The 127832-nt window shown below is 47.4% G+C and overlaps 2 protein-coding genes, 1 long non-coding RNA gene and 1 other non-coding gene across 7 annotated transcripts; 2 read left to right on the top strand and 2 right to left on the bottom strand.

The window, feature by feature from the left end:
* The first annotated feature begins 8939 nt into the window (after window positions 1–8939).
* Window positions 8940–71188, top strand: LOC119966224 (tissue factor pathway inhibitor 2-like). 4 transcript variants are annotated; one of them, XM_038797569.1, is made up of 6 exons: window positions 8940–9138; window positions 35424–35603; window positions 47092–47271; window positions 54806–54996; window positions 57733–57787; window positions 70831–71188. In XM_038797569.1, the coding sequence occupies exons 1-5, from the start codon at window positions 9069–9071 to the stop codon at window positions 57748–57750; spliced, it is 639 nt and encodes a 212-aa protein (XP_038653497.1). In that variant the 5' UTR covers window positions 8940–9068; the 3' UTR covers window positions 57751–57787; window positions 70831–71188. The 4 variants fall into 4 exon arrangements, with proteins under 4 accessions (XP_038653497.1, XP_038653496.1, XP_038653498.1 ...); XM_038797570.1 differs by having other exon boundaries at window positions 8950–9138; window positions 54823–54996; XM_038797568.1 differs by lacking the exon at window positions 57733–57787 and having other exon boundaries at window positions 8945–9138.
* A 21186-nt stretch (window positions 71189–92374) lies between these two features.
* LOC119966222 lies at window positions 92375–100155 on the bottom strand. The gene is made up of 3 exons (XR_005460700.1): window positions 100078–100155; window positions 98787–98983; window positions 92375–92725 (listed from the first exon to the last, which is right to left on the bottom strand). It is a non-coding gene; the product is annotated as an uncharacterized LOC119966222 (long non-coding RNA).
* Window positions 100156–102229: 2074 nt separating this feature from the next.
* On the top strand, window positions 102230–104475 carry gngt1 (guanine nucleotide binding protein (G protein), gamma transducing activity polypeptide 1). Its single transcript, XM_038797566.1, has 3 exons — window positions 102230–102472; window positions 102601–102700; window positions 103890–104475. The coding sequence occupies exons 2-3, from the start codon at window positions 102620–102622 to the stop codon at window positions 104013–104015; spliced, it is 207 nt and encodes a 68-aa protein (XP_038653494.1). The 5' UTR covers window positions 102230–102472; window positions 102601–102619; the 3' UTR covers window positions 104016–104475.
* Window positions 104476–119232: 14757 nt separating this feature from the next.
* Window positions 119233–119304, bottom strand: trnam-cau. The gene has a single exon. It is a non-coding gene; the product is annotated as a tRNA-Met (tRNA).
* Between the last annotated feature and the right edge of the window lie 8528 nt (window positions 119305–127832).

Raw genomic sequence — 127832 nt, 5'->3', positions numbered from 1 at the left:
TTTGGAACACCGAGACCCCATTAGTGACGCTGAAGGGAACCCCAAGGAATTGATAGAGCCGACCGTCCGCCTCGAAGGTAGTGTATGGACGGTCCGATTTATGAATGGGGAGCTGGTGGTAAGCGGATTTCAGGTCAATTGTTGAGAAGACCCGGTACTGCGCTATCTGGTTGACCATCTCAGATATGCCTGGGAGGCGGTACACGTCGAGCTGCGTGTACCGATTGATGGTCTAGCTGTAGTCCACGACCATTCTGTGTTTCTCCCCCGTTTTTACTACTACCACTTGAGCTTTCCGGGGGCTATTGCTGGCCTTTCCAGGGGCTATTGCTGGCTATTGATGGCCTGGACTTCGGACCTGATGAAGGTCTTGTCCTGGGTGCTGTACCATCTGCTCCTGGTGGCGATGGGCTTGCAATCCACAGTTAGATTGGCGAAGAGGGAGGGGGGGTCAACCTTGAGGGTCGCGAGGCCGCAAACAGTGAGTGGAGGTAGGGGCCCGCCGAATTGGAGGGTGAGGTTCTGGATATTACACTGAAAATTCAGGCCCAGCAATAGTGCAGCGCAGAGGTTGGGGAGGACGTAGAGGCGGAAACAGCTGAATTCGACACACTGGACAGTGAAATTGACCATGCAGAACCCTCGGATCAACAGCGTGGGATCCGGAGGCCAGGGAGATCTATTGGTTGGTGGGGTGGACCACGAGGGAGCAGTGCCTTACAGTGTCTGGGTGTATGAAGCGTTCGGTGCTCCCAGAGTCCAGGAGGCAAGAGATCGCGTGGCCGTTGATTTTCACCGTCGTCGAAGCGGTGGCCAGGTTGTGAGGACGAGACTGGTCCAGTGTCATCGAGGTGAGCTGCGGGTAGTCATCTGAGGTTTCAGATGTAGAGTGTCAGCGACCCAGATCTGGCGTTCCAGCCCTTTGGGGGAGACAAAATGCCGGCGTCCTGGGGTCCTGTAGGGAACAAAATGGCAGCTTCCATAGAGCGCACGTTGCTGGGGTGGGGCGATATGGCAGCGACCATGGGCCGCACGTGGAGTGAGGGGGTGGATGGCGACGCCCACTGGCCGCACCTGGCCCTGGGAGGCGAAGATGGCGGCGCCAACTGGCCGCACATGGACCTGGGGGGAGAAGATGGCGGCGGCCACTGGTTACACGTGGCCCGGGGAGGAGATGATGGTGGCGTCCATTGTGTGTTCAGCAGGGGGGAGGGTGCGTTTGTGGGCACGATAGCGACGACTGCGCGGGCTTGGCACGCAGCTGCAAAGTGGCCCTTTTTACTGCAGGACTTGCAAGTGGCGGCGCGAGCCGGGCAGCGTTGTCGGGGGTGCTTCTGCTGACCACAGTAGGTGCGTGGATTGGTGGGCGGCGCAGGCATATTGAGTCGACAGGGCCCCAGTCGGGGGGGGCGTTTGCGGGGTCCCGGAGGAGTAGGACAGATGGGCCACGCAGCGAGCAGGGTAGGCCTGGATGTTTCGAGATGTGACCGTCATGGAGAGCGCTAAAGCCTTCGTCTTCGTTAGGTCGAATGTGGCCCCTTCCAGCAGTCGTTGTCAGATGGGGTCCGACGCAATCCCCATTACGAATGTGTCGCGCATGAGGAGATTGGAATGTTCAGTGGCCGTAACGGCCTGGCAGTCACAGTCCCGTACGAGTGGGATTAGAGCCCGCCAGGAGTCTTCGATAGACTCACCAGGGAGTTGAGCGCGAGTGGTGAGTACGTGCCTGGTGAAGAGCGTGTTTGCTTTCTGTGCGTAGTTCTCTTTTAGGAGTGCCATCGCTTCGTACCTCAGGGCGGCTTGGATCAACAGGAACACGTTGGAGCTCAACCTGGAGTATAAAACCTGAATCTTCTGAGCTTCCATCGGCGTGGGGTTCGCAGCTTTGATGTAGACCTCAAAACAAGCGAGCCAGTGATGAAAGTCCTTTCTGGCATCGGGAGAATGCGGATCCAGCTGCAGGCGATCTGGTTTGATTCTGATATCCATCTCTTAGTAAATCTGACTGTAACATATTGATGCACGACCAATTGCACGAAAGACTCAGATTGGTACAACTGTGGCTTTATTACATTCAGATGCGTGGCCTCCTACTGCAGCTGGCGAAATGGCTGATCAGGAGGAGGACACACATATTTATACGGCTCCTTGTGGGCAGAGCTAGCCGGCAGGGGCTACCGGCGAACCTGTAGTGCAGGTCCTACCTTACATCCCCTAACACAGGTGCACACAGTGGTTCACCACAATGTACAAGGAGCACGGGACCCTTCTGGATGGCAGCTGGTTCCCGGGGCCGGTCTGTCCTCCGACCATCCGGTCCCTCGGCTGCTCCTACCTCCACCTGCTGTATCGGATACGATGTGTGGTGCACACCAGATAGTGTCCCAGGAGCCTCCTCACAAATGTGCCCAACCGAGGTGATAGCCTCTGGTATGGTGGAGGGTGTTGGAGACAGCTGTGACGGAAAGTCAGTGTCCTCCCCGACCTGAACTCCGGGAGGTCCTGAGTCTCGGGCGGAGGGCTGCTGTTCGGGCTGCTCGCCCCATCTGCTCGGCCGTTTGGTGGGCACCAGCTCTGGCACTGGCTGGGGGCTGAGGCTCCGGATGTACTGACCCCATCTCCGGCAGGTCCTGTAAGATACAAGACGACATGTATGATTAGACAGCGAACTGGGGGGGTTATTGGGTGGGGTTGAGGGGGGTGGGGAGCTTTGGGTTAAGGGGGGTGGAGTGAGGGGAGTGGGATGAAGGGGGTGGGGAGGGTGGGTTGAGGGTGGTGGAGATTTGTGGGGTGAGGGGATGGGGTATGTGAGTTGAGAGGTGTGGGTTGAGGGGTTGGGGGGCTGTGACTTGACGGGGGTACAGTGCGGGGTGTGAGAGAGTGGGGGTGTTTGGGGGGTGTACAGTGAGGGGGTGTGGGGTGAGAGGGTGGGGGGTGTGCAGTGAGGGGGTGTGGGGTGAGAGGGTGAGGGCTGAGTGGGTTGTGGGGTGAGGGGAATGCAGGTTGTGGTGAGGGGGAGGTGTGGGTTGAGGAGGGTGAGGGGTGTGGGTGAGGGTGGTGTTCACACATGTGTTATGTGGATCCGCAACTAAGCAGGGTCTCACTTGCTCGCCCGCTGCCAAACTCCGCCTCAGCGACCTCTGTTTCCTCCACGCCGCCAACCACATCTAGTGCCCTCTGCTTGGGCATGGTGAGGGGCTGGCATTATGGTGGTCCTCCTCCAGTCTTCGCCTGCTCCCGATGGCTGTGCACGGCCTTGCCCTGGGGGAAACATAGACAGCACAACCGTTAGATGTTCCGACACAAGAAACCCAGCGGTTGGGTAGATGGTGGCCTCACAGCTGGCATGGGTGCTGGCATGTTTGGCAGGGTGGGAGATCGTCCGGGGTACAGGGTCATCCTCTCCTCCACGGCGTCCATGAGGGTGCCCAGCTCAGCGTCCCTGAACCATGGCCCTGCTCTCCTTGCAGCCATCTTGTTGACTGGGATGGTGTGTGTGTGTGGGGGGGGGGGGGGGGGGGGGGGGGGGTGGATTGTTTAAGTGTGGCTGCGGCGTGTGAGCCTCATGTGCACCAATTAAGGACCCGGTGAATCCAGCACCGTTTTTCATGGAATTGGTTGTGTTACATATGGTGAAGGTGCTAGCCCATTTAGAGTTGCTGAATCGGTGCAGCTGCTGTGCCGTTGTTTCTGTCGTAAAACACCACGGTTCCCGCCCTGGCGTCAGCACTAAGTTCCAAAATTGGAGAATCCAGCCCATTGGCTATACCGGCGCCAAAAAGTGACGTGAACCACTCCGGTGTCGGCAGTCCGGAAGGTGCAGAATCCTCCGCGCCTTCGGGGGCTAGGCCGGCGCTGGAGTGGTTGGTGTCGCGCCAACCGACGCCGAAGGGCCTCCACCAGCCGGCGCGAGTTGGCGCATGCGCAGGAGCTCCAGCGTGTTCCCAGAACCGCTGGCGTCATTCCTGCACATGTGCAGCAGGTTTCTTCTCCGCGCCGGCCATGGCGGAGCTTTACACAGGCCGGCGCGGAGGGAAAGAGTGCCCCCCACGGCACAGGCCCGTCCGCAGATCGGTGGTCCCGATCGTGGGCCAGGCTACCGTGGGGCTCCCCCCTGGGGCGGATCCCCCCGCGACGCCCCTGAGGACTCCGCAGGCCGCCCTCAGAGCCAGATCCCTCTTGTCTAATCCATGCCGCGGGACTGGCCAAAAACGGGTGGCGGCTCGGCCCATCGGGGCCCAGAGAATCGTCGGTGGGGGGAGGGGCCACCCCCGCTAAAAAAACGGCGCGGAGAATTCGGCAGCCGGCGTCGGAGCGGGGGGTACGGGATTCACGCCGACCCCCGGCGATTCTCCGACCCGGCGGGGGGTCGGAGAATCCCACCAATAGTCTCTCAAACAAAGAATCCTGTCCAATGTCTTTGTGTACTCTTTCTTTATATTGTGTTTTTGGTTCTCACCTTGTGCCCTAAAATGTAAATTACCCATTCAGTTGGTGGGTAATTACCTGACTGCCCTGTAGCTATCTGGGATGGCCACTTCGAGAATACAAAATGGACGCTCACAAAGAATGTAGGGAACTGTGGACAATGTTAGGAAAACAAGCAGGCACAGAGCCTGTATGCATTTTGGAGAGACAGCTCACAGACGGAATTGAAACTAAAGGTCAATTAGCATATTGATGACCCTTCTCCAGGAACAAAGGCACTCAAGCAGTCGATACTGTTTAAGACATCCCGGCGCCAGTTCCCCAAACCGAAAGCACAAACAACGCCAGGCCAACGGCCACCTAAGACATGCCCAGCCATCAGGGCACCCACCCCTTTATTGGTCAAGATCCATAACACTGATTGAGAAGCAGCCCAATTAATTGGGGCCAAGTTTAAGGCCTGCCTAAAAGCGCGCAAAGCCGCTCCGGGTATAAGAAGGAACCCCCACGAGAGAATCAAACTCTTGGACGTGGCTCTCAAAGCAGAGAGACCCGTCCATCAGCAGCAAGTAAGTTCAGGGTCAACGCTCGCTACCAAATGGACGACCTTAGCTGTTCTCCTGTTCTCCTGTACCTGTGCATTAGAAATAGTTTAGTTTGTAGTACTTTGTCCATGAGTAGATATTACTGTGTGTATAAATAAATAGTATTGACTTTGAACTAACTAACTGGTTAATTGGCTCTTTGATCAGTACTCGGGTTTGAACCTTGTGGCGGTATCGAAAGATACCTGGCGACTCTAAAGCAAACATAATTAGGATTGAGAAAGGTGACCATATTGACTGCTATATTTATAACCAAATAAATATGGCAACAGCCCTTTGCAACCCAAGTTGCTTGGTTCAGAGTACATTCTCCAGGTATCTCCTGGCTGGGCCCCTTGCAGCAATCCCCTGGCCATGCTTGAAGTAATAAAGCCAGTTTAGCTGCGCTTTGTTATCTACATCACTGCTCCAAAACTGTGAGAGAAAGAAACACCTTTCTTAGCCTTAAAGAGGGTATGTCTATAGGCTGGAATTTCAGTCCCTTACAGCCAGTGGGAGCTTCAGGTCCTGCCGAAGGCGACGCTCCAACCCTGCGGTGGGTTCCCCAGCGGTGAGATGGCTGAAGCAAGTAGAACTTGATAAACATTGGTGGAGCAGTCAATGAAGGACTGCCACCATCACCGGAAATTACATCAGTAGAGGAGGGTGGAAAATCCTGCTCTATATCTTTTCCCTGATGAAAGCACTTCTGCAGATTAATTCATTTTTCAGAAATGTTAATTCCTCCAGCACGGGCAGCATGGTAGCATAGTGGTTAGCACAATTGCTTCACAGCTCCAGGGTCCCAGGTTCGATTCTGGCTTGGGTCACTGTCTGTGCGGAGTCTGTACATCCTCCCCGTGTGTGCGTGGGTTTCCTCCGGGTGCTCCGGTTTCCTCCCACAGTCCAAAGATGTGCAGGATAGGTGGATAGTCTTGGTGGAAGACTAAATTGCCCCTTAATTGGAAAAACAGTGGGCACTTTAAATTTTAAAAAAACCTCACATTTGGTCTACACATTAATATGCAAATAATTATATATTTTTAAAATTGTACGAATTAATCACATGCTCTCTGATGCATTGGTTTACATTTTGCATTAATCAGTTCATGAGAATCTGCAGTGGATATTTTGGAGCATTTATCTCTGCCTAAATTACAACAATGACTTCAAATGTACTTTTCTGTATTTAAGGGTGTCTTGAAGTCCTGAATGAAGCTGTATAAATACACGGTTTTTTTTTTCAAAACAAGCTCAGAATGGTAGATTAATGTTTCTGTAACAGAACTTGATCAAAAATACTTGACCTCGAGTCCTGACTTTTTTCATTTCCATCTTCATCCTCTGCACACTTCTGAACATGCCTAATGAAGTTTAAAATAAACAGAATCTCAGAAATGCTACCTTCTATATTTTGAATTGATGGTTTGCTGCTCTCCTCTCAGAGTTTAGTCAGATTATCTCCACCTATAGTTTACCCAGGGAACAACGAACACCCTTACATTCACATGATGTGGCGGATTTAGGTTATTCCAGACCTGATAATATTTTCTTACTAACCTATGATTCAGGTTGAGCCACCAAAAGAGGGGAATCTGTTTCTCTCCTAAGACTCAGGGTAGCTCTCACGAAGTCAAAACTGGCTGAGATTGCAAAGTAACCATTTTCTGGAATTCCTATATGTGTTGAGCAGTCCTGAGAGACAACGGAATGTCACACCTTTTTTTCAGATAGAGATCTTTGAAACAAAGAGGTAAATGCGGTGAATGTATTGCTGTAACAATTCACCATATGATTATCTGTTGCCCATGTGGGCTCCACTTATGGACCATTGTATGGTATTACCTATAATGTAGCATTTGGGGCCTGTGTGGGCTCCGTCCCTGGCTCCACCCCTTGAGGGGAGGTATAAAGAGCAGTCGCCCTGTAGGCGGCTCCCACTAGCAGACCAGGCGCAGGCAGGCACTGTTCTAGTTGATTAAAGCCACAGTTTACTTATACTCCTGGTTACGTGTGAATTGATGGTCGCATCAATAATACAAAAACTCATCTGCATTTCTCTGTGGAGATAATGGAAGCTGATTACAATCTCAGCAGGCACTACTACTGTCCTGAATTTCATGCCAGACATGTTTGTGATTGCCCTCCTTCCAGGAATACACAGAGTATACCTGAACAGGTGCCGGAATGTGGCAACTCAGGGCTTTTCACAGTAACTTCATTGCAGTGTTAATGTAAGCCTACTAATGACAATAAAGATTATTATATAAATATGTATAAAGAAGTTAAAACCCAACTGCAACTCTGGTCTCTTTGCGCTAATCTAATGTTCCAGTTCCACTGTGCTAGTGTGTGCTGTGAGCATCACAGTTCAAGAAGATAGACTAGATATCCCTGCTCCTTGCAGGTAAAGTATCACTCTCTTTCTAATTGCTGGAAGCAAGTCAAGTCAGCAAAGCCTTGGCTGAAAAGGAAGCAGGATAACTCCTTCCAGCTGATGTGCAGAACCAAGAATCTCCAAACCAACCACTCAACTGATGAAGTTACTGCTACCAGAATCACACAACTTAGCGGCCACAACAATTCACAATCTACTCCTCATGGACAAGTCAAAGACTGATTAGTATATCTTTTTTTACTTTTTGGATGCATTGCTCCCTTCTAATCTGTGTGTATGTGGCAGGTAATTTTTTTCTTTTCACAACATTCTAGTAACTATTAAGCTTACCCTTTACTCACGAAAGCCTGCTTAAATTGGCTCCTTTAAAACACACATATGTTTGGACTGGGAAAAGGTGTGCAGAAGAGAGGAGTTTTTTTTAAATTAACCTTGTTATGGCCAATTGAGGGGGTTGAATAAAGACTGGGAACCTTTTTGTTCCTCCTCATCCAGGAGCAAAGCTATTTTGGGATATCTCGCCTGGAGTCATAACACATTTGGAGACATCACCCAGGGATGAGTCATACCACATCTTCAGTTTCTAGATTTTCCTATTCCACCTTTGAGGAGAGATTCTATTAATTTATTTGCAAGATTAATCAAGTAGTTATTACATCTATACTGTTGCATTTTCAGCAACTTCCTTCATGATTCTTTTAGTGCCACGAACATCCTCTCCACCACCCTTCACAGTCACATCTTATCCTTCAATTAGGAGCATACGAGACCATGAACTTGGCTTTACAACTTGATCAACATCATTGTTACTCCATGTCCATCTGACTGGTGAAGTAGCATTGCAGCAATTGTAGGGTTTTCCAAAATGGAGTTTTGCTTCTGTAACGTGATCTTTCTGAATGATGAGCTGAGAGTTCATGAAACTTGCTCTTAAACGTGGGCAAAATATAAATACTTCGGAACATACAATAAAGATCATAAAGAATCATTATGATTCATTAGGGTTACCCCTCGTGTTTAAAACAATCAAATTGTTTCTTATATTTAAAAACAATCCAAATCCAATTTTAGTCGCCATTTCCAATGGAGATCTTCCCTATATCAAGTTTATAATAGTTAATTTCAATGTAAACACATTTATTGGTGTGTTTTTATTTTAGTGTATTTCTGCGGTTTAATTCACATGTCACCCCACCCCTTGCTTCCACATGCAGGCAGGTTTTGAGTTATACTGCTGCTTAAACTCTATGCCAGGCTTTTCAAGAAGTACATACTCTAGGCTGAAAAATGCAACCGTACTTATCATGGACACAGAGCAAAAAAATCTAATTTAACAGAGAAACTATTATTATGGACCGTTATAAAACATGCATCGGGGATATTAAACATTGTGGAAGTTATGTGCGTTATTAACTGCACTTTATTTTGGTTTGAGAAACTGATAACATAGTTAAGGTTGACGCCTTTGGTTTGCCAGTTGGAGTCACATTGGCGCATCTCTGAGTCAGACTGAGTGCAGTGGCTGGAACACCCGCTATAAATGTACCAGGTTCAATCAGAGAAGAGTCCACTTGATTCCGCTGATCCGGAGTAGACTGAAGTCACGAGTCACAGCGAGAAATCAACAGTGAAACAACTCAACCCACTCTGTCCAAATCATGGAGTTTCAGCTTCTCACTGTGATCTGCAGCGCTATACTGCTGGCTCCGCAGATTGGCATTGCAAAAGGTAAACATTTATTCTCTTCGGCGCGTTATTTTAAAATAGCCACGGTCGGAAGAGAGTCACTGAAAAATAATTGAGATTTGCCTTTGAAGAATAAAAAGCCGGACCTCAAGTAACAGATGTCGCGGAACTTTAGCTGGGCATCTGGGGAGAGGCAAGAGTCACAGTGAATTCCCACAGCGGCACAATTCTGCCATCTCCATGCCCGAGATTTGCTCAGAATTTTGGGAGATTGTGAAAAGCAGAGGAAAGCCTTTCCTTGAACTCACTGTGAAATTCATCTGAACAATAGTTAAAAAAACTTTCCTCAAACCACAGTTGGGAATCCGTTTGAAATTAGTTCACAGTGGGACAGGACTTCATGTTCATTATTTGTAGTTTACATTACAGTTTAGGCACTTATTGCTATTCTTGGAATAGCTTCCCCCATTTCGCACGCTGGAAATACTTTGTTCCAGAGTGGGTATTAGGTTTCCCGTGTTGGAGAGACATTTTGCAGCATTAAAAGGAACTTTAAACAGTCCCAAGCATGCAGGTATGACTATTCCTACAAGTTTTACCATATAGGATAGTGCAAGCAGGTTGAGCTGATGAAATATATTAGCTGAGTTCTGATGTATTTATATGTCGGTCAGAACTCTGGCCTATACAATTTTGAATTTTAAGTACATCTTGAATCTAGAATCTGCAGCCATCAGCAGATTCTAGTTCAAACTGCCCATGTTGTTAGCTTTGTATAGGACTCCGATAGCAGTCTGAATTTTAAATCTCCACTGCAGAGAGAATCACAGATCCCTGCGGTGCAAAGGAGGCCACCTGGCCCATCGAGTCTGTACCATCCCTCCGAAAGAGCACCCTACCAGGCCCACGCCCAGCCCCAATCTGCAACTCCACCCAACCTTTGGACACTTGGGGGCAATTTAACTTGGCCAATCCACCTAACCTGTCTTTGGACTGTGGAGAAAAACCATAGCAACTGGGGGAAACCACCGGAAGACACGGGGAGAATGGGCAGCACGGTAGCATGATGGTTAGCATAAATGCTTCACAGCTCCAGGGTCCCAGGTTCAGTTCCCGGCTGGGTCACTGTCTGTGCGGAGTCTGCACGTCCTCCCCGTGTGTGCGTGGGTTTCCTCTGGGTGCTCCGGTTTCCTCCCACAGTCCAAAGATGTGTGGGTTAGGTGGATTGGCCATGATAAATTGCCCGTAGTGTCCTAAAAAGTAAGGGGGGGGGGGCGGGGGTTGTTGGGTTACGGGTATAGGGTGGATACGTGGGTTTGAGTAGGGTGATCGTTGCTCGGCACAACATCGAGGGCCGAAGGGCCTGTTCTGTGCTGTACTGTTCTATGTTCTATGTTCTAATGTACAAACTCCACACAGTCACTCAAAGCCAGAATCAGCCCGGGTCCCTGACGCTGTGAGGCAGCCATACTAACCACTGTGCAATCATGCCGTTTACTTTGAGAAAACAGCAACTTGCTGTGTATCTCACCACTGAACTATATTGAACTATATTGAATCACACGAACCTGCCTCCCATCCATTGATTCCATCTACACCTCCCGCTGCCGGGGGAGAGCAGGCAGCATAATCAAGGATCCCTCCCACCCGGCTTACTCACTTTTCCAACTTCTCCCATCGGGCAGGAGATTCAGAAGTCTGAGAACACGCACGAACAGACTCAAAAACAGCTTCTTCCCCACTGTCACCAGACTCTTAAATGACCCTCTTATGGACTGACCTCATTAACACTACACCCTGTATGCTTCATCCGATGCCAATGCTTATGTAGTACATGTGTTGCCCTATTATGTATTCTCATGTATTTTCTTGAATTCTGTTTAATTCCCTTTTCTTCCCATGTACTGAATGATCTGTTGAGCTGCTTGCAGAAAAATACTTTTCACTGTACCTCGGTACACGTGACAATAAACAAATCCAATCCAATCCAATCCAATCCATGGTGTGAAATTAGCAGATACCAGCTAAACCCATCATGGAAAGTTAAGTTACGTTTAATTGAGTATTAATAACTGCCAGTGAAGCTCTCCTGGTATCGGAAATTTACTGTGATGTGTGGTGCCACCTTTCCTTCAGATGTTAATGGCTGTTGGGGATTTGTCTATTGTAAAATCTAATTTACAATTTCCTCTCCATCCTTGAGCTGTTAATTTCACAATCCTTTAAACTGATTCATTAAGGGAAGCACAGTTGCTCGTTCTGTTTATTCGGGTTCCAGGAGCAAAACACCTTTCAGTCTTTAGAATCTTTCCTGGAATTCATTTGTTTTAGAAACAAAAATATTTAAAGCAGTGAGAACTGGATTGAAAACAAGAGAATTCATGGAAATTTGTTTGCATTCTGTAATGTTAAATATGCAATTACATTTAAAATAAGAAAAAACATGGTGAGTGGCAAGATGCAGGAATTTATTACCTATTGTTGTACCTGGCTAGTTCAATATCATTTTCAATTCAGTGATTATTGTATGCCTGAAGATTGTGAAGTTATGATATATTGGATGATCGCCACATACTGCACTTTATTCTACAGAATATTAGTACCTACCTGATGCCCATTTATTTGTAGATATCAGTGGAGTTGAGATGGTTAGAGCTGATAAAGATTAAACGGCTCCAAACTGGCACTTTTGTGCTGCTTGAGAGAAAACTAGGCACAACAACCCTTATGTATTAATCTCTTAGAATCCCTACACTTCAGAAGGCCATTTGGCCCACTAAGTCTGCACCGAACTCCGAAAGAGCAGTCTACCTAGGCCCATCCTATTACCGTAGCCCCACACATTGATCATGGCCAATCCACCTAACCTTCACATTGTTGGACTGTGGGAGGAAACCAGAGCACCCGGAGGAAACCCACGTAGACACGGGGGGAATGTGCAAACTGCACACAGTCACCCACGGTCAGAATAAAACCGGCTCCCTGGCGATGAGGCAGCAGTGCTAAGCACTGTGCCATCCATAATATAACAGGATCACACAACTTCTGAGGTGAATGAAGAATTTATTATACTGTATTAACGGTTGCTTTGAAAACGCAAACTCGAATTGCTGAAATGAACATCAGATGCACAATTATAGAAAACAGTTATGACCATGGCACCCCAAAGTGTTTTGCAGCCATTCAGATACTATCACAGTGTGACCAACTTGTCCACAATCACCAGTGAGAAATCACCAAATAAGTTGTTGTGAGGAATAAATATTCACCAGGATACCATGAGAATATGATGGCTCTCTTTCAAATGCTGTCATTTATTCTACGATAGCATTTGACGAAAGCCCTTTATTAAGAAGTGACAGTTGTGCATTGCTGTAGGTGAGAATTTTTCAGGCTTAGATGATGTACAAACAAAAAAAAAGTACAGCACGGGAACAGACCCTTCGGCCCTCCAAGCCTGTGCCAACCATGCTGCCCGTCTAAACTAAAATCTTCCACACTTCCTGGGTCCGTATCCCTCTATTCCCATCCTATTCATGTCTAATGCATTCACAACATGGCCAAGTCAAAATTTTAGGATTGTTTGCCCATGTTACAGTTCAAGTTAAAAGCCCAGGGCTCCTCCATACCACCCATCCTTTACCAAAACTCAGTTTGGCTCAGTTGGTGACATTCAAAAAAGGAAACTCCACAATTTAGAATAATGTAAAATATTTGTTTTTGAATTCTCCAACATGCTTGTTGGGCTGTTGTATTTAATTTGCGATGCAGTTTATTTGCTCTCACATACTGGACAAAATCCTCCCCTTCCTGCACAGACTGCTGGCTGAGATGAGAAACCAGCTGTGGAGCTCTCCAGCTGCTCCAGTTTGCTCTCCAGGTTTTAGTGCGCTCTGTGCAAAATGAATTTAGAGGCACAGGGTGTGATTCAGCCATTGTGCTGCGTCCACAGGTGAATCTCATGAGAGACTCTAATCAGGCTCCGCGCTGGGTGGTGGGCCAATCGCAAGTATTTCTCCATCTGGCTCATTTAAACACTCTTTTGCCATATTCGCCAGGCAGTTAATGGCCGCGCCTACCAGACTGCAACCGGGTGCCAATTAGCACTGGTTTCTATATTCATGGCCCAGATATGATGGCACCTCTGGGCATCTCACAGGTCATTAAAGCCCTGCGGGAGGTCGGGGACAGGGCAGGATAGTACCATTTCACTCCTCCTGGCAACAGGGTACCCTTGCCCTTCCAGCGTGCCTGGGTAGTGATGGGCCATCAATTATACGAGAGACGAGTTGCTTTACAAAAGTTAGGCTTTAATAAACTAGAACTTAGCCCTGCGGTCGTCTACAATAAAATGGACGACCGCCGGGCGTTTGACTATTTATACCTCGGCAAGGAGGCGTGGTTAACTCAGCCACTCGACCAATCGGTCGAGAGGCACACGACCGACCAGGGCCAATGGTAAGCCAGTGTTCTGCCCCAAAGGCAGACCGGTATGCAAATCATATCACCACAGGTAGCACTTCCAGAATGCCAGGGGGACTGCCAGGGTGCCAAGCAGGCAGTATACAGGTTTCTGGGTGCCAATTAACACTGCTAGAGATTGAACCTTGGGGCCCTTTCACACAAGTGGGAGGGCGGGGGGGGGGGGGGGGGGGGGGGGGTTGAGAGCTCAATTAAAGGTTGTGAGGTAAAAGGGGGAGTCCTGAAAGCAGAGGGAGGGGAGATTGAAGGGGAGAGGTGTAGAGATCATAGTGGCCAGCCACAATGGTGACCTGATCTGTGAGGAGCTGGCCCTGCTGATAAAATGCTTAAGTGTACAAGTGCAGCCTTGACAGAGAGGAACTCCCAGAGGCCAAAGAAAATGGCAGACTGCTGTTGAATCATCGCTGGACCAATCTCAGCACTGCAGCTACTGAGGAACACCCCACCAAACACCCCTGGAAGCGGGCTTCGAATTCTTTCCGCTGAATCGTGCCTGTAGTTTTCGCCATCGATCGAGTTGGCTCCACTGGCGCTCCGATCTGCAAGTAAAAACAAATTTTGCCCGCTCCCCCTCCACCAGCATTTGGACGCACCTCCTCCCACTTTCACCAGTATTGGGATCCACCCACCACCCAAAAACCCACCATCAGCATTACGGCACTCCCCCTTCCGCCTCCACCAGCACTAGCGCCCCCACCCCCATTCAGCAGCATTTGGGTGCATGCCCTCTCCCTCCACCAGCTTTGGTGTGTCGCCCCCCTGACCCATTCCCCTCCACTAGCATTGGGATGTCTCCCCCTATGCCCATCCACCAGCATTGGGGCACCCCTGCCCTCTCCCTCCAGACATAAATAGGGCTTTCCAGAGGTCCTGTTCTGGCACTGAGGTTAGCTTTGCTAGAGTGCCAGGGAGTAGTGCCCCAAGCACATCCCTTTTTCCCCAGAGGCTATACTTACCTTTTGCATCCCTGATGGATTCCCCTCGACTGCTTCAAGGCTTTAAAAACCTGCTGTAAACAGGGGCTGGATTCTCAGGTTCTCTAGCTGCATGTTTCTCGGCAGTGTGCCGCTCGCTGGCAGCGGGATTCTGTCTTTCTACTGCTTGTCAATGGGATTTCCCATTGAAGCCACCCTATGCCACCAGGAAACCTGTGAACCGCAATGACAGGAGCATTCCAGGCCAGGTGTGTGACATCATGTCGGGGGGTATGAATATTCATTGAAGGGGAAATATATTGCGGTGAAGCCCAATAATGACATCAAAATTCAAAGGACCAGAACCTCATTGAGTCACAGACGAGGAGCATAACAAATCCGACACAGGATCTCGCTGGCCCCCCTGCTGAATGATAATGTTTGCTTTTTGTTTAATTTTGGAGAAAGATGCTGTTTAATCGACATTGTGGTTTCCTAAAAGGACTTTGAAAATCTCCAGTTTGGCAATGTCATGTGAGAGTACCTTTAGGAAATGGGGGTTTATAAAATAGCTATTGTGGGTGTACCTTTGAGAAATGGGTGTTTATCAGTGATGTCAGAGTGTGGGTGGAGCTGGGCTTTCTGGCTGCTTTTACTTTCTCTTTGGGCTGTCTGCTACAGGGTGTGTTTAGTTTTGTTTTAGATTTGGAGAAGCTGCAGCCACAGTAAGATGTGCATGAATCTCTGCAAGCTAAAGAATGTTCATTTGGTGATTTCAAAGTGGTAACTGCTCTCAGTAGTGAAGTTAAACCTGATATCTTTCTGCAAAAAGAGTTCTTTTTGTCTTATGGATTTGTAAGGAAAGATAAATGCAAATTACTGCGGATTCTGGAATCTGAAACAAAAGAGAAAATGCTGGAAAGTCTCAGCAAGTCTGGCAGCATCTGTAGAGAGAGAAAAGAGCTAACGTTTCAAGTCCGATGACTCTTTGTCAAAGCTGACAAAGAGAGTCATCGGACTCAAAACGTTAGCTCATTTCTCTCCCTACAGATGCTGCCAGACTTGCTGAGATTTTCCAGCATTTTGCCTTTCGTTGGAAGGAAAGATTAAGAGTTACTTGGAGAGTACTGTATTTTTGGTATATTTATTAGTGTTGATAGTTGTTATGATGTTTACTGTGGGTTTATAAAGTGTTAACTGGTTTCATAAATAAACATTGTTCTAATTTAAAAGTGCTGTAGATTTCTGTTGCATCACACCTGCAGAGTGGGCCCATGTGCTCCCCATAACCACAATCTATTCAAAGTTGTGGGTCAGGTGAACTCCATCATACACTTTGGGGTTCTCTAAACCGTGGCCCATAACAGCAATGATTAGTGGCTGCCCCTGTACTTAGCAGCATAAACACAGCAGGTATGATAGGTTGCAGTATGACGTGAAGAAACTGTTAACTGCCAATCCCCACAGCTCGATAATCACCCCCGTGCCTGGGAAACTCTGGCCGGGATTATCCGTTTGGGAGACTAAGGGTGGTTTGGGGGAATGTTCCCTTCCGGCCTTTTTGGTTTTATTCACCCACACTTAGCCATTTTTTAGGCCTTGGGGAGTTTCTCACTGGTGTTATGGGCTAGGGCATAGAAACACCAAAGTGTATTACGAAGTTCACCTGACCTATAACTTTTTATGTTGAATTTGGCTAGGATGAGCACAAGAGCCTTCATTCAGGTGTGATTCATTCGACCTCCTAGGCGCTTTTATCAAAACAAAGTTTATTATAAGAATGCAGTTAACATATATAAAACACAGCAATAATTTGTTATCAATTACAAACAGAAAGAAAAACACAACAGCTACCGTAATCTATGTATAGAACTCTGAATGAATCCCCCTTGGTAGGTGTTCCAATTCAATATAAAATCCAATAAACCAAAACCCCTTTCAAGGGCATGGCCCAGCCCACTGTAATCTCACTTGAATGGGACTGGTCCTTTTCCTGACGTCCAGCCTCCAACCAGCAGATTCCAAACTCCTTCTGGAACGCAACTCTGTCTCTAAAGTTACCATGGCAGTTTGCCACAGCCAATGTGCTTCCAGTTCCCTGGAACAGCTTTAAAATGAAAACAGGGAAATGCTGCTTCCCTTCTGCAGTCCAAAGCAACAAACCGAAACTGAAACCCAAAATCCCTAAACGCCTCTCAACTGACAGCCACAGACCAGCTCCACCCACAAATGGCATCACTGAAGCTGTGCTACAGGTCATGTGGTAAAACCGAACCTTTCTTATAGGGACACTTACATGACACTGGTTAATCCCACACTTTAGAATTTTTTTCTGCAGTGCGGAACTAAACTTGCCATCGTGACCAGTTCCTCGGAGCTCCTCGAAGTAGGTCTGAGGGTCCCCACACACCCATGCCCACGGATAATGTGATCCACACCCCCCACACAGAGATGCCCAACAACCAACCTTTAACACCTGAGGGGCAACCTTCCATCCCCCCTACCTCATCATAGCCCAGGTATAAGGGTGACCCTGCCCCACATGCATCCATAGCGGGCATCTGGGCATCACATTCCCCCCGCCCCCCCCAGTGAGCATACCCCACTATGAAGTCACTGAGGGGACTCCCCTTTCAGGCCCTCCCCCTGCTGGATCTCCCTTCATCCCCTAAAACCTACAGCGTGCCCTGCTCCTTGGCAGTGCCAACCTTATACCCTAGTACTGCCAGGCTGGCACCTGGCCAATGCCACTGACACCCTGGGTGTATGGCACTATCCTTTGCAGTCCCCAACTACCCAGGGGCTCCAATGGCCTGCTTGACCCCATTGGACTCCATGCCTGGTCTCTGCCTGTGAATCAGTGGTTGGGTGAGTCCTCGCTGGTACAGGACTCCCGGGACCTGGAAGAATGCTGCACATATTTAATGAGCCTAATGGCTTACTTAAATATCATCACCTGCGTCGCATCTATTATGATAAGCATAAGCAGTCACGTGCATAGTGTTAAACAAGATCTCCAAACAGCAGATGGCAGTAGAGAACAACCAGGTGACACTGTCAAGGAGTTGTTAGAGGGTCTTGTGCCTAAACCACAGTGAGTTTTAACCCGTATATGGTGGACAAATGACTACAAGTCTGTTTCGTATAGGACCGAGTTGATGACGCGCGTCTAATCGTTGCCATTTACCAGATGCAACGATTTACTGGGTCAAAGGAGTGATTATGTTTATTCATAAAATCTACTCCCAGAATGTGTTTGGCGGGTGGGGGAAGGTCAAATAACACAGCTGGATGATTAGCGACTATGTTACCTATGCAAACCTGTATCGGGGCCGTGATGTGGCCTTCTTACATGTGTCCAGTAAATCTGCTGTGTAATTGTATTTGTGGTCGGCCATGGGATGCTTGTTTGTAAGGTAGATGCATTAAGGGTAGTTTGGGAGCCTCCGCTAGCCCAGAGGAATTCGATGAGGTGGCCTCGTACCTCGCCAGTGGCCAGGGATCTCTCTACGCTATCCCATCTGGTGCTGAAGACTCTGGTTCGAGAGGCTATGGTTCGAGAGGTCGGGCACTATCAGTCGAGGGAGTTATACGTGAGTTCATATGTGTTGCGTCCACATTATGCATGGAGCAGCTGGGTCATTCTAACTGCTGTGGGTGGCGTTCTCGGTCGTATCTGAGGCTTGTTCTAGATAGTGGGAAGGGTGATCCGGGTTGTTTAAAGGCTCGAGCGTATGGTGGTGAGGGTCTCCTGCAATCTCGGGTGAAGTGTGTTGGCTGCCCACAGTCATAGCATGTCCCTCTGTTTCTTCCCGGGGGTGCGTATGGCGGAACGGCCTCTTTTCGGGATTGCTCTCTTGGGTATTGGGGTTCCCCTTCACCCTCATTTCTCCATATGGGACCCTGAATAGCCCTCATCGGATGCATGGTGACTTCCCTATCAGCCTCGAAAAGTGGATTCTGAACTAATTGTTCCCACACTCTGGACAAACGCTGGAGAACCTATGCCTCAGTATGTGTGGGCTCAGCTGGGTCGGAATTCATGCAGATTCTCTTGTCTTGCTCCGTGGCCCATCTGGAGTAGTCTGGATCATCTAACCTGGAGCGCTCGCACTCTAAGTCTCCATATACCCCTTTAAAATGTCTCCATATACCCCTTTAAAATGTATCGGAGGCGACCAGCGAAGGCTCTTTCCTCTGCCTGCATTTATTCAGGCCATCTACCAGATCCCCTTTATTGTATCCCACTGCTGTTAGTATGGCTTCTCTCATGTCCTTGAGGGACCCTTCCCCCACGTTTTGGGGCATGGCAAGGTTGACCTAACTGATGGGCTGAGACACATTACTGTCAGCTTTACCTCTTCCATTTGTCTAAGCTATACATTATTTTCTGCTGCTTGATATCCTCAAAGAAGCAGTGTGGGTCATCAGTCAGCTCAAAGGTTTGATTTGATTTGATTTATTACTGTCACATGTATTAGTATACAGTGAAAAGTGTTGTTTCTTGCATGCTGTACAGACAATGCATACCGTACATAGGGAAGGAAGGAGAGACTGCAGAATGTGATGTTACAGTCCTAACTGGGATGTAGGGAAAAGATTAACTTAATACGAGGTAGGTCCATTCAAAAGTCTGATGGCAGCAGGGACGAAGCTGTTCCTGAGTCGGTACTTTTGTATCTTTTTCCTGACGGAAGAAGGTGGAAGAGAGTATGTCCGGGGTGCATGGGGTCCTTAATTATGCTGGCTGCCTTTCCGAGGCAGCGGGAATTATAGACAGCGTCAATGGATGGGAGGCTGGTTTGTGTGATGGACTGGGCTACGTTCACAATCTTTTGTAGTTTCCTGTGGTCTTGGGCAGAGCAGGCTCCACACCAAGCTGTGATACAACCAGAAAGAATGCTTTCTATGGTGCATCTGTAGAAGTTGGTGAGAGTCGTAGCTGACATGCCAAATTTCCTTAGTCTTCTGAGAAAGTAGAGTCGTTGGTGAGCTTTCTTAACTATATTGTCGGCATGGGGAGACCAAGACAGGTTGTTGGTAATCTGGACACCTAAAAGCTTGAAGCTCTCGACCCTTTCTACTTCATTCCCATTGATGTAGACAGGGGCATGTTCTCCACTACGCTTCCTGAAGTCAATGACAATCTCCTTTGTTTTGTTGACATTGAGGGAGAGATTATTATCGTCTCACCAGTTCACCAGATTCTCTATCTCATTCCTGTACTCTGTCCCTTCATTGTTTGAAATCCGACCCACTACTGTGGTGTCATCAGCAAATTTGAGAATCGAGTTGGAGGGGAATTTAGCCACACAGTCATCAATATATAGGAGTATAGTAGGGGGCTGAGGACACAGCCTTGAGGGGCACCGGTGTTGAGGATGATCGTGGAGGAGGTGTTGTTGCCTATCCTCACTGATTATGGTCTGTGGGTTAGGAAGTTCAGGATCCAGTCACAGAGGGAGGAGCCGAGGCCCAGGCCACGGAGTTTGGAGATGAGTTTCGTCGGAATAATAGTGTTGAAGGCTGAGCTGTAGTCAATAAATAGGAGTCTGACATAGATAAATAGGAGTCTGACACAGGAGTCTTATCATGATTTTATTACACGCGTCATTCGTTGGGACACTGTGAGCGGGGTGGTATGTGTGTTAGCCGAGCCTGGGGAATTCCCTACCCACCGCTCGGTGGTGACTGGGTGCATCAGTACTGGGGGTGACTCTGGTGGTGCTTTCTCTGTGGTGGGGGGTGGTGTGATCGGTGTGGCTGTTTCTGGTGATGGTGGAGGCGGATCCCAAATCTCGGTCCTCGTCACATCCATTTTTGAATTCTCCTGAAGCTCTTCCCAAACTGCCCTCTGTGGTAGTCACCACTGTTGTATTGTGTACACCGCATACACTGATAGATCCCTGCCTGCTGGCCCTGCCCAGTAGGCGGAGTATAAATGTGTGGGCTCTCCGAGCTGCAGCTATTTCGGCAGCAGCTGCAGTAGGCTCCACACCTCTATGTAATAAAGCCTCGATTACTCTCTACTCTCATCTCGTCGTAATTGATAGCGCATCAATTTAAAATGATGGATCTCCGCATCAAGTCTGATTGCCTGCAGCTGCACCCTCAAGCAGACAATGCCAAGTCGGCCTTTGCACATTGGCTAGCTTGCTTCGAGGCATACATCGAATCTGCGACTGAACCACCCTCGGAGGCACAGAAGCTCCAGATCTTCCAACATCTTTCCCCTCATCCGGAACGCGCCGACCTATGCTGAGGCCATGGCGCTACTGAAGGAGAACTACGTTCAGCAGACCAACAAAATCCACGCCAGGCACCTCCTCCCCATGCAGCATCAACTCCCCGGTGAGTTTGTGGAAGATTTCCGGCATGCCCTGCAATTCCTCGTGAGAGACTGCCATTGCCAGGTATTTCAGCCGCTGAACATTCTGACCTGTTACTTAGAAACGCGTTCATTACAGGCATAGGGCCGGCCTACATCCACCAGCGCCTCTTAGAAGGGGCTACCCTCGACCTCGCAGCGACCAATGAACTAGCGCTCTCGCTCACAGTCACCTCACGCAATATACAGGCGTATGCCCCCGAATGCGTGGGCCCACCCCTCCTGGGCATCGTGGACCCTGCCAGCGAACACCCCACAGTGGACCCCACCAGCGACCTCCCCCAGGCCTGCAGCGCGGCAGCCAACCAACCCTGGGGGACCCAAGAGCTACTTATGCGGACAATCAAAACACCCCCAACAGCGCTGCCCGGCACGGAGCGTGCTCTGCAAGGTATGCGGGAAGAAAGGACGTTTCGCTGCTGTATGCCAGGCCCGCTCGGGCTCAGACCACGTGCGGTCCGTGGGCACCGCCATCTTGCTCGCCTCACAACACGTGCGGCCCATGGGCATCGCGACCTTGCCTGCCTCAGGACACATGCAGCCCGTGGGCGCCACCATCTTCCCCGCCTCAGGACCCCTGCTCATCGGGCACCTCATCAGGCCGCTCATTGCCTGCAACCGCCGCCGACCAGCCACGTCTGGCCTCCATCACGATCAACTAGTCCCAACCGCACAACCTCGCGACCACGTCGATGACGGTGAAGGTCGACGGGCACAAGTTATCCTGCCTTCTGAACTCCAGGAGCACTGGGAACTTCATCCACCCCGACACGGTAAGGCGCTGCTCCCTCACGGTACACCCCATCAACCAGAGAATCTCCCTGGCCTCCGGATCCCACTCTGTGGTGATCCGGGGGTACTACACCGCCACCCTCACTATCCAGGGCGTAGAGTTTAGCGGCTTCCGGCTCTATGTCCTCCCCAACCGCTGCGCTGCCTACTCAGCCTGGAGTTCCAGTGCAACCTCCAGAGCCTGAAATTCGGCGGGCCCCTACCACCCCTTACTGTGTGCGGTCTCACGGCCCTTAAGTTTCGACCCACCTTCCCTGTTTGCAAACCTCACCCCGGATTGCAAACCCATCGCCACCAGGAGCAGACGGTACAGTGTCCAGGACAGGACCTTCATCAGGTCTGAGGTCCAACGGCTACTGCGGGAAAGTATTATCGAGGCCAGCACCAGCCCCTGGAGAGCCCAAGTGGTAGTGGGGAAAACTAGGGAGAAAAACAGGATGGTCGTTGACTACAGTCAGACCATCAATCGGTACACGCAGCTCGATGCGTACCCTCTCCCTCACATATCTGATATGGTCAATCAGGCCTTCTTCCTTCCCACCTTCCCGAACCTGGATAACATCACCATCTGCGGCCACGACCAGCAGGACCACAACGCTAACCTTTCCAAATTGCGCTGGCATATGTACCTCGGAACATGGCATCGGGGGGCTCGTTGAGTTTACCGGGGCAACACAAAATCTCGTAATTGTAGGTGGAGAGCTCAATCCTCCACCTCAAGATTTTATCATTTTTGTTCTTGCCCCGCTGTGTGTTGTTAAACATGAAGGCACGTTGGTCAGTGAGGAGGGTGAATCTCCTGCGCCAGTACCTGCTCAACAGGGGCATTGCCTCGAGCAGGACGACCAGCCACAACACCCGGGAAATGGGCAGGTGGAGCGGGAGAATGGGATGGTCTGGAGGGCCATCCAGCTGGCCCTACTGTCCAGAAATCTCCCGGCCTCCCGCTGGCAGGAGATCCTTCCCGACGTCCTTCACTCCATTTGGTCGCTCCTGTTCACTGCGACTAACGAAACTCCCCATGAACATCTCTTTGCCTTCCCTAGAAAGTCCACCTCCGAGGTTTCGCTCCCAATATGGCTGGCAGCTCCAGGACTGGAAGCACGTGCGGCTCCTCAGGGCGGACCCGTTGGTTGAGAGGGTGCAGCTACTCCACGCGAACCCGCAGTACGCCTACGTAGCGTATCCCGACGGATGCCAAGACACAGTCTCCCTCAGGAACATGGCGCCAGCTGGGTCCACACACAGCCCCCCCCCCCTCCCCACCCGGACGCCACCCTCCCTCCTCTCGGCGCACCCCACCACAACCCCCGCTCCAGGATGATCCGCCCTCCCCTTGGTCCCACCCGGGGATGAAGATGAGTTTGACACGCTCCCGGAGTCACTGGTGACCGAGCCAATGCCTGGACCGTCACCAGAACTGCAGGCTTGATGGATCAAGGTGCCCGTTCGTCTAAATTTGTAATCTCTTTCTTAACTTTTAAACAACCTGTATGTAAATAGTTTTCCACCATCCCGCTAGACTCTTTTTTTTTTAACAGGGGGTGAATGTGGTAGTCACCACTGTTGTATATGTATTGCATACGAGGGTATTACAGTAAGGCCCCTGTACTACAGGTACGGGGATAGATTCCTGCCTGCTGGCTCCGCCCAGTAGGTGGAGTATAAATATGTGGGCTGTCCGAACTGCAGCCATTTCAGCAGCAGCTGCGGAAGGCTCCACATCTCTGCGTAATAAAGCCTCGATTACTCTCTACTCTCGTCTCGTCGCAAATGATAGTGCATCACCCTCTCTTTCCTCCTGTTTCTCAACTATCCCGAAAGTACACATAAATCTATTTTGGACGAGAGTAAGAATTCAAATTAATCTGTCGCTGGCATTTAGACTGGTCAGCGACTGCTTGCTGCTGCTCCTTGCTAGCCTGGTGGAGTGCTTTTAATGCTGCCTGTAGGTCGGTGCACTTATCTTCTGAACAAGTGACCTTGTGCTCAGCTTCTTCACTTACTAAGACAGCACGTTGGGTGGCTTGATAGGCTTTCTCACATTGGGTCTGAAAGCTGCCTAAATGCTCCAGGTTCGGCTGGTTTGTGCGTTTTAGGTCTTTCCCTGTCTTTCTCCGCTCCCATTTTTTCAAATTTCTCCTGCTGCTCTTTTATTCATTTGATCTGTTCCTCCTTGTCCTCCTGCAACTGTTTTGCTTTTTCCAGCTCTCTGCAGACGGCCTTTAGGACCTCCTCAGTGCCTATTAGTTGCGTCAAGCTGCACACTACGGCTAGTGCCTTTTCATACTTGGCAGTACACTTCCCGCCTTGCTGAACAGGGCCTGGGAGAAGGTGACAGAGGCAGTCAGTGCTGCCAGCCTCATGAGGCCACAGCTTGCGATCCTGAGCAGTGGGGATCACTGGTGAGGCCTGTGCCCTGAAAGCGGCAGGGAGCTGTCCAAAGGCCACGGTGCAAGTGTCCTTTAGTTGAAGTGAGCTCTACTGATTTCCTGCTCCCTCCTGCAGTGGGGCTGCGCTTATGAGGAGTGTCAGCATCCTGATTGAGCTTGGCCATGCCCATCCTTTGATGATACAGTGTGGTATGAGGGTGTCCAGAGGAACAGCCTGGATGGGCCGCTACATCACCTGAAGCTCTCTGTAAATTCGCAGGACACGGTGAACAGTCAGTAGTGTGAGCAGCCAGGAACCTGTAAGGAACACCAATGGGCTACATTTAAACCCAAATACTGTAACAATTATGGTCTGAACAAGGCCACCTCCATCCTGAGGGGGACACTCCAAGTCCATGGACTTGGCACCAAGTCGTTCCCTGCTGCTGCCCCCGGCCTGTGCATATGTCCAGCCCCCCAACCCCCAGCAAGTCTGACAAGTTTTTAGGCTTTTTGGTAATTCCCCTCAGCAGCCATGGTGCCCACTCTCTGCCTGTAAATACTTGCCCAAAGGGTTCCAAGCTGCTAATGATAATTAAATCCATGCAAATGATGGGTTTACATGAACCCGCTGGCATGGGGTGCGAACTTCGATAATTTTGCCCAGCGACGGACAACGGAATCAGCGCCAGACACACAACACGTTCTTTCCTTTGCGCACTATTCTCCGCCCAATCACAATTCTTGCTACCGACGTCATGAAATGGAGAATTCAAGCCTCTGTCAATCTCCTTGTTACGTTTCAGGTGCTGTCTACCCCTCTTGCGTGTGACTAAAAAGGGACTGGATATCCTGTACTCAATGCTTATTCCACAAGATCACTGACACATTTATTCCACAGGTTGTTAGCATGGGAAAAACAGATGTTTTGGCCCATTTGTTGTTTTTCCAGAATTTTCAGTGTACATAAATTAGTCAGATAACGTTGCATCACTTTTACGGTGTCTGCATTTTCTAATTTAAAATTTGCCTTCACATTTGGGCTTGTTAATCACACAAATCAGAACAAATGTTGTTGTCAATTTTAGAATAACTCCGTAACCCCAAGCTTCTTAAATGCTGTGGAGGTGAAGGTGAGTGAGTGAGTGAGAGGGTAGGGAGAGGAAGGTAAAATGTGCAAGGTAGTAAGGTGGCTGAGTGGGCAAGATGGATGGGTGGTAGGTGGGTGAGTGGCTCAGGGGATGGTCAAGCTGCTCGCTCGTGAGGCTGGTTGGTGGGTGGGTGGTTGGGGTTGTCAGTGAGAGGGACTGCAGACAGGGACTGAGGGCTAGTCAAGTCACGGCCTACTCAGGTTGAATGGGGTGGGATCAAGGATTCAGTGGGGTATTCGGGGAATCAAGGCGGGGGGGGCTTGGTTGATTAGGTTAGGTTAAAAGGGTGTCGGGGATCAGGGCGTTATTTGAGGTGGAATGAGGAGGAAAGTGGAGCTGAGGGTGGGGGGTTGCAGTCAGTTGTGTAGTTACCAAGGAGTGAGACTTCAGAAGTATTCTGTCCACCATTTTCTGACTTATTTACCTATCCAGGTAAATAAGTCAGAACCATCTGAAGTCTGTGACTCCAATTTCGAGTTGGAAACTTTTCTGGGGTCAAACTGCTTGAGGAATTCCCACAGAGTCATTGCATTGGAGCTGCCCTGCAGCATCTCCTCTGGGCTACATCAAGATCTGGGCCTCGCATCTGTGTCCGATTTATAAGGTTGCTATTTAGGTCCAGTTCCAGGATTCTGGGGAATGTTGTGGGGTGAAATTTGCTGAATTTCTGTCCATTATAAATGCCCTTTTGCAGTACCACCTTCATGCTTTTAATGTTGATTTATTTTAATTTGAAGGCATTCTTGCAGAAGGAAGAACTAAAGGACTCCACTCCCGAGTAACCAATGTTCTGACTCTTCAGGGGTATCAGTCATTGTTAAACAAGCTTCTCCTATTCGTGCTGAGCCAAGACATTAGCTATTAACTTTAGCTGGCACTGCTTTCACCCGCTGCTCTCCATCATTGCCAGGCACAGCAACGATCAATTGGATGATGCTCACATCGAAACATAAAAACACAGAAAATAGGAGTGGGAGTGGGGGGGAGGAGTAGGGGGGCAGGGGTAGGCAATTTGGTCTTTTGATTCTTCTCTGCCATTCAATATGATCATGGCTAATCAGTAACCTATTCTCACTTCCTGCCTCCCCATATCCTTCCCGTATCGGCCTCCCCGAACAGGTGCTGAAATGTGGCGACTAGGGGTTTTTCACAGTAACTTCATTTGAAGCTTACTTGTGACAATAAGTGATTTTCATTTCATTTCATCATCATCCTTTGATACCTTTAGCCCGAAGAGCTATATCTAACTCCTTCTTGGAAATATACAGGCAGGACTCTCCATAGGCTGACGCCCGAATTGGCAATCACTATCAGGCGAAGAATCGGTTCAGGCGCCAAAATCAGGGCAGGCACCGAATTCAGAATTCCTGACATGTTTGAGATTCCTCTCCCAGATAGGGGTTGGCTCCTGGGTGACAGGAGTTATCCACTGCTGACTAATGACTGATGACACCAATCCAGAGGCCAAAAAAGACTAACGACTCCAATGCCGCGACCAGGAGCGACCAATGGCGCTTCAGCCTCCTGAAGATGTAGTTCAGGTGTCTGGTACGCTCTGGAGGGGCCTTGCAGTATGATGCTGAGAGGGTTGCCCTCATCGTGGTGACCCGCTACGTCCTCCACAACATTGTGCAGCAGAGGGACAACGGCTTGTTTGGAGCACCAGAGCTCATCACAGAGCGGATTGTCATCAAACCTCCATCCCATGGACCAGATCCGCTGTTACTGCTAACCCAGGAGTGACACCCTATAGTGCGTCAGGTATGTATCACAAAGGGGGTTGCAGGTGAGGAGGTGTCCAGGCGACTTGGGTGTGGAAGAGTGAGTGGTGGTGGGGTGCGGTCTCCCTTACCCTGGCAAGTTTCTACCACCCGTTCCCTAGAGGTGATCAGAGCGCCCTGTGCACATTGGCCTGGCACACATTATGGCCTCCCGTGCCTACCTGGGCCCCATGTCCTACCCATCATCGCCCTCTCCCGCATCCTACTCATTGGACGAGGACTGGTGTTCATCCTCCATCCTCCTCTGGTGCTCCAGGCCACCCACATCGTCCGCCCATTCCCCCCTACCCCCACACTTCTCTCTGGCCAACCCAGACTAGCCCACTCCTCGCACCCATCTGACACTGAGGCAGGCTGTAACAGTATGAATAGGTGTTTAATGTGACAACATATATTCCGAGTAATGCCCTCGCCCCTATAACTAAACTGTGCCCTGCACCAGTGCCAAATCAACTAATGTTGCGCCCTAACGCTATGTCTAGGTGGATCCCCAGGCAGCCTGCTGTGATTCCCGCCTTAGGTTGACCGGATCTGGATGGCATGGTGCCACCCTGTTCTGCCCACCAGAGGCCCCAGGGTCGGGGAGGGGGGGGAGTCCAAGGTGCTGCCTTGCGCGAGTGACCGGCACGGGCCCTATCACCTCCTCCCTTGGGCTAGTTCATGGGACAAGGGTGCAAGCGGAACTATCCCCTGAGGTTCCCCCGCCACCTGGCACTGACGGTCCTGGAGGTCCACTCTGGTCTCGACAAAGGTCTGCATGCTTGTGCCCATGGAGCACGGAGTGGATCATCGCTGTCCGGTACTGCGCCACATCACCCATTGACTGTGCCATCTCCCTCTGGGACAGGGCCGCCTCCCTGTGTCTGTGCCAAGTCGGCCAGCGCCTGGGTATTGTCAGTGACCTTCTCCGCCATGGCTTGCTGTGACTGGGCCACACTCAGAAAGACCGCTGCAATTTCTAGATGGCTCTCGCACATGGCTGCCTGTGAGGTAGCAGCCCTGTCCTGGCCCTTGGCCAGCGCCTGGACAGAATGTTCCAGGCCTTGGACATACTGATTCTTAGCCGTAACCCCCGCCACCCCGCCAGTGCCTCCACAGCTGGCGACACCAGTGCGGTGTTGGCCTGGTTGACACGCGTGGTTGGCACCACCTCATGCTGCTGCACGTAATTGGGCTCCTCCACCTGCACCTGCAGGTACTGAGTGCTCGCCGACAACCCCTCATGTAGTCCCTGGCTCTGCGACTGCATATCCACAATCGATGGGACTGTCCATTCCGGAAGCTCGAGACCCATCTGGACGGCAGTGAGTCCCTGGAGTCGGCCTGCCCTCTGACCAACCGCCCTCTCGGAATGTTCCTACCTCCACCTGCTGTATCGGAGCAGCTGTGTGGTGAGCACAAGATATTGTCCCAGGAGCCTTTTTACAAAAGTGCCCAACTGAGGTGAATGTCTCTGGGATGGTGGAGGATGTTAGAGACAACTGTGACGGGAAGTCAGTGTCATTCTCCGCCCCGATCTCCGGGGGCTCCTGGGTCTCGGCCAGAGGCTGGTGCCCAAGCTGCTATCCCCGTCATTGCTCAACTCACGGGGAGGCTTCGGCTGTGGCACTGGTGGGTGGCGGGGGACACCGGATGACCCGGCCCATCACGAGTAGCTCGTACAAGATACAAGACGCATGATTAGACCACAGGCCTGGGGCTAGTGGGGGTGAGGGTGGTGATGCTGAGGGTGGTGTTGGGTAAGTGAGGTTGACACACGTGTCATGGGGAACCCGTGGATGACCTCCACCTGGGTGACCTCCCTTTTCTGCAGGCCATGCCAGGGCCCACTGCTCTGCCACTGGTCCCCCCCAGTATTCTCCCACTCCTGGCAGTTATGAGCGGCTTTTTGCTGGGGAGGGGAAACAGAAAACCAAAGTGTTAGCAGTCCAACATTTATGCAGCCCAGGGGGTGTGTAGCTGGTGGCCACGCTAAAAAAAGAACTTTATAGGTTCCGATGAGAAATCACCCGGTTTGGGTGCCGGTATGTAGTGTAGGGTGTGGATTCGGGTTGGTTGGGGGGAGGGGGGTTGGTAGGGTTATGGGTGTGGGGGGGGGGGGGGGGGGGGGTTCGTGCCAGGGACACGGTGTTGCCCTCTCACCCTGGTCGCCCTGCTGGCCAGTCCTGACCATGTTGTTCACAGCACTGACCACCTCTGTCACCTGCGCCCAGGCATGGTGAATGGCGGTGGATGGCAGCCTCCTTTTCCGGGCCAGGGTACAGAGTCAGCCGCCTCTCCTCCACTGCGACCAGGAGGGTCTCCAGCTCGGCATCAGTGAATCTTGAAGCCGCTTTCCCCACTGCCATCACGTTGGCTGGGATGGTGTGTGTGGCGATGAGGCTGCAACTTGTCAGCCTCCTGCGTGTCAATCTTGGACCCGGTGAATCTGGCGCCGTTTTTCATTGGGATCGTTCCATTAGGTGCTGGCCTCTTAACAGTAGCTGAATCGGTCCATGTGAAGCAACAATTTTGCTGTTGTGGAACTCCACAAATCCTGGGCCGGCATCAAAATTTAGTCTCAGCAACAGAGAATTCAGTTGACAATGTTTTGGACTCAACTGCTTTCTGCGGTAATGAATTCCATAGGCCTGCCACTCAAGTGTGAATAGATTTCTCCCCATCTCTATCCTAAATGTTTTACCCTGTATCCTTAGACTGTGACTCCTGGTTCTGGACTTTCTCCACCATCGGGAACATCTTTCCTGCATCTACCCTGTCTGGTCCTGTTAGAATTTTATAGGTTTCAGGGTGACACAGTGGCGCAGTGGTTAGCACTGCTGCCTCACGCGCCGAGGACCTGGGTTTGAACGAGGCCTCGGGTCACTGTCTGTGTGGGTCTCACCCCCACAACCCAAAGATGTGCAGAGTAGGTAGATTGGCCACGCTAAAAAAGGGACTTTATAGGTTTCTCTGAGAAATCACCTTGTTCTTCTAAACGCCAGCGAATTTAATCTGAAGGAAACCAGCTATTTCTGAAGGTAAAAGGATCATTGATTTAGCCATTTAATTTTAAATACAACCCAGTTTAAAAACCATTTCAAAATGGTTTCTGCCCTAAACCACGGAGTTGAATCAGTTTCATTACAATTTTTTTTTAAAAACACAGCTTACAGAGAAATCTGCAAAGCATACAGAATTCATTTGAAACATTTGCAGTCTAACTAGAAGCAAATGAAACATTTCTACTGAAGGTCAAAATGAACACCATAGTTAACATGAATCTACCATTGTTCAAAATGTGAATAGTATAGCAGTCAGCAAATAACAAACCTGATAATAAGTGTAGGTTTACATTCCAACACACACAAGGCATCCAAAGATGCAACATAGTCATACCTATGTTGCACATTGATTAACAACTAATCATCCAATCAAATGTATTGGAAACTCAACCAAACCAATCAGCATGTTCCAGGGATAAGGACAGATTGACTCACATTGATAACAAATTCCTTAAAAAAAAAAAGAGGTGACATGAGAGAATGCCATTTCTATTGGCGTTAATGAGGCTGTTTACATCTTATCCTTAAGTATGTAAAATGTTCTGTCCCATTCCTGTCCACTCTCATTAAGTTGACCTATTTGTTAATGTATACAGAGGTCCCGCTATACCTGAAAGCTAAAATATCCTCTGTAACGGTAATCCTTATACTGCCATCTTCCCTGTCTCATATGTGACCCTCCCAGCCAGTCTCGGTATAAGCCCAAAACTTGCATCTGCTTTTGCTTTACTTGAACTTTTTAATGTTTACCTTTAACCCATACCATGTTCGGAGTTGTGATTGCTTCAGCAACTCCATGGGTGGGATTCTCTCAGCCTGGGGTCGGGCCGGAGAATCCCTGCGACCGGCGCGAATCGCGCCACGCGCCCCGACGCCGGCCCGCTGATTCTTGGCCCGGGATGGGCCGAGCGACCATGGTAAAAACGCCGAGTCCCGTCGGCGCCATCCACACCTGTTCCAAGCCGGCGGGAGCTCAGCATGGAAGGATTGGGGGTGGCCTGTGGGGAGGGGGGTCCAACCCGGAGGGGGGGGCACTGATGTGGCCTGGCCCGCAATCAGGGCCCACTGATCTGCAGACCGGCCTCTCTGGCTGGCGCATTGGTGCCGGTGCCACTGTGCATGTTCGCATTGGTGCTGGTGCCACTGTGCATGTTCGCATTGGTGCCGGTGCCACTACACATGTGCGGATCCCGTGGCGCCTTGTTTTCGCCAGGATCAGCAGCTGGAGCGGTGTGAACCGTTCGAGAAACAGCGTCAACACTTAGCCTGAGGATCACAGAATTCCGCCCCGTGTATTTCCCAGGCAGATGTGTAAGTTTGTAATGGACAACCACATACTGGATCAGCTCATCCCTGTTTGCGAACTCTCTAAACACTTGGCCATCTGTTGGAGCAATGTTGACAGATTGTTGTGAAACCCTGTTGAAAACATGTACAAATGTACTGCATCCAAGTGTCAGCTAGATTTTACCTCGAGGGTGAAATTCATCCAAAATATTTCTAAATATGCACTGGAATTCTCCAGCCGTTGGGATTCTCTTTTCCCGCTGGCATCGCACCCCAGCCTGTGGGTTTTGTGGTAGTGTGGGATAGCTTCAATGGGAAATCTCATTGACAAGCCGGCGGACAGCGTGCCACCAGGAAATACGCATCTGGGGAGCTGGAGAATCCAGCCCTGCCCACCCACAGGTGGGGCTTGGGATCTTTTGTGCCGTGAATGAGGTGTGCGGGACCCAAAGACATGGGTAGATCAGCCCCTCAGAGATTGGGCCCCCCCGATCTTAAGACAACTCTATGTTGCCATGTTGGCATTGCCAAGGGGCAGTGCCAGGGCATTTTCCAGCCGTGTCCCTGACCACCTGGGGGTTTCAGTGGCCTCCCAGCATGGCCATCACGCCAGATCTCCGTTTGTGGAGCCAGTAGGCATTCTTCACGTTGCGTCGGCAGGTGGGAGAACTACAGGATCATAAGACTTCAGGCCACTTCTGGGCATTTAAATTAGAATTTCAATATGCTAACCTGGTTCACGCCCTGCGAGGTCACTGTCATAATATACACCAGTATAGCATGGTGCAGACACACACTGATGGACACACACAGGGACCAATCAACATATACAAACACACAGCCAATCACCAGTTAGAATACATACACTATAAAGGCAGAGGGCACCACGGTTCCCGCTCATTCTGGGTGCTGCCTCTGAGTGTAACAAGAACTCATCCAGCCCAGCACAGACTCACACCACGTGCTGAGAGAATCAACTGGTTCGGACAAGGCTTAGGTCTCTAGTTTGAGTTAGCATCATTTAAACCCATAGTCATCGTGTGTTAGTTAGTTAGAAGTAGTTAATAAAATTGAGTTGAACCTTCATCAGTGTTGGAAGTGTCTGTTCGTCTCTCAAGTCTACACTAGCCAAAACTTCAGTCACGTCGCCGGCCGGGGGATGGGAGAATCTCAAAATGAGTTCTCACTGGCGCAAATTGCTTTGTGGCCTTCACTCTTGGGTGGCATGGTGGCACAGTGATTACCACTGATGCCTCATAGCACCAACTACCCGGGTTCAATTCCGGCCTTGGGTGACTGTCTGTGTGGAATTTAGACATCCTCCCCGTGTCTGCGTGGGTTTCCTCTGGGTGCTCTGGGTTTCCTCCCACAGTCCAAAGATGTGCAGGTTTGGTGGATTGGCCATGATAAATTGCTCCTTAGTGTCCAACGATCTGTAGGTTAGGTTACTGGGTTATGGACATTGGGTGGGATGGGGGAGTGAACCTAGGTAGAGTGCTCCTTCGGAGGGTTGGCGCAGACTTGATAGGCCAAATGGCTTCCTTCTACACTGTAGGGAATCTATTATTCTATTCTATGAGAATCTGGGCCATAACGCGATTTGCGCATGTGCAAGTGGGACCGGAGAATCGCCCCCAAATGTCGTGAATATTCAGTCCACAGCCTTCTGCTTGATCAGAGTACAGTTTCCACTCTACTTAAGTTTATGGTTATTTTAATTTTGCATTTCAAATAGTCTAATGTTCTCCATGTTGTGTTGTTGTCACTCAGAGTTAAAACGTACAACTGCTCAACTTTAATGTTGAACAGGATGACAAAGCAGATTTGGGTTTGGATTGTAGAATTGGCAGTAGTAAAGGCCATGGAGGCATTTCAACAGGAGGATGAGGATTGGAATTCAATCCATTGTAGAATGGAGAAACAGGGGTGGCAGGTGAGCAGAAATCAGTAAGCATAATAAGAGTTTTGAGTGAGTGCTAAGTATGTGGTGGTGAGGAAAGCATTACAGCTAATCCGTTTAAGGGTAAATTTGTGAATACCTTAAGATTCGCTTGTAACAGAATAAATAAAATGCTGCATTTCAATGAAGAATACCACAGTAACTTACAGGGATCATATTCTAATGAAGTGAGGTTGAGAGTCAAGCCTGCTGGATTTGTTGCTCAAATGTATTAAGTTAGCTGTAGATAATACATTCTGATTTTTTAAATAGACTAAAATAATGATGAATGTAGTATTACTGACTTTCATAGTGTTTACTTTTACTCTTAATGGTTTGTTTAATACTTGTCCAATCACGACACATGTGCATAAAGTCCCATTACTTTTTGAAGAGACCATTATCTGCTTGGACTTTCTGCACTGTGTTCTGCACTGGTTTGAGATTTGCATTGATATTCATTGTACTCCTAAGTTTGATGTTTTAATAAGCGCCATCATTTTATTTATCAAACACTGTAGAAAAGTGACTCGTTTCTTGAAGCTTTAAGAATAGAGAAATTATTCTATTCGTTATCAGTGTTTTGTGATTAAGATAAACAGTCACACAGCATTTGTCTTTGTTGTGCTTCAGCAACTTTTTAAGGCCACTTTTTCAATATACACTCCCCTTCACACTTCAATGTTAAAAGCTATTTTTGTGCTTCAGTTATTCTGTCACAACAGGATTTCAAATTGTTTATTTTGCCCAGCAGTCTTTCTCCATCCAGTCACTCAACACAATGACCTATTTGGGCTGTAAGACACACACGGAAGGCAGAACTTCCTTCAATTGAAAATTTTAAGGACCAAAATCATTTTATTCAGCTTTGCAACAAGCCTTATCCTTCTCCCAGCTACTGGTTCAAACCCTACATCATACGCCCTCAGGATCACCTGCCTTCACTTCCACAACTGTTTCACTGTGTGTTGACTGGGAGAGCAGAATTGCAACACGCCCACTCCCTTCATGCCCCATTCTACACATGACTACACAGGCATATTGTCTATCTAGAGTCACTCATAATAATCAGAAGTGGGAACCCAGCAGATTGTCTTCTTCCCAGCTCAGGATGCTGAAGCAGTAGTACCATACTTAGGGATTGGATTCTCTGCTGCCTGACACCGGCAGAGAGATCCGTAATCGGGCGGCAAATCCAGAGTGGCCAAAAAATGGGAGGTTTCCAATAATCTGGAGAGCACTGTAGCACAGTGGGTAGCAGTGTTGCTTCACAGCTCCAGGGTCCCAGGTTCGATTCCCGGGTTGGGTCACTGTGTGGAGTCTGCACGTTCTCCCTGTGTCTGCGTGGGTTTCCTCCGGGTGTTCCTGTTTCCTCCCACAAGTGCTGAAAGACAAGCTGTTAGGTAATTTGGACGTTCTGAATTCTCCCTCCGTGTACCTGAACAGGCGCCGGATAGGGGCTTTTCACAATGACTTCATTGCAGTGTTAATGTAAGCCTACTTGTGACAATAAAGATTATTATTATTAATCCAGTACCCTGCTGGCGGCGGTATCGAGGTTTGCGTCCTGTGCCAGCAGGAAGTTGCGAATAGGTCAAAATAACCCATTTGCAATCTATGGACAGGCTGGTCACTGGATTCCCCACGCCTCCATGATTCTGAGGATTTACATGGGTGTGGATTGATGCAGATAACTGTCTCTGTGGCCCTGCCGTGGTGGGCCTCAGTGAGCCAAGGGAAATGTTTTTTAAGGTAGGAGCCACCAAAATTCCATTGGAGCCCCCCCCCCCTCTCCCCACGATGAAATTCCTGCCTCCCCATCAATAATCCCTGCCTGGAAGCTAAAGAGCAACCCAGAGAGAAACCGTGAGACATACAATCACTCTCTGTTATGGGGCTGTGTCTCTGTTATGGGGGCTGGGTCACCCTCATGTGTGCATACTGTGGGGGGGGGGGGGGGGGGAGGGTCTTCCAAACGGAGATTCCAGCCCTGGATGTTGCACTGGCAAAGGTCAGTTACCAGCTTACTGAATTGTACATTTTGCAGGTATTTCACCACCCAGTAATGGTTTGGATTTCCATTGTTTCATGTTTTTAGGCACCAAGCCACTTGTTTACTAACTCAGTTATCAAGCAACATTACGGAAGTTACATGCAACAACTTTGTATTTTTCTAGACAATCGAGAAGTCTGCTTAATGTTACAAGACCCCGGACCCTGTAAGGCCTCGTCCCGTCGCTTTTATTACAACAGATACACTCAGAAGTGTGAGCAATTTATATATGGTGGCTGCAGGGGAAATGAAAACAACTTTGAATCTCAGGCTGAATGTACACTGCATTGCCGAAAAATTAAAAGTAAGTTTCTGGTCAGGTATCTTTTCCTGTTGAGTACTGTGCAACTTTATCAACTGGGCATGAGAAAAGAAAACCTGACAGGAAGGGTGAGAGTTCCTGCTTATTTGAACAGTTTTAAATAGAATTTGAATAGCTGGAAAAATTGAATTGTGCCCACTGATGACTATGCACGACCTATTAGCAGAACAAAATATAACTTTGTATTTATCCTCCCGGTAGGTTGATTTTTTTTCATATTTGGATCATTCCTTTTTGATAAAGGAAAGTAGCTTCAAAATAATTTTCCAGATCATTTTCTAGAAAATATTCTATTTAGTGACACTGCTTTATTTTACTTTAAAAACATATATATAGAATTTTAGATTGATTCAATTCTTTCAATGGAATTTATTCTCGAGGGGGACCCTTGTTCCTACTCCATCTATATTGATGCTGCCAAGATAATATTTTTGCTTAAAGACCTTTTCACAAGACCAGTTGTAAAAGAAAATGGATTTCTTTACTGCAGCACTTGAACCTTGTTGTCTAAAGACGCTTGCTCAGGTAGGTTCCAGCTGCTCTCTGGGATCTTGTCCAATAACTATTCTCTTCACAATGAGCTTGATCTTGTCCTCACTTCATGTTCCCAAACAAGCACTTTGCAATAGTACATTTGTCACTGGATAACGATCAGGGCTGGGAACCCTAATGCTTGTTACCTGACACTAAAGTAAATGGTAGCACCCCCATTTCCACCTCAGCCAAGCTTAAGTAATTTAACATTAATGAAAGATGGAACCTGTATTATAATTAATAATGCTCAAAATAAAAGTGGAAATTGTAATCACATGTTACTTGGTTTTACACTGTTAGTCTGCCAACCGAGCTGCCAAGAAGTTCAAGTCAGTCCTTTAATAAAATGCTGTGTGAAAGATATTTTATTTTGCTCAAAATTAAAGAGGAAAATAAAGATAACACAGAGAATGGATAACCTAACTGAGAGGGAAAATCAGTTCAGAAATCGCATGTAATCTTGAGAAATTTCTGACGGTTGTGGGAAACACTTGTACAAAATCCGAACACAGTGATCATTGCACTTTGGGCATCCGCTTTGTGGATGAGCATCCTTGACAGCTAGTCTGGTAATAGTGTGAATAAGGCAAACCTACAAACCAGGAACAGTAATAGAACAATCGGCCCCTCGAGCCTGCTCCACCTTTCAATAAGATCATTGCTGATCTGTTTGTGCTGAGCTCCACATTCTCCATCTACCCCCAATAACCTTTAAATTTCCTAGCCCAACAAGAATCTATCTACCTCTGCCCTAGAAATATTCAGTGACACCACTTCTACTGCTTTCTGAGGCAGAGTCTTCCAAAGTCACAAGCCCTTTGAGAGTAAACACTTCTCCTCATCGCTATCCTACAGGGGCAAGCCCAAATTTCAAAACATTGCCCACTAGTTCTGGTCCCCCACAAGTGGCAGCATCCTTTCAACGTCCACCTTGTCAATACCATTTAAGTTCTTCTATGCCTCCATCAAGTTAACACTCATTTTTCTAAACTGCAATGGAAACAATCCCAGTCTGTCGAACCTATCCTCCTGAGACAACCCGCTGTTTCCAGGCATCAATCTAATCAACCTCCTCTGAACTGCTTCCAATGCATTCACATCCTTCTTTCAATAAGAAGACCAAAACTGCACACAGTGTTCGAGATGTTGGGCAACCGTGTTGATGTGAGGACGGAACTGTGTGAGGTTCGTGTTCCCGTTGGGGGTGCTACGTCTGGAGCAATTCAGGGGCAAGTAATCTGCTTGCGTGAATCTAGAGCAATTCTCATTCCTGCTGGCATCAGATTCACTGTAGCCGGAATTGATGCTGGAGAGCTTGATGAGCTGGAGCTGCTTATCAGCACTACACTCCCCAGACACTCTCATTCCTACCAAGATGGCTACACAAAGAATAGCACAATGTTTCGCTGACATGGAGCTCAATAGAATTTTAGATGCAGTGGAGGAGAAGCGGGACACCCTCTTCCCCAGGGTGAACAGGAGACTACCGCCCGCAGTCGTCAGCTGGACCTGGGCAGAGGTGACTGAGGCATTCAGCGTGAAGAGCCTCACCAGGCAGACTGGCATGCAGTGCCGCAAGAAGATGAACAACTACCTTAGGGCAGCTTGGGTGAGTCACCACCTCTGTTCCCCTGGCATCACTCTTCACATCACACCCCCGCTCCCATAGAAGCCAATCAATACCTACCTCCCTGCATCTCGCACACATCCCACCCTGCACCAAACTCCAATACCTGTATTGTCCTCTTTGGCCAGGTGCCTTGCACACACATGCCAAGAGCTACAGACACCATGTAACTCGCCTCCATGTGTCTGACCATGTCATCTATGTGTCCCCTCGGAAAATATGGCCCATAACAGAAGGGGACAAGAGAAGCTGTCCCAGGCCTTTGGACCCTCACCCACGCCGAGCAGAGGGCAATGGCATTATCCGGGGAGGTGCAGGAGAGAGCTATCTCCGAGGCAGAGATCAGCATGCGACAACCAAATGAGCCCCTGATGCAAAATTATGTCCCTATAGTAAGTGAGTCAGTCCTCTTCCCCAGACCACTCCATTCCAAGAACTCACCGTGTGTCTTGTCTTTTCTCTTGCAGGATCATCAACAGACAACGCTGGCCCATCTGTGGTACCTCGCCACGAGCCACAACCCTGGTATCATGATATGCAGACATGCAACCAATGAACACTCAGAATAGGACACAACCAATGGGCAGTCAGGACACTCCGAGGTGGCATCGCCACAAGGGGGCATGACATAAACACTAAAAAAGGGATGAGGCACTCACACCCTGCCTCTTTCCACAGACAGACATCTAGAGAGTTAGACAGGGATGATCAGCAGCATCACACCCCAGCATGTGGCTTAGAGCAAGCTGATACAGTTAGACTGAGTTCCTACAGTTAGATAAGCAGAGAGTCGAACTCATTTGAGAACTGTGTTAATAGTTCAATAAACACATTGAACTAATTTCAGAGTCTGGAGCATCCTTTAGTTAAGACTGCATCAAGTAGCAGCCTGTGTTACCCAAAGCAGCACAACACAACATGATAGCAGGATTGACTGTTCAATCTATTTTGTTCAACTCAGCAAAATCCGTGACAGCCAGCTACTGAATACAGACGTAATGGACAAGATTTAGGCTCTTCATCAGCTTAGGACTGCCAGCAATCTTACTGCCAACTGGCGATCATTCAAGCAGAAATTTCAACTACACGTGGGAGCATCTGACCTCAATGGCGCGACCATGTTCGGAAGATAGCTCTTCTACTCACCACTGCGGGTGACCATGCGACAGAGATCTTCAACTCCTTTCACTTTTTCGAAGGGCAGGACAAAACAAAGTACCAAACCATCCTGGACAAATTTGACAGCCACTGCGAGGTGGACACCAACAAAATCTTCAAGCGCTACATCTTCAAGCAGAGGATGTAAGGTAAAGACGAATCCTTCAACTCCTATCTAACGAACCTTAGACTGCTAGCGCAATCCTGCAACTTTGGTGATATCACTGCTCCTTGATCAGAGACCAAATCGTTTTTGGAGTCCACTCTGATCCTCTGCGAGAGCAATTGGTGAAAATCAAGCACATGACCCTACCAGTCACAATTGAAACGTGTACTGTGCATGAGCACTCCGTCCCACCAGGACCCCCCGCCCCGCCGGGTAGGGGAGAATCCCGGCCCTAGAGACCTCTCCGTGGTCCAAGTTTGGCATTGACCTATTCCACGTGAATGGTCGCGAATATATCTGAATTGTCGATTAATTTTCAAACTATCCTGAGGTGCTGAAGCTGCCAGACCTCGCCTCACGGACCGTCATCAAAGCGTGTAAAGAGACATTCTCATGGCATGGCATCCCAAACACCGTCATGAGCGACAATGGCAGGGCAGCACGGTGGCACAGTGGGTTAGCCCTGCGGCCTCACGGCGCTGAGGTCCCAGGTTCGATCCCGGCTCTGGGTCACTGTCCGTGTGGAGTTTGCACATTCTCCCCGTGTCTGCGTGGGTTTTGCCCCCACAACCCAAAAATGTGCAAGGTAGGTGGATTGGCCACTCTAAATTGCCCCTTAGTTGGAAAAAAAAATGATTGGGTACACTAAATTTTTTTTAAAAATGAGCGACAATGGCCCGTGCTTCCACAGTCGAGAATGGTCCACTTTTGCCAAGAGCTACAATTTCAGGCATGTCACCTTCTGTCCGCACTATCCACAGTCCAATGACGAAGTTGAAAAAGGGGTGCACATCGTTAAGCAGCTCATCCGCAAGGCCTCGGACTCTGCTTCCGACATACACCTTGCACTACTTGCGTACCGGACGACTCCCTTGTCCATGGGCATGTCGCCAGCTCAACTGCTGATGAACAGGGACCTGCGGATGACGCTTCCAGTCATACACCTGCCCAGCCTTGATCACCTCCCGGTGCTGCAGAAGATGCAGCAGCTTTGCGACAGCCAGAAGCAGGGCTATGACGCACATGCCACCGATCTGGATGTGCTATACCCGGCAGACACGGTCAGGATCAAGATACCGGATGGTGGGTGGTCTGCTCCGGCTGTCATTGTTCGACAGGCCGCGCCCGAATCCTATGTCATACGTATGGCTGATGGCTCCATTGTGCGAGGGAATCGAAGGGCACTGCCAAAAGTTGCTTGCCCACAACCACTTTCCCCTCCATTTCCACATGTCGAATTGCCACCTCCAGACACCTCGAACCACGAGGCCACCAGTCGTGCCCCCCACTCGCCTGTCAAGACACCGTCATCCCCTCCACCACCTCTCCAGAGGGCGATGAGGATCAGACGCAAGCCTCAGAGACTGGACTTATGAGCATTTGTTTTGTTTGTTATGTTCTGTATTCCTCAGTCAGTCACATTAGACAGACACATTCACATACATATAAATCTAACAAAAAACAAAAAAAAAAGGGCAAGATGTCATGATATGCAAACATGCAACCAGTGAACACTCAGAATAGTTCAGAACCAATGGGCAGTCAGGACACTCAGAGGTGGCATCACCACAAGGGGGCATGACATACACACTAAAAGGGATGAGGCACTCGCACCCTGCCTCTTTCCACAGACAGACATCCAGAGAGTTAGACAGGGTTGATCAGCAGCATCACACCCCAGCACGTGGCTTTGAGCAAGCTGGTACAGTTAGACTGAGTTACTACAGTTAGATTAGCAGAGAGTCAAACTCATTTGAGAACTGTGTTAATAGTTCAATACACCCGTTGAACCCATTTCAGAGCCTGGAGCATCCTTTAGTTAAGACTGCATCAAGTAGCAGCTTGTGTTATCCGAAGCAGGATAACCCAATACCCAGCACACCCCGGAGGACCAGACCAGGGACAACACCGACTTCTTGGCACTGCGGTTACCTGCACCCTCCACCATCACAGAGACTATCACCTCGGTCGGGCATTTTAGTGAAAAGGCTCCTGGGTCACCTTCTGAAGATCATGTCACACATGTTACATCATATCAGATGGAGGCAGGCTCTCCCAAGGTAGCGGACAGTCGGAGGGCTGCCCAGTCCCAGGACCCAGCTGTAGTCTGGGCAGGTATCATGCTTCTGGAAAGTATGATCCCATCACTGGTAGGGACGCAGATAAAGAGCCAGGATCTACAGGAGGGGAGTCAGCAACTTTCCAGCACCTGCAGGTCCAGTTGGGTGAGTCCAACCATCTTCAGGTGCAGGAGATGGTGTCAACAATGCATACCCAGGCCAGCACCGAAATGGTGGCATCTACAATGGAAGCCTTGGGTGAAACAGTTACAGCCATGGGTCAAGACGTCCAAGGCTTGGGGAAAACTGTGGGGTGAATGGCTGAGGCTCAAGACAGGAGAGTCCACTCACAGGCAGCCATGTACAAGGCCTACATGGACATTGCTCCGAAGCTCCAGAGCTTGGCCCAGTCAGAAAGGGTCATGTCTGAGGGCATGAAGATCATTGGCCAGATACTGACCGACCTGAGCCAGTCACAGAGAGACATGACCGAGGCGTAGGGGCCATGACTGAGCCTGTGAGTGACATGACTCACTTGCTGAGGGACATGGCCCAGTCTCTGTGCTCCATGAGCATCGAAACTCTGGTTGAAATAGGAGCGGGCCTCCAGGACTGGCAGCGGCAGGTGACGGTCAGGCTCACTCCGGTCTCATCTCTGTCCCAGGGAGTTGCCCGGGGCTATTGATCACCCCGAGGGAGGAGGAAGCGATGGGGTCTGTGCTGGTGCCTCCCACAGGGGTGGTGCTGGAAACCCTCAGCGTTTCTGAATTCACCCTCATCACCTGACACTGATGTATCTGGTGGGCAGAATAGGATGGCATTTCGCCACCTGTGACACCTGAATGTCTGCCCGATCCCTCCAGAGGACGGCCGCCAAAGGTACCTCGGGTCAGAGGGTTAGATATGCATCAGGCTGCTGCAATGATATGTATATATGTAGGCAAGTAAAGGGTTAATTATTACATCTCATGTGTGATACAAACACTAGAGGGAACCACTAGTTCCCAGCATAAATATAAGAACTCGGGGAATCTTGTGTACTAGTCAGTTGAGTGTCAGCAGAGAGAGAGATAGATCATGGGCTGGATTGTCCCTTCTCCCAAAATGAGACGATGTCCCCACGCCGGCGTAAAAACGGTCGACCTTTACTCCAGAAATTCCTGACAAAAAGTTGAACAAATTCAATACCCTGGCAGGGACTAGCAGGGACCTGGAGTAAATCTCGCAGCTTTCGCTGCCGATACAGGCCGCCCCATTTCCGGTCACAGGCCGCGCATGCGCACGGCGGCAGCCTACAGCGGCCGCGCCAAGCTCCATGGCGGATTCGGACCACGAGCCACACCACGAAGTGACCCCCCGATCGGCCGCACACCCAAGTCTGAAACCGCGCAGATTTAATCCCCGGCCACCTATAAGGCCTGCGTGCCCCCAACCAGAGCGGCCGCGGATTCATGCCAGCATCCCGACCGGCAATAGATGGTTAGTTCCACGTCGTCGGGAACGTGGTCGGTCGGGAGCGGAGGATTGCTCAGCAGGCCTCTGGCAATGGCCCCCCGGCGGCACGGCGTACTCCGTGGTCATGCCATTTTCAGGGCCCGATTACAGCGTGAAAATGGATTCTCCGCCTCCACGCCGGCTGTGATTTTGGCGCGGAACTGCGGAGAATCCAGCCCCATAGCATAGTTAAGATTAGATAGAAGCAGCACGTGTCGTTAATTAGTTATTACTTAAACAGAGATTACTTTATTAATAGTTGGAGTTCTCTGGAGTGTGCAAACTCAATATTATTTAATCGTTATACAATAAATCAGTTTTGCTTTTTAGTTGGAGATTGGAGGTTTCTTTCTAATGACACCATCAGACCATTCTGGATTACGAAGCTAAGAGTAACGATATATTACCAAAGAGTAATATAACAGCCGCCTCCATATCTGATGTTCTGTCTAGGGTCACAACTAGAAGGAACATTAGACCACGTAAAATAAGTGATGTGGACACCAGTTAAGTTGGTACGGGTGTAGCACATGGGGCAGTGCACAATGTATATAGTCACTATTAAACATCTTCTAAACACCAACTACCTTAATTCTCTGTCTGAAGGGTGTGAGGGATGAGCTGGGCTGGGTGTAGAGGGTGTGCCAGGTAGGGTGTGTGAGAGATTGGTACTGTGGGTTTTGGAGGATGGCACAGGGCAGGGCCCTGTTCCACCTGGGGTCGCCCTCAGTCGCAGCAAGGAATGGGGCCAGACGTGTGTGGCTGCTTTGTAGGAGAGTTTAATCAGCGAGTAAACCATCACCATTTACCATCTTATAACTGCACCTCCGACCACTGCAAAGGATATATGGGCCGGTGAGATGGAATGGCCAGGATGCATGGATCACCCGAGCGGACAGTGGAAGGTGATCCTGAAGGCAGTAGTCAGACTTTGTCAAACAATGAGGGGCATTAGAGCTCATCTCACAGCGAATCGTCATCGTCACCTGTCCCATGGGCAAGATCCCCTGATATTGCCTGTCCAGTGCCAACACCCTTTAGTGATGTTGGTAGGGTGTGAACGGCTGTGAGCAAGGGGGAACCACTTGCAATGGGATGGGGTGGGTGGGGAGGGTATGGAGAGGTGGGACAGGGTGGCAGAGCTGCTGGTGGCCAGGTCTCTTACTCGGAAATCTGGTGGTGATGAGGCTGTTCCATGTGCAGAGCGCCCTGAAGCACACGTTGGGCAGCCTATCATGCCAGCCGGGGCTCCATGCCTGGTTCTTCCTGGCCATCATCCTCATCAGATAAGGCCTGGTGTTCTTACCCTCGTTCAGCATGTCGACCCTGCTGCATGATGCTGTGCAGGACACAGCAGGCCAGCACGCTGTTGGAAACCCTTTTGGGACTATATTGGAGAGCACCACCGGAGCGGCTCAGGAATCGGAACCGCATCTGGAGGACTCCAATGCATCATGCTCCTGATTTGTACATGAGCATCGTTATAATGGTTCTCCGCATTGGTCAGAGGTCTCTGCACAGGCATCATGAGCCATTCCCTCATCCGAGGGAATACCTTGAAGGAACCTAGAACCAATGAGTGTGCCAGGATGCATGCACCATGAATGCTGCCTGGGTATCGGGCGCAGACGTGCATGATGTGCAGTGGCTGGTCAGGAAATGGAAGCCCCTCTGTTTGATGAAGGCACCCCCTGATGAGCTGGTGCTTGTCGGGGAACATCTGTGCCATCGGTCACCCCCTGGACCTGGGGCATGCCAGGGATGGCGGCAAATCCTGCTGCCCGAGCATCCTGGTGTGCCTGGTTCAGACACGTTTATGCAGTCCACTGCCCGGGCACATCGGGCATCCATCACAGTGCAGGTGCACCTGTGTACAGATGTCTGGGAGATCCCCGACAGGTCTCCGCTTGGCCCCTGGAAAGACCCAGAGGCATGGATGTTCAGCGCTACTGTCACCACTCGGCCACTCAGAGGGAGTATCCTCCTCCAAACCCCCACAGAGCAGGGCATACGCGGCGAATGGTCTCCTTGATTAGCCAAAGTATTTGGCAGCACAGGCAGTCCGGCATCTCTTTGAAGGACAGGTGTTTACGGCATACACATACCCTGACACGATGCTCCCTTCGTACCTCCTCCTCAGCCTAGTGGACGGCCAGCACTCGAGCCTAAGTAACTCGCCCTGCTCTTCTGGGGCAGGCTCCTCCCTGAGCAGGCCCTGTGCCTCCATGCATCCATAACTGCAGCTGCCGCCAAGGAGATACCGAGCATTGCTGGCTATACTCTGAAATTCATTCTCTGCAGTGTGGGGAAAAGAGACATGTTAGCAAGATGAGTATTCACTTGCCCATCCAGATCCAACAGGCTACATGGTGACACTGAGCTGCATTTCAGCTTCACCCTACACATCTCCCCTCCCCCAATATGTTGCCTTCCAAGCTGCACCCCTGTGCCCACCTTGAACCCATCAGTGAGTGCCACCAGGGAGCCTCTATTCTGACCACCCATCTCTGCTGCAACCTATGTCAGCGACAGGCTCTATGACCCCTGTCCTGTCTCCCCAGTGGGGTCCGCTGTGGGTTTCCTCATTGGGTGGATCATGTGTTATCCCGCCAGCTGGTGGCACCTGGTTGTGCACTGGAGAGGGTCACTCTGGACCACTAACTATGCTTAGAGGCGTGTGTGGGCAGGTCCTATAGATGGGGGTGAGGCAGGGAAGTGTGCGTTTGCTGGTCACCGTACCCGCAGTGTGATGTGGGTCCTGGGTATAGCACACAGGTTGTGGCAACATGTCCGGCGACAAGAGGGATGGGAGCAGGGGTACACGGGGCTTGAAGACAGCTCATCCTCCTGTGGAGTGGGCAGGCTGATAGTGTCACTGGTGAGGCTTCTGCCCTGCGAGGGGCAGTGCGCCAGAGAGGTGCCAAAGGCCAGGGTGCATGTGTCCTTTCTTTGGGGTGAGCTCTGCTATTCCCCAGCTTCCCCTGCAGTGGGGCTGTCCTTCTGATGAGCGCACTGAGGAGTGGCAGCACCTGGTGTGTTACTGATTGAGCTTGGCCACGCCCTTCCCAGTGATGGATTCTGGGGTCTGAGGGTTTCCAGAGGGATGGTCTGGGTGGGCTCCCAAATTACCAGAGGCTCTGTGAACATTTACAGGGCACCGTGTGCAGTCAGCAGAGTGAGCAGCCAGGGGCCTGTAACTTGTACCAAATGGATCCATTTAAAACAAATATTGAAAATGAAATGAAATAAAAATCGCTTATTGTCACAAGTAGGCTTAAATGAAGTTACTGTGAAAAGCCCCTAGTCTCCACATTCCGGCGCCTGTTCGGGAAGGCTGGGACAGGAATTGAACTTTGCTGCTGGCCTGCCTTGGTCTGGTTTCAAAGCCAGCGATTTAGCCCAGTGCTAAACCAGCCTCTAAAGCTACAGCAATGGCGGTCTGAGCCAGGCCACCCCGATCCCGAGGGGGACACCCCGACTCTACAGAGCTGTCAGAAAGTCGCTCCCCGCTACTTCCCCCAGCCCTGCCTGCCATCACCCAGCTAGCCTGAGGGCAGAGGTATCGGAGGCAGAGAATTTTGCCTGTCCATTAATTCAGCCTCATTTGATATTATTCCTCAAATTATTCAAGTGCTTTTTTTTTTTAAAATGGAATCTTGCCTGTAATAATTCATTTATATTTTGAATCTTTGAGCATCCATTCTATTAGCCAGGATTTTACCAGTTCCGCCCACGGTGAGAAACATCCATTGACATTTGACAGCAATTTCTGGTACACTGGTTCAATGGCTTTCGTGTTTTGTAATTATCCTCTGAAGAGCTTTGGAGTGTTTCATTGCCCTAATTCCATTTTAATTCGCTTCCCGTAACTAGTAGTGCACTAAGACAGCCTTTCGTCCGTTTCCATACATAACAATTCCCGGAACAGGTCACCAGGGGCTTATAGATTGAGGGGTATTACGCCACGTCAAGTGTGGCTAACCAGGAGCCTCTCCTCTTACCGTCAGCTGCTGGAGTATTGGAAGGATTTTGCAGGGTAACACTCAACCTGTTTGGCAAATTAATGAATATACCTTCCTTGGTTATCAAGTCCTTGGATGGGGCTCGAACCCGGACCTTTTAGCCTTGTGACAGGGGTGTTACCCACTGTGCTACAAGACCTGCCTCATTGCACTAAGGACACATTATAAATCTAAATTGATATTGTAAATTCTTCTCATCCTCATATTCCTTTTACATCCTTCATAGAACTGTTTACTAACTTTTTTGAACTAGTTGAGTGAAGTTGATGGTAATCACAAATGGGTCACTTTTGGCTGCATTTTTAACATTCGACTGGAAGTAATATTGTTTGCGATTTATTATAGATGGAAACCATGTGGAAAGATGCATTACATAATGCATTTAACAACATTTTGTTTTTAATTGCAGAGGTTCCAAAAATTTGCAGGCTGGAGGCTGATACAGGACCATGCCGTGCTTCCTTTACCAAATATTTCTACAACTTTACGACAGGACAGTGTGAGGATTTTACATTTGGTGGCTGCTATGGGAATGATAATAACTTCAACGACATTTCAACTTGCCTGATGAAGTGCAAACCAATATCAGGTAGATATCTTAAAATATATTGGGCTGGATTGTCCGTTTCTGAGACTTAGTGCTGACGCCGGCGTGGAAACAGTGGTGTTTTACGATAGGCAAAAACGGCGCAACAGGTGCACCGATTCAGCAACTCTAAATGAGCTAGCACCATCGCCATGTGGAACGCAACCGGTTCCAAGCGGAACAGCGCCGGATTGGCGCACTTTCCGTTCACACGCCGCAGCCGCACTTAAACAATTCCTTCCCCACACACATTGCCCCAGTCAACAAGATGGCTGCAAGGAGAGCAGCGTCACGGTCGAGGGACACTGAGCTGGACACCCTCCTGAACGCTGTGGAGGAGAGAATGATGATCCTGTACCCCGGCCCGAGAGTAAGGCCGCCTGGATGCAGGTGACAGACGCGATCAGCGCCGTGGGCAACATCATCCGGACTGGCATCCAGTGCAGGAAGAAACTGCATGACCTCCTCAGGGTGGCCAGGGTGAGTAGGCAGCGCTAACCCGGCCATACCCCCCACCCCCCCAGAGCAGAGGCCACTGGACGTGGTCGGCGGCCCGGAGGAAAGGGAGGTCACCAACGTGGAGATTGGTGGCGGGTGAACAAGTGACACCACGCTTACTTGCGGATCCCAATGACACATATGTGGTCAACTCCCATCACTGCAGTCAAATCATTCATGTCATTTTGTGACTTACCGGACCTGTCCATCCAGAGACCTCCCCCCCCCCCCCCCAGCCAGTGCCAGAGCCGGTGCCCCCCAGACAGCCGAGGACTGACGGGGAGAGCAGCCCGAACACCAGCCCTCCGCCCGAGACTCGGGAAACTCCAGAGCTCGGGTCGGAGGATGACACTGACTTTCCGTCACAGCTGTCTCCAACACCCACCACCATCCCAGAGGTTATCACCTCAGTTGGGCAATGGGTAGCCTGTGTAGAGCTATTATGGTACCTAGTAATGCTGGAACACCATTGGTAGATAATGGATGTTTTCTATTGGTCGAGCCTGTATGGTAGCTCCACCCTGCAAGGCGGGCTATAAGAGCCCGTGCCGCCCCAGCAGCTTCCTTTTCTGTACCTCAACTGCTGGGGGAATCATCTAGCTTATTAAAGCCTTCAGTTGGACTACAACTCGCTTTAGTAGTCATTGATTGTGCATCAATTTAATAAGCTGGATTTAAAGAATGGAGCTCCGAATCAAGCCGGAGTGTCTGCAACTCAGCCCCCACGCAGTAAACCCGGCGGCGACTTTCCAGCACTGGCTAGCGTGCTTCAACGGCTACCTCGGAACGGCAGAAAACACACCCACAAGAGAACAGAAACTGCAGATCCTGCACTCAAGGGTGAGCCCAGAAGTCCACACCCTCATCGAGGACGCGGACGACTTCGATGCTGCGATGGAGTTGCTGAAAGGACATTACATTCGCCCTGTGAATCATGTCTACGCCTGGCATCTACTAGCAACAAGGCAACAAATTCCTGGTGAGTCACTGGAAGAATTCTACCGTGCGCTCCTAGTGTTGGGGAGAAACTGCAGCTGCTCGCAAGTTTCAGCAAACGACCACACTGAACTGTTGATTCGGGACGCTTTTGTTGCAGGTATGCTGTCCTCTCAAATCAGCCAGCGTTTGCTGGAGAAAGAAACTCTAGGCCTCAAGGAGGCACGGGCCCTTGCCGGCTCCTTGGATGTGGCCGCCCGAAACGCCCGCACCTACGCCCCCGACTGTGCAGCAACCTCCTGGGCAGCGTGGAATCCCTCTGCAGCCGACTCCGAGGCAATGCCCCACACTCCCCACAAGCTTGTGCTGCAAGATGGCCCAGCAACACAGGGGGGCCCCGCTGCTATTTTTGCGGCAAACCAAACACCCCCGACAGCGCTGCCCAGCCCGTTCGTCCACCTGTAAAGGGTGCGGCAAAAAGGGCCATTTCGTGGCAGTATGCCAGGCCCGGGCAGTCGCTGCTGTCTCCGGAAGCGAATGCGGACCGCCACTATAACCCTCTCCACGGGCCCCATGTGGCCAGCGAACGCCGCCATCTTCCTCATCCAGGGCCACGTGTGGCCTCCGGTTGCCGCCATCTTGACCGCGGACGCCGTGTGCGATGGATGGGCGCCGCCATTTTGTGCACCCACAGCCACGTGCGACCAGCGGGCGCCGCCATCTTGCATTGACTCCCAGGACCTCAGTGCAGATGACCACACACTGCCCAATGAGAACACCCAGCTGCTGCCACGATTAGCCTCGGTGACCCTGGACCAGTCTCGGCCTCGAACACTCTCAACAGCTACTACAACTGTGCTAATCAATGGACACGAGATGTCCTGCTTAATCGACTCTGGGAGCAAGGAGAGCTTCATACACCCCGACACGGTAAGGCGTTGTTCTCTCCCCTTCCACCCTGTTAATCAAAAAATCTCCCTGGCCTCCGGTTCCCACTCAGTAGAGATAAAGGGGTTCTGTGTTGCAAATCTCACGGTCCAGGAAAGGGAGTTCAAAAATTACCGGTTCTACTTCCTTCCCCACCTCTGCGCAGCCACAGTCCTAGGGTTAGACTTCCAGTGCAACCTCCAAAGTCTGACTTTCAAATTCGGCGGCCCTATACCCCATCTCACTATCTGCAGCCTCGCTCGCGACCCTCAAGGTCGATCCTCCTTCCCTGTTTGCGAACCTCAGCCCGGATTGCAAACCCGTCGCCACCAGGAGCAGACGGTACAGTGTCCAGGACTGGATCTTTATTAGGTCAGAGGTCCAACGGCTACTGAGGGAAGGAGTTATTGAAGCTAGCAACAATCCCTGGAGAGCTCAAGTAGTGGTGGCAAAGACCGGGGAGAAGAATAGGATGGTCATCGACTACAGTCAGACCATCAACAGGTTTACTCAGCTGGACGCGTACCCTCTCCCCCGCATATCCGGCCTGGTAAACAGGATCGCGCAATACAAGGTCTTCTCCACGGTGGACCTTAAGTCCGCCTACCACCAGCTCCCCACCCGCACGAGTGACCGTAAGTACACTGCCTTCGAGGCAGATGGGCGGCTCTACCACTTTTTAACGGTTCCTTTCGGTGTCACTAACGGGGTCTCGGTCTTCCAGCGAGAGATGGACTGAATGGTTGACCGATACGGTTTACCGGCAACATTCCCGTATCTCGATAATGTCACCATCTGCGGCCACGATTAACAGGACCACGACACCAACCTCCAAAAATTCCTCCAGACCGCGAAAATCCTTAACCTTGCGTATAACAAGGATAAATGCGTGTTTAGCACTGACCGCCTAGCCATCCTCGGCTACGTAGTGCGAAATGGAGTGATAGGCCCAGACTCTGAACACATGCGCCCCCTTATGGAGTTTCCCCTCCCTCACTGCTCCAAGGCCCTGAAGCGCTGCCTAGGTTTCTTTTCTTACTACGCCGAGTGGGTCCCCAACTATGCAGACAAGGCCCGTCCTCTGATCCAATCCACAGTCTTTCCCCTGTCAATAGAGGCCCGCCAGGCGTTCAGCCGCATCAAAGCAGATATTGCAAAGGCCACGATGCACATCATCGATGAGTCCCTCCCAGGTGGAGGTAGGAGCAGCCATGGGCCGGAGAGTAGGAGGGCAGGCCAGTCCAAGGAACCAGCTACTACCCAAACGTGTCCCGTGCTTCTGGAACATCCAGCCCCAGCCACAGTGCAGGTGCTGTCCGAGAGCCAGGGACTACAGGAGGGGATGACAGCGAGCATCCAGCACTTGTGGGCGCAGGTGGAGCAGTCCATCCCTGTGAAGGAGCACAGGGTGTGCTGGTCATGCGTACCATCCACGCCAACACCACATGGGTGCCGTCCGAATTAATGGAGGCGACGGTGTCAAATATGGATCAGAGTGTGCAAGGACTCGGGCAATCTGTGCAGGCAGGGGCTGAGGCCCAGGACAGGGCTTCCCTCTCAAAGCCAGCCATGTGCCAGAGCCACCTGGACATAGCAGCGGAGCTCCTCAGCATGGCCCAGTCACAGCAGGCCATGGCTGAGAATGTTGGCGGCATTGCCCAGGCGCTATTCAGCATGGCGCATCCCCATAGGGAGGTGGCCCAGTCCCAGAGGGATGTGGCCCACACCCAGAAGGAGGTGGCCCACACCCAGAGGGATGTGCCCCAGACCTGGAGGGACATGGCCCAGTCACTGGCTGAGGTGGCACAAACCCTTAGCATGGTGGTACAGTCACAGAAGGAGATGGTCCACTCCCTTTGCTCCATGGCTGCGAATGCTCAGACCCTGGTCGAGACCAGAGTGGGCCTCAGGGGATAGCTCCACTCGCATTCCTGTCCCATGGAGTAGCTTGGGGCAATCGGGCACCCCTAGGTAGGAGGAGACTCTGGGACCTGTGCTGGTGACCCTCCCAGGCGAGGTGCCGAAACAGCGGAGCACCTCAGACTCACCCCACTTCCAGCCCTCCTTCTGTCCCCGGTGCACCTGGTAGGCAGTAGGCAGAACAGGCTGGCACTACGCCACCCGGGACGCCCAAGGAGCAGCCTAGCCCATCCAGGCCGGGTAGCCACAGGAGACATGCGGCAACGAGGGCCCTTGCCACAGAGCAGTAGTCACAGCAGGCTGCCTCCACTCCTATTGTACCATCTGGGGAACCACCTAGGTTTAGTGTTAGGACCCGTAAGGCCAGAAAGTTAGACACCTGTTATGTTGGCACGGATGCAGGGCACAGTTGAGTTACAGGGGCTTGGGCACAGACTGTATATATTTCTCGACAATAAACACCTGTTAACACCGTTGAAACCTGCCTCAGTGCTCTGTCTCATGGTTACGGGGGTGGACTGGTCAAGGCTGGCCGGGGGGGGGGGGACAAACGCAGGCTCCGTGGGTGGACCGTGCTCCCCATCCTCCCTTGCTTCCCCCCTCCCCTGCCCCGTCCATCTCCAGCAACTCCACCCCAGGGATTCGACGGGACCCTGTGAGTGACTGGCCAGCTAGGATTACCCAGGTGGAAGGTGTTACTGTGGGCATGAGTGAGACATTGATGTACGGTGTGGAGCACCAAAGCTCATTGCAGAGCAGGTTGTCATCATCCTCCATCCCATGGACCGGACCTGCTGTCACTGCCAACCCAGTGCCCCCAGCTCATAGAGCTGCAGGTATGTGTCCTGGAGGGGGTGTGCATGCAGGTGGCTTGGTGATGCAGGAGGTGAGGGGTGCGTGCCTGGGATGATGGTGTCCGTGCGCTTGGCCAGCAACCGCCCTCCCCCCACTCCTAGTCAGTAAACGGTGTCACGATGAGGGCTTCCCGTAAGCGTTAGCGATGCCGGTGCTCGGCCTCCTGCGCCTGCCTGGGCCCCATGTCCCACTTAGCATCCCCGTCCCCCGCATCCTCCTCATCGGATGAGGTCTGCACCTGCTCTTCATCCTCCTCCTCCAACACATCACCTCTCTGCTGCGCGATGTTGTGGAGGACGCAGCAGGTCACCATGATGTGGGCGACCCTCCCAGCCTCATAATGGAGGGGCCCTCCAGATCAGTCCAGGCACCTGAAGGGCAACTTTAGGCTGCTGAAGCACCGCTTGACCGCACCCCTGGCTGCTGTGTGGGCATCCTTGTATCGGATTCCCGCGTCAGTCAGTGGCTTTCAGATAGGCATCATCAGCCACAACTGCAGCAGGTAACCCCTGTTGCCCAGCAGCCAACCCCGCAGTGGGGGTGTTGCCCCTCAAACATGTTGGGGTTCACAGAGTGTGCCAATATGAATGATTTGTGCATGCTGCCCGGGTAGCAGGCGCAGACGCGCCTGACGCGCATCTGTTGGTCGCAGACCAGCTGGACTTTCATGGAGTAGAACCCCTTTCTGGTAGCGCAGAGCGGCCTAGTATCTGCAGGTGCCCGTAGGGTGACATGCATGCCAGCGAACACCCCCTGCACCCGGGCAGCCTGGCGATGGCAGTGAACCCCACTGCCCGCACGGTCCACGTGGTACTGGATGTACTGGTCTGCCTGTGCATAAAGGGTGTCCGTGATGGCATGCATGCACCTGTGCACCGAGATCTGTGAGAACCCGAATAGGTCCCCTCTCAGCAACTGGAATGTCCCGTCGCATCGACATTGAGGGCGACCGTCACCTTGACGGTCACTGGGAGCAGGTGTCCTCCCCTACACCCCCGCGGTGCAATGTGTGCCATCATCTGGTAGATGTGTCTCACAGTCCCTCTACTCATCTGCGTGCCCGGTCTTCGAATGACATGCAGTTGCGCTTCACATGGGGCCTCATGTGGCTCCATGGCACCTCCTCCTCCTCCTCGGCCTATTGGGTGGTCGGCCTTCCAGCCTGTGTGACCAGCACATGCCACTCTGCAGCCCGCTCCTCTCCTGCAGCTTCCCCCCTCCTCTCAACGTGGCCCATGCTCACGCAGTCGCAGGGCATCTCGCAGAGCTGCGGCCATCACCACAGTGGCAAGCATCGAGGGTTGGTGTCCGAATGCCATTCTCTGCAGCGGGTGAAAGGCCAACATGTCAGCATGGCGCATACTCCCGTGCCCATCCAGGTTCCATGGGCTACATGGTGACCCCTATTGGCACTGCGGGCCCACCCATGCATGTCCCTCGGCCATACCGCTGCCTCGTCGATATCTGGCCCCGCCGGTGCACCCGGTCCTGGCACCTGTCCCTGCTGCCAAGGGCACCGTTTATTGGCACTGCCTCAGGGGGGCTGCCTTGGGTGTGGCCCCGGTTGGTCCCCCGGTGGGGGCTGCCATTTAGGTGGGGTGCTGTGGGCCGAGGGGCAGGGAGATTCACGGTTTGTTGGGAGGGGGGGGGTGCACCCATACAGCCTGTATCACCGTGTAGAACCAGGAGCCAGGGTGGGTGGTCAGCAAGATGGCCACTGTAATAGCGGTTGATGCGTGGGCACTGCCCCAGTCCTGTGGGGGAGGAACCCTGGCTGCTCGGCTTGTCCAACCCCCACCCCCCCCCCCCCCCCCCCCCCCACCCCCGTCCTCCATTGCCGGTGTCCGGGCCGGTAGCCCGCAGTCACTCCACGCCATTACCTACCTCCTCTCTCTCACTCAGCAGCCAGGACGCCAGGTTCACGATTTTTATAACCACAAGTGCACGACGCTGTCAGAAATCGGCCCATCGGAGGCGGTGAATCGCAGAGTCCCTTGAGTATCGGACGTCAGGTCTGCTCATGATATGCCTACTGTACTTTTAGCCCACGCGGCGAGCAAAGCATTTATGCCATTTTCGGAGTGCCAGAGCATCCTGATTTGCCGTCAAACTGGCGGTGACCGCGATTTCAGTGTCAGAAGCTATTCTCCACCCAATCGAGAATCCCGCCAATTTCCTTGTTTTAAGTTATTTTTGAATGAAATAATAGTTTTCGATGCAGAAACATGTCTTTTATTGTCACAAGTATGAAGTTACTGTGAAAAGCCCCCAGCCGCCACATTCCAACGCCGGTTCGGGTAAGCTGGTACAGGAATTGAACCCGCGCTGCTGACCTTGTTCTGCATCACAAACCAGCTGTCTAGCCCACTGAGCTATACCAGCTCTATTTTTGATTTCTCAGTTACGATTTCTTTGCAGCTTTTCCCATGTTCTGTACCAGGCCAAAAGACAGTGGATCTTGTGCAGCTGATATCCCGCGTTTTTACTTCAATGAAGAAAACAACGTTTGTGAGACATTCAGTTACACTGGCTGTGGTGGAAATGACAATAACTTCATTTCTCTTAAGCATTGCCAAAGGATCTGCCAACCAGGTAAGCCACATAATCACAGGCTCTGATGTTTGGGAAGATGTTTAAATTTGTTCAGAACAGGGGGGCAGGAGTGGCCATGTGGAGGTGTTCTGGACAGAAAATTTGAAATTATGAGTTTCCTGGATGTTCTGCAGATCATAGAATCATGGAACCTCTACAGTGCACAATCTAATTATTTTTTCCATGTTATTCCACAAACTATGGCAAGTAGAATAGTTGTGCAACTCAACAAATGGACCCCAAGTATAGTCCCAGCATAATGTCCCTGCCTCAAAGTCTTTTGCATATTTTTCACTTGAGGAAGGAGCAGTGCTCTGAAAGCTAGTGTTTGAAACAAACCTGTTGGACTTTAACCTGGTGTTGTAAGACTTCTTACTGTGCTCACCCCAGTCCAACGCCGGCATCTCCACATCATAGTGTTGCTCGTTCTGGGTGAGTGTACTTTACACTCAATTTGGCTCTGTTTTATTTCTTAGCTCTAGAGTCGCCAGGTATCGTTAAGATACCGCCACAAGATTTGGGCAGCACGGTAGCATTGTGGATAGCACAATCGCTTCACAGCTCCAGGGTCCCAGGTTCGATTCCGGCTTGGGTCACTGTCTGTGCGGAGTCTGCACACCCTCCCCGTGTGTGCGTGGGTTTACTCCGGGTGCTCCGGTTTCCTCCCACAGTCCAAAGATGTGCAGGTTAGGTGGATTGGCCATGATAAATTGCCCTTAGTGTCCAAAATTGCCCTTAGTGTTGGGTAGGGTTACTGGGTTATGGGGATAGGGTGGAGGTGTTAACCTTGGGTAGGGTGCCCTTTCCAGGAGCTGGTGCAGACTCGATGGATCGAATGGCCTCCTTCTGCACTGTAAATTCTTTGTAAAAGATTCAAGTTCAGGTTCAGACCAATAACTCAATACACCAGTTAGTAAGTTCAAACAAGACACATTTATTATAATACAGTTATCTACTACTTATGCATATAAAACTACAAGACTAGGCTATTCCTACCACAAACAGGCCAATACTTATCTGGAAATAGGGAACTGCCAGATCAGGGAACAATGGCTTCTTGCTTTGTCCTGGATCCGCAGGCTTCCAGTTGGTGTGGACTAAAGGGGTCAGGAGTGTCTACTCTCGTAGCGTGCATTGTATGACACTTACTTGATGGCGGCTGCTGACCAGGCCTCTCCTTCTGAAGGTTCTTCTACTGCAAAGGTGTTCTGCTGGGAGGGTCGGCTGGTCAAGAAGAACGAATCAGTCCTGGGACCTGACTTTTATAGGTCCCAGGGGCTTTGCATCCTTCTGGTCGGACCCTCTCTAAACCTGCAATCGATTGGGTCTCTTCCCAATTGATTGATTTGAATTTCCCCAATAACGGGCTGTTCCTCGATCACCGGGCAGTTCCTTCCACCTTATTGGTGTCCTTTGTCTTAAACTCCACTGGCGCCGGAATGTCTAACCTTCTATAGAATGTTTCAATTGCAGTTAACTGTTGTGTCCATTGTGCCTGGGAATCACCGTGAATCGCTCACTTAATATGCGCAGCTCGTTAGTTACAATTCTGTCTGGTTTCTGTGGCAGCTAGAATACAGGGGATTCTGCAAACTGTTTGTTTCTTTGCCAATGTCCATTTTTCCCTGTAATCTTTGCGTTCTTCCATTTTGTGTGAGGAAGTGGCCAACCTAGGTGGCTACAATAGTCTGAATCAACTGAGATAAGAGGAAATGGCTCCAGATAATCAAGCTTGCTTAACAGGCTTTCTACAGGACAGCATTCCCAATGGAAATGGCTTCACAGCAGGAAAGATTGAAATTGTGTCTGCAAAATCCAGATCTTATGTCAGAGGGTCAAGATTGTACTTCTGGGTTTCCCATCTTCAAGCTGTATAATGACTATGATGCACACCCACATGACATAATCTCAACTGTAGTTACATGGCCAGCACACATCGGGAAATTGGGAGCTGCTTGGGGTGGGTGGTACTTGCAGACTAATGGCAGCACCCAGATTCATTGATGTGTCACAGGACTGACTGTAGCCAGAAGCAGGAGGAACTGACCATAAATAGAAGGATGGACGCTGAGACATTCACCAAGGTGAACAGAAGCAACAGGTTTTCTTGCCCTGCTCTTGGATGCAGTGACGGAAGTGGTTTTATAGTCTAGACAGTTGACAAAAGTGAGCACATTCACTGATCCTCCTTTCACCCTGTCTCACCAAGTGTTCATTAACATGGCATTTCTCATACCCACTCCATTTCAGCAGCACTTGACTTAACTTTCTATCAAATTCATCACTTCCCTATTCATCCACCACCATTGCAACTCAACCCAATCCTTAGTGTCACAAAAATGTAATTTCCTGTTTCATATATTTTAGGAATATAAATTTTAGTTTGGAGTTTAAAGGAAAGATACATGAAAAATCCTGGTGAGAAAATGATATCAATGAATGACAACTTGCGAGTCGAACATAATGTAGTTTCATTCAGTAATCGATGCACTCGATATTTCCTATAGAGGGGCTGCAGCGGGAGGACTGGGCGTGGCCATTGTTGACTCATTCAATAATTTACACAGGTTGGAAATGTGTCTTGCTCCTAGCATGTCAACTTGATCCATCGATAACAGAAACAGCATGATTAATATTCATGTCTACTTTTTTTTCTCTAACATCAAACTCACTTTTGCCTCAAAGCTTTTAACTGATTAATACAAATCCACTTGTATCACTTCTTTCCTGTCATAGGTATTGCTAATTGATTAACCAGTGGTGACAACTAAATAAGGGCCTTCCCAGATTGGTAAGAACTTTTAAACTATATTGTGTTGTCAACTGAACTCAAAATAACACATTTTGGATTTAACTCAGTTGTAGAAGTCAGATTGGTTTGACTTTGCTATACGCATCGATGGAATCTCAGTACTAATATCATTCAATTTTCAGGTCTAACCTTTCCTAAATAATTCATCATTCTGATGCATGTTCGGGTGTGCCAAGTGATAGCATCACTTCTTGGAGAGGAAAATTCTGTCTATCAATAATAATGGTTTGCATTTGTCTAATTCGATTAACAGAAAAAACTTCACAAAGTACTTCACAGAGATGTTTGGAAAAAGTTAAATTCCCACCAAGAAGGAGATAGATGATGATCCTGGATTTTCTTAAGGGCATTAAAGGAATAGAGAGAGGTGGAAAGGTTTAGCTGGACAGTTGTAGAACATGATATAATAATAATATCTATTATTGTCACAAGTAGGCTTACATGAACAGTGCAATGAAGTTACTGTGAAAAGTCCCTAGTCACCACATTCCAGCACCTGTTCGGGCCCACTGAGGGAGAAATCAGAATGTCCAAATTACCTTTCAGCACGGGCGCGATTCTCCGCAAATGCGGAGAGTCGTGAAGGCTGCCGTGAAACCGGCCGTGTTTCCCGGCAGCCTCCGCGCCCCCTCCCAGGACCCGATTCTGCTCCCCGGTCGGGGCTAGCAGCGGGGCCCCGTGAACCTCGGCATCGCAGGCTTAGCGAAATTCGCTAATGGCCGCAAAGTGCCGTTCTGGCCAAAGTGCCCGCCAAAGTTAACGGCGGCTGACGCGCACGATGACGTCAGCCGCGGATTGGACGGCTCCAACCTGCGCATGCGCGGATGACGTCATTACGCATATGCGTGAAACCCACGCATGCGCGGGCCGGTATGCCCCTCAGCCGCCCCGCGGACTGATCCAGCGGGGTGGCGGAGAAACAAGAGTGCGCTGGGTTCAGACCCGCTGCCCGCGATCGGTGGGCACCGATCGCGGGCCCATGGCACCCTTGTCACGGCCATGGTGCGGCCGTGCCAATCGGTGCCATGGTTACCCAGAACGGCACTTTGCGGCCATTTTCACGAACAGTGAGAGCAGGTGTGTTGCCGTTCGTGAAAACGGCCGTAAAGGCCTGGGAACTTGGCCCATCGGCTAGGGGAGAATCGCTGCTCGCCGTAAAAAAACGGCAAGCAGCGATTCGTGTCGGGGGGAGGGCGTGGGGGGGGAGAGTAGCGGGAGGTCGGGAAAAATGTCGGAAAGGCCCTCCCGCTATTCTCCGACCCGTCGTGGGGGGCGGAGAATCGCGCCCCACATCTTTCGGGACTTGTGGAAGGAAACCCACACAGACATGGGGAGAACATGCAGACTCCGCTCAGTGACCCAAGCCGGGAATCGAACATGGATACTGTATGGGGTATGACCAATGGTGGGAGAACACTGAAGAGTCAGGAATGGAGAGAGGGTAGTAGGCATTGGCAGGGGTAATGGTTAAGGTTGGAGGAGCTCCTATAGATGGAAAAGGATGAGCCAACAAATGGTTTAAGCAGAGGAACACTAAGGAGTCGGGAATGGAGTGAGGGTACTCGGCATTAGCATGGGTGTTAGTTAAGATTGGAGGAGATCACATAGATGGAAAGGGATGAGGCAAAAAGGGTTTTTGCAGAGGATGAACATTTTAAATATGAGGCATTGAGGACAGGAGCAAAAAGTAGTTAATTGGGAGTGAGAAGTCATGTGTTGAAATGTCCCAGCGTACAACCACACAGAGTTGGCCTAATCAATATCGGGTAGCAACAGTCTAACACTTTTTCTACAAGAATATACACATGTATTTTTTAAGGTGACAAATGAATATATACTACCTGTTCAGAGATTTGATGATAACCTGCAACATGGAGCTATTGTTTTGCCTTTAGTGCATTCCAAATCTTCTGTAACAACTCTGAGATTAGATTCTATGTGCAGGGGCTGCCGCCACCTCATTAATATCAGATTAATCAGTAGGATGAACGTAAGCTTTCTGTTCCTTTTCCCCTTGGAGGAGAGAAGGTTGTGAAAAGATTTGATAGATGTATTCAAAATCCTGAGGGGCTTGCACTGAGTGGACAGGGAGAAATTGTTCCTGTCGTCAAAGCATCAGGAATGAGAGGACAAAGCAATGGTAATGTGAGGGAAACTGTTTTTACATAACAAATAATTAGAATCTGGAATGCGCTGGCTGAGAGCTTGATGAAGGTATTCTGAATCATGCCTTTCAAAGTGAATTGGATCAATATCTGAAGTGGAAGAATTTGACAAGTTTTGGGGGAATGGAGATGAGTGGGACAAGGCGAATTGCTCTCGCTAAATGTAAACTTTGGAATAATGGGCTGAATAGACTCCTTTGTTGTATGCATTCTATGATCTTAACCTTTGAAGAATTTTTAGATGCAGGCAAACGCTCCACCCATTTAAGGAAAAGGTCCTTGTCCACAGGAATATACTTTACTCCCTTTTGCAGATCTGGTCACATGCCCAACTCAGTAAGTTGATTGCTGTCCTGTAATGGGTCCTGTAGTAAACAGTTTGGTCAAAATCTGCAACTTTGGGCAGCACGGTGGCGCAGTGGATTAGCCCTGCAGCCTCACACCGCCGAGGTCTCAGGTTCGATTCCGGCTCTTGGTCACTGTCCGTGTGGAGTTTGCACATTCTCCCCGTGTTTGCGTGGATTTTGCCTCCACAACCCAAAAGATGTGCAGGCTAGCTGGATTGGCCATGCTAAATTGCCCCTTAATTGGAAAAAATTAATTGGGTACTCTAAAAATTTTTTTTAAATCTGCAACTTGATATATACCTTTGAATGTGGGTCTCCATGTCTTGGAGCATGTGGAGCCAAGTACATACTTTGCTTTGATGTATAGCAAATGCAATTAAGGTAAGCACAGTGGTGCAGTGGTTAGCACTGCTGCCTCACAGCGCTGAGGTCCCAGGTTCGATCCTGGCTCTGGGTCACTGTCCATGTGCAGTTTGCACATTCTCCCTGTGTTTGCATGGGGTTCATCCTGACAACACAATGATGTGCAGGCTAGGTGGCTTGGCCATGCTAAATTGACCTTTAATTGGAAAAAATGAATTGGATGCTCTAAATTTGTGGGAAAAAAAGCAAATGCAATTGATCTGTCCACGTGTTTTGGTCATCATAAAAGTACCATAATAAAATTTCCCAACAGCATAAGGAAATTACTTGTTTATTTTCTCCTCCTTTTGGGGAATCCTGCCTTTTGCCTGTTACATTGCTTGTAGTTCCTGATTTACTGCAGTAATGGAGAATAACAATCCAAATCTAGGTGTATTTTACCCACAACTTTTTCTCATTTCTGAGTTGCAATTAATTCTATGCCAGAAAAATCTTCACCAATTAAAACAAAAGGTCCCTGTGATGGTGCTACACTTTTGCACTCTGTCATTTTCGTTTCCATAGATATGTTCAAGCTCAAATCTAATTTGATTCCTTCTAAAATACCAACTTTAGTTCTTTCTTTAGCGTCATAATTCCTTTCCTTGTCTAACCCGAGAACGACCAAGCTCATACATCCATGGTTAGAATCTGCACAGAATAGAGCTTCAGCTCAGACCACCCTCAGAATCCAGATGCTAAGCTTTTCAAAGTCACAGCCCGGTGGTGGGTTCCCAGGATTAGTATTTGTCTGTGGATAGAATTCCAAAAATATTTAGTGAAACTGAAAACTGAGGCCTGCAACACTTTTGCTCCATTTCACTGTGGTGTTGGTCACTAAATAATAACCTGAGAGTTGTTGTTGCTTTTTTAGTCTAAAGCAATACTCAACCTATTCACCATGATGCAAACTATCTCAACAAAAGTTCTCTGAATGAATTCATTACATGCTCAGCAAGGATTCTTCTTTGGACATTGATCTGTCCACTTTCCTAGATCGAAGAGGCAGCTTTCTTTTCTGATCAAAAGCAAAAATACTGCTGATGTTGGAAATCTGAAACAAAAATAGAAATAGTTGGAGATGTTGAGCAGGTTAGCAGCATCTGTCGAGGGAGCACAAGTCAGTCTGTGCCCTATCCCCAAACATCAGCAAACTTGTGTTCTCTAAACAGATGCTATCTGACCTGTCTCCAGTGTATTACTATTTTTTATTTTAGAACATTATTGAAGGATTGGATTTGAATTTAGATTTGGATTTTGTTTATTGTCACATGTACCGTGAAAAGTACAGCTCAACAGATTATTAAGTACATGAAAAGAAAAGAAATACATAATAGGGCAACACAAAGTACACAATGTAACTACATAAACACTGGCATCGGGTTAAGCAAACGGGCTGTAGTGTTGGTCAGTCCATAAGAGGGTAATTTAGGAGTCTGGCAACAGCAGGGAAGAAGCTGTTTTTGAGTCTGTTCTTGCATGTTCTCAGACTTTTGTATCTCCTACCCGATGGAAGAAGTTGGAAGAGTGAGTAAGCCGGGTGGGAGGGGTCTTTGATTATGCTGCCTGCTTTCCCCAGGCAGCGGGAGGTGTAGATGGAGTCAATGGATGGGAGGCAGGTTTGTGTGATGGACTGGCCGATGTTCACGACTCTGAAGTTTCTTGCGGTCTTGGGCCGAGCAGTTGCCATACCAGGCTGTGATGCAGCCAGATAGGATGCTTTTTATGGTGCATCTGTAAAAGTTGGTAAGAGTTAATGTGGACATGCCGAATTTCCTTAGTTTCCTGAGGAAGTATAGGCGCTGTTGTGCTTTCTTGGTGGTAGCGTCAACATGGATGGACCAGGACAGATTTTTGAAGATGTGTACCCCTAGGAATTTTGAAGCTGCTAACCATCTCCACCTCAGCCCCGTTGATGCTGACAGGGGTGTGTACTGTACTTTGCTTCCTGAAGTCAATGACCAGCTCTTTAGTTTTGCTGGCATTGAGGGATAGATTGTTGTCGCTACACCACTCCACTAGGTTCTCTATCTCCCTCCTCTATTCTGACTCGTCGTTATTCGAGATCCGGCCCACTGTATCATCAGCAAACTTGTAGATGGAGTTGGAACCAAATTTTGCCACGCAGTCGTGTGTGTACGGGGAGTAGAGTAGGGGGCTACGTACGCAGCCTTATGGGGCCCTGGTTTTGAGGACTAGGTGTTGTTGTTTATTCTTTCTAATTGTGGTCTGCGGGTCAGAAAGTCGAGGATCCAGTTGCAGAGTGAGGAGCCAAGTCCTAGATTTTGGAGCTTTGATATGAGCTTCGCTGGGATTATGGTGTTGAAGGCAGAGCTGTAGTCGATAAATAGAAGTCTGATGTAGGAGTCCTGTTGTCGAGATGCTCTAGGGATGAGTGTAGGGCCAGGGAGACGCCGTCTGCTGTGGACCAATTGCGGCAGTATATGAGTTGCAGTGAATCAAGACATTCTGGGAGTATAGAGGTGATGCGCTTGATGACCAACCTCTCGAAGCACTTCATTACAACTGAAGTCAGGGCCACTGGACAGTAGTCATTGAGGCACATTGCCTGGTTCTTCTTTGGCACCGGTATGATGGTGGTGTAGCTAATGGTAGGATTAGCTGATTTCAGCTATTATGATCTTGGGAGAGTGCAGTAATGTGTTTTTTTTCTTAGAATCAAAATCCCGGTAAAGAACAAAACCACCAAGGTTCAAACTTTAAATCAAAAGAATTTTACTACAGAAAAACTCATTCTCTCACCTCTCAGTACGCCTACCCCTGCAAGCAAACTGTTATAGCCAGCAAACATAACTTTCTTCTGAATTCTGCTGGAAAGAGATGTTCCCTATCCTCTAGTCAGATTGTTTAATATACCACAAACAAGCCTGAAACAGAAAATTTTCACGGTGAGAATTTTTGACCACCTTTTTCTATACTTTATCTCACAAGCTGATCACTTACTTGAAAACAATTTTTACAAGCACGGATGTCGCAATTTCAAAGACTCTTGTCCTTGTGCGGATTGGATATGATCTTGGATCTCCGCTTGGACGTCTGCCTTGGAGGAGAGGTGACTCCCCAAGTATGGGAAATGTTCCACATTTGTGAGGGTTTCTCCGTTAATCTTGATCCAGGGAGAGACCGGATCTTTCCCTGGGTCAGGTGGTAAAAGACTTGAGTCTTCTTGAGGTTGAGACTGAGACCAATTCTTTGGAATATTTTTCGAAGATGTCAAGCATGGCTTGGAGATACTTTTCTGAGAGAGTGGAGATGCCGATATCATCTGCATAGTGAATTTCACGAGTGGTCAGTGTCGTGTTCTTCTTGGATTTCAACTGGTTGAGGTCAAAAGGTTTCCCATCCTTTAGACGATGTTCACTCCACTGGGAAACGTGTTTTTGACCAGGTGAAGAATGGTGGCGATGAAGATGGAAAAAAGAGTTGGGGCGATGACACATTTCTGGTTGACTCCAGTCTTGACCTTGTAGGTTTCTGTCTTACTTTCTTACTTCCATTGATGAGGGCTGTTGCCGACATCTTGTCGAAGAGGAGTCGGAGAATGTTGATGAATTTCTCTGGACAGCCGACCTTTGACAGGGTCTTCCATAGCACTTCCTGATTGAGAGTCAAAGGCCTTGGCCAAATTGATGAAGGCCACATAGTGATCTTGCTCCTGGCATAAAATTATGTCTTGCTGTTTAGTCGGAAGCCACACTACCTTCTAGACGGATTTCTTCAGAGACTGGGAGAAGACGGCTAGTGAGTATTCATGGTGATAGAAAGCAGGCAGACTCCTCGGTAGTTCCTACAGTCCGCTTTGTCTCCTTTATTGAAGGTGGTGGCAATGACAGCATCCCTGATATCAGTAGGAATTTCTTCTGATGGAGATGGCAGGTGATCTCTTACCCCTCCAAATTTGAAAATCTCCACTTGGATCCCATCCACTGCTGTAGTTTTTCCATTCTTCATGTGTTTAATGGCGGCTTCAACTTCATCCTTGTTTGGTAGGAGTCCAAGATCATCTTTGATGAGGAGTTGGGTGATTCCCTCAAACAAGTCCTCATCTACGGTTGAATTGCAGTTTAGGAGTTGGTGTTTCCTCTCCATTGGAGGCCAATATTTTCTCTGTCCAGCAAGAAGATTCCGTCCTTGCTCCGCACTGGTTTGAGACCTTGGGTATTGGGTCCATATATTGCCTTGGTGACACTGAAGGAGCCTCAGATGTCAGGCTTGTCAATGAGGTGTTGCAGCTCCTTTGCTTTCTCAGTCCACCATTGGTTCTTGATATCCCTAGCTCTCCTGTGTATCTCTGCCTTTGCTAATTGATGAACTCTCCTCTTTGCCTTGCTGAGTATGTTGTTTTGCCAGCCATAGGGGGCTTTCCTCCTCTTCTCAATGAGATCTTGGATGGTGTGGTCATTCTCGCTGAACCTGTCTTGCTATTTCCCAGTCCTGTAGCCAATGGTTTCTTCGCAGCTTGAGAAGATGGCTGTCTTCAGCTATTTCCAGTTTTCCTCCACTCCATTAGAATGGATACTTGTTATTTTGGAAGAGGAGAAGGCACCACTGGATGGGATCAAGGCAAAGTGGGAGGAAGAGCTGGGAGAGGGTGTAGAGGAGGGGTTCTGGTGTGAGGTGCTCTGGAGGGCGAACGTCTCCACCTCGTGCACGAGGTTGGGGCTGATATAGCTGAAGGTGGTGTATAGAGCGCACCTTACAATGGCGAGGATGAGCCGGCTCTTTGAGGGGGTAGGAGATATGTGTGAATGTTGTAGGGGGGGGGCCCGTAAACCATGTTCATATGTTTTGGTCCTGTCCAAAGTTGGAGGATTAGTGGAATGAGGTTTTTAGGGTAATCTCTAAAGTGGTGCACGTGAAACGGGACCCAGGCCCTCGGGAGGCCATATTCGGGGTGTCGGACCAGCCGGGGTTGGAAATGTGCATGGAAGCAGATGTTGTAGCCTTCGCCTCATTGATCACCCGAAGGCGGATCCTGTTGGGATGGAGAGCAACCTCTCCACCCTGTGCCCTGGCTTGGCGGGGGGACCTGCTGGACTTCTTGACGCTTGAGAAAGTCAAATTTGAACTGAGCGGAAGGATGGAGGGGTTCTACAATTCATGGCCGTTATTCATTATGCACGTTCGAGAATTGGATTACATTGAATATTAGTGGGGGGGGTGTTGGGAGAGTTAGTTGTGGGGGAGGGGGGGCTGTATGTGTTAATGGTGACTATGGGTGATTCCTGATTCCTTTTTGTTACTTGTTTATGTTAACATGCGGGCTAATGTTTGGGGGTTTGGTGGGAGGATGGGATTGTTGTTATTGATATGGGGTTGATATTGCATTTGGTATTGATTGTTGTTTAATTGTTGGGTGTAAATTTGGGAGAAAATGTGAAAAAGGAGGAGAATAAAAATATTTTAAAATAGGAATGGACACTTGAGATTTTGAAGAACTGTTGGAAGTTCAGTAGCATGCTTGGCTGTTGAAGCCGCACAATGTTGATCTTTTTTGTGAGCTATTCCTTCATCTTCCACTGCTTCTGGTGGAGTTTGGTGGACATTGAGGAGTGGATAAGCTGGTGGTCTGTCCAGCAGTCATCTGCACTGGTCATCGCTTTGGTGAGGAGGGCATCATTCTGGATGGAACAATGATGAAGTCGATCATGTGCCGGTGCTTTGATTGTGGCTGTCTCTAGGAAGTCTTGTACTTGTCTTTTTGGTTGAACAGTGTGTTAGTGATGACAATTTAGGGAGCAGGAGAACCCAGTTGGTGTTACAATTCCCAATTCCTTTCTATCCGATGGTTCCTTTCCAGATTTGAGAGTCTTACTAACCCTGGCATTTAAGTCCCCAAGGAGGATGATTTCATCTTCATTAGTAATGTTGAAGAGTATGGTGTGCAGGGTGGGCTCCTCCTTGGCATCAAGGGTTTGGGCGTAGGCATTCTCGAGCATTGCCTGCTATTCTTGGCAAGTTTTAGCTGGAGGGTCGTGAGGCTTTCATTGATGCCAACAGGGAGCTCCAAGAATTGATTGATGAGTTTGTTTTTGATGGTGAAATCAATTCCATGCATTCCATGCTGATACTCGAAGAAGTACTCTGAGCTGTAACCACCATCATCTTCCCTCAGCTGCCCTTCGCCTGCTCTTTCGGTCTCTGGCAGGTCAGTGACATCAATGTTGAAGTGCTTGAGTTCACGGGCAACAAGGACAGTTCTCCGTTCCGATTGATTGTTTCGCTCATTGTGGGTTCGTACATTCTAGGTTTCCGAAATTCAGTTTAACTTTTTGACCGTGGGTTGGTGAGTCTGCTGGATGCAGGTTCCAACCAAGTTGGGAACAGAACCGACTATTTTTAGGGGACCTTTTCCAGCCCTTGCCCCATGCGGGGTGGATCCTGAAGAGGGGTGTTTAGTCGTGAAGAAATATATATTTTGAACATAATAATGAATTTGGGAATTAAAATTCTAACTTCAGTAAAATTAGGTTCTAATTGAGAAATTGATAAGCAACACTGAAGTAAATGCAATCATTGCAATTTTTATCCTATATGTTCAGAACTGATGGTGAGCAATAGATTACCTATTTCTGGACCTTTCAGGATATCTACCGTTATCTCATAAAAAGAAAGGAGACATAAATTCAAGGAAAGAGGGTCATAAAACTCCATTGGACATAAACATTATTCCTTTGGGTTCCAAAATCAAAGAACTATGTTGAACGTAAAATTATTTGTTTGCGTTTCTGTATGAATTATCACAACATATGCCACATCATCGTGGAGATGGGATGTGGGGTAGACATCTCTTCCTAGTTTAATTCATTTTTATTGTGGCAGTCACCACTGTTGTATATATCACATATGAGATGTAATACGATAAGGCTCCTGTACTACAGGTACGGGGATAGATCCCTGCCTGCTGGCTCTGCCCAGTAGGTGGAGTATAAATGTGTGGGCTCACCGAGCTGCAGCCATTTCGGCAGCAGCTGCGGGAGGCTACACATCTTGGCTCAATAAAGCCTCGATTACACTCTACTCTCGTCTCGTCGTAATTGATAGTGCATCATGTATGTGTTTGCAGACAGAAGTAGACAGCTCCAACTGGGTTTTCTGAGGGATATGCAGCTGAAAGGTTTGCTCTAGTTTGCAGCTAATAGAAAAATTCTACCGTGGTCTTCCCAGAGCCTTGTGGTAGACAATAGTTAGTTTGTAAAGCTGTCAGAAGACCATTGGCTATTTGCCAGCAACCCAAAGCAGTAGCTAAGGCATCTACAATCATGAGGGTAGTAAAGAAAAAGTTTTGAGAGTCGTATAACCAACAGCAAATTGAAAAACACCCATAGAATCTCATCTCCGTGTTATAGCTGGAACACTAAGGAGGATTACATTTCGGAAGACAGGCGTACGTTTTGTGTTGGTCCAGGAAAAGTGAATCAATCTTCAAGATTTAGCAAGATAAGTGGACTCTTGGGGGAAGTAAGAAGTAGAACTGATTTGATAGAAAATTACTTTATATGCTATGCTGTTTAAGATATTAATGTTTTTTTCATTTACTTTCTCGATATAAGCAATAAAATCGATTTTTTTTGTGAGACATCATGTGGCGTAGTCCTGTCGGTTAATTGATGGATAATCCAATATCTTCTTTCAACATTAATAGCTCCTTACAGAATGATAATAAATTGCCTTGCCTGATATCTATCTGCCAGTCAAATGCCTATTCAAACCAATCCCAGAAATAGTTTGCATTTAAATTGAATGGCTTGGTCATTTCTTTGAATATCTAATGAAATAAAATAACTCAGTTCTGTGGCATATGAACTTTTGAATTCGGAGCAGGACTAGGCTACTTGCCCCCTTGAGTCTTCTCTTCCATTCAATAAGATCATGGTTGATCTGATTGTAACCTCAACTCCAGGTTCCCACTTACCTCCACTAACTTTTCACCCCCTGCCCCCTGCTTAACGAGAATCTTATCTACTTCTGCCTTAAAAAAATTCAGATTCTGCATCTATCACTTTTTGAGAAATAGTCCCAAAGGTGCACGACCGTATTACAGAAAACAATTCTCCTCATCTGTCTTAAATAGGTGACCCCTTAATTTTAAACAGTGTCCCCTAGTTCTAGATTTGCCCACAAGAGGAACCATCCTTTCCACATCCACCCTTTCACAGAGTCTTGTGCGTTTCAGTCAAGTCACCTTTTACTGTTCTGAACTCCAGCGTTTACAAGCCTTGCCTGCCCAATCTTTCCTCATTGGACAACCCATTCGCTCCAGTTATTGGTTTAGTAAACTTTTCCTGGCCTGCTTCCAATGCTTTTACACCCTTCGTTAAAGATTGAGACTGATATGGTGCTCCATATGGGCCCCACCAATGTCCCATAATCTCCCTAATTTTGTATTCATTTCCCCTCCCAATTAATAATAACATTTTATTTGCTTTCCTGGTTACTTGCTGTAGCTGCAAACTAACCTTTCACAATTCACCCATGAGGACACTTGAGATGCATTTGCATCTTGGAGCTCTGCAACCTCTCGCAATTAGATTAAATGCTGCTTCTTTATTCTTCCTGACAATGTGGACAATTGCACATATTCCCATGTTGTTCCCATTTGCCACATTATTTGCCCACTCATTTAATGCTTTGTAGCCTCCTCCTGTCCTGTTCCCAGCTTACTTTCCTTCCTATTTTTGAAGTAAGCTGCAGGAAGAAGAGATTAGAAAGAGCACCTGAGTGTCTTTGGTTGGGCTGAATAACCCCCTTCTGTGCTGTATCATTTCCATGGCTCCGTGATTCTCAGTTTGCTAGGACATAGTTTATTTGTGAGTGAAGCACTTTACTTAAAAAGAACATTCCTTGTGTTTCACAATAGAATTTCTTCAAAGTCAGTTCCACATTAAACAAAATAAAATTTGTGTCACAGGATTGTTGGACATAATGGGCACCATTCAGTAGACAAAGGTTAAAGTCAGCTTTTGGGTGTGTTTGGCGGGGTGCTACTCAGCAGATGCAGTGTTGTGAATCACCTCATGATCCATTGGCACTTTGCCGCTTTTTTCTTTTGACCTTGGGGAGTTTCTCTCTCCAGAGCCCACGCTTAGGCAGCCAAACTGCACTGCACATCGGGGTGTCACCCTGATCTCTAGACTACCCCCTCACCCACTCACCCTCCAACCTTGTCGACACCTGTGGGAATGCCCCCTGGGACAGGCTGGCCCCTGGCAGTGCCACCTGGCACCCTGGAAGTCAGGGCAGCACAGTAGCATTGTGGATAGCACAATCGCTTCACAGCTCCAGGGTCCCAGGTTCGATTCCGGCTTGGGTCACTGTCTGTGCGGAGTCTGCATGTCCTCTCCGTGTGTGCGTGGGTTTTCTCTGGGTGCTCCGGTTTCCTCCCACAGTCCAAAGATGTGCAGGTTAGGTGGATTGGCCATGATAAATTGCCCTTAGTGTCCAAAATTGCCCTTAGTGTTGGGTGGGGTTACTGGGTTATGGGGATAGGGTGGAGGTGTTAACCTTGGGTAGGGTGCTCTTTCCAGGAGCCGGTGCAGACTCGATGGGCCGAATGGCCTCCTTCTGCACTGTAAATTCTATATGATGATTACCAGGGGGATTGCCAGGTTACCACCCTGCCCCATTCCCGGCCACCCGGGGGTTTCTGAAGGCCTGCGAGATCTCCCGAGGTACCTGGTCTACGTTTGTGAAAGCCAGTGCTAAACTGCGCCTGATTGAGGTCCCACAGGTATGGCTGTTCACTCCCGGGCGCCAGGTGAAAATGAATTGAAATAAGTCACTGAAGAGCAGACAATAAATGAACGACGATGATGTATTTCCCAATTGAATGATTATTTATTTATTTATGGGTGCATGGTGGCTCAGTCAAATATGAAGATCTGGATCTCACCTAACGAGGGCGAGATCCAGATCACGCTGGGCTGAGCGAGTCGGGTGACTCCTGATTGGCCCAGTGCAGAGCCCCCATTTGGGCTCTCGCATGATTCACGAGTTGTGCCCAGATCCACGCTGAATCGCTCCCAATAGCTGTACAGGACAGCCAAAATATATGCCTTTCCTTGACATGTTGTTTCTTTTTTGGCAGGTGACAAGAAAACAGTGAACATCAAGAATACTCCTGCTGCACCAGCAAATAGGAAAAGTAAACAAAACCGAAGGAGACAGTTTTTAAGAATTCCGAAGAGAAAGGATTGAAGGGTTTACCTTTCTCAGAAAAAGTCTGGAGATCTTAATTAATAATCTAGACTGAGGTCAAGTTTTTCCATATAATTGGAACATGGAAGGAGGCGAGATACAGTCAACATTTAAGCCTCCCAATATATTCTTAAAATAGGTATATTTTCAGATTATGCTTTTGTTTACATTTATTGGGTGTCATTAACTCTGTTTAAGAAAGTGATGTAAAAAGGACAGGCAATTAAAAAAAGGAATGATTTGATGCACCAACTGAATATTTTTCAAGCTGGTAGATGGGTGCAAAATGTCATACATTTAAAATGGAATTTGAGATGTGGATCATATTAACTAATATCTTGATGTGAGATATTTTTTAGAATTCCTACAATGAAGAAGGCGCCCATTTGGCCCATCGAGTCTGCACCAACCCTCTGAAAGAGGACCCTACCGAGGCCCTCTCCTCTACCCTATCCCTGTAAACCCACCTAAACTGCACATCTTTGGGCTGTGGGAAGAAACCAGAACACCTGAAGAAAACCCACGCAGACACGAGGAGGAAGTGTAAACTCTGCACAGATGGCCCCTCATGGCCGAATTGAACCTGGCACTGTGAGGCAGCAGTGCTAACCACTGTGCCACCCATAAATAAATAATCATTTAATCGGGAAATATATCATCATAGCCCATTTCTTGTCTTCTCTTCAGTGACTTATTTCATAGAACTACAGATGTATTCATTCTGCTCTATTAGCTCCTCAATTCAAAAATACCAGTAGCTTAACTCCTTGCTGCTGGGGCTCCACGATTCATTATGATCATGGCTGATCATCCAGCTCAGTAACCTGTTTCTGCCTGCCCCAAGAGCTATATCTACCTCCTTCTTCAAAACATATGTTTTGGCCTCAACTGTTTCTGTGGTAGCGAATTCACAGATTCGCCACTCTCTGGCTGAAGCAATGTCTTCTCATCTCAGCCCAAAATGGTTTGCCCCGTATCCTTAGACTGTGCCCCCTGGTTCTGGACTTCCCTGCCATGAGAAACATCCTCTGTGCATTTACCTTGTCTAGCCCTGTTAGAATTTTATAGGTTTCAGAGACTCCTCCCTCATTCCTCTGAACTCCAACAACAATAACTGACTCAATCTCTCTTTGTAAGTCAGTCCTGCCAACTCTGGAGTCAGTCTGGTAAGTCTTTGCTGCAGTCCCCCTAGAACAAGAACATCCTTCCTCACATAAGGACACTAAAATTGCAAACAATATTCCAGGTGGGGTCTCGCCAGGACACTGTAAAATTGCAAAAGACATTCCTGCTCCTGTATGAAAATCCTCTCTCCATCAAGGCCAACATTTGCCTTCTTTACTGCCTGCTGTACCTGTATGCTTACTTTCAGCGACTGATTTACAAGGACACCCAGGTCACGCTGCGCATTACCATCTCTCATCTATAGTTATTCAGATAACTATCTGCCTTCCTGTTTTTGCTAGAAAAGTGGGCAAACTCGCATTTATCCACATTATGCTGCAATTCTCATGCATTTGCCCATTCATACTGAAGTATCTCTGCATGCTCCTCACAGCTCACCCTCCCACCCAAGTTTTGTATCATCTGCAAACTTGGAGATATTACACTTAATTCCTTCATCTAAATCATTGATATACATTGTGAATAGATGGATCCTAGCACTGACCCCAGCCGCATTCCTCTAGTCACTGCCTGCCACTTGGGGGGGAAAAAACTGTTTATGCCTACTCCGTTTCCTGTCCGTTAACCAGTTTTCTATCCCTCTCAATACACAAACCCCAATCCCATGTGTTTTAATTTTCCATGCTAACTTCTTAAGTGGAACTTTGTCCAAAGCCTTCTGGAAGATTTTTCCAAGCAGGATTACCGTTTTGTAAATCCCATGCTGACTCTGTCCAATCCTGCCACTCTTTTCCAAGTGCTGTGCTATTAAATCTTGAGGAAGGAGCTGCGCTCCGAAAGCTCGTGTTTGAATCAAACCTGTTGGACTTTGACCTGGTGTTGTAAGACTTCTTACTGTGCTCACCCCAGTCCAACGCCGGCATCTCCACATCATTAAATCTTTTATAATGGACTCTAGTATTTTTCCCAGTACAGATGTCATGCTCACTGGTCTATAATTCCCTGTTTTGTCTCTACTTCCCTTTTTAAATAGTGGGGTTACATTAGCAACCCTCCAATCTGGCGCAACCGTTCCAGAGTCTATAGAATCTTGAAAGGTGACCACCAATGCATCCATTATTTCTACAGGCCACTTCCTCAAGTACTCCAGGATGTAGATTATCCGGCCTGTATTCCCCAACATTTCTGGAATGTTATTTGTGTCCAAAGGAGATGTCCTCCTTTGTGAAGAAAGAACCAAAGTATTTATTTAGTTAATCAGCCATGCCTTTGTTGCCCATTATAAATTCCCATTTTTCTGACTGTAAGGGGCCTACAAGTGTCTTCACCAATCTTTTTCTCTTCATATACCCATAGAAATGTTTACAGTCAGCTTGTACATCCCCTGCAAGATTACTCTCGTACTCCACTTTCCCCTTCTTAATCAATCTCATTGTCCTCCTTTGGCTGAATTTTGAAGTGCTCCCAATCCTCAGATCTGCTGCTTTTTATAACCAATTTATATGCTTCTTCCTTGGATCTAATTGTATCTCTAATTTCCCTTGTAAGCCATGGTTTGGACACCTTTCCCATTTTACTTTTGTGCCAGACAGGAATGAACAATTGTTGCAAGTCGATCATACATTCTTTCAATGTTTGCTATTGCCTATCCACTGTCATCCCTTTAAGTATCATTGCCTAATCCATCATAGCCAACTCATAGAACATAGAACAGTACAGCACAGAACAGGCCCTTCGGCCCTCAATGTTGTGCCGAGCCATGATCACCCCACTGAAACCCACGCATCCACCCCACACCCGCAACCCAACAACCCCCCCCTTAACCTTACTTTTATTCGGACACTACGGGCAATTTAGCATGGCCAATCCACCTAACCCGCACATCTTTGGACTCACACCTCATATCATCGTAGTTTCCGTTATATAGATTCAGGACCTTAGTCTCAGAATAAGCTACGTCACTCTCCATTTTGGCACTCATTCCCAAGGGGCATTGAAGTAGATTGTCAATTATTCTTTTCTCATTGCGCAATATCCAGTCTAGGATGGCCTGTTCCCTAGTTGGTTCCTCAACGTTTGGTCCAGAAAACCATGAACGAAATGAAATGAAAATCGCTTATTGTCACGAGTAGGCTTCAATGAAGTTACTGTGAAAAGCCCCTAGTCGCCACATTCCGGCGCCTGTCCAGGAAGGCTGGTACGGGAATACCAGTGCTGCTGGCCTGCTTGGTCTGCTTTAAAAGCCAGCGATTTAGCCTTGTGAGCTAAACCAGCCCGTATACAGTTCAGGAATTCTTCCTCTACAGCAGGGGTGGGCAAACTTTTCCGTGCAAGGGCCACATTCAGAAATTCACAATTCACAAAGGGCCGCATAGTATATTAAGTAAAATAATTACTTCACCCGGTTATGATTCTGGGCGCCTCATATAGAACATAGAACAGTACAGCACAGAACAGGCCCTTCGGCCCTCGACGTTGTGCCGAGCAATGATCACCCTACTCAAGTCAACTTATCCACCCTATACCAGTAAGTAACCCAACAGCCCCCCCCCCCATTAACCTTAAAAAAAATTTTTAAAAAAAAAACAATTTTTAAAAAAAAAATTTTATTTTTTTTTAATGACTTGGTGGGCCGCAGAAAGACCTTTGGCGGGCCACATGCGGCCCGCGGGCTGTAGTTTGCCCACCCCTGCTCTACAGTATTGTTACTAATTTGATTTTTCCATATGCAGGTTAAAGTCATTATGAATTTCCTTTATTGTATACGTCTCTAACTTTCTGTTCAATGCCATTCCCCACATCACCAAAAGGTTTGAAGTCTATTATATTTACAATCCCCACTAACATTTTTTGCTCCTGACTGTTTCTCAGCTCTACCCATACATTTCCAACATCATCAGAGCTAATATCCTTCCTCAGAATTACGTTACTTTCGTCTTTAACTAGCAGTGCAACTCCAACTCCTTTTCCCTTTTTGTCTGTCCTTCCTAAATGCTGAATACCCCTGGGTGTTCAATTCCCATCGCTGGTCACCCTGCAGCCATGTCTCCATAATCCTGATTATGTCAGACCCATTAACGCGATTAGCATGATTAATCAATCCACTTTGTTGCAAATGCTCTGTGCATTAGGCACAAAAGCTAAAAGATAGTCTTTTAAACATTTCTCTCCCATTCCCATTATTTTTCCCTGTGGTCCTTGATTTCTCTGCCTATCACTTTTCTTATTCTAAATTCTGTCTTGTTTTTATCAGTGTTTCCTCCTCCTCTGACTCCTTGCATAACTTCCCATCCGCATGCCATTTTAATTTAAACCCTCCTCAACCACTCTAGCAAATACTCCCGAGGACATCAGTACCGGTCCTGCCAGGTGTAATCCGTCCAGTTTGTACTGGTTCCATCTCCCCAGAAGTAGTTCCACTGTTCCAGAAATCTGAAACCCTTCCCCTCACATTATCCCTTCAGACATGTATTCATCCTGATAATTCTGCTCTGACTTGCATGTCATCCTGGGATCGCTACCTTTTGAAGTCCTACTTTTCAACTTCTTAACTCCCTAAATTCTGCTTCTAGGACCTCATCCCTTTATTTTTACTTTATTTTGTTTGCACCGATATGCACCATGACCACTGGCTTTCACCCCCACCACCCCCCCCCCCCCACCCCCGTCAAGAATGCCCAGTAACTGCTCAGCGACATCATTGACCCTAGCACTAGGAAGGCAACATACCATCCTGTAGTTTTGTTTGCAGCCACAAAAACACCTATCCTTACAATCAAATCCGCTATAACTATTGCATTCCCATACTTTTTACTCTTCTCCTGTGCAGCAGAGCCCACTGTGGTGCAACAAATTTGGTTGTTGCTGCTTTTTCCTGGGACACCATTCCCCAAGTAGTATCCAAAACAGTATATCTGTTTTGCAAGGATATGGCAACAAGAGAATTTTGCATTGCCTGCCTCGTCCTCTTTCTCTGCCTGATGATCACCCATTCCTTTTTTCCTGTGGTGTCTTAGTCTGCAGTGTGACCACCTCTCTATACAAACTATCCATGATACTCTCCACATCGCGGATGCTCCACAGTGTCCCCAGCCATCGCTCCAGCTAGGAACGTCAGGAGCCGAACCTGGAGACACCCCTTTTAAATTAAACCTTTGGAAGGTATTTGAAATAATTTCAATTACTCTAAGGCCTTTCTTCCCTGGTCCTGGTCTGTTATTACAGAATATAGCCCATACAAACTATAAACCATAAAATATACACCTTACCCACTATAAGCGATAAAAGTAATAAATGCTTACCTGACCATATTCACTCTATAAGCTGCTTTCACTTGCCCTGCTTCACCTCAGGAGCCCCAAACTCCAAGCTAGCACTCCTCTCTCAGTCTTGCTCATTCTCACACTACTTTATCCTTCTGGCTCTACTTTTTCTCGTGTTCTTTTGTATACACAGTTCCGCTCTGGTTAGTAAGATTACATTGTTGCTTTAAATGGTTAGGCTCACTTTAAATCCTATAATGGCCACTGAATTATTTTTATTCGCTATTTTTTGAAATCAATTATGTATTGGCAACATTAAAGATATATGAATACTGGAATTTATTCTTAGAAGAAGGGAAACCTAGTCCTGGTGGAATAACTTCTGTATTGCAACTCTCTGTTAACAACTCTAATTATAAAGCAGGTAACATTTTATGTTCTGGATCAAAATAATAAAATTGAATGAATAACAAATGATGGAATGTGTGAATGTATCTATTTCTCCAGGTTATATAATAATGGTTCTGAACATCTTGGGCGGAATTCTCTGATAATGGGGCGATGTCCCCACGCCTGCGAGAAAACGGGCGCAAATCACTCTGGACTTTCCTGGAGAAAGTCCAGAGTGATTCCCCATTTTTCAGGGGCTAGCAGGGCCCCTAAGTGCTCCTTGCAGCTTCGGCTGCCAATACGGGGCCCTGCACTTCAGGCCGCAGGTCCGCGCAACATGGTGGACCCACAATGCGGGCCGGTCCGACAATATAGGCTCCCCCCCTCGAGATCACGCATGCCCGCCAATCTGTGGTCCCCGATTGCGCGCCTGGCCATCCTGGAGGCCCCCCAATGACTGATTCCTCCGCCTCCCACCAGGGTGTCTGCGGACTAAGTCCGCAGCTGCCACTCCGAGCTCCCGCCGGGTGGAACCATGAGCGAACCAAGCCGGCGGGAACTTGGTCAGTTGTCGGCGGAGAACCTCCACAGTGGCTTTATTCAATGGCCCCCAACCGGCGCCGCGTCAACCGCGCACGATTGCCAACGATTCTCTGGTCCCCGGAGAATCGCGAGAGCGGCATCTGCGGGTCTGATGCCCATTTTCCGCCCCCACACCGAGCACGATTGCAGCACGGAGGCTAGGAGAATCCCAGCCCTTATGTATAGCATTATAGCCATGTATACACATATATATATTACATAAATATATAATTTATGTACAATTTATGCTTTTGAAGAATTCTCTTTAATGATGTAACTTTCACCCCAATATTGATTTCTGACCTGATTTGTTTCAAGATGGCCTCCAACCGTGTCGCGTCTTTTCGTCCGACGTCACTTCGTCCAACGACACTTCGTCCACGTCTTTTGGTCCAACGTCTTTTTGTCCGCCCGTCTTTTGGTCCAACGTCACTTCGTCCAATTATCCAATTACAAATTAACTCCGTTAATTTACTTGCTAAAATGCAAGTAATTGATAAAATGCAAGTAAAATGCAAGTTGAAAAATGCAGTTAAAAAGTTAAAAAATCTAAAAATGCAGTTAAAAAATCTAAAAGTTTACTAATTACTTAAAATTCCCGAAATTACTTAAAATTGATGTAAATTGTAAATTCCCGAAATTCCCTAAAAGTTAGATTTCCAGAACTGTACCCGAGAGAGAATAATGGGGAGAGGACAAGATGATTTGATATTCTACAATTCTGACAGACACAGATATAAGTGGGAGTCTAATTGGATTTAGACAATGAGTGCAGTTCTGAAAGAAGCAGATTTAAACTCGATTTTCGTCGAGTGATTAAAACCTCTGGTTGGCAGTGGGTTCTGACATTACAGGTCTGAAATGATCAAATATTCCATCAGATACAATGGCTCTCATCACGCTGGAGCATACATGGGTGAATATCCTGCAGCTTATCTTAATAATGTCTGGAGATCAAGCAGCACAAATGCAGAACTCAACTTCAAGAGGCGAAATAGGTGGAGAGGATCCTTGAGCAGTAACATTGAAAAACTAAATTAAACTATTTGTAATTGGATAATTGGACGAAGTGACGTTGGACCAAAAGACGGGCGGACAAAAAGACGTTGGACCAAAAGACGTGGACGAAGTGTCGTTGGACGAAATGACGTCGGACGAAAAGACATAGCACCCCTCCAACTTATCCAAAATGGCACTGGATCAGAATCTTGGAGTCAATCCCCAAAATCCAATAATCCCCATTTTCTGAGGTTGTTGCGGAGCTGTTGGGATAAGGGAGCTGGGTGGTTTGGTCTGTGTACATATGTGGTTCACGGAGGCAACTGCCTATGTTAAAGTTCAGCTGCACTCAGTCAGGTCCAGTTTTCATTAGTGGGATATCCAAAACATGTGCACTTTACATGTTTCAGGAGAAGCTCTAAAGTTAGCAAAGGTTAACCTAAAAGGTACCCTTTTGGAGAGATTGGATACCCTTTTTGATCTGGTCCTGAGACACCATTGGGAAATATAATATTCTCTTTGGGGAGATACTTTTCCCTTTGACAAAGGTACGTTGACCTGTTGAAAAGGACAAGTGCTTTTTGTGATTGTTAAAAGTAGACATAAATGTACGTATAGGGTGAATTAACTGATTTGAACTGTCAGGGGTGCTATTAATGGAGCAGTCCCGGCATTTATCTATACTACCCTCTAAATATTTGAAAAAGAAGTCTGCAATTTAAAAAGAAAATAGTACTTGCTATTTCACACTGATGGTTGCATAAAACTGAGGTCTATTATTAGAGGATTAGTTCTGCATTACTGATTTTCAGGAGTCAGAGTCGGAGATCCGGACCTTCTTTTAACTCAGCATTCCAATTCGAGAGCGGAAATTCAGAAAATTCAATTTCTTGTGATCCAGAAGCTGCATATTCATTCCTAATCAATGCTACACAGAGTTGTATAATCAGAGGGTTAACGTTTACAGTACTTGGCATAAACCTCTCTCTGGATTATGAATACTTCAAACAGTTCAAGATAGAGTACCTTAACCATAGTTGCAATTTTCCAGGTGGAAACAACTAATGTGTTGTTTTGATAATTATATGCAAAGAGTATCCCTACAGTGCAGAAGGAAGCCATTTGGCCCATCAAATCTGCACCGATCCTCCAACAGAGAGATGACAACTCCCTCGCCCTTATCCACGTAACTCCACCTATAACCTTTAGACACAAAGGGGAAATTTGCCTCGATAATAGAGCTTCGAGCATCAAGGAGCTGGAAAGGGATTGTCCGCGGGGGGAGGGATGGTGGGGAGAAGCGTGAGCACAGGGTCGACCTGCTGCTTTATATCTCAGACCCACACCGAGGTATTGGGGGCATTAGGAGAATTCTGGAGGAGTTTGACCGGGAAGCAGTGGGTGAGGGCAAGGTGGCCAAGATCTACAAGGAGCTAATGGACTGGAAGGGAGCCCCGATAGGGGAAGTCAAATGGAAATAGGAGGTGGAACTGTGGGGGAAAATGGAGGCCGCGTTGTGGCAGGAGGCTCTGAGGAGGGTGAATGCATCCTCGTGTGCGAGGCTCAGCCTTGTCCAGTTTGAGGTATTCCATAGGACGCACATGACAGTGGCCAGGATGGGCAAGTTCTTTGAGGGAGTAGAGGACAGGTGTGTGTGGCGGGGAGGCCCGCGAACCATGTTCACATGTTTTGGGTATGTCCAAAAGTGAAGGGGTTCTGGCAGGGGTTCGCGGACATAATGTGCGAGGTGTTGATGGTGAAGGTGGTTCCAAGTCCAGAAGTGGTGATATTTGGAGCATCAGAAGACGCGGGAGTCCAAGGGGTGAGAGAGGGCAATGTCTTGGCCTTTGCCTCCCTGGTAGCCCAGAGATGGATTTTGCTGGCGTGGGGTGGCTCGGAGCCACCGAAACCTGGTGTGTGGGTGAGTGACGTGGCGGAGTTCTTTAAGTTGGAGAAAATCGAGTTTGTCTTAAGAGCGTCGGTTGATGGGTTCACCCAGAGATGGAAGCTGTTCATCGACATCTTCAAGGAGAATTGAAGATTGAGGCATCAGCAAGGGGAGGGGAGGGGGGGGGGAGGGGTTGATAAAGGGCCTAAAATGAGGAAGGCAGGGCGAGAGGAGGGGAATGGCAAGGGTTTGGGGTTTGGGTTATTTTTTTTAATAAAATATTTTATTGAGGCATTTATAATTTTAACAATTTTAAACATTAAAATTTCAACAAAAACAAAAACACAATAATATAACCAACAAACCCCCGGCCACAGACCCCAGCCAACATGGCTTACACAAACAATGCCACCTTACCCCTCCGTTGGTTCTCCTATCCTTACTCATCTCTTCCATTCCTCCCCTTTTCAACCCCTTTCCCCTGCCACTTCACCCCCACACCACCCCCTTCCTCCTCTGCTAACAGCTTAATTTTTCTCAAAGAAGTCGATGAACGGCTGCCACCTCCGAGCAAACCGCTGCAACGAATCCCTCAAGGTGAATTTAATTTATTCCTGTCTCAGAACCCGGGCATGTTGATAACCCACACCCCCGACTTCGGGGGCTCCGGGTCCCTCCATCCTAGTTAGAGCAATCTCCGGGCAAGCAGGGAGGACAAGGCTAGGACGTCGGCCTCTCTCAAACCCTGGGCTCCCGAGTCTTCCGACACACTGAAGATCGCCACCTCTGGACTCGGAACCACCCTCATTTTTAAGACATCTGATATGACATCAGCAAACCCCTGCCAGAAACCCCTCAGCCTCGGACATGCCTAAAGCATATGAACATGATTTGCAGGACACCTCGCACAGTGCCCACACCTATCGTCCACCTCAAAGAATCTGCTCATGCGAGACACAGTCACGTGTGCCCTGTGGACCACGTTAAACTGTGTCAGGCTGAGCCTGACACACGACAAGGATGCATTAACTCTCCTCAGGGCCTCCTCCCATAACCCAACATCCAACTCCCCACCCAGCTCTTCTTCCCACTTTCTCTTCACCTCCCCTATCAGGCTCTCTCCTACTCCATCAGCTCCTTATAGATGTCTCAGACCTTCTCCTCTCCTACTCCCATATCCCATTCTAAAAACCACCTTATCCTGCAGTCCCCAGTGCACAGGTGCGGGAAGGTCGAAACCTGCCTCCGCACAAAATCCCTCACCTTGCAGATACCGGAACCCATTCCCCTCTGGCAACTCCTCCTCCACCTCCAGCTCTTCCAGGCTCAGCAAACTCTCATCAAAGAGATCCCCAAATCCCTCGATCCCTGCCCGCTGCCACCTCCGAAACCCCCGTCCAGCCCCCCGCCCCAGAACAAATCGGTGGTTATAACATCTCGGTGCCCACACTGATACCCCCTCTAACCCCAAGTGCTGCCTCCACTGCCCCTACACCCTCCGGGGTGCCACTGCTACCGGGCTTGCGGAGTACCGAGCCGGTGAGAACGGCAGAGGTGCCGTTAACAATGCCCCCAAACTTGTGCCCTTACATGAGGCCGCCTCCACCCGTTCCCATACAGTTATTAATTTATTATGAAGTTGCTGTTTGTTCTCGCTCTTGTGTTGGTTTGTATTTATTGTTCATATAAATGCCTGAATTTTAAAAAAAATTAAATCGTGACACTGGTATCATGGCTGCTGAGGGAGAGAGAGAGGGTACAGAAAGTGTCCAACATTGCCATAGTTTGAAGTCAGTTGTGCCGCTGGCCGAGGGGCTTCTGCCAAAGCAAGGGGGAGTAGCAGATGATGGCTAGGAGGTAGGTTGAGGGGTCAGGGTGGACGGGCAAGGTAAACACCATTGCCGCAGCCGAAAAGGCAGCCATACAGCTGTGTACACTCCCAACAGCCCACTTTGAACTTAGTGCCAAGGGTCATATAGCTGTCCCCCCCAGGCCACCCTCATAGGTGCCCTCTGGCCCAAGCCAGCCCATCAGCTGTATGGGCACACTCCAGCATTACCAGTGTCAGCTTGTTGGCTGGGATGGTGTGTGTGAGGAGTGCAGTGTGTATATGCAGCTGCAGCTTCTCAGCCTCCTAAGTGTCAATAGTGAAACCGACGAATCCCGCACCGTTTCTCATTGGAATCGATTATGTTCCACGTGGCGCCGGTGCTAGCTCCTTAGCAAGAGCTAAATCGATCCAGGTGCGGCGCCAGAACTGCTGTTGTGAAAGTCCATGAATCCTGCCCCGGTGTCAACTCTTAGTCTCATAAACGGAGAATCCAGCACGTAATGTTTCAGAAAAAAGATGAAAATGGGAAAAGGTTATCGGTGGTAAGCAGGAATGTGGGGCTGAGGTTGTAATCAGATCAGCCATGACCTTATTGAATTGTGAAGCAGACTGGAAGGAGAGAAAAGCTTACTCCTGATCCTAATTTGTATGTTTAAGACATGCCTTCAAAGAACACTTCAGAAGAAACATGAGAAAGCTTTGAGTAGTTTTGGTCTTCTCATGCAACTACTGAGGAATTTAAGGCAAATTTTCCAGGTGACCTCATCTGAAATTGCTAAAACTATGGAAATGAAAAGGTTTTTTGCTTTAATCCATTAATTCCTTTGAAATCATACTTCAGACAAATTGAAGGAGTTACTCCACAATTGGTAATTTCCGGTGAAGATTAGAGTTCATTCAAGAGGCCTAATCAGGGAATTATGGGTAAAACAGCCGAAAGTTTTTAAGCTGATGACCCATGAAATCGTGACCTCTGCTCCCTCTCAATGATGCTCCTCGCTTGGAATGTCCAGTTGCATAATCAGCCCTTAATTATTCTTTAATTCATAAATACACAGCAACAAACACAAAAATATAAATAAATGCAGCAACTGCAGAGGGAGGAACTCGGTTAAAGTGATGTCAAATTTGTCAGGACTTCATTGACCTGTAATGTAAACTTTGTTTTCCTCTCTCTATGGATGCTGGGAAGTCTATTGAGTTTTTCTGAAATTTTCTATTTTTATTTTGTACGTGAATAAATGCATTTATTCAAGGTGCACACACTAAAACCGGTGTCCCAAGGCAGTAGGAATCCACAATGGGAATTCCCGCCAAAAGAAAATCCACCTGAATTCAGTCCATGCAACCTGGATTTCTGATCTTGGTTTATCTTCCTGTGAACAGACTGCTATTTGCATTTTTTTTCAAATAAAAGTCACTGATGTAAGAGAACAGAACAGAATTTGCATTGTACAATTGACTGACTATCATCTTGGCAATGTGGTAGTCACCACTGTTGTAGTACATACTGCACTGCATATGAGGTGTAATACGGTAAGGCCTCTGTACTACAGGTACGGGGGTAGATCCCTGCCTGCTGGCTCTGCCCAGTAGGCGGAGTATAAATGTGTGGGCTCTCCGAACTGCAGCCATTTCGGCAGCAGCTGTGGGAGGCGCCACATCTCTATGTAATAAAGTCTCGATTATTCTCTACTCACGTCTCATCGTAATTGATAGTGCATCAATTTATTACGCAGAGATTTTAAAACGTTAGGGGCGCGATTCTCCGCACTCCCGACGGTGCGGAGAATAGCGTGGCTCGTAAAATTTTACGGCCACGCTGTTCCGACGCCCTCCCTCTATTCTCCCCCCCCCCCCACGCCCGACTCCCGATACGAATCGCTGCCGCCGTTTTTTTACGGCCGGCAGCGATTCTCAGCTGATCGATGGGCCGAGTTCCCAGCCCTTTACGGCTGTTTTTACGAACGGCAAACACACCTGGTCTGGCCGTTCGTAAAAACGGCCGTAAACTCTCGATCTTTAAAACCATGGCACCGATTGGCATGGCAGTACCACGGCCGTGTCAAGGGTGCCATGGGCCCGCGATCGGTGGGCACCGATCGCGGGCAGCGGGCCCGATGCCCGCGCACTCTTTGTCCCTCCACCGCCCCGCTGTATCACTTCGCGGGGCGGCTGAGGGGAATCCCGGCCCGCGCATGCGCGGGTTTCGCGCAAATGCGCGATGACGTCATCCGCGTATGCGCGGGTTGGAGTCTTCCAATCCGCGCATGCGCGGCTGACGTCATATGACGCGTCAGCCGGCGCTAACTCCGGCAAGCGGGCTTAACAAAATTCGCGATGCCGGAGCTTACGGCGTCGGGATGCTAGCCCCGACCGGGGACCAGAATCGGTTCCCGGTCGGGAAGGGGGGGGCTGGCGTCAAACCCGCCCAGATTTGACGCCAGCCTTACGATTTCTCCCCATATGGGAGAATCGCGCCCTGGATCTCCGCATCAAACCTGATTGCCTGCAGCTGCACCCTCAAGCAAACAACACCAAGTCGGCCTTTGCACATTGGCGAGCTTGCTTTGAGGCATACATCGGATCTGCGAGTGAACCACCCTCAGAGGCACAGAAGCTCCAGATTCTCTACACGCCGCTGAGCTCGGATATCTTCCCCCTCATCCGGGACGTGGCGACATACGCTGAGGCCATGGCACAACTGAAGGAAAACTACACGCAGCAGACCAACAAGATCTACGCCAGACACCTCCTCTCCACATGGCATCAACTCCCCGGTGAGTTTGTGGAGGATTTCTGGCGTGCCCTCCAAATCCTAGTGAGAGACTGGCTGTCTCGGCCTCTGAACATTCGGACTTGCTACTTAGAGACGCGTTCGTTACAGGCATAGAGTCGGCCTACATCCGCCAGCGACTATTAGAAGGGGCTACCCTCGACCTCGCGGCGACCAAGAAACTAGCGCTCTCGCTCACGGTCGCCTCACGCAATATTCAAGCGTCTGCCCCCAACCGCGCGGACCATCTCTCCTGGACATCGTGGACCCCGCCAGCGAACGCCCTACCGTGCACCCCCGTCAGCGACCACCCCCAGCCAACCCCAGGCCTACGCTGTGCGGCAACCAAACAACACGGGCGACCCAAGTGCTATTTCTGCGAACAGCCAAAGCACCCTCTCCGCAGACCACATGCAGCCCGTGGGTGCCGCCATATTGCTCCCCTCACAACACGTGCGGCCCATGGGCGCTGCCATCTTCCTTGCCATCTTGCTCGCCTCACACGTGTGGCCCGTGGGCTCTGCCATCTTACCCGCCTCATGACACGTGCGGCCCATAGGCGCCACCACCCTGCCCGCCCCAGGACACGTGTGGCCCGTGGGCGCCTCCATCTTCCGCGCCTCAGGATCCCTGCTCGTCGGACACCTCATCGGGCCGCTCATCGCCTGCAACCGCCGTCGACCAACCACGCCTGGCCTCCGTTACGATCAACCAGATACGCCCGCACAACTTCGCGACCGTGTCGACAACGGTGAAGATCGATGGGCACAAGATTTCCTGCCTTCTGGACTCTGGTAGCACTGAGAGCTTTATCCACCCCGATAGGGTAAGGTGCTGCTCCCTCACGGTCCACCCCACCAACCAGCCAGGTCTACACCCTGGCCTCCGGATCCCACTCCGTGGCGTTCCGGGGGTACTGCACTTCCACCCTCACCATCCAGGGTGTAGAGTTCAGCGGCATCCGCCTCTACGTCCTCCCAAACCACTGCGCTGCCTTGCTACTCGGCCTGGACTTCCAGTGCAACCTCCAGAGCCTAACCTTGAAATTTGGCGGGCCCCTACTACCCCTTACTGTATGCGGCCTCACGACCCTTAAGGTCGACCAACCTTCCCTGTTTGCAAACCTCACCCCGGATTGCAAACCCGTCGCCGCCAGGAGCAGACGGTGCAGTGCCCAGGACAGGACCTTCATCAGGTCTGAGGTCCAGCGGCTGCTATGGGAAAGTATTATCAAGGCCAGCAAAGCCCCTGGAGAGCCCAAGTGGCAGTGGTAAAAACTGGGGAGAAAAACAGGATGGTCGTTGACTACAGTCAGACTATCAATCGGTACACGCAGCTCGACGCGTACCCCCTCCCTCACATATCTAATATGGTCAATCAGATTGCACAGTACCGGGTCTTCTCGACAGTAGACCTGAAATGTGTCTACCACCAGCTCCCCATCCGTAAGGCGGACCGCCCATACACTGCGTTTGAAGCAGACGGCCACCGTTACCATTTCCTTAGGGTTCCCTTCGTCTTCACTAACGGGGTCTCGGCCTTCCAATGGAGATGGACTGAATGGTTGACCAGTACAGACTGCGGGCCACTTTCCCATACCTGGACAACGTCACCATCTGTGGCCACGACCAGCAGGACCACGACGCTAACCTTTCCAAATTTCTTCACACCGCCAAACTCCTTAACCTAACCTCCAACAAGGAGAAGTGTGTGTTCAGCACGGACCGATTAGCCATCCTCAGTTATGTGGTCCAGAACGGAGTTCTAGGGCCCGAACCCGATCGCATGCACCCCCTCATGGAACTCCCCCTCCCCCACTGCCCCAAGGCCCTTAAACGATGCCTGGGGTTCTTTTCGTACTGCGCCCAGTGGGTCCGAAACTATGCGGACAAGGCCCGCCCACTCATTCAATCCACCACTTTCCCACTGACGGCCGAGGCTCACCAGGCCTTCAACCTTATCAAGGCAGACATCACCAAGGCCGCGATGCACGCGGATCGGATACCCGATCACTGTGGATGTAGGCGGGGAACCCGAACAGGGAGAAAAGACAGTGCAGGGCCTTGATGATGGAGGCAGAGGTCATGTCAGAGCAGGGGATGGCGAAGGGGAATCCCGAGTACTCATCAATGATGTTGAGGAAGTGGAGGGGAGGTCATGCTGAGGCACTCAAAGGGGCTGGGGTGGGCCAGACAGGCAGCAGGCAGCGCTGCTGGGCCTAGACGACGTGGTGCTCCCCTTTCAAGTCGAGAGCGATGCATCAGACGTCGCTCTGGCCACCACCCTCAACCAGGCAGGCAGGCCCGTGGCATTCTTTTCCCGCATCCTCCATGTCTCCGAAATTCGGCACTCCTCCGTCGAAAAGGAGACCCAGGCCATCGTAGAAGCTGTGCGACATTGGAGGCATTACCTGGCCGGCAGGAGATTCACTCTCCTCACTGACCAACAGTCGGTTGCCTTCATGTTTAACAATGCACAGCGGGGTAAGATCAAAAACTATAAAATCTTGAGGTGGAGGATCGAGCACTCCACCTACAATTACGAGATTTTGTATCGCACCGGTAAGCTCAACGAACCTCCCGATGCCCTATCCCGAGGTACATGTGCCAGCGCACAAGTAGACCGACTCCGCATCCTGCATAACGAGCTCTGTCACCCAGGGGTCACCCGGTTTTATCACTTCATAAAGGTCCGCAATCTGCCGTACTCCATTGAGGAAGTCAGGGCTATCAACAGAGACTGCCAGGACTGCGCGAGTGTAAACAGTACTTCTACCGGCCAGACCATGTGATCCTGGTGAAGGTATCCCGCCCCTTTGAGCGCCTCAGCGTGGGCTTCAAACGGCCCCTCCCCTCCACCTTCCGCAACTCGTATTTTCTCAATGTGGTCGACGAGTACTCGAGATACGAGGGTATATCCCTGCCTGCTGGCTCCGCCCAGTAGGCGGAGTATAAATGTGTGGGCTCTCCGAACTACAGCCATTTCGGCAGCAGCTGTAGGAGGCCCCACATCTATGTGTAATAAAGCCTCGATTACTCTCTACTCTCGACTCGTTGTAATTTATAGTGCATCAGGCATATTAAAAGTTTCATAAACCTGCAACAATTTTCTTTCAATCAGTGTGGTAAATATATTCACTTAATGCATGAGCTGTTGTATAATGATGTGACCTATGACCTGGAAGTGATGATACGGGCTACTTCCAGGTACTGTACTGGAACCCCGGTGGGCTCCGCCTCTGGCTCCGCCCTCACCAGGACCTTATATAGACTGGCCACCTGTGGGTGCCACTCATTTATACAGCCGACTCTGGCAGGCGAGTTCATGGATAATAAAGCCTAATGTTCACTCGTTCTCACGGTCTCACAGTGAATTGATGGTATAAGAATCAGACAATCCATCATTGAAATTACCCCCTTTCAACTTAGCATGATAAGAATTTGTTTGTTAACTAATAGCTGGTAATGACTTTGTCTTCTGATTGATATATGTGTTTCCTGAAGTTGCATATAATGGGAATGCAGAATATAGTGATATATCAGATGTAGTTCCCTCACCAGTTTCACAAATTAAAAAAACTATTTAATAAAACAATACAACGGTTAATCCTCTGTCGAGTTGTGGTTTGGTTGTGAGTTCTGACAGTTCAAGTGCAGATAACCCGGCAATTATCATCATGACTTTCAATACTTCTCTGTGACCTGATGCTGAAGAATTTTAACCAATTAACCAGTCATTTTACACTTGCATGTCTAGAGCAGCTGAGACTGTTGCAGCAAATGTTGGTTAACTTGCATTTTTTCATTTGCCTGATTGTTTTTACAATTATTCAAAATATGTTAAAGGTTTTGGGCTGGGTTCTCCATTGGCTGACACCGAAATCGCGAAACACGATTGGGTGGAGAATCAGTTCCGATGCCAAAATCGTGGCAGGCGCCAATTTGACGCCAAATCGCAATTTTCCATTACCTTGACAGAGTCAATTGTTCCTGAACACATGTACAGTAAGCACCGTTTGCTTATCATTAGTGTGTTATTCTCCTCCTCCAATCGGCCAAGATCCAGACGGATCTTGTGATTTTAAAGATTATGAAACCGGGGTCATTGCTGATGAAGGAGAGCGCGAGGAGGTCGGACATGGAGAGGCGTGACCATGGGCTGCCAGGCTGGACACTGGCCTTGGCTGGGGTGGGGAGGGGGGCACTGCCAGTGCCAGGGGATGGGGGTGTGATGCGGGAACAGACTGAAGTGGACGGGGTGACCCCCTACGGGACTAGGGTGGTATCCAGTCACAGAACGCTATTACCGCGGTCTGTAAGGCAGCCATCTTGCCGTTGAATACTCCAGCTGAGCAGAGAGACAGTGCGATATATCTGCCAGATGGTGGCATAACTTGCGCCGCAGGGGTATGGAGGTGGACACCTGCTCCCGGAGGACATCAAGGTGACAGCCGCCCTGTATGTTTACACCACGGGGTCCTTTCAGCAGGGGGGGCGGATGGCGGTGGCAGGGTGGAACTGGTCAAGGACATGGACACCGCATCCCACCCCCAAACCCCCTCACTCTCCCTCAGTGGAGGCAGTCTGCTGAGATTCTCATCCTGCGAACTGGGTCCCCATTGGCAGTCGTCTTCTGGGCTACCGGGCCTGAGTGGGCCCGGCTGCTGCTTGGGTGTCCCAGGTGGCTTGGCGCTGCCCTGTTCTGCCTGCGTCCCACCAAGGACAGGAGGAAGGAGTTTGAGGTGTGCAGTGTTCACGCACCTCTCCTGCAAGAGTCACCGGCACAGGCCCAATCACCCCCTCCTCCCTTGGGGTGCCCGATAACCCCCGGGCTATTCCATTGGATTAGGGGTGCAAGCTTTGAAGTTAGCTTTCACAGAATTATAAATGCTGAATACCAAAACATAAGAATAAAAGTAATGAATGGCAACCTTTTAATTATTGTGAAGAATTTCACCATGTTCATGAAGTGAATAGAAACTCTGTTATAATAATTCCTTAATCAGAGATCAAATTCTGACCTTTTAGTCTTCCAAACCTTCACCTGACATACATTGCATTTCAGACTACACTCCTCGAACCATACCCCATATATATATATATTTTAAATACACATTAGCCACATTCGCACTGATTTTCTAAACCTCTGCTTTGCCAAAACTTTAATTTGTGAAGGTCCTCTCACACATTGGGCAGGTTTCTCCATCCCGCCGCATCTGGTGCGGGATTCTGCAATATTGGGGCTGTGTCCCCACGCGGGCGGGAAAACCGGCGCCAATCACTTTGGTGTCAACAGCCCCCGAAAGTGAGGAATTCTCAACTTTTTCAGGGACTAGGTTGCCGCAGCAGTGGTTCCTGCAGCTCCAGCCAGTGCCGAAGGTCCGGCGTGTGTTCGGGCAATATTCTCTAATCTTTCTTCTGTTGCCTGCTCTGATCCAACTCCTCCCTTGTGAAGCATTTCCAGACATTCTGCTGCATTAAAGGCAGTATATAAGTGCACACTGGTATTGTTCTGTGTACCTTGCCATCTGAGCTAAGCCAAGAGTTACAGTGCAATTGTAGCTGTGCTGCACTTGTTCATGCTGTTGATCAAGCAGTTATTAATTAAATGGGGATTAAGACTGTAAAGCCAAACCATGCATTGCAATAACTCTTGGTTATAAATATAAGTACTAATCCATTCTTCCATCATATTATTATTCATCTTCAGGTTCCTTCCTCTGGCTGAGGGGCTGGTGCCAGTCACTTCTGTTATAAGCATTTTTGCAATCATTGCTAACTATGTGATCATACTTGGCTGGGTCCCAAATCCTTTTGCGGGGACTGGCCATGGGCTGAATTCTCCGCTGCCAGTAGTGGAGTTCCGATGCAGCAGATAGTCCAGCGTCGGGCAAAGAAAATGGGATCGGCGCCCAGTGCTGGTCCATTTCCAATGCCAATCACAGCCTAGTAAAATCAATATCAAAGAGAAATGATTGGCTTGTAGATCAAAGATCTGAGGAGATTTAAACCCAGTTGACTGGTTTTGCCTTTCCAGGAATTAGCAGTTGCTGCTTCCTGTGTCTGAGCCAGCACATGTATTGCTCAGGTGAGGGTTAAGGCAGTGATTTCTTTTTATTGCCTCTTTCTGGAATGATCTCTCGCTTCCAGACAGGGGCCTCTCTTCTGGGGGGATTCCTGACAGGTGTCTGTCTTCTAGGGGAGGGTTCCTGACAAGAGTCTATCTTCTGGAGGGCTTCCTGACAGGGGTCTCTTTTCCAGGGGTGTATGTGGAGAGTATCCATACTTAGGAGATCTGTAGGGGTCTCTTTGTTGCGGGGGTCTCTATCGGGACTTCCTTATTTAGGGATCTCTGGGGGGGTATTCTCATTTAGGGGGTCTCTGGAGGTATCTCTATTTAGGGGATGTCTGGGTGGGATTTCCTTATTTAGGAGGTTTCTGGTGGGGTGGTGGTGGGGGGGGGGGGGGTTCTGGTGGGATGGGGTGGGCAGGTCTTGTATAGGGGCGGCGGGCGGCCCTCAGATGGACTTTGGGGCAACTCCCTTAAAGAGTTACGCCCTTTGACCACTGAAAGTTCCACCATGCAAGTCTGTGAGGACCTGCAGTAATTCTCGCCAATGTGATTCCCGGCCCAGAGGGCCAGAGAATCGCGAGGGCCCGGAGAATACGGTGCCCATGCCATTATACAAATGTACAGCATGTGAAGAGTTAATGTTATGTTGAGTTTAGCCACTAGAGGGAGCTAAGGGACAGTACTATAAATTGCACTGGCCCCTGGGCTTGGGGAGGAGACTCGACCTGGAGCTGACAACGATAAGATTCATAATATTGCAGAGTTAGTTTTGCAGAGTTAGTAGATAGAGATAGTGTTCGTGAGTGTAGTTTAATTCTGATGTGTATGTTTGCTATTCAGAATAAGTGTCAAACTGAAATTTAATAGTGTTAATAAAACCCTCGGGGCTTTTCACAGTAACTTCCTGTGACAATAAGCAATTTTCATTTCATTAATTAATTAATTAATTAGTTTCGTTCTTCAAATGAGCTCTGAGTATCTTTGTGATCACTGCGTCTTCCATCCTGGAAACCCCTCACAAAGATCACCACAGTGCCCGGCCCATTAAGTGTCTCATTGACCCATTTGCATCCTCCTGTCGGTGCGGGATGCAATCCTCAATCCCGATGACAGCAGGGGGACGATGCATTTGAAACGAGTCGATGCCCTGTGCCGATCCCGTTTTCTTCACAACCGCTGGATTATCCGCCTCATTGGTAATTCCCTACCGGTGGCGCGAGGTGGAGAATTTAGCCCAATAATTCAGGAGTTTTACATTTATATAAACTGAAATAAGTAATTTCAGAGAAGGCAAGGAGTAAATGATCATGTAAGCAAAACTGGTGCACACACCTTGCAGAAAAATCTTAGCTAAAGAGCTCCTCATTGTGAACTCCTCCATTTTAAATTGATCCAAGTTTTCCACTTAAACAGGTTCCAATGGAGCATAAATGTAATAAAAAAGAATGGACTGAGAAATGAACAGCTGGCCCACAAACCATATCATTCACAAACTTTCTTTCATTTACTGTCTTTTACAACATTTTCTGTGAACTGAAATTAGTGGCAACAATATAAATGTAACAGAAACAAAATCTGAAAAGGTCTCTACACTCCTGATACTTTGGGAGGTGTAGATGTCCATTAAATTTCCTCTTTTCATGCTCGAAAAATATAGAGAAAATGTTCATCTCTGTTGAGATTTTTAATCAAGATTAAAAATGGACGAACTCAAGATCTTTTTTTTTTGCTGAGAATAATAAACACTGACTTTTTCATCTCTGGATTTTTTAAAAACTGTTTTCTTTGATTGTATTTTAACAATCATTTTCTCTGGTGCAGCAGGGACTTCCTTGATTTTCATTGTTTTCCTGTCACCTGCTGAAAAGGAAACAAAATGTCAAGGAAAAGATATATGAGGCAGTGCTTTGTACAGTCCTCATATCCAATAATCCTGAGTTCGGGCTTTTTTAACGTGGAATTGACTTTTAAACATTCAACAGATTCAACATGCTACAGATTTCAACGAGGTATCCTAGAAAGATCCAAGTCATTCAGTTCAAACACAAACATTTGGGATGTATTTAAATAGGTGTCTCTCTGGCAGATTAATGATCAGGGAAGAAGGTTTTAGCGGACAGTAATAAGGAGGAATTCACCATGCAAGACTGCTTAGTCTATCACAACATTCACAACCATCACTTATTTTCTGCTTGATGTCCATTGTTTTAAACCTGGTCAGGTCAGTGTGTAAAACTGAAACACATATTGAGTTGACGAAGATCTGTTACTTTAAAGGGAGTCATGATGAAAGGAGGGTGGCACTGTGCTCAAATGAAGGACGTTGGGTGGAATTTTGTCACGTGACAGTCATGTTCAGGTTATGCTGCATTTGGAGATACCAATCAACATGAATTTAAAAAGGAGTTTCCTGGGTATGTGCAATAACTTTGAGCATTTCACAGAGGAGTGTGCAGAAACCATTGAAATTTGCAATAAACCACAAAAACAAAAATGGTGGAGACAAGTCAGACAGCATCTATAAAGAGAAGACAAATTATCTGATGATTGGGTTCTGATGGAGGGTCACATGTCAGAATCATTGACTGGCTTGTGCTCTCTCGACAGATGCTACCTGACCTGCTCAGTATCTCCAACTATTTCGATTTTTGTTTCAGATTTCCAGCACCTGCAGTATTTTGGGTTTTTGTTTATCGGGAAAGTTGCAACTGGGATTGGGGGAAATGCAAATGCACTAGTGATAATTTACCAAATACACTAGACTCTGGGGTGGTCCCGGCGGATTGGAAATTAGCAAACGAGACACCACTGTTTAAAAAAGGAGGTAGGCAGAAAGCAGGTAATTATAGGCCAGTGAGCTTAACTTCGGTAGTAGGGAAGATGCTGGAATCTATCAACAAGGAAGAAATAGCGAGGCATCTGGATGGAAATTGTCCCATTGGGCAGACACAGCATGGGTTCATAAAGAGAAGGTTGTGCCAAACTAATTTAGTGGAATTTTTTGAGGGCATTACCAGTGCGGTAGATAACGGGGAGCTAATGAATGTGGTATATCTGGATGGTGAGAGGGGCTGGGAGGAAGCAGTCAGTACAGGGATCCTCTGTGGTTGTTCCCTCAGTAACAAGTATACCGCTTTGGATACTGTTGAGGGGGACGACCTACCAGGGGTAAGCCATGGTGAACGGATCTCCAGCACTGAGTCCGTCCCTGTGGCTCAGAAGGGAAGGAGGGAGAGCAGGAGAGCAATAGTTATTGGGGACTCGATAGTTAGATGGACAGATAGACGGTTCTGTGGCAACGAAAGAGACTCACGGATGGTATGTTGCCTCCCGGGTGCCAGGGTCCGTGACATCTCGGACCGTGTTTTCGCAATCCTTAAAGGAGAGGGGGAACAGTCAAAAGTCGTGGTACACATCGGTACCAACGACATAGGTAAGAAAAAGGACAAGGTTTAAAACAGGAATTTAGGGAGCTGGGGTGGAAGCTGAGAACCGGGACAAACCATGTTGTCATCTCTGGTTTGTTGCTGGTGCCATGTGCTAGTGAGGTGAGGAACAGGGAGAGGGTGCAGATGAACACGTGGCTGCAAGGATAGTGTAGGAGGGAGGGCTTCAGTTATGTGGATAATTGGAGCACATTCTGGGGAAGGTGGGACCTGTGCAGAGAGGACGGTTTGCACCTGAACCAGAGGGGCACCAATATCCAGGGAAGGTGGATGTGGCTGTTAGAAGGGGGCATAACTATAAGGTTCGGGGTGGGAGATACAGGAGGGATGTCCGAGGTAGGTTCTTTACTCAGAGAACGGTTAGGGTGTGGAATGGACTGCCTGCTGTGATAGTGGAGTCGGACACTTTAGGAACTTTCAAGCGGTTATTGGATAGGCACATGGATCACACCAGAATGACAGGGAGTGGGATAGCTTGATCTTGGGTTTCGGACAATGCTCGGCACAACATTCGAGGGTCAAAGGGCCTGTTCTGTGCTGTACTTTTCTATGTTCTATACAATATTAAAACATGCCGCTGTGCAGAGAGACCTGGGTGTGCTAGTGCATGAGTCGCAAAAAGTTGGTTTACAAGTGCGACAGGTGATTAAGAAGGCAAATGGAATTTTGTCTTTCATTGCTAGAGGGGTGGGGCAGGATTCTCCAATCTCCCCGCCGGGTGGGAGAATCGCCGGGGGTAGGTGTGAATCCCTCCCCCGCCATCCTCATAATTCTCCCGCCCCCCAATAACAGGGCCGACATGAGTCGCGCCACTCATCTCGGAGAATGGCGGGGTCCGGCGCGACACAATGGGCGGCGGGCCAGCTGAATTCTCCGGCCCGCGATGGGCTGAAGTCTCACCCGTCAGTAGCCGGTCCCGCCGGCATAAATCAGAGTAGGTCCCTTACGGGCAGGACCTGGGAGCGCGGGCACGCTCCGGGGTTCCTGGGGGGGTCACGAGGGCATCTGGCCCCACGGTGGCCTGTCCCACTGTCGGGACCCACCGATCCGAGGGCAGGCCTGTGCCGTGGGGGCACTCTATTTCTCCGCATCAGCCGTTGTGGTCCTCCGCGATAGCCGATGCGGTGACGAACCCTCCCGCGCATGCGCAGGGATGACGCCGGTTGGCGTGACGCCAAGCCCCTATCTCGCCGGCCGACAGGGCGCAAACCACTCCGGGGCGGGCCTAGCCCCTGACGGTGCAGAGGACCTTTGGGGCGGACCGACGCCGGAGTGGTTCACGCCACTCCATCCCGCCGGGACCCCCCGCCCCGCTGGGTACAGGAGAATCCCGCCCATGGAGCTTAAGACTAGGGAGGTTATGCTGCAATTGTATAAGGTGTTAGTGAGGCCACACCTGGAGTATTGTATTGAGTTTTGGTCTCCTTACCTGAGAAAGGACGTACTGGCGCTGGAGGGTGTGCAGAGGAGATTCACTAGGTTAATCCCAGAGCTGAAGGGGTTGGATTACGAGGAGAGGTTGAGTAGACTGGGACTGTTTCCACTGGCGGGTGAAAGCAGAACTAGGGGGTATAGCCTCAAAATAATGGGAAGTAGATTTAGGACTGAGTTTAGGAGGAACGTCTTCACCCAAAGGGTTGTGAATCTATGGAATTCCTTGCCCAGTGAAGCAGTTGAGGCTCCTTCATTAAATGTTTTGAAGATAAAGATAGATAGTTTTTTGAAGAATAAAGGGATTAAGGGGTATGATGTTCGGGATGGAAAGTGGAGCTGAGTCCAAAAATGATCAACCATGATCTCATTGAATGGCAGAGCAGGCTCGAGGGGCCAGATGGCCTACTCCTGCTCCTAGTTCTTATGTTCTTAAAGCAAATTACTCCAGATGCTGGAATCTGAAACCAAAAGAGGAAATGCTGGAAAGTCTATGCTTGTCTGGCAGCATCTGTAGACAGAGAAAAGAGCTAATGTTTCGAGTCTAGATGACCCTTTGACAAGAGCTAACGTTCTGAGTCCAGATGACTTTTTGCTCTCCCTACCGATGCTTCCAGACCTGCTGAGATTTTCCAGCATTTTCTCTTTTAGTTTCTGGACATAGCATGTTGTGTAAATAAATGTTTGTTGTTGGAGCCAGGTTATGCTTACAAGATCATCAGCTCAGAACCTGGTTCAGTCAAAGTCATGCTTGCAAAATGTAAGATGGAATAATAGAATCTCCAAGTGCAGAAGGACGCCATTCAGCCCATCGAGTCTGCATCGATCCCTTGAAGGAGCACTCTATCAGGCCGACTCCCTTTCTCCGTACCCCCATCACCTAACCTGCACATCCTTGGCACTAAGGGGCAATTTAGCATGGCCCTAACCTGCACATCTTTGGACTGTGGGAGGAAACTGGGGAACCTGGAGGGAATCCACACTGACATGGGAGAATGTACAAACTCCACACACACAGTCACTCAAGGTCAGAATTGATCTTGGTCCCTGGTGCAATGAGGCAGCAATGCTAACCACTGTGCCACCGTGGTGCCCAGGCATACCTTCAGACAGACATGCTTGTCTTCAGTAGTGTCAATCCCTTCAATGCCTCAGTTGAAGATTGGCTGCTGTATGTTGAGCGATTAGAGATTTTTTTCAGAGCAAATGGAATTGAGGAGGAGGGAAAGAGGACAGCGATATTGTGAAGCGAGTGTGAGACCCAAAAGTATTATTTGATTCATAGCCTGACATCCCCAAATGTGCCTGATGCAAACTTCTTTATAGAGATCGTGAACTTAGTGAAAAGTACTACCACCCAAAGCCCTCCATAATTTTGCAATGATTCAAATTCAATTCCATGGAGAGAGTTCTGGGTAGACAATTGCAACCTACATAGCAAGACTTAATAAACTTGCAGAACACTGTAACTTTGGGATGGCACTAAATGATACGGGGAGGATTAATTATTTTATGGAGTTAATGATGGGGCCATACCAGGAGTTGCTGGAAGAAACTGGAATCATTATTTTCAAAAGCGCTGGAAATAGCATTAGCAATGGAGAGCGTCGCAAAGGGCGCCCAGAAACTTCAGAGCACGCAGAATGACACAATCCACCAATTAGGGCAGGAAGCTGCAGGTGGCAGTGCTGCCAAAATCAAAGCCACCAGTTTAAACTGAGAAACAAATACAGAAGCTGGTAGAGTTAGAAGATTCAGGAGAATGAATCAACATCCTTGGATCAGTACAGAAAGTTACACGTGTGGGGCAGATAATTCCATGGAGATTTTCAGATTCAAAGAAGCAGAATACTTTGCATGCCTCCCAAAGGCCATTGAGGCACAGAAGCAGGAGTAAGTACAATGTGCCTAGTAGCAATACAGTGAACAGCTCAGTACCAGTACATAATGTTGAAGATTTTTCTGTGAGTGATTGGAATGCAATTACAGTGGTGTTACTCGTCAATGGTAGATCACTAAGAATGGAAGTAGACACTAATACTACCACCATAGTAGGGGAGCAGAACTACAGATATCATCGAGAAAGGGTTCAGCCTCTGAGGTTACAAAACACATTGGCCGATTGACTACCTATACAGGGACTGCTATTAAGATAGTAGGGAGGACTGAAATACCTGTGAGCTATGGGCAGCGATTTACCCAACTTCCATTAATCGTGGGGTTTGACCAAGGACCAAGTTTAATGGGCCGTGACTGACTCCAAGAAGTTAACCTCAACGGTTGGAAATTTTCAAGATTAAGGAAGGGGACCTGCATGAAATAATCCTGAAGTATCAGGCTGTTTTTCAGGATGAACTACGAAAAATCAGGGAGGGTGCCAGTAACAATGGTGTATTGTCCTTTGTATGGGGTGAACTCTGTTAATCCGCTGCTTCCTCAGCTGTAGGGCTGTGCTTCTGAGGAGTGAACTAACGAGTGAACCTGGTGGACCAGTGATTGTGCATGGCAACGCCCATCCCCTCTATGATACTGTTGGGGTATGAAGGTTTTGTGAGTGACAGGCTGGGTGGAGGTCCACATGACCACAGCATATGCAGAATACTGTCAGTAGTCAGCAGTCTCACAGTTAGGAGCCTGCAAATTGCAACTAGGGAGTGGGCTTAAATAATTGGACAACAGCAATTGGGGAGTTAGCCAGGTCACCCTGCTCCCAAATTGGACACCCCGAGTCCATGCACTTGTCTCCAAGTCATTTCCTGCTACTCCCTGATGCCTCCATCTGCTGTGGATCAGAATGTATTCTGTGCTCATCTTGAGACTGTTCTAGAAATCGGCCCCACCAAGGTGGATGTCTCTGCACTGGTGGAAGGTGGAGTAAACAGTCTTCAAAACGGCTTAATTCCAATTCCTCATCTGAGATACCCTCTTGGTAGGAGCTGAGCCTAGCTGGCTGAGGGCTATGGGCACTTGGCAGAGATGTCTATGATAGAAAGTAACGATAATTAGTGCATGGCAGTAAAGTAAAAACAGGAGAGTGTACTCACAGTAGTGTAGACAAGGGGATGATCTGGTGCAGGTTCCTCATGTGGATGTTTACCAATGATGTTACTGTCGCCGGAGGAATGACCACATCCACTCTGGCAAGCTCAATGGCATGAATTTTGAAGGGAGTGAAGACCTCAATGTCTGGCACTCCACCCCTGGTCTGGGACATCTCCCTTTCATTGTGTGCATGTCAGTCCTGCATAAAGACAGATGGAGAATGTGAGCAACGCAGGTGAGATGGCTGCCAGTGTGTGTAAGTGTATTGAGTGGAGCCATGGACGACATGACGAGGTGATGTCCAGAGAAGGTGAGGCCAGATGGAGATGTAAGGATGTGTGAGAGAATGAGTGGTGATGTCCATTGAACTGACAGTGAGTGAGATTCCTGTGGATGCAGAATGGGCGTGTGAGTGTGTGATTTAAGAGTGATGGGGTGGTTAACTTACCCTGGTGCAATAGATTACATCATTTAATCTCTTTCTGCCCTAGATAGCTGGCCTTTGCTGGGCTGTATTAACACTGACCACCGCAAACACTGTCCCCAAAGTTGGATTTGCTGGACTTCCTACGGCCACAGTGAGGGTAAAGAACATCGATGCAGGCCTTCATGACATCCAGCAGGCTCTCGAGTGAGACATGACTAGACTTGGGAGCTATCCTTTTGGCTTTGGGGGCCGTCTCTATGTTGTGCAGCGGTCCTGGCTGCATAGATTGAGATAGGTGCGAGTGTATGATATTAAAATATGGTGCCTGGAGTGAAGTGAGTCACTGGATAGACATATGGATGAAAATGGAATAGTGTAGGTCAGATAGGCTTCAGATGGTTTCACAGGTCGGCGCAACATCGAGGGCCGAAGGGCGTGTACTGCGCTGTAATGTTCTATGTAATGTTCTATGTTCTAAGTGCTGAGGTCATGACCTGGCGCCGGACTATGAGTCTGCCTGCCCTGATCCAGCGTATTTTCTGTGTATGAATAATTAATGAGGTGAGAAACAGACAATGGTATGCCATGACCCACCATTGTGCCTGGCAGAAAAAATGCCTTTTTTCATACCCGCTCCTGCCTTTAGTGCAATTCTGGAATAATTCCACCCCAGGTTTTCAGACGATACAAAGATAAGTAGGTAAGTAATCTGTGAGGAGGACATAAAGAGCCAACAAAGGAATACAGTGAGGTTAGCAATCTGTAAGAAGTGGGTAAATGGGAAGTATCATTTGCAGAAATGTGGGACTTTTCACTTTGGTTGGGAGGATAGAAAATCAGAATATTTTTAAATGGTAAGGACCTACTGAACATTGTCACCATCCTTCATGAAACACAAAAAGTTAACATGCAGAGACAGCCAGCAATTACGAAGGCAAACTGTACGTTGGCCTTTATTACAAAGGGGGTTGGATTATCAGAATAAAACGGATTATCAGAGTGAGATCTTATTTAATGACAGAGCAGGCTTGTCCGCTGTATGACCTACTCCTGTTCCAATTTGAATGTCCTTATGATATCAGCTAAATGTTTCGACATTTTGAATTTGTGTTTTCTCCCTTTTACCAGTTTTCCACGTTCTTGCTAGTAAACAGGATAAGTTGGATTGACATTATCTCTCTGTATCAATAAGATATTGAAGAGGTCATATTTCCTGCTGCTGTTGCTTGTTCTGCGCAGAGAGTTGACATTGAAACAGCAGTGTGTGGGATGATGGGCAGTCAAGTCCCATCATTCTTTCATAAATCATTTTGTAAAAATAATATTGATTCTGCATAATCAGCGATGTTTTCTAAAACTCTAAATGGGGACATGTAGGTTAAAATATCACAATTAATGTTCATTTATACTTGTTAGAAAAAAATCAAGCAAAGAATTTTGCCATGAAACATTGTCTGTCTGACCATAGCCTCAAACAATTCAGCAATTAATGGAAAATTAAAGCATGTCTACTTCCAGCAACCCACAGGATTCCACATCATTTATTATAGAAACATTATTACAAAGAATTTGAAAGTAAAAGATGTGTTTATCCTCGATCAACATGTATATTGCGGGGGAGGTGAGGAGTGGTGAATACTGTATCTCAAAAGCAAAAGACAAATGTGGATACATTTCATGAATAACACCTTGAAGGAGTAAATATATTGGGGTAATATTTGGTCTTAAAGCATGTGGAAGGGATTGTAATATGTGTTACCATACTTCAGTATGCTTAAGGTGAAGCAGACTTTAATTCCCACTTCTCAAAGTATGATTAGAGAGCCTTTATGGCAAAGGTTAAACCTCTCAGGCTTTCCAGCCAGAGTCATGTGATAGAGATATTCTAATTAAATATTGAGCTGACAGAAGCCATCTCTTCTCACAGTAAACACCGTCTGCATGTCATTAGCGGACCTCACTAGGTATTCTCTGGGGTCTCCACAATTCTCCGCCTCCAATTGGCCAAATTCCCAATGGCGCAGTTCACTTGTGCATTTAAAAGTCATCAAACCAGTGTTATGGCTGATGAGGGAGAGAGAGGAGGTTGGACACAGAGAGGCGCAACTGTGGGCTGCCGGGCCGGAGAGTGGCAGGGCTGGCTGGAGTGGTGGGTGCCCTGCCAGGGCCGGGGGCGGTATGGGTGATGGGAGAATAGACCAAAGGCTACGGTAACACCCCACGGGAGCAGAGCGATGTCCAGGCATGGACCACTATTGCCGCGGCCTGCAAGGCAGCCATCTTGCTGCGCACCCCACTGACCACCCACCTTCGTCCCTGGTTCTAGAGAGTGACACCGGCTGTATGGGTGCCCCCAACCCACCCCCCCCCCCCCCACCAAGCCCCACCCCCACACCCTGCTCTCCGCCATACCCGCCACCCATCCAGCCGCCACCTGCCTGTGGGACATCAGGCGGAGAACTCAAGGGCAATGTGGCCCCTATGGGTGTACCCCTGGCAGCAAGCACGGGTGCCAGGGCGATTGGCCTCCATGTTGCCGACATAGCCATTAGATCACGTTGTTGTCACAGAATGACACTGCATCTTTAATGTTCGATAGAAAGAGAGGCTTTGTCCAATGAAGGACAGATTTATTTTTGAAAAATTAACCATTTTTAATCGACCAATTAGGTCATTTTGTGTTAAACCAAGAACGAGTATTATCAATTTGAATATGTATATGGCAGGAAATATTTTAAAGATAGATTTCAGTGCAGTGTGTGAGAAAGCAATGAGAATTATTGTAAGTGATTGTTGTAAGGGACCACGTGGAACAGGTGACCTGCTCCAGCAGATGTATAAGAGGCGATAAATACTCTGATAACAGACCTTTGCAGCTTACCGCTACTGACGTCAGTATGATCCACTTTATTAATAAATGTAATTTTAAAATAAACAAAAAGTATGTTTACAGGAAGGCTGACGAACCAAAGGAAGGATATGCTTTTTTTAAAAACTGTTTCCTTTGGAAGTTGCGTATGCAATTTTAGAATATGTTTGGCAAGGGTTTTCTTTCCCTTCCACTTAATGATTAAATCTGTTCAAGCGTTTGATTTAATCACATTAGAAGATTAAGATATTAAGGGCCTTGCTTTAAAGGGCCTTCGAGAAGGTTGTGGGATCACTGGCGGTGGAAGTGGACTGGGCAAGTTAACGTGAGTTGTGGCCGGAGATCCTCGCCAGTGCAGTGCAGTGCAGAAGTTGAATTTACTCCGGGAGAAGGTGAGCTGATGGTTTCCAACACTTGGGGCTCATTACACCAGTCAGTGGTTTGCATTGCAGCAGGAGGTACCATCAGTGCTTTATAATGTGTTGACAATATTATGAACGAAAATCTGTTTGTTTTTAAGACAACTGTAACAGCCCGGGATGGACGAGTTAACAGATAAGGACCGATTGAAAATGGAGGTAGACCAACTTCGTAAAGAATTACCGTTAGAGAGGATGCTGGTAAGAACTCCTATTATATGATTTCTGAACACTAACAGGAAACTTGCATTTTTCAGTTGCTGCTTTGTGGGTCTGTAATTACTCTTTTAACCATTGCCAAATTGGTATTAACGTCCATTTCATGTAATCAAACACAAGCGGAGCAGCACCTTACTTATCAGCATTAATGAACTCTGAATAAAATCAAAAATGTGAATGGGTTAAAATTGAAAGAAAATACAATCTATAGCCTATTTAAAATCTTTCATGGCTTTGGATTTAGCTGATGTTAACGCCGAGTGCCAAATTGTGGGAACAAACGTCAAGACAAAACTGCCCGTTGCTGTCTCCTAACTCATCAGGCATTATCCATACCTCCGACCTTGTGTGGAATGACACTTCCGTTATGACTGGTCAGAGCACAATGATATCGCTGTTCCTCATTAACATTGGGGTTATTCTTCATATTGAAGACTCCAGGAAGGATCCATAATGTACAAAATATCTTCAATTATATCCAATCCAGCAGATTACTGCAAATTTACAGTAATAAGTGATATAATAGGATCTGATGGAATATGTAATAAAATAAGTAATGGCAGAACTGAATATGCTAACAATGAGCATGTTATAAAAGTTAGCATTGCCACAGGTGATTGAATACTGAAGACTTGAAACTATGCTGGTTGTAGTGTGTCTGAGTGGGTTTCCTCCCACAATTCATGAAAGACATGCTGTTAGGTGAATTGGACATTCTGAATTCTCCCTCTGTGTACCTGAAAGGTGACAGAGTGTGGCGATTAGGGGGTTTTCACAGTAACTTCATTGCCTACTTTTGGCAGTAATAAAGATTAAATAGCAATATTTACGCCACAAACAGCTTCATGAAGTCTCAGATGGCCAGAAACATGTTCGGTCAGAGTAAATATTGTTCTTCCTAATTTGCAGTACATGTAAATTTTGGATATTGGAAATTTTAAATAGAATATATTGGAATATATAGTGAGTCAATTGGCAGTTATATCCTTCTACCCTTGGATTGATGGGTGAGAACAGACCAAGTATGGCCAATGTTGCATGCCTGGCTGTGAGCAGCATTCTCAATAACAGGATACGGCTCCATGCGTGTAAACTAATGTGACTGTGTTTAAATTCGACAATCACCCCATTTATCGTTTACCAATTATAATTTGCCATTGAATTATTTCAGGTGTCTAAAAGTGCTGAGGAACTGAAGGATTACATTGAATCACAGTCTGCAGAAGATCCATTGGTAAAAGGAATCCCTGAGGACAAGAACCCCTTCAAGGAGAAGGGCGGCTGTGTCATCTCATAAATCAGACAGGACTCCGATATCCTCAGAGAATCCGGGTATTTTCTACATCTTAGTGGCCATTAGTCCTATGAAACCCAATAGATGCTGAACCTCAAGGTGGAGAAATTGAACCATTATCCTGGTTGGCATGGCATCTTCAATTTGTCAGTGAATTTAAAATAACATTTCTGTACCTGGTGGGGGAAAAAAAGAGAAATGTTGGCAATTTCTACCAAGGAAGATGAGTTATCGTCTGGGTAAAACATAAATGCCAATGGGTGAGGCTAACCCCCATAAAGCAATCTCTGTTTAGTATTACAATCTGTGCAATTAACTTATTTTGAAGTTGAAAAGTCTACATATCTTGACAAGTGTAAAAGCTGATTGTGTGTACAGAAATTTATCAATAAAACAGAATGATATTTCCCACTTCAAATACCACATTGAAAAACCACAAAAGTAATAAAATTGTTACAAGTTACATTCCTGAAAACTTGTTTGAAGCATCAATTTAATCAAGTCAACATCAATAGTAGATTGTACAGGAATGTATACGTTGTATATAAATGGGTTGGAGAATCAAACTGACAATACATTTAGATGATTGAATACAGAATTTAGCAGCCCTTTTACAGGCTTGTAAGTTTTGATATAATCTTACCAACCTAATACATATGTTGATATGGTGAATAAATGCACGACATTCTCAAGATGGTTTTTCACCATTGGTTTCCAAAGAGACCATACAGAACTTCATGATGCAATTTAAGCTTTGAGCTTCATTTTAAGATTTTCATTTGCAAAGAACCTTTAATGTAAAAACATACTTCCAAGGCACTTCAAATAGAGAACGGAAGCTGAGTTAGTAAGGGAGGGATGAGAAGGGCTGACCACAAACCTGGTGATAGCAGATTGTTAAATAATGAGGTAGAGGAACAGAGAGACATTGGAAAGGAATTGAGATTAAAATAAAACTCAGGTCGCTGAAGGGATGATTCCAAAGTTGAAGCAAAGGAAAGGCAGCTGCACAAATATAGTACTGGAAAAGATTGCAACTGTGGGAGATTTAAAAATAAGAAAAATAATTTGAAAGTGGAACGGCTAACAACTTCAGCTAGATGGATATAATAGGTGATTTGGAATTAGCATGTGATAGAAGCAAATGTGGAAATAGCAGGCGCATTGGTCACTATTTTTCTATCCTAATTGAATACTGGAGCAGTATCAGAGGACTGTAGGGTTGCAAAAATTATATCATCATTGAAGAAAGGAGGAAAGAATAAACCAGGAAACTACAGGTCAGCCAGCCGAACATTGGTGTTGCAGAGGTTATTAAAAACCATTATCAGTGACAAAATAAACTTACATTTGGAAATCAGATTAATAAATGAGAGTCAGCAAGGATTGTTAAAGACAAATTGTTTCTGACTAGCTTGCCTGTATTCTTTAATGAAGTAGCAGGGAGAGTGGTGACACTAGTGCAATAGATGTACATATGGACTTGCAGGAGGTATGCAACAAAGTGCCAGACAGGAGGATTATTTAAGAAGATGGAAGCCTATGGAATTAAGGGGAAAGTGATGCTATGAATATGAAACTGGGTCAGTTGCAGGAAGTAAACAATGGTGTTAAATAGATGTTTCTCAGACTGTGAAGTGGTTTGCACACATGTTTCTCAATGGTCAGTCTTAGACCCATTGCTCTTTCCAACTTTTATAAACAACCTGAATTTGGGTGTTGAGAGCAGCATTATAAAATATGAAGATCACCTGAAACAAGTAATAAATCATGATGGGGACTGATTCAGGCTTCAGAATGGCAGAGGATGATGAAATTGGCTGAAGAATGACAGGTGGTGTTCAATACCGAGCAATGTGAAGTACTGCACATTAGAACTTTTAATTTGGAAAGGCCAAATGGTGCAATTTTGAAACATGTAGATAAGTAGAGAGATCTTACTACCCATGTACATAAATCTTGAAAGGTGGCATAGTAAGTTAGTAATATGATTAAAACATATATGGGTTATTTATGTTTTCAATTGGATGAAAAATACAAAAGAGCAAAGTGACCAGGCTAGAATTTTATCATTGTTAGGCCTCCGCTGGAGTATGCAGTTGAACCAAATTGAGATCTGGGATATAATTCACAATGAGCTAAATCAGTCACCAGTCCACCCACCTTTCATATGTAATGATCTGATAAACTTTGGAGAGGGAAAGAGAAGAGTCAGAAATCAGGATTCATGTTGTAACTGATGATATGGAAGAAATTGAACTGAGGTCCTGTAAAGACCAGTAATTAGGAGATTAATTACTAAGCATGACACAGAGGTAGTAAAGAATGTTTCAAAGTGCTTTGTAGCCAATTGATTGCTCTTGAAATGCAGTCACTGCTGCAGTATAGGATTGATGGAATTTGTGCAACATGAAGTTCAATGAACAGCAATGAGATTATAAACAGAAAATTTGCTTTAACTATATTGTTTTAAGTAAACGTTTTGGCAAGGGCACTGGGAGAGGTCAGACAAATTGGATGTGGCTATACTTGTTACTGTCTGTGGTATACTACTTCCTTATTTAGCAATGTGTATAATTCTGTGTGGTAGCTTCAGCAGGTTGGCACCTCATTTTCAGGTAAACCTAGTGTAGCTCCTGGTATGCTCCTCAATACCAGAAGAAGCACTGTAGGTGGCAAGGGTACAGAATGTATACAGGATAGGGGAATTAAGTCCATCACCAAGCATGGTTCAATAGCACCAGTACAGACCAAGCTGGTCAAGTCCTAAGGGACATAGCTGTTAGACTGGGTCTGTGGCAGATGGTGAGGTAACCAACATGATTAAAAAACATACATGATCTCATTCCGACCAACTTCTCTGTGGCAGATGAATCTCTTCATGACAGCATCGATATGAGTGACTATCACACAGTTCTCATGAAGGTGAAGTCCCATCTTCACATTCATAATACCCTTCATGTGTTGTACGACCACCCTGCTAGATGGGATAGATTTTGAACAGATCTTTGCAACTCTAACATCTATCAGGCACGATGGCCATCAACAGCACCAGAATTGTAAACCGAAATATGTAACCTCAAGGCCGGGCATATCCCCCACTCTACCATTGCCACCAAGCCAGTTATCAACTCTGACTCAATGAGGGTCATTGCCAGGTGCAGCACCAAGCATAGCTAAAAATGAATTGTCAACCTGGTGAAGCACAGGACTACTTGTGTGCCAAACATCTAAAGCAATACGTTGTAAACAGAGCTAAGAGATCCCACAACCAACAAATCAGATCTAAGCTCCCAGTCCTGCGACATTCAGTTATGAATGGTTGTGGACAATTAAAGAACCCACTAGAGGAGGAGGAGCCACAAGTATCCACAACCTCAATTATGGGGGAATCACGCACATCAATGCATTTATAACAACCTTGAGCCAGAAATGCCACTGTGAATGAAGGAAAATTATCTGAGGTAACTCAAAATGTGCAAAAAGTAAATTAAGCTGTTCTGCAGGAAAATGTTTGCATCAGAGCTGAACTGGCAGATTCAAAGCACAAGATTCAAGCTGAGCATATTCTTCTGAAAACCAATGTCTTCAATGAACCAAGCTGTTTGAGGTCTGAACAAACAAATTTCAGAGACAACGCAAAGGTACCAGGGGGAAATCAAGGTCTTCAATTCCACAGTTGGCAAATCAAAGAGGGAGTGGGAAAACTGAACCAGATGTACAGCCAGGCAAAGCAGCGGGCAGAAATGGCACATAAATAAGTTGTAACCCTGAAAGACTCCTGGAAGATGGGACTGGTTTAGCACAGTGGGCTAAACAACTGACTTGTAATGCAAAACGTGTGGGTTCAATTCCCATTCCAGCCTCCCAGAACATGTGCCGGAATGTGGCGACTAGGGGCTTTTCACAATAACTTAATTGAAGCCTACTTGTGACAATAAGTAATTATTATTATTTATTATGTGTAGCAATGGAAAACATAAGGAGCTAAAAAGGGCATTCAGCTTTACTTCAGAAAAAGCTGTTAGAACTATCAGTAGTAAAAAAATGATGCACTGAAGGCCAAGGAGAGGTGGCAAGAGGTCAACAAGAAATAAACAGTTGAAAATATAGTTGACTGTCCTTCAAGATCAAAATCAAAAAGTATGCATAGCCATTCAGAAACATAAAGAAATAAAGACTATCTTGACCAGCAGAATTAAAGCACTGCAGGAGAAACTCAAGGAGACTCTGTTGAATTACAGGAAAGCTCAAAACAAAGGAAGTGAGCTTTCCAAAGAACAAGAAAACCTGTTGAAGAATTTCCATATGCTTCAAGAATTGCTCAGGACAAAGTTTGTTTTTCTGGAAAATTATAAAGAAAAGTAAAATAAATTTATTGTCACTCTGAATAAACTGAAGAACCAGTTTGCAGAGCAGAGCCAGCAATGTTCCATATTCCAGGAGGAAGCTGAAAGCTACAAGAAAAAGACTTGAAGAAATGAAGAACTAGCTGAATGAAAACAAGGCATTGAAAGGAAAAGACATAGAACTTTCCAAGCTGCAAGCGGATAATGCCGCTAGGAGTAACACAATTCCAGAACTGAAACAATTTAGGAATGAAACAAGTTAGACACATCTAGCCAACAGTCAATCCAAAATGAAGGACAAGGCCAACATTTTGTTGCAGCTGGAGAAAGAACTGACAGAAATAAAGTTAGAAAATGTAATTCAGAAAAGGAAGAAGTAAAAGCACTGAATATCTCAAGTGCATTGAAAACCATTGGACTACATGACAAGATTCATAATCTTGCAAAACTATTTGCAAATGCAACAGATGATTGACTGTAATTATGAGACAGGTGAAAATTAATGTTCGATTTGGAAAACATATATGTCCAGTAAGCACATGTTGGACACCATGGAAAAAGAAAATTCCAGTCCACTATATTGCGGGCAGCATGGTAGCACAAGTGGATAGCACTGTGGCTTCACAGCGCCAGGGTCCCAGGTACGATTCCCCGCTGGGTCACTCTCTGTGTAGTCTGCACGTTCTGGGTGGGTTTCCTCCGGGTGCTCTGGTTTCCTCCCGCAGTCCAAAGACGTGCAGGATAGGTGGATTGGCCATGCTAAATTGACCTCAGTGACCAAAAAGGTTATGAGGGGTTATTGGGATACGGGCATAGGGTGGAAGTGAGGGCTTAAGTGGGTTGGTGCAGACTCAATGGGCCGAAAGGCCTCCTTCTGCACTATATGTTCCATGTTTCCTCCAAAAATCTGTCCTGGTCCACCCACCGCCCAGTCCATCACACGAACCTGCCTCCCATCCATTGACTCCATTTACACCTCCCGCTGCCTGGGGAAAGCGGACAGCATAATCAAAGACCCCTCTCACCCGGCTTGCTCACTCTTCCAACTTCTCCCATCAGGCAGGAGATACAAAAGTCTGAGAACACTCACGACAGCCTCAAAAACAGCTTCTTCCCCGCTGTTTCCAGGCTCCTAAATGATCCTCTTATGGACTGACTTCATTAACACTACACCCTGTATGCTTCATCCGATGCCAGTGCATATGTAGTTACATTGTATACCTTGTGTTGCCCTATTATGTATTTTCTTTTATTCCCTTTTCTTCCCATGTAATTAATGATCTGTTGAGTTGCTCGCAGAAAAATACTTTCACTGTACCTCGGCACACGTGACAATAAACAAATCCAATCCAATCCAATCCAATGTTCTATAGGAATGAACAGATTGCACATCCCCTTCTGAAGGAATCAGACAAGCCCACAGAACCAAAAAAAGCAGACAGGTTGTTATTAAAGAAAATGCAATTTGAAGGGATGCAAAAAGTGAATCGAATGGAGATAACCAATTATCAGAAACACAGAGCACTACTACCATTCCTCCATGCATGAGAGACTGAGATGTCGAAGAACTGTCATGCCTCACTCTCTGAATTTATAATGTCAGAGACTGGGGGAGAAAGGACAACAAGCATATTCTAATACTCTATTGGAATGGAGGGAATTTTTATTTACTTTTTAATTTTTTTTTCCAATTAAGGGGCAATTAAGCACGGCCAATCCACCTAACCTGCACATCTTTGTGCTGTGGGTGTGAAACCCACGCAGACACGGGGAGAATGTGCAAACTCCACATGGACAGTGACGCAGGGCCGGGATTCGAACCTGGGTCCTCAGCGCCGCAGTCCCAGTGCTAACCACTGTGCCGCCCAGGGAATTGTTATTTTGAGGAGTGGGATGATATGTGTGTCTTCATGCCATTGTAATGTAAAGTTCCTTGGCAGAGCAAGGGTTAACATGAGATTAGAGAATAGCACCGCCCACATCATGATGTACTGAGTCACATAGTAATAGACTCGGAGGAGAACACTCTAGAAGGAGCCTGCATGGATACAGCAGCACTGTATATGTCAGTAAATGGGGTATATATATAATTTACGATTAACAATCTTTAATCAGACAGGTTTCAAAGTCTACTCATTGAGACATCAATTGAACCCATAACACTGCCCCTGCCATGAGACACCATGGGCGAGATTCTCCATTGGGAGACTATGGGTGGGATTCTCCGTCCTGCTGTACACGTTTTCTGGTGCGCATGCCCCTTCCGGCAGTGGATCCTCCATCATGCCAGCCAGCCAATGGAGTTTCACATTGTCGGTACCCTCACGCCGTCGGGAAATCTGCAGGCGTGAGTGCGTTGAAGACAAAATGGAGGATCCCGCCAGCGGCGAATCCAACCCCATGTTCTCCTGCTGGACGAGAATTGCTATCGATTAATGATCCCTCTGGAAGCGCAATTGGGAAGCAATTCCGTATACCTTGCCATGTAAATTTATGCTGAGAAAGCAAGCAGCCACAAGGGAAATAGCTCAGATCAGGGGCAACAATGGCAGACAAGTAATGGAGCCTAAAAAGGTTAACAAGGCATTCCAGGCCTTCTACCGGGTACTGTACACCTCCGAGGCCCCAGACAGGGACTCGAGGATTAAGCAGTTTCTTGATGGACTGGACATGCCAGTTATGAGGTAAGATGGGAAATGGGCTCCAGGAAGTCATGGAGAGCATCAACTCCAAGGAGGCAGGGAAGGGCCGGGACCAGACTGATTCCTGGTGGACTTGTACAAAGAATTCACAGCAGCACTGGCCCCATACTTGCAGGTGCTGTTCACAGACTCACTAGCAAGGGGCATGCTGCCACTAACACTAGCACAAGCTTCAATCTCGTTGATACCCAAGAAAGACAAAGACCTGGCTGAATGTGGGTTCCACAGAACAATTTCGCTGCTCAACGCAAATGTGGAAATACTGGCCAGGATTCCAGCTAAATGATTGGAAAACTGGGTGCCAGAGGTGGTCGCAGAGGACCAGACGGGCTATGTTGAGAGTAGACAGCAAACATCGAAAATCAGGTGCCTGCTGAGCATGATAATGACCCCACCCATGGAGAGAACACTAGAGGTGATAATTGCACTGGACGCAGAAAAGGTCTTCAACAGAGTCAAATGGAAGTACCTCATTCAGATATACTGGAGCATTTTGGGTTCGCGCAGGGTTCAGTCTGGGTGAAACCCTGTACATCACTCCCACAGTGAGATTGCGGACTAACACCACTAGCTCTAAATACTTCCAATCGCAGAGGGGCACAGGCAGGGATGCTTGCTGTCCACGCTCCTATTCGTCCTGGCAATGGAACCACTGGCGATCTCACTCAGAGTGACAAAGAATTGGAAGGGGATCTAGAGAAGGGGTAGAGAGCCCAGAGTCTCACTGAATGCTGGTGACCTGCTCCTCTATGTCTTGGACCCCTAAAGCAGCATGGAGGGGATCATGATGCTCCTGAAAGCATTTGGCACCTTCTCAGGCTACAAACTCAACTTGAGCAAAAATGAAGCCTTCCCACTGAACCCACAAGGGCAAGGGGCAGAGCTGGAGGCACTGCCGTTTAAACAAGCCCAAAACAAATTCCACACCCGGGGATCCAAATTGCCCATGACTGGACATGGATCCACAAATAGAACCTGACACATCTGGTGGAGGAAGTAAAGAAGGACCTGCAGAGGTGGGATGCACTCCCACACCCCCTGGTGGGGAAAGTGCAGATGATTAAAATGAATGTACTGCCCAGGTTCCTCTTCCTGTTCAGATCCATACTAATCTACATCCATAAGGCCTTTTTCGCCACAATAAACAAAATGATTATGCCATTTGTGTGTTTGTGGAGGGGGGGGTGTGGTAGAGCCCAAGAATCCCCAAAAAGGTTCTACAAAGAAAGAGAAGAATGGGAAGCTGCCTGGCCCTCCCAAACCTGCAATAATACCACTGGGCAGCCACTGCAGAAAGAGTGAGGGGATGGGTTGTCATGTGAGAGTACCTTTAAGAAATGGGTGTTTATTACTGCAGTGATGTCAGAGAGTGGGTGGAGCTGGGCTGTGTGTCAGGTTTTTACTTTCGTTTTTGGCTGTGTACTGCAGGGTGTGTTTTAGTTTCGTTTTCAGAGCTGGATAGCTGCAGTCACAGCTCAAAGGTTCATTAGAGTCTCACTCTGTAATCTAAAGACTGTAAATCAATCCTGGTGATTTAAAACTAATAACAGTAATGACTTTAACTTAATGTGCTTCTGATAAAAGGTGTTTTAAGTCTTATGGGTGTTGAAATGAAAGCTTCAAGGATTGCTTAGTGTTGTATTCTTTGGGGGTTGTATTTGAATTAATGGTCGTGAAGATGTTCACTGTATGTTTTAAAAAGGCTAACTTGAGATCATAGAATGAACATTGTTTTTCCTTTAAAAAATACTTTCCATTTCTGCTATACCATACCTGTAGAGTGGACCATGTGCTCCCCATACCACAATCTATTAAAGTTGTGGGTCAGGTGAACTCCATGATACACTTTGGGGCTCTCTAAACCTTGGCCCATAACAAATCGGGGGCGTGTCCGGGATAAAAGTCTATCTATTGGATTGGCTTAATGAACTTAAAGACAGTGAGGGGTGAGCATATTGTGGTTGCTTTTGAGGTGTGGTATTTTAGTTTAAGTAGGGAGTGTGTTGTGGACAATGGCTCTTTCAGAGGCTCTGAAGTTTTTGGGGGTGGAGAGAGTCACACGCAGTACCTTACAGACAGAGACTAAAAGCAGACTGTTAGATTTGGCAAAAACATTGCAGTTAACATTACCTGACAAAATGCCAAAAGATGAGGTCATTATGGCGGTGGCTAAGCATTTAAAGTTGCCTGAGATACAATTTGACTCATTAGAAATGGAAAAAATTCAGTTACAAATGAAACAAATGGAACATGAGAAAGAATTAAAGCAGCTTGAATACGAAAGAGAGACAGAGGAAAAAGAAAGAGAAAGAGAGAGAGAGGAAAAAGAGAGAGAAGAAAGGAAAACAGAAAGAATAGCCCGAGCAGAACAAAAAGAAAGAGAAAAGGAGATACAGATCAGGGAAAAAGATAAAGAGAGAGAGTTTGAACTTCAGAAAATGGCCATGAAACATGGCAGTCAGTTAAAATTGGCAGATATAAAGGGGAATGTACTGTTGGATGATAGTGATGAGGATAGTGAGAAAGAGTGTCATAGTCGAAGGCTTGGTCTATTTAAATATGTCCAAGCATTGCCAAGGTTTGACGAGAAGGAGGTAAAAGACTTTTTCATTTCATTTGGAAAAAGTGGCAAAACAATTGAAATGGCCACAGGACATGTAGGCATTACTACAAAGCTGGTAGGTAGAGCTAGTGAAGTGTTTGCAACACTACCGGAGGAGGTATCTGAGTCGTATGAGGAGGTGAAGAAATCTATCTCAGGTACATATGAACTAATGCCTGAAGCTTATAGACAAAGGTTTAGAAATTTAAGAAAATAATTTGGTCAAACATACATGGAGTTTGAAAGGATCAAACAGAGTAATTTTGAGAGGTGGATAAGGGCTTTGAAAATAGAACAAAAGTATGAAGCTCTCAGAGACATTATACTTTTGGAGGAGTTTAAAAGTTCAATTCCTGATGTAATGAGAACTCATGTGGAGGAGCAGAGGGTTAAAACGGTGAGATTAGCAGCAGAAATGTCAGATGATTATGAATTAGTTCATAAATCAAAGCTTGGTTTCCGACATCAGTTTCAGCCTGTGAGGGATAGAAACTGGGGACATGAGAAATACTCAAGTGGCAAAAGTAAAGGTAATCTGATGGGCGATAATAAGGAGAGTGTACGTCAGGTTAAAAAAGAAATCCAGGAGGATGGAAAAGAAATGAAAAGTTTTAAATGTTTTCACTGTAATAAACTAGGCCATGTAAAGTCACAGTGTTGGTGGTTGAAGAAAAGCACTGGGAAGGCTGATGTGGTAAAACAAGATAAGACAGTGGGGTTTGTTAAAGTGGTAAAGGAAAGCCCAAGTGAAGCGAAGGAGGTGCAAAAGACTGTACAGCCTGATCAAGAGATGATTGATAAGAAGGTGCCAGATCTCTTTAAAGAATTTACTTGTGTGTGTAAAGTTTACTCATGTGTATCAGGAGGATCAGGTAAATAAATCCTGGGATTTTTCCGGAGTGTGTAGTAACAAGGTCGCAAAGTCACAGGTTAAGACAAGAGGAGAAATCAAAGAGTGAAGATGAAGTTGAAGTGCAATTATCAGAAACCATTTTTGATCAGATGGTTGAAAACGAACAAGAACAGGTGGAGGATGAGGCGGATATTTTTAGTTCAGGAAAATTGGCGGAGTTACAACAAAAAGATGTAGAAATAAAACGGATGTATCAGAAAGCATACACGGAAGGGGAAAAAAGTGTATATCAGAGTGTTATTACCGTAAAAGTGATGTCTTGATGAGAAAATGGAGACCTTTACATATGGAGGCGGATGAAAAGTGGGCATAAGTTCATCAAGTAGTATTGCCGATAGGGGACGTGTTGCGAGTTGCACATGAGGTACCAGTGGGAGGCCATTTGGGAATCAGGAAAACTCAAGCTAAAATACAAAAACATTTTTATTGGCCTGGACTACATAAAGATGTCGTTAAATTTTGTCAATCATGTCACACATGTCAAGTGATAGGGAAACCTCAAGCAGTGATAAAACCAGCTCCCTCAATACCCATTCCAGCATTTGACGAACCTTTTACAAGGGTCCTAATTGATTGCGTAGGACCGCTTCCTAAACCAAAAAGTGGGAATCAATATCTTTTAACTATAATGGATGTGTCTACTAGGTTTCCAGAGGCCATTCCAGTACATAATATTACAACTAAAAAGATTGTGGATGAGTTACCGTATATACTCGTGTATCATGCGATCTCGCGTATCATGCGACCCCTAAATTTTAGACCCCAAAACATGATTTTATGCTATACCTCATGTATCATGCGAGTCACTTTTTTGAGACACCAAATGAGATACCAAATTACGCCGTTAACAACCGCCGTAAACAACCAGCTGTTTTGCGGTTTCTAATCACGGTAATAAGCAGTTAACTAACGCGTAACACATAACGGTGGAATACATTCTACCATTAGCAACTATGGAGAAAAGATCTGCCAAGAAATATACTGCCAAATTGAAGCTGCAAGTCGTTGCCGAAGCGGAACACAGCAACAACGTTAAAGCTGCAAAGCTGTTTGGTGTCGGAGAAAGCTGTGTCCGCAACTGGAGAAAACAGAAAGAGAAATTGATGGAAAGTCCTTCCTATAAATGCGCTAATCGCGGGTCGAAATGTCATTGGCCGCAATTAGAAGATAACGTCTCAAAGTGGGTGTCCGAAAATCGGGAAAATGGTTATATTATAACTCGATCTAAAATTAGACTTTATGCTTTACGAGAAGCAAGAAACATGGGCATTCGTGAGTTTACTGCAAGTCCTGGATGGTGTACGCGGTTCATGAAAAGACATGACTTTGTGTTAAGAAGAAAAACAAAAATTGCACAGAGACTCCCCAAAGAATTAGAAGAAAAAGTGACTAGTTTTCAAACATTTGTAATCAAACATCGCAAAGCTAACAGCTATCAGTTATCGTGCATTGGAAACATGGATGAAACACCCGTGAATTTTGATATGCCATCAAACTCAACCATTAATAAAGTCGGTGAGAAAAGTATTTTTATCAAAACTACAGGGCATGAAAAGACACATTTTACGGTTGTACTAACGTGTATGGCAGATGGGACGAAACTTCCTCCAATGGTTATCTTTAAACGGAAATTAATGCCCAAAGTAAAATTTCCAAATGGTATCGTTGTCCATGTCCATGAAAAAGGTTGGATGAACGATAATGGTTGCAAGATTTGGCTGAAGAGAGTTTGGGAATCAAGAGCAGGTGGTTTACGACGCCCAAAAAGTTTACTTGTGTGGGATATGTTTAGGTCACGTTGCGTGGATTCTGTTGTGAAAGCTGTTCGCGAATCAAACACCGATATAACAATCGTTCCAGCTGGCTTGACTAGCGTCGTTCAGCCACTTGACGTATCCGTTAAAAAGCCATTTAAAGACAATATAAGAAAGAAATGGAATGACTAGATGATGGAAGGAGAGAAATCATTTACGAAGAGAGGGAATATGAAGGCTCCGGATTTGCCTCTACTGTGTTTGTGGGTAAAAGAAGCATGGGCTGAGATAGATGCAGATTTGATTGTTAAAGCATTTAAAAAATGTGGAATAGCAAATGCTTTGGATGGAAGTGAAGATGATGCTATATTCGAAGATGCAGGAGAAGAGGATGAAAATATTGAAGACCTGGAAGATGATCAGTATGACGACTGCCTCGATGAAGAAGAATTCCAAGCTTTATTTGATGATGACACTGATAGCAATGAAAGCGAATTTAACGGATTTTAGTTAACCTGCAAAAGTTTGTTTTAATAGTTTTTTATTAAAGTTTTATTAAAGTTTTATTAAAGTTTGTTAATTAACCTACGTATGTATTCCTGTTTTATATTTCATTATGTCCATAATAATGTCCATTTGACTTTCCGTTAATGGATACGGTCTGCTTAACAGCCTAACAGCCTAACAGCCTAATCTTGACCAGTACTTCACACCCAAAATTTTGTATCTCGCATATCATGCGACCCCCCCCAAATTCAGGTCAAAATTTAGGTCTTCAAAGGTCGCATGTTACGCGAGTATATACGGTACTTAAATTCTTTACTAGATATGGACTACCCACAGAAATACAATCGGATCAAGAATCAAATTTTACCACAAGGTTATTCAAAGAAGTTATGGATAGTTTAGGAATGAAACAATTAAATCAACTGTGTACCATCCAGAATCGCAGGGAGTGTTAGAAAGGTGGCATCAGACATTAAAGACAATGTTGAGGGCATATTATCAAGATTATCCAGAGGATTGGGATAAAGGAATTCCATTCGTGCTGTTTGCAATTAGTGATGCACCTAATGAGTCAACCAAATTCAGTCCTTTTGAACTAATTTTTGGCCACTTAAATTGATTAAGGAAAATTTGGTGAGCGAGAAATCGAAAATTACATTATTGGCTTACGTGTCAAATTTTAGGGAACGATTAAATAGAGCAGGTGAATTGGCTGGACAACATTTAAAAGTTGCACAAAATGTGATGAAACTGGTAGCGGACAAGAAATTGAAAGTTCGTAATTTTGCCAGTGGAGATAAAGTTTTAGTGTTGTTACCAGTGGTAGGTGAGCCTTTAAAAGTTAGGTTTTGTGGACCTTATGAGATTGAAAGGAAATTAAGTAAGGTGAATTATGTGGTAAAACACCAGACAGAAGGAAGACTCACCGAGTGTGTCATATGAATATGCTTAAAAGGTAGTTTGAAAGGGAAGGAGAGAAAAAGGAGGTTTTAATGATTCTAATTCAAAGTGACGAACCAAATCCAGATGACTGTGAATTTGACATACCTCAAATTAAATTTGAAAATGAGGATGTTCTTAAAAATTTGGATAAATTATTGAGTTACCTTCCAGAGGAAAAACGAACTGACCTGAAAGTTATTGATATCACATGGGCAAGTTTGTAGATATAAATTGGGAAGTACTAAAATGCCTATACATGATGTAGATGTGGGAAATGCTGTTCCAATCAAACAACATCCATATCGACTTAACCCTTTAAAATTGGTACAGGTTAACAAAGTGGGTTGCAGCCAATGGAGCTCACCCATAGTGATGGTACCTAAACCAGACAGTACCCAATGGTTGTATGTGGACTCTTGAAAGGTTAATGCAGTTACAAGAATGGACTCCTATCCTATCCCACGTTTGGAGAATTACATTGAGAAAGTGGGACAATCAGCTTTTATTTCCAAACTGGATTTACTTTTATTTTTTAAATTTAGATTACCCAATTATTTTTTCCAATTAAGGGGCAATTTAGCGTGGCCAATCCACCTAATGTGCACATTTTTGGGTTGTGGGGGCGAAACCCACGCAGACACGGGGAGAATGTGCAAACTCCACACGGACAGTGACCCAGAGCCGGGATCGAACCTGGGACCTCAGCGCCGTGAGGCGGTTGTGCTAACCACTAGGCCACCGTGCTGCCCAAAAACTGGATTTACTTAAAGGTTACTGGCAGGTACCTTTATCCGAAAGGGCGAAGGAGATTTCAGCTTTTGTGACTCCCGATGGTATTTACCAATTCAAAGTTATGCCATTTAGTATGAAAAACGCCCCAGCCACATTTCAACGGTTAACTAACAAAGTTGTTTCAGCATTACCCAATTGTGCGGTATACATCGATGATCTGGTCATTTTCAGCCAGACATGGACAGAACATTTAAAACATCTGATGGAGTTATTCGATCGACTTCAGGAGGCGGGTCTGGTGATAAACCTGACCAAAAGTGAATTTAGAAAGGCCCAAGTCACTTTTCTTGGTCATACAATCGGACAGGGTCGAATGGTCACACGAGATGTGAAACCAACAATTATTGAGGAGTTTCTGATACCCTTGACACAACGGGAAATTATGTGATTTTGTGGCATGAGTCGAATTGATCGAACATTGCTGAACAACATTTGTAGCGTGGTTGCTCCACTGATGGACTTGCTGAAGAAACCTCCAAAATTTCAATGGACAGTGGACTTTCAACAGGCATTTGATGGCCTGAAAGCTGTGCTAACCAATCCTCTTGTGTTGGAGAATTACAAGGGACTTTGTGATCAGATTGAACTAAAGTATCTGACTTTAAAGAGAAATGCCGAGGAGTAGAGAAATGGACGGATCGTGCAGAGACCTTCTTAACTAGCAGAGAATGGTTTTGATCCATCGACCTCTGGGTTATGGGCCCAGCACGCTTCCACTGCGCCACTCTGCTCCCATGCAGAGATCTTCCTTTTCAAAGAGACAGTCAATCAAGAAGAATTTCAGTTGGAGGAAGAAGAACAAAAAGAAATGGACTATATTATTATACCTGTTTGCGTGTGTTTTTTTTTAATGAAAAAGTATATTCACTGTGTGCATTTCTTAAAGGATAGTGAAAAGGTGAAAAATGAAACCACCTTGAAGTTGATGGTTTAGTTTTTTTTCTTGGGGGAGGTGTCATGTGAGAATACCTTTAAGAAATGGATGTTTATCAATGGGTGTGTATATAAATATCTGTAGTGAGATTACCTTTACGAAATGGGTGTTTATTGCTGCAGTGATGCCAGAGAGTGGGTGGAGCTGGGCTGTCTGTCAGCTTTTTAGTTTTGTTTTAGGCTGTTTGCTGCAGGGTGTGTTTTAGTTTCGTTTTCAGAGCCGGATAGCTGCAGTCACAGCCAGAAGGTGTATTAGAGTCTCTCTCTGTAATCTAAAGACTGTAAATCGATCCTGGTGATTTAAAACTAATAAAAGTAATGACTTTAACATGATGTGCTTCTGGTAAAAGGTGTTTTAAGTCTTATGGATGTTAAAAGGAAAGCTTAAAGGATTACTTAGTGTTGTATTCTTTGGGGGTTGTATTTGAATTAATGGTTGCTAAGATGCTCACTGTATGTTTTAAAAGGTTAACTTGAGTTCATAGAATAAACATTGTTTTGCTTTAAAAAATACTTTTCCATTTCTGCTGTACCACAACTGGAGAATGGGCCATGTGCTCCCCATACCACAATCTAGTAAAAGTTGTGGGTCAGATGAACTCCATGATACACTTTGGGGTTCTCTAAAACCTCGCCCATAACAGAGTAAAGGAGCTGGAAGCAGAATGGTTAAGGGTGGAGCGGGGGTTCCTGCATAGGGACGTCCCTCCAAGCCCTTGCCACAACAGCACTCCGCCAGCCAAGCACTCTACAAGTCCAGTGGTAATAGCCACCCTCCGGTCATAGAACTAGCTAAGGCAGCACTTCGACCAAAATGTCCATTATGGCCCCCATCTGCAACAATCACAGGTTCACACCAGCCTTTCAGCGGTGGAGACAGGAGGGGGGGGGGGGGACATTGACAGTTAGGGATTTTTACACAGACGACAGACTAGTGATGTTAGAGGAACTGATGGAAAGGTTGCAAATGCCCAATGGGAACAAACTACAACATTTACAAATCAAAAACTTCCTCAGCAAGGAGATTGCATCATACCCAAGGTCGCCGAGACACTTAATGATGGGGGAACTGTTGGACTTGGTTGGGAGGGAATTGCAGGGACCTGTATTGATGACTGTTACAAGAGGCACATTTCCCGCTGGACGAGACACAGGAAAAATGGCAGGAAGAACTAGGGATAGAAATAGGGTGGGGACTCTGGAGCGAAGCACTGAACAGGGCCAACTCCACCTCCACATGACCAAGGCAGCCGAAATTGGTGCAAAGTGCACACCTAATCAGGACCCGGATGAACAGTTTCTTCCCAGAGGTGGAGGACAAATGTGAAAGTTGCCAGGGAGGCATGGCCAACCACACCTACATATTCTGGGCATGCCCCAAACTTGTCAGGTTCTGGTCAGCTGTCTTTGAGGCAATGTCCAAGGTTGGGGGGTTGAAGATAGAGCCAAGCCTGAAAGTGGCAGCTTCAGGGTATTGGACCAGCCAGAACTCTTTATGGGGAGGGAGGCCAATGCCCTAGCCTTGGCCTCCCTACTCTCCTGTCGAAGAATCCTGCTCGGCTGGCAATCAACAGTACTACCCAAAGTTGCAGACTGGCTGTCCGACCTGTCGGAATTTCTCCACCTGGAGAAAATCAGATTCGCCATCCTGGGGTCAGAAGAAGGCTTCCCCAAGACATGGAATCTATTCACCAATTTGCTCCAGGACCTGTTTGTAGCCAACAGCTAATAGAGCGGGGGAGGGAGGGGGTGAAACAGGTGAGCCATGGTTAGCAAAAGATAGGGAAGTGGGGAGAGAAGGGCATAGGAACAAACAATCAAGCACAAGCCAGGGCCAACAGCAGGCAATGCAACGGAGGCCAGCTGGCCAAATAAAATACACAGCCACTAAAGAAAGACAAAGCAGGCAACTTTAAATGTACAGTGGATATAGTCTGTCCACACTCAGGCAAACTAGTCTAACTTTCTTCTTCTTTCTCAGTAATACTATTGTTAAATTTCTTTATTTTCCAATAACATGTGCCTCCTTTGGTTATTTTCTGCATAAACTAGAACCGCATTCTGATTGCTTTCTGTAAAACACTACTCGCGAGTATGACACCCGTAACTTAATGTTCGAGCTAGGAATATGTAAATAGAAAACAAAATTGTCAAAGGTCAAATGTGAAAATCCAATAAACATTTTTTAAAATTCCTTAAATGTTCCAGAAGTGAATTGGGTTCCATTATCACATTAATCTTTCAGGAACCCTTTCCTCAGCAAACAAACTTCTTTACTGCTTTCTGATGAAAGGGAGCTTTTGAATAATATCCTGCTACTATGAGATAACATTCTTGATTGTACGTGACTAAATCCGCTCCCACAGTATACCATGGTTTATGATGCTTCAGTAACTATTGTCTCATTTTTTGCTATGTATTTCAATAGTTCTAGTACAAACTGCATGGCGACACCATTCTTTCATTGTCTTTGTAGATGCCTATCCAATACACAGCTGATCTGGCTCTGAGCTTGCACTTTTCCAATCCAGTTAACCATTATTTATACTCAGGAGAAATTCTTCCTGCACCATTTTGGGTATAATTATTTTTGAGCTGGCTGGCAGGCTATCGTCTAGTGAGATATCACCTCTGCTGTGAGATACCAGCACCGCCAAATGACTCGCTGTGCTTGCTGCATGTTATCAGGCCATCCCTGTATCATTTGCTAAGACAGCACCTGTTACTCTTTCTTTGCTGATCTCCTATGTCTTTGACCAAACTTTTAGACTCCAGGGAGCAGTCTTGGTGAGTGGAGCATCAAACTCGATGAGTATAAAGTAACTTACCCCGTGGACTCATGACCTAGTCTCCAGGAAGCAGTCTTGTTGGAGGAGCATCAAACCCAGTGGGTATAAAGTAACTTACCTCAGGGATTCAAGGCCTGGTCTTCATGGAGCAGTCTTGTTGGGAAGATTATCAAACCCAGTGAGTATAAAGTAACTTACCTCTGGGATTTGTGGCCTAGATTCCAGGGAGCAGTCTTGATGGGCAGATTATCAAACTCGGTGAGTATAAAGTAACTTACCTCTGTTATTCATCTGTTGTTTTGTATATAGTTGACCCACAGTTAATGTCAATAAATCATTTATAGCTTTAGCGAAAAGTGTTCTTGTAAAATAAATCAGGCCACCCGACAAGAACATTACAGAGGGTGAGAAGGTATCATCCAATACCAGTGTCTTGTGCCTAAACAAAGGAGACTACAATGGGATGAGGGAGGAGTTGTTAGGGTAGATTGGGAGCAAAGACTTTATGGTGGGACAATTGAGGAACAGCGGAGGACATTCAAAGCAATTTTTCACAGTGCTCTGCAAAAGTATATACCAGTGAAAAGGAAGGACTGTAGGAAAAGGGCTAATCAGCCATGAATATTTAAGGAAATAAAGGAGGGTTTCAAATTGAAAGAAAAGGCATTCAAAGTGGCAAAGATTAGTGGGAAACTAGAGGATTGGGAAATATTTAAAGGTCAACAAATAGCCACAAAAAAAGCTATAAAGAAAGTCCACAGATTATGAGGGTAAACCAGCTCAGAATATAAAAACAGATATCAAAAACTTCCACAAATATATCAAACGAGAAATAGTGGCGAAGGTAAACATTGGTCCTTTAGAGGATGTGAAGGGGGACTTAATAATGGGAAATGAAGAAATGGCCGAGGCATTGGACAGGTATTTTGTGTCGGGCTTTACAGTGGAAGACACAAATAACATGCAAATAATTGATAGCAAGGAGGCTATAGCATGTGAGGACCTATAAACGATCATTATCATGAAGGAGGTAGTGTTCGGCAAGTTAATGGGGCTAAAAGTAGACAAGTCTCCTGGTCCTGATGGAATGCACCCTAGGGTACTAAAAAAGATAATGGGGGAAATAACAAATGCGCTTGTGGTAATTTATCAAAATTCGCTGGACTCTGGGGCGGTTCAGGTAGACTGGAAAAGAGTCACTGTAGAAAAAAGGAGCTAGGCAAAAGGTGCATAACCATAGGCTGGTAGCTTAACTTCCATAGTGGGGAAAATGCTTGAATCTATCATCAAGGAAAAAATAGCGAGACATTTGGATAGAAATTGTCCTATTGGCAGACGCAACATAGGTTCATGAAAGGCAGGTCATGTTTAACTAATTTACTGGAACTGTTTGAGGACATATGAGCACAGTGAATAACAGGGAACAGGTGGATGTAATGTATCTGGATTTCCAGAAGGCATTCGACAAGGTGCTGCACAGAACGCTGCTGCATAAGATAAAGGTGTATGGAGTTACGGGTAATATATTAGCATGGATAGAAAGCAAAGAGTGGGATAAATGGGTGTTTTTCTGGTTGGTGATCAGTAGCCAGTGATATGCATCAGAAATCAGTGTTGGGACCACAATTGTTCACAATTTCCATAGATGATCTGGAGTTGGGGACCAAGTGCAAGTGTCAAAGTTTGCAGATGGCACTAAGATGAGTGGTAGAGCAAAGTGTGTGTGGACACTGAAAGTCTGCAGAGGTATAGATAGATAGTTTAAATGAGTGGGCAATGGTCTGGCAGATGGAGTACAATGTTGATAAATATGAGGTCATCCATTTTGGTAGGAATAATAGCAAAATGGACTATTATTTAAATGGTAAAAAATTGCACCATGCTGCTGTGCAGAGGGACTTGGGTGTCCTTGTGCTTGAATCACAAAAAATTGGTTTGCAGGTGCAGCAAGTAATTAAGAAGGCAAATGGAATTTTGTCCTTCATTGCTAGAGGGATGGAGTTTAAAAGCAGGGAGGTTATGTTGCTGCTGTATAGCGTGTTGGTGAGGGCACACCTGGAGTACTGTGTACAGTTTTGGTCTCTTTACATGAGAAAGGATGCATTGGCACTGGAGGGGGTGCAGAGGAGATTCACTAAGTTGATTCTGAAGTTGAAAGGATTGGCTTATGAGGAGAAACTGAGTAGACTGGGACTATACTCATGGAAATTAGAAGAATGAGGGGAGATATTATGGAAACATTAAATTATGAAGAGAATAGATAGGATAAAAACAGGGAGGTTGTTTCCACTGGCGGGTGAACTAGAACTATGGGGCTCAGCCTCAAAATAAGGGGGAGCAGATTTCAGACTGAGTTGAGGAGGAACTTTTTCACGCAAAGGGTAGTGTATCTGTAGAATTCTCAGCCCCATGAAGCAGTTGAGGCTACCTCGTTAAATGTTTTAAAGGCAAAGATCGATAGATTTTTGAACAATAAAGGAATTAAGGATTATGGTGAACGGGCGCATAAGTGGAGCTGAGTCCACAAAAAGATCAACCATGATCTTATTGAATGGCAGAACAGGCTTGGGAACCAGCTGGCCTACTCCTGCTCCCAGTTCTTATGCTCTTATGTTCTTATTAGCCCTAAAATTGCCTAATGTGACCAGGTCGGAGTCTTATCAGAAATAGGCAAAATGGTGCATCAGTGGGATTTCTCACAGAATTTTGAATCTCAAGCAAATCCCGCTGATTCGCTCACCCCAAGAAAACTTAATTGCTGCAATTAATGGGGAGCTCCATTTAAATGCCTCCCTGGCAGTGCCCAGCACTTCACATCCATTGCAGGTGAGATGGCAGCTAGGAAGCCTGCTCCAAGATTTTCTCAGGGAGCTCTGACCAGGTGGAGCGGTTGGGGGGGGGGGGGGGGGGGGGGGGGGGGGAGGTGATGCTTGGGTGGGATGTCCGTGTCACTGGCCAGTCTCCCTAGCCAGTGAACATGGAAGCGATTAGAGGGTCCCATGCGGGCTGGCTCAGGCACACAGGGTGTGCGGCATACCATGTCTTCCCTGGCCCCATAACCTGTCCATCCTCACGGTCCCCCACATCCTCCTCATCGGAGAAGGACTGGCGTTCACCCCCTCCTCAAACACGCCGCCCCTCTGCTGTGCAATGAAGTGGAGGATGCAGCAGGCTACCACGATGTGGGAGACTCACCGAGAGCTATACTGGAGGACACCTCCAGAGCATCCAGCTGAATGGTATCTTCAGGATGCTGAAACACTGCTTGATTGTGCCCCTGGTCGTTGCATGGGCATCGTTGTAACACGTCTTCACATCAGTCTGTGGCCTCTGGATGGGCATCATCATCTGTGGCTGCAGTGGATAACCCCTGTCGTCCAGGAGCCAACTCCCCAGCCAGGGATACGCCTCAAAGAGGTCAGGAACCATCGAGTGTGCCAGGATAAGAGCATTGTGCACACTACCCGGGTATTGGGCATAGACATGGATGCACAGCTTATGGTCACACACCAACTGCACTTTCATCGAGTGGAACCCCTTTTGGTTTGTGAAGTCAGGCCTGCCATGAGCCGCTGCTCGTAGGGGGACATACATCCCGTTGGTCACCCTCTGGGCATCTCAGCAATGATGCAAACCCCGATGCCTGGGCATCCTTGTGGGCTCGGCTCACATTGAACTTCATATATTGTGGCAACCGGCCATGTAGGGCCTCGGTTATAATGATGTATCGCCTAACTACAATAAAGGGTTAACAAGATAATGTTCATGTATATCAACACTAGATGGCATCACTGAGTAGTCTTATAAAACACTGTGGGCGAGATTCTCCCATATGGGGAGAAATCGTAAGGCTGGCGTCAAATCCGGGCGGGTTTGACGCCAGCCCCCCCCCTTCCCGACCGGGAACCGATTCTGGTCCCCGGTCGGGGCTAGCAGCCCGATGCCGTAAGCTCCGGCATCACGGGCTTAACGAATTTCGTTAAGCCCGCTTGCCCGAGTTAGCGCCGGCTGACGCGTCATATGACGTCAGCCGCGCATGCGCGGATTGGAAGACTCCAACCCGCGCATGCGCAGATGACGTCATCGCGTATTTGCGTGAAACCCGCGCATGCGCGGGCCGGGATGCCCCTCAGCCGCCCCGCGAATTGATACTGCGGGGCGGCGGAAGGACAAATAGTGCGCGGGCATCGGGCCCGCTGCCTGCGATCAGTGCCCACCGATCGCGGGCCCATGGCACCCTTGGCACGGCCGTGGTACTGCCGTGCCAATCGGTGCCATGGTTATAAAATGCGAGTGTTTACGGCCGTTTTTACGAACGGCCAGACTAGGTGTGTTTGCCGTTCGTAAAAACAGCCGTAAAGGGCTGGGAACTCGGCCCATCTATCAGCTGTGAATCGCTGCCGGCCGTAAAAAAACGGCGGCAGCGATTCGTGTCGGGAGTTGGGCGTGGGGGGGGGGGGGAGAATAGCGGGAGGGCGTCGGAACAGTGTGGCCGTAAAATTTTACGAGCCACGCTATTCTCCGCACCGTTGGGAGTGCGGAGAATCTCGCCCTGTATCTCTGGGCATGCTGGGAGAAGTTGATGTAGAAGGATAGTGTGAGATTGAGTTAGAGTGTAGTTTATATATTAGAGACATTATTAATTACTGTATTAATAATTCAGTACTATTATTTTGTTAACTGTTACTCAGAAGAGTGTGCAAACCAAATCAAGTTAAGTTGTGTAAAATAAATTCGTTTTGATTTAAACATATAGTTTTATTTTCTTTGTCAACACTACATCTTTGGTTATCTTGGAGAACAAAATAAGGAACATAACATGATACCAGTAGTGGACATTTCTACTGACATGTACCAGGAGATTACTGAAGTAATTTAGTTAGAAAATATTTAGTCTCCAAGAAAAAAAAACAGCATGCGCTCAGACTTTGACGGCAAGACTGCTTCCAGACTGGTTACTTCACCGCACACAGACAAGTCCCGACCTACTGGAGAAACTGCAAAGTCTGCGACAGCTCAGGATTTCTGGTAAAATTGATGTAAACTGGAAAGTATTTAAACACCAATTTCAACTATCCTTCTCTGCCTCAGATTTAGATAATGCCAGTGATAACAGAAAGCTCATGTTATTTTTAACATGGCTGGACCACAGGCTTCATAACTCTTTCCAATTCTCCATGGAAGAAGATAAAAATAAATATAATATTGCGATTGAAAAATGTTACCTTCATTGTAAAGGTCAAATTAATGAGACGTATTAAAGATTTAACTTTGAGAAGAGAGTGCAATAAGATGGGGAATCATGTCGATTGCTTCATAACAGATTTAAAGTTAAAATCACAAACCCGTAACTTCTCTACATTGTCAGACTCCACAATCAGAGATCAAATCATTTTTGGCATCACAGATGAGAAACTCAGACAACATTTATTAAGCAAAAAACATTTAAAATTAGAAGATGCTATTGAGGTGCGTTGAGTGAATTAAACTTCTAAAATCAGGGGCGGGATCTTCGACCCCCTGCGCCGGGTCGGAGA

The sequence above is a fragment of the Scyliorhinus canicula genome, chromosome 5, assembly GCF_902713615.1.
Source record: "Scyliorhinus canicula chromosome 5, sScyCan1.1, whole genome shotgun sequence".
Classification (NCBI taxonomy): domain Eukaryota; kingdom Metazoa; phylum Chordata; class Chondrichthyes; order Carcharhiniformes; family Scyliorhinidae; genus Scyliorhinus; species Scyliorhinus canicula.
The sequence above is the reverse complement of the archived record's forward strand: the minus strand, read 5'-3'. Positions and strand labels throughout refer to the sequence as shown.

What these genes read in the sequence shown, in the direction of transcription:
- gngt1 (XM_038797566.1), top strand. Translation starts at nt 102,620, where the DNA reads ATGGACGAGTTAACAGATAAGGACCGATTGAAAATGGAGGTAGACCAA. An exon ending in TACCGTTAGAGAGGATGCTG is followed by an intron (nt 102,701 to 103,889) that starts GTAAGAACTCCT and finishes GAATTATTTCAG; the next exon opens with GTGTCTAAAAGTGCTGAGGA.
- LOC119966224 (XM_038797567.1), top strand. Translation starts at nt 9,069, where the DNA reads ATGGAGTTTCAGCTTCTCACTGTGATCTGCAGCGCTATACTGCTGGCT. An exon ending in GCAGATTGGCATTGCAAAAG is followed by an intron (nt 9,139 to 35,423) that starts GTAAACATTTAT and finishes GTATTTTTCTAG; the next exon opens with ACAATCGAGAAGTCTGCTTA. An exon ending in GAAGTGCAAACCAATATCAG is followed by an intron (nt 47,272 to 54,822) that starts GTAGATATCTTA and finishes ATTTCTTTGCAG; the next exon opens with CTTTTCCCATGTTCTGTACC.